Raw genomic sequence first — 139,254 nt, 5'->3', positions numbered from 1 at the left:
TGCACATCCATAATTTATCACAATGAAGGCAAAGTTTATATACATACGTAGTTGATTTCCATGTGGAGTTCATCACAAGCAGCTCTGATCTTTCTGTAGGAACTTTTAGAAGATGGTCAAATGGATCAATTCCACAAAGCTTTGGTGGAGCTGAACATGGACTCTGCAGAAGAACTTCAATCTTATATCAACAAATTGAGCCTGGCTGTTGAACAAACAAAGCAAAAAATCCTACAGGCAGAAGTCAATATTGAAGTGGATGTTGTGGACAGCAAACCAGAGGTACAATGTTTTCACCATTCTTATCTCTGAGAGAATTAAGTTTGTGCCTTAAAATGTGCCCATTCTATAAATGGCTGTATTATTGACGAGCTAAGCTTTTCCTTTAACACACTCCTTGTTAATTGGGCAACTGGTCCTCATTTCCACCTTTCCTATGCAATCCACTGGTTGTATGCCTGAAATCACTAACATTTCTTGTGCCGCTCTGCACAGCAGTCTGGGCTGTACCTTATAGTTTGATTCCATGTAATTCTAAGCATAATATCTAGGCTTTGTGGCACTAGTTAGTGTTAGAGCTATGTGAAATCAGTAAAGATTTCTTGCCTATCTTTAAAAACCTGGGTGTGGAAAAAAAAATAGCCCTAAAAATAAGCTCAGTCTGAAGGTACTGCTCCCTTTGTACTTACTGCTGGCAGCATGTACTTGAGGGTGACCTGGTTTGGGGGTTGTAAATGCAGCAGGTAACATACCGATCATGGTCATGCTGCAAACCAATCTGCCTTTACTTTTGTATTGCTTCTGATGAACTAATTTTTAACATACCTTAATGATTCTATGATTCTGACATGCCAGGCCTGACTTTATTTCAGTGTCTGAGAATGAATGATGTGGCATTTTGTTTATAACATCTTGAGGTTTAAGTACTTATAGGTCAAACAACCATCCTTAAATGCCTGTCGCCTAGTATTAAAGATACAGAACAACTATTAAGTTTTTTTTTCAATGTTAATTTATGTTCTTTGCTTTTGGGTGCAGGGAACTGCATGTTAAACACCTAACCCTTTGCTTTTGTTTTGGCTATGTTTGGTGCGATTAAGCAGCATGCTTTATTCTTTTTAATTAACAATGAAAGATTAATTGCTAGGCTTGGTTGTTGGAGGTTCCTTGAAGAAGAGAAACTTACTTGTCTGTTTTGCCAGGCTAACACAGGCTCAGCACGTACCAGTTCTAAAACATCGTTCAAACTGCTTGTATGTTTGCTATTAATTGCCTTTCAAGTTGTGTAAAACTGTTTTAGTTTTATTAGTCTTTGTTCAGGGAAAGGTAGAATAAAAGAAAACAGAAGAAAACAGAAAAATGAAGGATAGAGGAGAGTGGTGACAGAGGAGTTCTCATGTTTTATTTAGCAGTTGACATAGCAAAAACTAGCAGGTGAGCTGGTTTCTTCTGGGTTCTGCTTCCCCTGTCCTTATCAGGAAAGTTTGTGTAAGAATCAGGAGGACTGCATTTGAGCAAAATGGAGGTAGATCATGGGTTTTATACTTGTCTTCTGTCAAAAGTAAACATTGTAGAAAGAGACTATCAGCTCCTTGGGACTTTGCCAGGTGGTTGTGCCCATGTCCCGACATGTCCAGTTTGGATCCCACACTCCTGCTTACTAGGTGTAGTCTCAGACCTCAGAGTTAATTGGCAAGCCTTTTTGATTGTTTTGCACTTTGTGAAAAAGTGTACTATTACCACCAAATCCCTTTGTGGAGATAGGCTGTCTCTCCGTGCCTGTATAAAGGAGACTAAAAGCTAATTATGTTGCCCCAGGGTTTGTGCCAACTTTTTAGCCTTTTTTTCCTGTTGCTTTTTTTTTTTTTTTTGTGGGCAGGGGGTTAGAAGACAAAAATAATGGAGACAACTTCAGGTGACTACTGTCTGCTGTAACAATCAATACAGCTTAAACTTCAGTTTTGAGTAGCTGCTTATTTTTTAAATGAGGTAAACTTCAGAAGGCTTAAATGATCTAGCTGTATCCCATGCTGGCATTGCTTGCTAAATGTTGGAACAAATGCTTGTTTAAAAAAAAAGTAAAGCAACAAAACCAAATCCTTAGCAATAAAATCCAAAAACTATTTCATTAAAATGTAGAAATAAATAATTAAATAATTGTCCCTACTTCACAACAGTGCTCTAGTCGTAAGTGATACTTTTCATTACAGAGGAGCTTTGGGAGCAGCTCCGTGTCTGTAAAATGCAGTTTTTTCAGTATAGCCCATGTGCAAATGCTAGGCAGTTGAAGCTAGGCAACTGTCAAAAACTGTGTGCTAGCTTTGTAGCTAGCAAATATTTGTTTTCCAGACCCACACAAGCAGAGCAGGGAATTAAATGGTAATTAGAACAGTGAGAGGTGCTGGGAGAGCACCAAGTTCCAACCAACTTAAAGAGCTATTTTAATACGTTGTTATACTGGGGAGCATGTTATACTGTACGGTGAGGTTACAGTCCGGGCAGTCAGCATGTTGACGAAGGTCTTTAATTTCTGAGCTGACCTCAAGATAACTGAAAGTGCTTGATTTTTACGCTTTGAGTGAAATGTATTTCTTAACACCTTTTTCCTTGGTTGGTCATCCTTTTGTTTTTTTCTTCAGTGCTGAAGAACAGCATGTTCAGTTTCAAGTGTGTTTGAGAGTTGAGATCAAAGGGAATCCGGGTTGAGTTTTCCAAGTGTCACCAGAATTGAAGTCATGTATGTGCCTAGCACATCTGAGCTAACCTACCGTAACCTTCTCTATTTCCAGACCCCTGATTTGGATCCACTGGGCAGTGAACAGTCACTGGAGGATGTGGAAAGTATCAATGAGTTTGAACCTTTATTTGCTGAGGACCAGCCCGAAGTTGAGAAACCTGTTGCTACAGTACAGGTTTGAATTCTGTATCTACTTCTCTGGTCAGAGGTTACTGACTACTGGTTATCTAGCTAGTGTGCAAACATTTCTCCAAATACGGACAATGTCTGCTCTTGGGAGAGATGCTTAACCCTCTGAACAGTACACCAAGAGGAGAAATGCTCACCATCGTAACTGATGCTTTGGGGCATGAGTATAGCCACTCAGTTATCCCTGCAGGCAGCGCACGTTGTAGCAGTTCTGTGCTCTTAGAAAAAAAGTTCTACATGAGTTTTTGTGTGTGATCCATAACCCAATATCACGTCGCAGTGAACAAAACTTGCAGTTGGTAAGGTTGAGGCATAGAAATGAGTGGCAACAAATGGGGGGGGGGGGGGGGGGAATAAGAGAAGTCAATTTTTCTTAACCTTTTGTAACCTTTCACAGCATTGTCCTTTCTCTGAGATCATGAGAGGTTTTTTTGTAAAGCATTGTTTGAAAACTTTAGGTATTCCAGAAAGTTACTATTCTTCAGCATAATTTTCTACTACTTTTCAATCTTGTTTTTAAAGCCCGTGTTTAACCTGGCAGAGTACCACCAACTCTTTCTTGGCACTGAAAGAATCAGGGCTCCGGAGATTGTCTTCCAGCCCTCCCTGATAGGAGAAGACCAGGCTGGTATAGCAGAAACTATGCAATATGTCCTTGAGAGGTGAGTTTACAAAGCTAATAGGCACTTTCTTCAAACAGGCTGGTCTTGTTTTGATATCAGCTTTTGCAATACTGGTGGTTACTTAAAAAGAACTTGAGAAATACGTTTGAATAGTTCTTTTTGGTAGGCTTGAGCATTGCAGGCTAGAGATGTGGCCTTCAGAGCAGAAAGACATGTGAATCTCTAAGTCAGTGGTCTCCAAACCTTTTTGATCATGCACCCATATAGCTTAAAAAAAAGCACAGAGCCCCAATATACGTACATTTATAAATGACAGATCTGTGATGCTGTGCTAACATTATGTACATCGTAAAACACGTTAGAAGTTAAAGGATGAAATGTCTTATTAATGCTACAAAAATTAGTTCTAGTCCCCTCAGTGCGACAAGGATACTGAGTTGACGGAATGCTTTCAGAGAAGAGCAACAAAGCTGGTGAAGGAACTAGGAAATAAGATGTATGAAGAGCGGCTGAGGGAATGGGGTTAGTCTGGAGAAGCAGAAGCTGAGGGGAGACCTCATTGCTCTCTAAAATGGCCTGAAAGGAAGTTGTACGGAGGAGGGTGTTGGTTTCTTTTCTCAGGTGACAACTGATAAGATATGAGGAAACACCTCCAGTTGTGCCAGGGAAGGTATAGACTAGGTATTAGGAAGAATTTCCTCGTGGAAAGGTAGTGGGCATTGGAACAGGCTGCCTGGGGAAGTGGTGGAGCCACCATCCCTGAAGGTATTTAAGAGATGTGTGGATGTGGTGCTCAGGGACATGCTTTGTTGGTGGCCTTGGCAGTGTCCGGTTGATAGTTGGATTTGATCATTTTAAGGATCTTTTCCAACATGAATGATTCGGTGATAGTGAGGAAAAATAAATACTCTCTTCCTGCATACCAATGGATTGTCTTGCACACATCCCACTTCAGAAACCATTGGTACAAGTTGTAGAGGGAAATAAAGAACCCTCGTAAATATTCATCCCCTGAAACAATAAGCTAGCAGTCTCTTTTTGTAAGACCAAAACCATCTGTGGTGTTTGTAAGGTATGATATAGGCACACTTGCTGGACAACTATTCCCAGCCAACTTAACGTTAGCAAATGTAACCCCTCCAACTGTGTGAATATATGAGGTTGCATTTTCTTGAAGGCAAGAATTCCAGGTCTGCTGAGTTGTTGATTTATGGGGCTGTGGTTCAGAGGGCTTTAAGGGTTTTCTTCTGCCACCCCAGGAATTTTTCAGAAACCAAATGAGCACAGGGTTTCATGCTGGTGAAGTGAAGGAAATTTCTCGAAGTGAATCGTGAAGGCAAGCTATCAGGGTTTTCTCCATAGGTGTTCAAGGTGGACAAGGTTAAGTTCTTTTGTTCCTTGTAGGTATCCAAAGGAGCAACAAGCTATTCTTGTCCAGAATGTTTTTCTCACTGGTGGAAATGCGATGTACCCTGGACTGAAAGCTAGAGTTCAGAAAGAACTCCTCGAAATGAGGCCGTTCCAGTCATCTTTTCAGGTACGTGTACTGACGGATGGACAGGCTGTTCACAAAAACATTGCGTGTTGAAAAGCGTTCCTGTCTGGGAGAGGTACGGAGTGAGTGCACTTAGGGCAAGGGGTGGAGAATGTTTCATGATGAGGCATATGGCAGCTTCTTTGACTTCAGAGGATGATGGTGAAGCAAAGATACAGTTGATGTCTGAATAAGCTAGCAAGAGTGGGGTTGCCTTGGGAAAGGAAAAGTTCCTTTAGCCAAAAGACTGCGTGCTCAGGCAAGTACATTTGGCTGGAAATCTGCAAATTTGGACAGTTAGTATCTGGAACAAATGATCTTTGTTAGGAATAGTGGTTGGGATGAACACAGCTCATTTCAAAATGAAGTTAGCTGTTAAACTTGTTAAATGTAACAGCTGTCTGGGATAGCAGGTAATAGTATGTATCTTACAAACCTATCATCCTCTGCTACTTTTTCAATTGCACAATCCCAGTTGGGGAAGACCCAGAGCTTGTCATGCATTTTTTAAAAGAAGAAAGAGTAATTCTGGTGGCAATTTGTGGTTCTGTAACACTTGCTTTGTGGAGTGACTTTTTGTAGCTCTGAGCAGGGTGTGACTGACAAAGTACCATATACTTGGCAGTTTTAGGAAGGATATTGCTTGCTAGTTTGGTGTCCGTAGGTTATCTATGGGAAGAGAATGAGCTGCTTTTAATATCGCTATTTCTAACAGAATAGGGATTTCTTTCCATTAAAATACGTTCCATAGTTTGGTTCTGTCATTTCAGATATTGCATGTGGTACGTGCATGGTGTCCAGTGTAGCCTGCCTGTAACTGCAGCAGGAAAGCATTTTAAGCTGCAGTGACAAGAATCACCTAAATAGAAATGGGATCTACACCAGTGGAAAGGGCACGTGCGGTCTTTTCCCCACGTACTGTGATTTCTTAGCCTGCAGCGTTGCTGGAATTCACGCTGGAGCACTTGATACTTTTTTTTTTGTATTACTACCAGGTCCTCCCGTGTTGGCTTCCAGCTGTGAGGGCTGTTGGTTGTGAATGTGATAATACAGGCTTTGCAGTCTGTAGAAACTGCAGTCTCATGGTGAATTGATCTCAAGGTGAAAACATGTCAAATCCTTTCCTAACACTCCTTTCAGAAGCACTGAATTATCAGCTGAGACTTCTGAAATTGTGATTTGCATCACATTCTATTCTAACCAGCATAAAAAGGACTTTTCTGTGTTTAGTTCTTAAACAACTTGATATTTTCCTACATTTATTGTTGTATTTTCCTTCCATCCAGGTTCACCTTGCCTCCAGCCCAGTTTTAGATGCCTGGTATGGGGCTAGGGACTGGGCGGTGGAACACATGACCCGTGAGGAAGGCTGGATAACCAGAAAGGACTATGAAGAAAAAGGGGGAGAATATCTCAAGGAACACTGTGCTTCAAACGTTTATGTTCCCATCAGACTTCCGAAGCAGGCCCCACGGACTACGGAGGCATTAGCACCCAGCAGAGCACTGACATCTAGTACGGGCAATCCTTGCGAGCAGGCCTAGCACAGAGCCTTTGCCACAATCCCCCAGAGGGAGGTAAAAGTGCAAAGAGAAGAGTTCACTGCTTTTTTTGCAGTCTGAGCTGTGCATGGAGCACAGACCTCAGCACAAAGCATCTCATCCAGCCCCTTGAAGGGGAAGACGGGCAAGCTGCTCTGGGGCACCAGCTGGCCCCGCTGTAGCACTTGCCATGTGCAGTGCTGTTTCTGCATAGCGCAGGAGTACGAGTTGGCAAGGAGGGATACAGGGAATGTGCATTCCAGAGAAAAATGCAGTCTTAGGAACTTTCATAGTAAGACTCAGGAGATTTTGCAAATGTTTTATACTTTTTTATTAAAACTTACTGGTTGTATACTGCTTTCGTTGCGTGATTCAGAAGCTTGACTTGTATCATGCAAGGCAGTCCAGCAGGCGTCTCCCTCGCTCGTCACAACAAGTGCTTGTCAGGCTGTGTCGTGCCGCTGGAGGCCAGGGGGGCTGCTCTCTGCCTCCTGAGGCCCCCTGGCCTTGTGTCTTGTCTGATGTCCACCCCGCTGTGTGCTTTCTGCTAAACTTCTGCGCAATCAGTGTGATTCTGGATACTTTCTGAAGATGTTGGTATAACTGACATACTGGTTGAGACTGGAGACCTGACATAACGTGTGGTCCAGCTGTACAGAAAGAGCCCTCCATAAAGCACAGTCCAGAAGGAAGATGAGATGCGTGTAGACCTCAGGTGATTTGACAGGAGTGGTGGCTTGGTGGCTGAGCAGGGCAGCTCTTGGCTGGGGGGGGAATCTTCTCTGCTGCTCTTCAAAAGCTGGCTGGAAGCTCCTCCACATTAGCTGCAAAAAGCTCGCTGGTGTTTCATGGTAACACAATCCACTGGCTTCCTCCCCTGGAAGCCTCTTGATTGCATGTTCCCTGAAACGATTGGTGTCAGCTTTATTGTTGCAAGTCTGGGAAATATGAAGACTGATACTGTGTCCCCTGCCACACCTAAGGTGGTCTCACAGCGTTGTGATGAATGCCAGCACTGGTGTATCAGGGTTGATAGCCACTTCAGAAGGTCAGATTTGGCATAATAAACTGCTTGCAGTCTAAGAGTAGATGATGGTCATCAAAAGTCTCTTCAGCAATAAAGCAACCTTTTTGCTTTGCCACTGATGTATGTGTTTCAGTGATCTGACCTCTTTAATGACTGCAGGAGTTGAGTGATGGTACGTTGTTGAAAAATGCAGGTTTGAGCCAGGCCCCTGTCCTGCTGCACTGCGTGCTCCACCTGAAATTTGACCAGGGATTCAGTCCTCACGCTGAACAACTCCCTGTTGCTTTCCCAAAAGAATAATCGATGCTGAACCAAAACCCAAGCAGACTGCAGCAGTTTGGCAAGTAAGCCTCTAGTCTGGAAAAGGTAAGACTACGGGGAAAATATCCAGACCATAATTGGAATAAGGAAAGTAAACAGGTGGTGGCTTACAGTCCCCGAAGAGCTGCAGAGCTCCAAGAGAAGTCATCTGGCAGAGTGAAAACAAAGGACTTGAGGTACTTGGTGCTGAAGCATGGAGCTCATTGCCACAGGATGCAATACACACACTGCTGGATTCAGAAAGCATTACTCAGACTCCTGACCTTAAGAAAAATCTGCTATCAAACACGGAGGGCACACCCGTGTGCGGGCAGTGCTGCAGTCATGCGTGGCTCAGCAGGGGGAAGAGCTGTCACCTGCTCATGTGTGGTTCCCGAGGCACACGGAGCTGGTTGCTCTCCATGGCCTGGCCCTAGCTGGGTGGGGAAGGGAGCTTGCTGCCTTCAGACGCCCTCAGATTTGGCCTGCCGATCTGTCCCCAGCTGCCTGGAGGCCTGCTGCTTTTCAGGAGTATTAAGGCAATTCTGCAGGTGTTTAAGGAATGTGGCAGAACATGCTGTGCTGACAGCAGAAATGTTACACCCCAAGCAAGTGTCTCTTCTGATCTCAGCTCGGGTGGGTGAGCTGCAGTGCAGGGTTTGATGGGCTGTTGCTGTTTGACCCCTCTGACACATCTGGCGGTCACAGAAACTTGTTCTGATGCTGGGTGCTGCGCAGAAAACTTCCAGAATGGAAACCCAAACGGGTCTCTGCAGCAGGTGGTTACGTTGCTTTAAATGTTTGGCCAAATCATTCCAATTACTTTTTTGTAGGAATTCAAAGTCTGATGGAGTAAAGAAATGCCAGATCAGCTGCCTAAACACCTTCAAGGAAGCATAATTTTATCATGTCCTAAATATTAGCAGTTAATTTGTTACTTTATCCTTGTAACAGCTGGGGTAATGAATGACCTTGGGCAATACAATTACAGCCAGAAGCTGTGCTAAACGTGCTGGTGGTCATTTAATTGCTTGGAGTAGCAATGCGACAAGCACGGATGTGGCAAAGCAGGGTTAATTTTACCTGTTTTAGGTTTGGTTCCCTGGTAGGTTTGCTGTAGTTCTACATGAGCGCTGGTACAGAACTGAGACAAGGGGGGGCTGCTGAGGGCAGGCAGACGCAGCGGTGTTCTCTTTGACAGCAGCGTTGGCTGAAGTTCTCCTGGAGCTCCACCTCTGGGATGCTTCTGTGCAGGGTTTTCTCATGCCCGTGCCAGGAGCTGGGTGTCTGTTTTCCATGTAACTGTCACAGGGTCCACCAAACCCAAAGGGGCTTGGAACATTTCTTCTGTGCAGTGGCTTATGTCAGCCTATTCCAGGAAGAGGCCAGGAAAGGGCCTCCTTGTCTCTTTTTATCGGGACTTCTGTGGAATTGGAGGAACTGCTACAATGAGAAAACCAGATATTGAAAAGAAAAGAGTTCTGTGGACGGGAAACTTGAAGTGATGCCCTGAGGGCCAAGCAGTTGTAGAGGTGCCATTGAGTGAGCTGCTGTGTAAGCAGCCCTAAAATCTGTTGGGTGTTTGTCCTCGCAGGCGCCCTGCACGCCGACAAGTGCAGCTGCCAGGTCAGAGGTGGTGAAGTGGTTCACGGTTGGTCCTCAATACGTGAAGTTCAAAGCAAGCTGTAACCTTATTATGCAACCGAGTTATCGCCTAATTGAGGTCAAAGAAGGCAAAAGTACAAGTTGCAGTTCGTCAGGCTTGGAGAGCTCGTCTATTTAATCAAAACGAGAGCTCAATCTGGGTTCCACCTTTCACAGGGTCCCTAAGATCTGCTCTGAGTGGAAACACCACGTCAGTGAGGAGCCCTGGAGACCAAACAGCACGTGTCTGATGTCCCAGATTTCCATTCGAGCTGCATACAAGGGTTGCTTTTGGTCTTCAAGGCTTCTTACATTTCCTACGCCATAACGACTTCAAACACTAACCATTCCTTGCTAAATCTCCACTAGGACACAAAGATTAGAACTCTGCTCCAGTTATTAATCTCCAGAAGAGTTAATGTCCTGTGTAAGGCAGCATGTCAGAAGAAAGAGAAGATGCCCATGAACTGTCACTTAAAATTTAGGATTATCCCTCCAGAGGCAGCCTGCAAGGATCCTGTAGCAGCCAGTTGTAAACGAGAAGTTTTGAAGCTTGTGTGGGATGAGCAGGGGAGGGCAGGCTGCTGTAATGGATTTAACATTATCCCCCAAGTCAGATGGTGGGATTTCCATCCTGGTTCGACACGCCAGGCACAGAGCAGCTGTTCTAAGTCCCATTATTCACTCCCACTGCGTCGTGTGATAGTGAGCCAGTCCCCAAGCATCAGCTTCAACAAAACTGCTCGGTCTTAAAAGGCTCAGGCTGCTGCCTGGTTTGCCAGGGATTCTTCACGCTGCATTTTGTGCCCTCTTTTCAGAGGCTGGGTTTGCTATATTTAGCTGATACACACCTTTTGCCCCACTTCTTCACATGAGCCCAGCCCTAGCTCTTAGGATGGCAAAGTGCCATAAGTTTCTTATTGTTGTTTGTTTATTCAATTTTAATTGTATTGGGTTTTCTCCATCCTTAGGGATCTCTTTTCTTTTTGCTTGCAATTTCCTAATGCAGTAAAGACCATAATGATAGCGCTACATCAGGAGTCAGGAGACGTGCATTCATTTTCATCTCTATTTACTCCTGACATGCCAGTTTGCGCTCGTTTGCCTCAACCTTGGTTCCCTGTCTCAGCATCTGTAACAGCAGAATTAACCTGGGAGTCGTGCTAGCGGAGGCTTTTCACGCGGTGTAAAACTGCAGAAGACCGTAAGGGTGGTGGGAAGGCTGGAAATGGGGCTGTGGGGTAGGGGAGGTCAGATGCAAGTGTGGGGAATGGGTCTGTGCACATCTAATGCACATTTAGGCCAGGTGCAAGTGGAAGGTCTTCAAACCACGCATTGCCTGAAGCCGGATGAGGCAGGCAGTGGGGTAAGAATCACTCTATATATTCTTTTATTCTTAAGCAATTGCTAGTGATTGCTGTCAGAACATGGAACAAGCCGGATTTATGGTCTGACTCAGAAGCTTTTATGCTCTTAAAATTCCTGGTTTTAGGCAGGACAGGATTTCTTTGCCTATTAATTTATTTCAGTAGGGAGGTTAAGTACAAAGCAGCTTCTCCCTTTACCTGTCAGGAAATAAAAGTGATATGCTAGTGGGGAAAACATCTTTTATATTGCCAATGGGATTCCTTGTAGGCATCTGGGTTCCTGCATTTCCAAGAGCTGTGAAATCAGGCTGTTAAATCAAGAGGAAGCTCATCCCCAAGGGAAGCTCAGGGCACCAGCTGTGGCAGGTCTGGTTGGGCTTTGCAACATTTGGGTAAAAAACGTGGCTTTGTTCAAACCTAGGTCGCATATTCCAGAGGAGAGAGACCTTTGGAAAGCATCTGGGCTCCTTGCATTCGGAGGACATGCAGTGGAGTAACAGAGCAGGTGGCCTTTAAACTGGAGCCCTATCACTCAGGTTTTAGGGTTCAAAATGCATCAAACTGCTTGGGAGCAATGAGGTTTGGGCCTCTGACTGCCATCAGGAAGACGGTGGTGTGTTGGGTGCCTTCCTTAGGCAAGGGAGCCTCATGGACCTCTGGGTGGGAGAAGTTCAGGAGGGTGCTGGTGACCTGAACCCCCTAAAGCCTCGTAGCTGCCGTGGTGGCACATGGGGCTGCTGTGTATGGGCTGTCCTCAGTGCCCTTGTGCTCAGAAGGGGCCAGAGGCTGTTGGCTGAGGCTGATTTTCCACCTCTCTCAATTATCTCCCTCTTTCTGCACCTCTTCCTGCTGAATCCTCCGGGCCCCCGGGCTGCCTGTGGTCCCAGACCTCGCAGGGGAGGCTGTCCTGACAGAGGGGGGGTCCTGAGGGCTCCCTGCCTCTTCTGAGCCTGAGCCTGGCCAGGTCGAGTCTGTAACAGCGGTTTTTAGACAGCCACATCTTTCCCCTAAAGAGTTTGACGTGGAGATTTTGTTCTTTGGGGTGTTCTCGCTCTCTTCAAAGGAGAAGGGTAATAAATAAGGGACACGAGCCTGACTCACTGACACTGGTGTCTGCAGTCCGAGCAGCAGCCCAGCCACGTCAGGTAAGAACCAGCCCCGCTGGGCCTGCCCTGGGGGCTGGCAGGGACTCTAGAAATAACTTTGTTTACTCCTTGATTTTATAACCTGCTGCCAGCACTCTGGAGGCAATACACCCTTAAAACATCCCCAGCTGTTCCCTCAGATGTACCCACAGTAGCGTGCCCCTGGGATCCGCCTGGGGTTTTTATGGGAGGCCAGGAGGGCTGTTACCAGGTAGATGCCATCTGCTAGCGCTGGCTTTGAGCTGTTGGTAAGCTGCTTGCATAATACCTTGCACAGCTTGTCAAGTATTAGGAAAAGCAGCTCTGGTTTCTGAATGTGGCAGGGTTGGGTTTTTTCCTGTCATCTTTAAACTCAGTTTTATGTCCCCTGGGTTAAGTGCTATGCATTAGCAGGATGCTCCTGGCTGGCGCTGCTGCTCAGCGCTGGGAAATGTTTCAAACCCCGGTCCTTAGATCACTATAATTTCTTTTTCCGTGCTGCAGCTTGGTTAAAATATACCCCACTCCTCCTCTCACCCCAGATTCCTGCCACATACCTGGCATTCCTTCATCTTTAATGAGATGAGGGAGTGGGGGATTTCACCCTCCTGGAATTTTAGAGGAATACTAAGTGGATTTCTCATGAAAAGCCCCATTTAGGATACAAATCTCCCTGAAAGATAGTCCTTGCATGGCAGACCTAGCTTTGGCTGGTAATGGCAAACAGTTCTGAGTTCCTCATTTCATTGTGACTTTCTGCTTGTGCTGTGGTGTTGGAGCGAGCTCCATGGCTGGTGGTTGGAGCAGGGCAGGCTGCTGTAAGATGGGGACACGCATGTCCCTCCTAGGCTGGGCTGTTGGCACTTGACGTTTCTGCCAGTTGCTGTGATCTGGCCAAATTCTCCATGTTGATAAGGCAATGTAAAAGCTGTCAAGGGAAAATAGCTCTGTTCCAGGCTCTGCCAGTTTACCCTAACAGACATAAAGCTGCGGCCTGGACCTGGGGGTAGACCCTGGGAGATGTTGAGGGAGAAGAGCATCGCCACCGCAGAGCTCTGCCCTCTTCCACCTCTCAGAAAGGGCAGGTTGAGGAACACAAATCTCAGAGCTCTGCAAGGGTGTGGGTTTTGGAGTAGCAGCACCACGTGCTGCCATGAGCATCTGCTTCGGAGTTCACCATCAGCTGGGCTGTGAACGTGTCAGAGCCTACTGAGATGCTGCTGTGGTAGCCCCGCGCCATGATCTGTGCCCCCTTCTCCACACAGGGGCTTTTCTGCAGCCTTATGCTGCCAGGAGCTGCGGAGCAGACACAAAGGCACCGGCCTGCTTTCATCCAGCTCTGCAGTGGCAGAGGGCCATGGGCTCTACTGGCTGCGGAAGGAACAATGGGGAGGAAAGCTTTGATTTCCCCAGCCATGGACACCTCGGGTGGCGCAGATGGAAGGAACTGGGGGCTCCTGGTTTTCTTTTATCCTTTGTTAAGCGCTGGTGACTTCTTGTTGTGGAGCCGATGTGACCTCTCCTTTGGCTTTGTTTATGCATTCGCTGATGCTGTTTGCAGCAGGCCTTTGATATGCAGCTCCAGCCAGGAAGAGCTGAGCCTGGCTGCCCACAGTGCACTCCAGCCTGGGAGAGATGGGTCTCTCCATCTCTCAGGGAAGACAGTCTTGTGCTACTAGGGGCTGTCCCCAGGGTGATGACTTGTGCCCGGCACCTGCCCTTCCCTGTGTCTACAGCCTGCCAGGGGAGCTGTGGGCACAGCGGGAGCTTGAGCTCAGGTGGGAGCAGCTGACGCCGTTGCACTGCCAGTGGGTGGAGAGGTAAGATGCAAAGAAGCAGCTGGCTCTTATGGGAATTTGTGTTTTTCTATGAATAAAAGAACGAAGACATTGCAGAGCTTCTGTGCTGTGTGCAAGCTGCAGTCGCACCTGCAGCAGTCAGGAGATGCCTACCATGCAGGATCTACAGCCGCAGGCGGCGGGAGATGCCCACCACCCATCACCTCTCTGGGCTGTGTCCAGGCCCCTGTTCCCAGCACCCTGCTATCCATGATGGCCTGGGGACAGTGCTGCAAACCTGGAGGAGGCAGCTCACGTTCATGATTACTACCTCTCAACCCATTCTCTCAAGTGCACTTTAAAGTTCCCAGTGAATGCTGTTCACAACACAACAGATTCTCCAGGCACCAGACAAGGCAATTCCCAGGAGCTGTAAAACCCTGAAGTGTGTTTACACAACTCAAAATGCACTTATAGTATTATATCACCCTTCAATCTCCTCAGCTATTTTGCGTGCTGGGATCTGAAATACAAATGCAAGCCCTGGTTGTGCTGTGTGCCTTACGCAGGCCTGAAATGGGTCTTTGATTGCAAATTCAATGAGCTATGAATGGCAGATTCTGCAAACAAACCCCATCTCAGTAGGAGCCAACCTTCAGGAACGTGTCTGGAACATGTCTTTTTACAGGATATTAAAGACAGCCATCTGAGAGGTGGGACCAGAGCAGGTTTTGTTGCCAGCCAAGGGCTTTGTGGGAAGGCTTGGTGTGCTGTCCCCATGTCAGCTGTGGGGTGGCTCCGTGTGCTGTCCCCATGTCAGCTGTGGGGTGGCTCCGTGTGCTGTCCCCATGTCAGCTGTGGGGTGGCTCCGTGTGCTGTCCCTCTAACAAGCAGACCTCTGGCTTTCAGCTCTTTCCTATACCCAGCTGCACAGCCCATCAGCAGTGCTGATGCAGGGTCCTGTGGGAAGCAGAGCTGGGTCAAATGTGACTGTCTCTGTGCTGCAGGGAGATTAAGAAAAAAAAAAAAAAAAAAAAAAAAAAAAAAAAAAAACCACCCCAAAACCACACACACAAAGAACTGGCACAACAATAACCCCCACAAAATCCCACTGTTCTGATTTCAGTATTTTCCGCAGAAAGACCCTCCCAGGCCTTGTTCTCAGCAGAAGACGGGCTGACCGCTTTCTATTTTTGTTCTTTGTAGGAGGGTGTTTGAGCTGCCCCAGCTCCTGAATTGAAGGAAGTCCTTTCCTGAAATGTGGACAGAAGTGCTCCAGGGTTTTGTGGCTCAGGAAGTCATTCTTTGGACCTGAGGCTGGCTCCTCTGGGGCCACAGACACCAGAAGTCCCCGTCAGGTTGGTAGAAAGCAAGCGAATGAAGTCCTGCCAAAAGTGACAATTTTGGTAGTTCCTGCTCTGCAAAATTCGTATTCCTCTGCAGGTTGTTGCCAGGGTGTCCCTTTCTTTTTAGAGAAGGTGCTGTGTTTCAAATCTAGGCAAAAATAAATAAATCTAGTTTTATTTCATTGACATCCTAAGGACTTTGTTGAAATTAAGTTGAAAATATTTTTATTTTGAAAGTGTTTTGCTCCTTCAGATTCGTGTTTCTACTTGAAAATAAAAAGCTTGTAATTCTCTAAATGTGGCATCAGCTTCTTCTGAGATGTATAATTTGAACATTTTGAATGTAAGTGTAAGCCCTTAATGTCATAATTCCTTAATACCACTGCCACAACTGTTTAGACGTATAAGTCATTTGATTATAGCTTTATGTTAAATGAGGAACCATAATTAATATGATCATGTTTAAGTTTCTTCCCTACTGAGCATAAAGATAGAATAATCTCTCCAGAGAAAAGAGAGCTTCCTCACAGGACTAAACTGAAAGATTTTTTAACAATTTAGCTTTTGGTAAAAGAAGTTCAAGCTGTTAGTAGATAGGACTGAAGCAGGACAAAACACGCAAGGTGCTTTGCTTCAGAGATGGGGAGTGAATCCCGGTGACCTCTGTTCTCCTCTTTCCAAGCTGGGGTCAGGGCACAGTGAGATGTCCCTGGAGCCATCCCTTTTCCTCCTCCTGCCACCATCCCATGGTGTGCTCAGAGTGAAAAGAGCTCTCTGGAAATCCTATTTTTTTTCATTTCTATCTCCCATTTTTGCCTAATGTATGTCTACCAGCCATTTTCTGGAAGCAGCAAATGCATGCAGGAATACCAACCACCCTGCTGTCCTATCCAGACCCTAGGGACGGTGCCTGACAGCTGGGGCTGAGCGGGATCGTGCTGCTCGTGGAGCTGCGCTGCCCAGCCCCTGCTTCCTGCTGTGACTGCAGCACCTGGCTTTTAACTCAGCCCTGCTCTGCCAAGCTTTGAATCAGTGTGGAGGCTTGGTTTTGGAATAGCTCATAGCTGTTTTACCCACACCGTTTCAGTGGGTGCTTGTGAAAAACCTGTGAGCCTGCATGCAGGGAGATGTTTCCATGTGCCTCCAGGTACGTGCGCGTCAGCACTGAGCGTGGCGGTGCGGCCCCCTGAGCTGTCAGGGCACGCTGCTGCACCTTTGTAATGCAACCGCAGCGGGTACCAGCGCTGTGCCCATCCCGGCACTGCTGTGATGCATCCCACAAGGTTCGACATGCCAGAATCCCTGGTAGGCACCCCGCTACCTCCTGTGCAGCACGTCCCCTGCTGTCCCGTCCAGCCCTTCAGCCTGGCAGCTTTATCTTCTCGTGAAGGCAGTTCAGTGCTGATGGCTTCAGCAGGAGCAGAGCTGGGTGACTGGAGCTTGCTTCACCTGCACTCCAATGCCACGTGCTGCAGCCTTGTCCTCAGGTTGCTGGTCTGCCTCAGGGCACAGCCGCAACCCCCAGGTTTTGGTGCAAAGTAAATACACTCACACCCGTTCTCTCTACCCACAGCAATACTCCTTTATCAGCCCAGCCAGGGGAAAAGGCCGCTCTTACACTCACATTTCACCCTTGGGAGGATACAGCTGAGCAGGGAGTTGTCAAGAGGGTGTTGAAATAACTTGTGATCTCGAACTTGACCTCCAAATTATTTGCTTAAACTTCTGAATGCAGGGGGAGGAGAGCGTACTTCAGCTAGCTGTTTCTGCAGGGCTGAAAGGAGAAACATGCTTATTTTTGCCTGCAGTACTCCCTTAGTAGTACTTCAACACTAAGCATCCCTCCCAGATCTCTGCTGACATTATTAGCAGTAATGGTCAATTAGGTGTATGGGGAAGTAAGGAGGTAGGAGTAACAGAGATGTCAATTTTAGTGCTTTGGGACAAAGGAAAATTAATGTTTGCTGAGCAGGAAGGATTTAAGCCCATAGCAGGGAAGGGAGGAGAAGGAAAAACTGTAAGCCTTTAAAGAAAGGACTATAGAAAATATTTAACAATGCTTCTTAGGGCTTGCCAAACAAGCAAAATGCATTTTCACCTGCTGGTTCACATGGATTTAACTTTTGATTCATGATTATATAAAGTGCTCTGCAACACAGGTTTTAAGCATGTGAGAAAAATCTCAATTTTCTTCAGACAGGATCTTCTGTGAAGCTATTTTATTCGCGACTGCAATGGCAGGCGTCCTGTCAATCAGGAGCACATTTTAGTAAACAACTCACAACCTTTTATTCCCTATTCCCCGACACCTGATCACCTCCTGTTTCCTCACTGGCTGAGTACTACATGTTCACAAGCTACTCGACGCTCCTCTATAACATTTATGTACATTTTTTCTTTTTTTTTTTTCAACCCTTTAATTTCTCCTTTCTTATGTTTTGAGAACTTGTGATCTTTGTTTTACTGTTCTCACACTGCTCATCCTCTTTTCCTCAAGCTTCTGCCATATTTTGGAGCAGCGAGGCCTTCTCCTGTCCACTTCCCTACTTAGCATTTCTCCTTATTGTGACTACACAGCTACCTTGGAATAAAGAAAATTAATTATCCACTGCAGAAACACAACTTCCTTTCTCACAATCCCCCCCTCTTCTTTTCTTACTCCTATTGTTGTTTTTGCCCCTCTTCACATACTGCACTCTTGAGTTTTTCCAACATTAAGGTGCAGCATTCTTCTTCGGACGTCACGGGGGACAACAGATACACGATGCATTATTATTACAATACCAACAAATAGTTGTTTGAGCCAATTCTATTCGGGTAACCACGAAGTTAGTTTCTCCCAGATGTTTCTAAATCCCCAGGAATTGTCATCTTGAGCTACTCTATGTCGGATCTTTTTTTTTTTTTTTCGCCAAATATTTTTGAGATCAGTCAAATTCGTCCCATTTGATCTCCATATATACAGCAACTAGTGTTAATTACAGTGCACACTCCTCCTTATGAGGTTATTAATAAATCTAGTACTATTTGATATGAGTACTATTTTTGCAGACTTATCAAACTTATTTTCTGGTTCTTCAATTATAGCTGAGATATTTACAATAGTGTTTTCTAATTCACACACCATTCCTTCCCCCCCCCCCCGGTTTACTAATTTTTCAAGTATCTACATAAAGCAGAATTAATTTTCATTTTTGAAGTAGTAAATCTCAGTGATGTCAGCTGGATATCAGGAAAGAGATATTTAGAAAATAGATTGAATATAGTAATATTTATGTATTTAATTAATAAATATTAATAAAATATTAATAGATAATAGATAATAGATCATAGATAATATTAATAATATATAATAGATAAGAAAGAGCAGTCAGGCACCAGAATGGGTTGCCCAGGGAGGTGGTGGAGTCACCGTCCCTGGGGGTGTTCAAGGAAAGGTTGGACGGGGTGCTTGGGGACATGGGTTATTGGGTGACATTGGTGGTAGGGGGGTGGTTGGACCAGATGATCCTGGAGGTGTTTTCCGACCTTAATGTTTCTGTGATTCTATGTTACACTGATGAGAGGCTAGAGCCTGAGCTGGAAAACGTCATGTGGAACACGGGAGGTGCAGGGCAGTCCCTGTGGTCAAGGGGCTGCCTTGCTCTCAGGCAAGCCAAATGGCCCCGGGGAAGCCAGCCCCAGAAAAGGGTCCCTCAGCCCCCCAACCCTCCTCCTTCCCCACGTGAGGACATCTCCCAGGCCGCTCCCAACACAGCCGCCTTTGGCCATGCGTGGGCCACTTCATCACAGAGCCTTGCTGAGGTCACAGTGGCCACCACTGCCCGTGGGCCCTATAAAACAGCCCCCTGCCACTGGCCCGCCACTCGCTGAGCTAACAGGAGACTGGAGGCAACAAGGCGAGAACGGCCCTGCCTGGTTTGCGAGGACAGCCATGGCATCCAGGGCAGCACCAAGAAGGAAGGCAGCTGACCAGGAAATGTGTCATGGGCAGAGAGAGAGCGCCAGCAGCACCAGGTACAGCAGTGCTCGAGGGACGTCTGGTGCTCAGCCCACAGACACGTACCAGCAATATCACTGGCAGCAGCATGGGACCTCAGGGTGGAACAGGTCGACCCCCTGGTGTGACACCCTGGACAGAAAACATGCCGAATGGAAGGCATCCTGTTTGGGCAGTCCTGGGCAAAGACTGGCTCATCCTCCTGCCCAACACCGTGGAGCCCATGGAGCTGGATCCACCAGAAGATACGGAGGAGGCAGTGGAAGTGGATCCACCACAGGCAGAACGGACCTGGGACTACCACAGCATGTCGTTGCTCTCCTCCATCCGAGAGCACCAACAGTGTCGCAGGAGTGCCTGGCCAGCTCCCTACTCGTTGCTCAGGCCCCATCCCAGGCATTAGCTTGGAGCTCCCAGATCTCACGGACATCCTGCAGGCTTGCCTGCAAACTGTCCCAGCAATAAACAACTCTTGCCAGTTCTCAGGGGTTGTGTGAGTGCTTCTTTCCCATCCCCCAGCCCTCGTGCAAGAGGTGGCATCTTCTGCACAGAGCCTTGAGGAAGAGCACGAGAGAGGACACAGCTCCCTTCGGGCTGCCGGAGGAGTCCCCGAGGGCCACCATGCACCTTTAACACTTGTGAAGATAGACTGAGGGGTGAAAATGGTAGTGTGTGAGAGATTATAGGTGGCTAATTTCTTATATTAGGAGTGAGTTTCTGTATCTGAGTAATTGGTAATGGCAGACATGGAGAAGGCTGAGGTACTCGGCAACTTCTTTGCCTGCATCTGCACTGGTAGACGGGCTTCCCAAGTCTTTCATTTCCCTGAACCCTTGAAATAAAGAAACATAATTCTCTACTGCAAAAAATACAACTTTGTTTCTCACAAGCAGGGCTTGCAGGTAAGTGGATCCTTGTGCCATTGTATTGTTCATGAGAGGAATGTGGTTTTGCACTATTGATAGACAGAAATTTGCAGCAGGTCAGGCCTGGGCTGCTGAGGGATTAGGTCAGTATCAGCTCTTGATGGTGCCTTAAGGCAAATTGAATTTTCCACAGAAGAAGGGGGGGGGGGGAAGTCCTACAACTTAACTAATCACCTACAATTGAGTAAGGCAGCAGGAACCACTCACCCCTCCACCTTGCTTGATAACCACAGTAATTAGATGGTCAGCTTGATTAGCATCGCTAATCATTGCAGAATGAAGGAGATGCTGCCCAGCTGTGCCTGGCTGCCCTTGGGCTGGGGGTGGTGAGCAGGAGGGGAGTTTTAGGTGGGGAAAAGGTGTGTGTGTGTGCGTGTGCGCGCTGGGGGCTTGTGCTAGGTAGTGTGTATTACTTTACAGGGGCTTGGTGCTGATCTCTGGGGTTCTAGCTCTGTGTCTTGGCTTTCACTCGCTGAAGTCTGCTTCTAGGCAGGTGGGTGTAGGAGGTGGGCTACTGCACGTGGGATGCTACGGGTCCTATTTGTCAGGTGCTGCTTTCCTTCTGTGCTGGGGCTGCTGTGTGGTGCAGCACCTAGCTGGGTGTTAACGGGTACTCTTGCTCCTGTTAAACTCCTGCACTGGTTCTTTGCTCGGGCTAAGCCTTGTGGGACCAGCAGCTGCTGCAGCGTGGGGCTCAGAAGGTGCTTTTGCCAAGCAGTGTCCCCAGTTGTGGTCTCTGGCCTCACAGAGCTGTGGGGTTCCTGTGGCTGCAGCCTCCCTCTGCCTTGCTTGGAAGAGGCTCACATTAGTTAATTAAAAAATTTGTAGTGCTCCTCCTAGTGCTGTTGACGTTAACTTTTGCCCTGTGAACCCTGATGCGGTGTAGCTGCATGGGTCTGGGCTGAATGCTGGGGGTGGTCAGGGAGGATAAAGGGAAGAAAAGCCAAAAAGCTGCTGCAGCTCTGCTTCTCCTGCTGTGCTTTGACACGTCTGTGGCAGTGCGGGCAGCAGCTCCGAGGCCTGGTGGGCCTGCCCACAGTGAACGTCCCCACCACAATGACGTGTGGCTGGTTGAGGGCTGGTGCCAGGCGGTGCAGGCCAGCCTGGGCCCATTCTGCAAGTGGTGCTGGGGCTCTGCGGAGGCTGGGGCAGGGTGCTGGGGCTGGAGGAGCTCAGCCAGGTGTGAGCAAACCCCGAGGAGCGAGCCCTTGGCTCCGTGGACTTGCAGGGACTGGCTGAGCTCCAGCATGGCAGCGGCCATGATGGCCTTATGGATGCTGCCAGAGGAAAGGGGCTGTCGTCTTGCATGAGTGCACGTGAAGGGTGATGCTGGAGAGGACACAAATGAGCTATTCAAGCTTTTTTTTTTTTTTTTTTTTTCTCCTTCTGCTGGCATTGGCCTGTGGTCTGGACACTGCCTTGATCTACACGGATGTGTCTGGCTGTGAGCATTTTTGATGACACTCGCGCTGAGAGCAAGGCATCTTGTCAGAGGCTCAAGGTGCCCCACTCTGCTCCCAGGACGTGGAGCGTGCCCTGACCCTGGATGAAAAGGCACAGAAAGGGCTAGCACTTCAAATTACAAATCTGGTTTGGTGACCTTCTCAGCACAGTATAGAAAGGCTTTGGACTTTGAAAGGACTGAAAGCAAATGACGCCCACGGGAAAGAAGAGACGGAGAGGTGTAGCCTGAGTTGCTGAGGAGGTAAGGCTGCTGATACTTGATTATTGTTCTGTGCAGTGCTGGAACACTTAGAGCCTTGAAGAGGAGGAGCCTTCTGGGTTGTTTTTAAATTCCCAGCAAACCATTTTCCTGGAGCACAGGGTTGAAATGACCAGGGTATAAATAAGGCTGTGTCTCAGGGGCTATGTACTGCTTGTGGGTCCTCACCCGGGCTGTCAGCTCCTGCACCTCCAGGCACCTGCTGCCTTTCTTGTTGCAACCCTGGCAAGAGCTCTTGTTTGTCTCTGTGTTGGGTCTCCCAACTGAGGCCTCCCTCAAGCCACAGTGCCGAGTACCATCGATGTGTGGTAGCCAGAGGAAACAGCGCTGGCATTTCTCAATCAGTGCTGCTCTGTGTTTTTATCCCATTAACTCCAGTTTTCATCTTCAGAATGGGAGCCAAGAGCTGCCTGCTGGAACTGGTGAAAAAAAACCATAGGAGTTCTCCCATAGCCCTTGCTATACCTCCCACAGCAGCACACCTCCCACCACAGTCCTGGTGCTTATGGAGGTGACTTTATGGTCAGGGATGGGGTTGATACAAGGTACCAGTATTTTAACATCAGATTCCCCTAGCCCCTGCATCATTGCTTTTTCTTGGAGTGTGATTTAAGGCATGGCAAAGAAAATCACTTCTACTGAGAGCACTTGCTACAGCTGCCAGGTTTATGTATTTCTGGTGGCTTCGCTGATGTCTTTCAACCTTTCCATATGCCTCTAAAACACCATTACCAAGAAAATTTAAGACCTTACCAAAGAAGCTTAGCTGTACTATTTTGTGCTCTGTGTTAGAGCCTTGAAATGCTGAGCAAGGGCTTCTGAGGAAGAACTAGGGTAGCTTAATTGCCACACTTTGGGAACTTGAGGGGCTGTTTTTTGTTGTTGTTGTTTTATTTTTTCTTATTTTTTTTTTTCCCTGTTGTTTTTGTTTTTTTCTTAGAGCCTTTGTCCAAGCTGGACATAGAGGTCTGTCAGCATGAGGCAGATCAATGACTCTCAGGCTTCAGCTCCTGCAAGAACCCCCTTGGAAATAATGAAACGCTGATGTCAAAGTATCTTAAGAGATGGAGGAGTTCCATGTGTACCTTACAGCCTGCTGTAAGTTAGTGGGAGAGGCAGGAGTGCCAAAGTCTTCCTAAACTCCTTCTGTGTGGAGAAGCTGAAGAGTTTTATATTTCTCGAGTGTGATAATATGAAAATGTTGTGACTCCTTGAGAAACTAAGACCACTCAGGTTAAGCACTGCACATTCCCCTTCTAGTCTTCCTTTCCAGAACAGTCCCGGTTAAAAACCCTGGTTGTGTGGTTTGGTCAGGCTTGCAGGGATGGCAGTACACCCCCTTGCCTTCAGGGCTGCGCTCAGTGCTGCACATCCCAAGCTGAAGTCCTGCTGCAGTGTGCACTGAGTCGTTACACCGGTGACTTGGTTAGGATTCTGCACTGGGAGTTTAGGGGGTGACTTGTTTCTAAAACTGGGCTTTTATTCTTTTGTCTGTGGGTGGAATTAAAATAAAAAGAGAACTGAAATGAAAAGCAGCTATCAAAATTCAGAAGCATCTCACGTGCTTTGTGATAACTTACCCAAAGTCTTTTGTGTTTCTGTAATGCTGACTTCCCTTCTGCCCTCGTATTTTCCCAGGAAGCTGAACAGTTTAGTACCTCTGTTCATCTCCTTGCTAATGAGTCAACACTTCTCATGCTTTCAGAATGAAATAGGCGTTCATATGTTGCAGATGCTTATGTAACGTGAGTGGCAGAGGCTCATTTTTGATAAATTCATCCCTGGTGGTGTGAGTTCTCATGTGTGCAGTCACCTTTAGAGCAGCTGGATGACTGCACGATTTAAACCCCATCACTGTTAGCTGAGCAGTGGTAGTTCCCTGCAGGGAAGAGGAGATGCAGTGTGTCAGTGAACATGTGAAGCCCTTCCAGGTTATTCAGCAAGTCTCCTGTTTAGAACCCAAGAGTAAGAGTTTTTTCTTACGAAAATGAGGGTTATGTGAACAACCTCACCTGAGAAAGAGCCGTCATCTTGCTCTTTTTTTTTTCACTTCTTTTGGTATTTATCTTTGTTATGAAATATGCTTAGACAGAAGGATGAATTTGGCAAACAGCAGGAGAGCCTTGTCTGCTATCAGACTAGCTGGTACAACGGCGAGACAGATGCTTAACAAGCTCTTAAAGCAGGAAACTTCCAATTAGTATTGATTAGAAACATTTTTTTTCTTCTTGCAACTACTATAGTGTGGTGTCATAAGATGTCATTAGCACTTTTGTTACAGCTGTTTTCTGGCTTTGTTTACTCATTGGAATCTGAAAAGATGGCCTTTCCTTTCTTCTGTATCATTAACAAACCTAGTTAACTGGATTACATACGGAAACAATTAAGGGGGGAAAAAAAACACTAGACCTGTAGTAGTTGTAGAGCCATATTTAGGCTTATTGCTGAATGCAGTGAGAAAGGACATAACTTTCTGCTTTTGCTAAAAGCTCAGTGAAAGTGGGGACAGTCTGGGCTGCTGCAGAATAAAGCCAGAGTTGGTGGCAGGAGTGCTTCTTGTGTTGCAACAACCATCCACGTACTGGCTCTTTGCTGCTTATATAGAACTGTCAGCGCACCTGAGTGGTAAGGCCACTGCTTTTAGGGAGAAGAAAGGCATAATCGGGGAGCAGGCATTTACATCCCTGTGACCTGCTCCCTGTTTCTTGCAGCGTTATGTCCCGGCTGCAGCTTTCTTGCATGCAGCTGCTCAGGCCCTGATTCAAATCCTGCGAAAACTAATGGGGTGACTTTCATTAACTGCAGAAACCAGATCTGGCCCTAAAAGATGGACAAAGACTTCTGACACGCCTGCTCCTGGAGAGGCTTTTATGCCTCCGGCTATCAGATGTGTGCTCCACTGAGCAGCAGCATTAAAGATGCATGGCCTGTGGCATCTCTGTTTCCTGGCGGGCTGGTGAGGGCTGCTTGGGTCTGAGTGGGGGCTGCAGCACTGAAATTCTCTGTGGGCTCCTCTCCTGTGGTCAGGAGTTTATGAGCTCTGAGTGTCTGAGCCAGACCAGCTGGGCAGAGCCGTCAGCACCTTGATGTAAGGATGGGTTTGGAGTCTGGAGGAAATCTCCTCCTGGGGTTCTGCTCCAGGGCGAGAGCAGTGTGGGGATGCTCTTGGGAGATGAGAGGGACCTGAGTGTGGCACCAGAGCCCTGGCAGCAGAGACAGCTCCATGGAAAAGCCTCACCTGGCACCTGGAAGGTGAAGCTTCTCAAACGGCACGTGGGGACATGGCAGGGCTGCTTCATCCAAGGGCTTCCAGGACAAAAATGCCCACAGAAACCAAGGGCTTGGGGTTGGGATTCAGGAACCCCCTCTGCATTTTTTTCTCTTCCCAAAGGTTTTGAGGCCAAGTTTCTCTCAGATTGGATTCAAGAATACATTAAATAATTGTATATTAAACAAAGGTCAGACACACCCTTAAACACTTCAGCTTGTTAAATACCTGAATGCCACAGGGGATTTTATGGCTAAACACTCCGTGCGCTGTGCAAACCAGCTTATCGGACAATATTTGCTTATTCTGGGGAGAAAGCTTGTGGATGAGAACACAGCACTGATGAGTTTCAAGTGCAGTGCATGGAGATAATTTAATAAATTGGCAATCAATAGGTGTCCAACTGAAGGTAAAAGGGTTTTCAATGGGACTGGTAGGGTAGAAAATATCAAGGCAAATTATGGGCACCACTGATGTGTCTAACCTGCTTGCCTCTGAGGACAAGTCTTGATCCAGCTTGAGCCATTGGCCTAGAAGAAAGTGAAAGGACAGGGGCTGTGCTGCAGCCTCCTGGTGGCTCCCACCTCGCTCCTGTGGGGCAGGCTCTGCTCTTTACAAGGCATGGATGGAGCCACTTCCCTGCTGGCTTTCTGTGCCAGTCTTTGTTTTCTCTAAAATTCCAGGCCATTACCTGGGGCAATGGCTTATTTCAGTTAGAGAAGGGGAGTGGACATAGCTGAAAATAAAATAACATTGTGTTATCTAAAAGCTAAGCCACCCTTCAATAAGGTCCAGCATCCAGATGCTTTGGGAGTGTCTTGCTTTGACCAGCTTTTCATATCAAAACTCTCCAGCACTGACTGTTGGATGCCCAGAGGTGTCTGTTTTCAGGTAGCCAGAAGCTCTTGCTTCTGATCCAGAACCATTTTGGCACAGGAGGGTGGCTTTGAGCTCTCATTTTAAACTCGCCAGTGGCAGCACCTGTGCTAATGTTAGCACAGGGAGTCTGTGCAGCACCAGAAATGTGCCGTGCCTTTATGTCTTGACTCTAAGTTGTCTGGCCCTTGAAGTATTTCCATCAGAGTTTCCTGGAGGCTCACAAACACTGGGTTAAACCAGCTTACTTCTGACCTTCAAAATTCCCATGCAGATGCAAAGTTTGCACCTTGAGACAATCTTTCTAATTAATCTTCCCACCCTGCTGTGAAGAAGGTAAGTAACAGGCATTAACTGCAGTTCGGGGATTGGAGGAGAGGAGTAAGATGCAGAGCTGTGATAGCATAAAAGGTTTTCAGCCCACAAACATAACTGGCGGCAGAAGAAGACCACAGCGGTGTTGTCCAGGTGGGCTTCCCCCAGAAACCTGCTGGGACAGCGCTTGCCCCATGCAGGTCAGAGGCTGCACAGGGGACTTAAGCATGAGCAAAGATGTAGGGATTAATTAGGGGATTAAAGCCACTGTTACTAAGGGCTGGTGCTTGAGGTGGACTTGACTCTGGTGCAGTGTTGGGAGGTGGAAACCAGCCCCACGTGTCAGCGTGCTGGCACATTGCTGGGCGCTGAGCACCCGGTGCCCCTTCCCAGGCACTGCCTGTCCTGCCCCCAGGCGAGGCACCCAAGGGTGGCAAGGAGGATGGTGATAGAAACGAGAACTCAGCTTCACACTCGGCACTGGGCAGGTGGCCAGCTCCTGACCACAGGGACTTTACCCAGGAACCCTGCAGGCCATGGATCTTTGCCCATCGCTCTGCAATATTTCTTTCTTGCCAGGGGTGTGAATTCTTGCAGTACGTGCACAGGTCAGCCTGGCCCCAGCTCTCTGCTTTTGGAGATGTTTGCCCTAAGCCTACTCCTGGTTTTTGTGCCCACAAATGGTCCTTCCCCTGGGGAAGTCCCGGCTGTTAACACTGTGTCGCTCTGGGCCGGTGTGACACTCGTTACCCATGGTGAGCTGGACTCAATGCCACAGGGAAGAGGAGGAACAGGTGCCAGGCAGCCGATCTGCCCCTGTCTCCTTAGTCCCACATTTCTGCTGCCACTTTCAGCCTTCCCTTGGTGCCCTCCTGCCTCCTCTCTGCTGATTTCCTTCTTCCATCTCTTCATTTCCAGTCACGCCCTGGTTGTGCTGTGTAACCCCCTGCAAGATGCTGAGAGCCTTCCCATAGCTTCAGCACTTCCCAAGCCCTTGAATGAGTTTATTTTTTGCAAAGAATTACCAATGTCAGTGCTTGTGCTGGAGCACCCTTCTCCAAGATGTGGTCTCACCACAGCAGCACCCGTCTTGACCCCACCTCAGCCCCATTTCCTTGTCTTGTCCCTGGCAGTGTCCTTCTCGACAAGCCAGGCCCCACAGCTGGGTCGCTCCTCCCCTTCCACTGCCCCACAGCTCCCCTTGCACTGCTCATTTCCTCCCACCATCTGTGTTCAGAGCCTCTTATCCTCATCGTTAAACCTGCAAGATTTCCTACTTCATCCTCCTTTTCTGTCCCCATCTCTCCCACCTTCCTCTCCCACACCCTCTGTGCCCCTGCCCAGCTCACTTCGCCTCCTGCCTTGGGCCAGCCCCAGCGCTTGAAGCAGCCCATTGCCACGACCACCATCCGCCTTCATTTCTTATCTCATGGCTCGTTTCTTTCCCCCAGCCTTGGCGGTGCTGCCAAATGTCTCCTGTGAGCCTTGCCCAGCAGAGCAGACACCGGAGCCTGGACTGCTCCTGTGCTTCACAGAGGCTTGTGCTTGTTCGGGGCAGGTTTCAGCACAGACAGGGGCTGCTTGGGGCCATTTGAGGCCTTTAAAAAATTCTTACCATCAGCTGGAAGAACATACCTCATGAGGTGTTGAAAAGAAATCCTTGGAAGCATGAAATAAAGAGGAGAGGGGAAACAAAGCAGTGGGTTCAGCTAGTCCACGGGGTGACCTGTGTGGCTCCCAGGGCGCTCAGCCGGTGCTGGGCTGGTCGCCGCAGCGATGAGCGGTCCCCACACAAGTGCGGTACGATGCAGCGATGGTGAGCACACGAGCCCTGCGCACGTGTGGAGCAGGGGCTTGGTTTCTGCCGTCCCCTCGCTTCTGCATTTTTATCCCCAGCACAAGACTGGCACAAGACTGGCAGCTCCTTCTGTGTGCACGAGCTGCCGCAATCGCTGCGGCTTCCCACTTGTGTTTTTTTTTCTTTTCTCTGGAAGACTCGGTTGGTTGTCAGCGCCTGTCTGCCTGCTGAGTAACTTGCATATTGGGAAAGCACGAGAGAAAAATCCTCTTCTTAGACCTAGGTGAAATCTTTCCAGCAAAGAGTGAACTTAAAGAAAGGAACCTGAGGGACCAAAGCTGTCTGTGAAATTGGACTGAAGTCTGGATGAGGAAAGAGATGCTAGGAACTGGGTCTTTGAACACGCTGGATGCTTTAGGAGTGCTTTTCATGGAAATGTAGTTTTGAAATAGCTTTTTTTTTTTTTTTTTCACCTAAATTTTTGCATTATTTTTGTTTTATTTTTATTATTTTTTTTAATAATTTGTACCAAAGAAAACCGTGAAAACCTGGCCCAGGGAATTTTGACTGCATTAGAAAACAAACAAGCTATATTTCTATTCTATCTCCAAATCTTTGAGTTGGCGACTGAATCGAGAGCTTTGATCTGCCAGCAAGAAGGAGGACATGCAGATGCCTGCGGGTCCTCCCTCAGCCCTGAAGCTCTCCACCCTCTCCATTGCTGGGCTCTGGGCACCGCGCAGGCCTGCGGACGTGGGAGCTGGCTGCTTGTCCTGCTTGCAATGCTCACACCCCAGCCTGAACAGAAAGCGAGCCTTATTTTTTTTGATCCTGTAACTGTTAGGATGCGTTTCAGCTCTCCACGCTGACTCACTGCTCTGGCACCGAGCCAGTTTATTTATATGATTCCCCCCCTCATTACCATACGTGCCTCAGAAAGCAGCTGTGCTTATAACACTTCTTCAATAAACAAACTAAATTATGGACTTCAGAGGACGATCCTAAGTCGCTCGGCTCTCCTGTGCCCTGGGCTAGAGCTGCAGCTGCCAGGTTTGGAGAGCCTCCCTGGGAGCCTCAGGGCCACTGAGGCCTCTGGCTGGTGAGGATCTGAGTCTGGTCCCAGATCCGTAACTAACTTTTACCTTGGCTAAACTTTTTCCCATTTCCTCCATCCTCAGCCCACACTTTTGTGGATCCAGTCAGGAGGAGGACATAGCCGTAATTCCTTCTCATCAGCTTTGTTTCCCAGACCTGATCATTTATAAATCCATCAGTAAGACAAGTTTGTACAGTTAAGGCACTTGGTGACTCTTGAAACCCATTTCTGCTGTGCTGCAGCAGAAGTACGCGGGTTCTGGATAGATGTCCTGAGACACACCAGAGGAGACTCCCACCTTAAAGACTTTCATGCTATGGATGCCCTTTCGCACCCAGGTGCTGCTGCAAAGATCCAGATTTCTTACCCCTAAGTGCTTCCCCCCACACTGTCCAGTTCACAGGAGCCATTTGCGACCCAAAGCGATAGCTCTTCGTAGAGCTAGAACATTTTAAGGAAGTCCCACAGCCAATGGTCAGAGCTGCCTCCCCGTTGCTGTTATCCGGAGCCTGTGTGGAGGCCTTTTCCCAAAAGGAAATGGGGGCGGGTGGTGATTAATCCTCCAAACTTACCGAAACCTATCTCACCCTGGGACAAGCACGGAGGCAGGATCTGACAGTAGCATGAAGCATCCCCTCGGCGGTGCTCCCCAGCCCTGCAGGGTGAGCACGAGCTCCCCGGAGCTTCCTGGCTGCGCTCCCAGCCCCGGTGACTGGTTTGGGCTCTGGGCAAAGCCTCTTATCTGCCTCGCTTTGTCAGCCTGTGAAATGGGCATGAGGCATACTTCGGGCATGCCGTTTGGTTTTGGCATCACCGCGTTTTGCAAGCTTGATGTGAACATGGCGTGGGGTTGGGGCCGGCTCGTAGTTTCTCCTAAAAACACCCTGAGAGCCCCCCCTCCCCCATTTGTAACGCCGCTCCGTGACAAACAGGAACCTGCCACCAGCCTCGGCTATTTATGCTGAAAATAAAGGGCAGCACGGCTGCTCACCCGGATTTCCTCCCCAGACCTTCCAACTCCGGCTCAGGCAGCGGCGTGCGCACGAGCACAACCCGTACCTAGAGCCACATCCAGCAGCCTCGCCACGACCGGTGGCTGCGACGGAGAGACGATGGACACATATATTTCATTTTTTTAAATTAAATTTATGACATGCACACGCAATCTAACAGCCAAACGCTCGCACCAGCCCCTCCCGCAGCACCCCCCGGGGACACTGCGGAGCAGAGCAGTGTCCCCGGGGGGTGCTGCGGGAGGGGCTGGTGCGGAGGATGCTGCGAGAGGGGCTGATGCTAAGGATGCTCCGGCGGCCACCTGCAGGGCCGGGCAGCCCCGCGCGGCCCCCCCGCCGCCTCCAGCTCCGCGGCCGCGCCTCCGAAAGCCGCGGCCCCACCTCGGGGCGGAGCAGCCGCCGCCGCCGGAGGAGCCGGAGCCGGGGCGCTGGGAGCTCGGCGGCCGGGCCCCGCTGCGCATCGGGTGAGTGCGGGGCAGCCGGGACGGAGAGGGGATGTCTTGGGAGGGGGGCTCGGGGGTGACGACCCCTTTGGGGGCGCGACAGCCCCTGGAGAGCTCATCGCCCGACGAGGGTGGGTTTGGGAGAGGGGAGGGCCGTGGGGGTGTCCCCCCCCCCACCTCCGGGGTCCTTGTCGCCTCTCCCGGGTGGCTGCAATCACGGAGTTTCGGTAACTCCAGCCCTGTGCAATCCTAGACAGGGCTGGTGAGAGCCGCTTAAATAATGCAGCCCGCTGCCTGCCCCCGGTGGCTCAAGGCACCCGGGTAATCCCACAATAAATTTGTCTGACCTTATCTCGGACGCATCTAGCACTGAGGACGGAATTAGGTCCTTAAGGCAGTTTGCTCCCCTGGCCAAAGGCTGGGTTTGGTGTTTGAGGACACTCTTGGGCCATGGGTCATCGCCCAGAGCCCAAGGAACCGAAGGGGGGAATTTTGCCTCACTTCACCGAGGGATTTTGCTGGTTGCCTTTAGAAATCCTCTCCCCTTTGGCATAGCCATGCTGTGGAAGAGACGTACCTGAGACAGCATAAACATAAGCAGCTGTAATTCCTGCAGTGGCACTGGGATTGCAGCTGGTCTGCGTGCGAGGCGGTGAAGGTCCCGCCTGGGGAGAGGCTCCTCCAGACGCCAGCAGCAGGGCTGACCGCAGCCCAAACTCCGCAGCGCCGGGGTCGCGGCGTTGGGGATGCTCTCGGTTGGCTCTGTTGGCAAGAAAACAAGTTCTTGCTCATAACCCTGCTTAGCTATCGTGGGAAGGTCCTTCCTGCGCTGTGCTAACTCTGCTTGAGGAGGGTGTCTCAAGCTACAGGGGAGAAGAGGTGGCTTCTTGCCATCGTGGAGGAAAGCACAAGGTTAGCAAACCTGGAGGTCAATGATCTTGGTTTGGGCCCTTCGTGCTCCTGGAGAGCTCGGGGAGCCTGGGGAGGAGCGGCCCAGGGGCTGCCCTAGTGCTCACCTTGACCCCGGCTGCCTCGGCACGGCTGCCCTGAGCTGGCTGCTGCCGCCCAGCGCCCTGCTTCTGATGGAGAGGGACCTGGTGCCCGTCGGGCAGAAAGCAGGACGGGCTTTCCAGCCTGGAGCCAAACTGAAACTGGAGGGGTTGTGTTGTTCTTGTGAAAGACACTAAATCCTGACTAGGAAGAGTGCCTTTTCATTTATGCCTTCCTGACTTCAGCTCTGTGCTAAGGGTTTGCTCAAAGCTCATACTCTGCGTGATTCTGAAAACACTCTTCTTACATTAGAAAATACTCTTATTACATTATTTTTATGGGTTTCACTTCGTGTTCTGAGATCTCTTGTGAGGTTAAAAAGCTTATTTTCCTTCTAGCTGGAAGACACATATGAGGATTTCATAACAAAAAGAATCTTTAAAGTGTTGAACTTCTGATGTCTGTGCTGGATGTGATGAAACACTGAGATACAACTTCTTCTTGTCTGCGTGTGCAGGCTGCTGGAAAAATGACCCTGTGTGAGTGTGCTGGTACCAATTGTACCGGCTCCTTGGTGCTTCTGCATCGCTTCTGCAGCCACTTTGTTAGGACCTCATTTTCCCTTGGTTTAATAATTTATAAAATGCCTGTTGCCTCTGGGCACATTTCATCCAGTAAGAAGAAAAACATCAACCAATGTTTGCTGGAATAATGGTTACAGAGTCTGAGGCTGACAAATAATGAAGCTTTTGTGGGTGAGGGGATGTCTCATTTTTGTCTTATGTAAATTAGTGAAAAAGCAGGGTTTGTGCTAAAAAGTCTTCAGGAGATGTTACTCCTTTCTTATTTCCATCCTTAAAATTGTCTCTTGCTCTCTGGAGATGAAGGGGGGTTTAACTGTGACCTTCCTTAACCTGATTTTGGCTGTGATTCTCCTTTTTTTTTTTTTTTTTTTTTTTTTTTCTTTTCTTTTCTTTTACCTGCATCTGACTCGGGTTTGGCAGCTCTCTGGTAATTAGTGGTTGTGAATTAAGATAGGAAATTCAGGTCCTTCATCTTCACAGGATTAACTTCTTTGGCTTGAAAGAGGTCGGTCTCTTTTTGGACAATAAATGGCCCGCTCAAAGCAGCAGGCCAAATCCTCGGCCAGATCCTCCTGAACCTCTGTCATTAGCTGCACTTTGAATCACTCGTTTTGCTGGAGGGGGAAGATTGGCTGCAGTTTCGTCTCGTTCGAAGCTGCTAAATGATGGTTCAGTGACCCGAGTGGGCAAATTGTATCACCAGCTAATTGGCTGAAGATCTTGCCTGATATCACACAAACCCACTCCTGCTGTTCTTCGTTCTGAAGCCCTGTCCTGCTCCAGGTGATCCCTCTGGTTTCTAATACCTGTGGGTTTTTGTTGGGATGCTGGAAAAGGGACATGACAAACTCTTCCTGTAGCCGTATCTGTGAGGGGTCCACTCACCTTCAGGAGGTTTTGCAGGTGTTGTCCCTTAAAAAAGCATCAAAATCATAATGTTCCAGCTTGCCTTCCCTCCTCTTCCTCCTCAGAAGGTGGCACCGCTCAGGGGGACGTGGTGTCCCCAAGAGGGGGACTCGGCTCTGCACCGAGCCTGGCAGAGCTGAATTTTGGAAGGAGGCGAGAGCACGAGAGCGGCCCCCCCCCTTCACCTCGCCGTCCCTGCTTTGGCAAAGCCCTTTCCAGGAGCGATGTGCCTCTGCCCCCAGCCCTGCTGGCATGCGTGGGGCAGCGGCACGGCCTCGTGCTGGAGACGTGGCTTGGGACCAGCCCGCACACACAGCGCGTTTCCTCCTGTGCTGCCTGGCCAGGCCGGGGGGACGGTGCGCTCCGCTGGCACTAATGATCAGCCCGACCTCGCGTCTTGTTTGCTCATTGAAAATAGTTCAGGGCTGGCTTCCTCTCTGCTGGGAGGCTGTAATTGCAAGCTGCTGGCGGGTGCAGAAGCATCCAGGCACCGCACGTTCGGCCACGTTGCCTAAAGAGCTGCAGGAGCGAGCCGGGATGTGTGAAAGGGGTCAGCTGCTCGCTTTTTGCAAGGCTCTTAGTTGAGTTACACCACCTCCGAGGACGGCCTTGCCAGCTGGCTCATCCTTCAGGGATGTTTAAAGAGGCTTATCGCAATCTTACTAGAAATCTGTTGTCTTCTGTTAATCTGCTCGTCTCTCCTCAGCTCCTCTCCACGTGCTCCCTCGCACATTCATCCCGACCGCGCCGTGCTGCCGGCGCTGCTGCCCGTCGGCGCTGCCTGTGCCGCTCACCCAAGTGCTCCTGCTTTGGGCATGTTCCTTTGCAGCCTGTTGCTTTATGCTCCCTGACGTTTTTCTTTCTATATATATTTCTATATTTATAGTAATAATAAATTATTTTTAAGGTGATGCTGGTGCTTTGCTGGCTGGGGTGGAGGTGAGCAGCCCAGAGCCTGCTGCTGTGCCCGGTCCTGCTGGGCCGCTCGGTGTGAGCCTGAACTCAGCGTCACCTCCTTGCAGGGGCAAGTACAGCTTCCAGAGTAACACGTTTCTTCTAATGGACCTTCTCCTTCCAGGCCTCACAGAAGCGTGTAAATGCTGTGGTTAACAGAGCCATGTCCACACCTAGACAAAAACAAGTAGCTTTAGGAACACTAAGCCTCGATACCGGTATGAAGCAAACAAATGGTGTAGCATTTGATGTGGATTAGGTGAGCTGCAGGGTTTCCAGCTCTAGAGGCCTGGGTAGGAAATGACAAAGCCTTTGACAAAGGTGGCTTGGCCATCCCTGCTTTCAGACACGGCACCCGAGTCCTGATGCAGGTACCGGTGCTGCCAAGAGCTGGGAGCGGTGTATCTGCCTTCCCTCTGCTCTTCCTCCAGCATAACACACTGTTTGTTCTCATGGAATATTGCTAGCTGGCAGGGAAAGAGAGAGAGATTTTTTTTTTCCAGAATAGTCAGCTGATTTATTCCCATGGGAAGCGGTTGGAAAGCAGGAGGCAGGTGGGTGCGCATTCCTGCTTCATGGCTTTCCATAATTCCAGGAGGAGAAGGATAAAACACGAAGTGCAGTTGTTGGGTACTCTTTTCTGTTTGCATTTGAAAGAGCGTGATAGGCTGTGATTAATGAGGCTAAATAGAACTTTGATAAATGGTAAACTCAAATGAACATTAAACAAAAACGGCTCTATAAGGCAGCTTTTGCTTCCGCACCCAGCACGGATTGTAGGCTCATTGTAGCGCTGCCTGGCTCGGGTTTGGCAGGGCGCGTTGTGCCGGCCGTTCCCCTGTTGGACAAAGAGGGAGGAGAAGGGAACGCGTGTCCCGTGTAGGATGGCTGTTGGGCAGCAGCTCCTGGCCAAGTGGGCTCTGTGCAGACCTTCCTGCAGGCAGCTCGTTCCTTCCCGGCCTGGGTTAATACAACACTGCCAAACTGGGACCATCGGGGCTGCATCCTGGAGCCCCACATGTCCCCGTAGCCAGGCTCTAATTAAGGATGCTCTAAAAGCGGCAGGCCAGCTATGATGGCCTTGCGGATCAGAACCATTGGCCTAATCTATTTTTAAAGTGAATTAAACTAGAAAAAGTACTGTCACTCTAGAGGAAGAAGCCACCTGGGGAGTTAACCCAGAATAGTTGCTCTGCTTTGAATTCGCACCCTATCTCGGTTCAGAATAATGTTTCTTTCCACATATGCAAGCTCGGTAAGCACAGAATACAGGGCATGATTTAAGCAAGTTCACCCAACAGATCTAGGAAAAAAATCTTATATTTCCCGAAGTCTTCTCTGCATTGCCTCCTGGCGACCCACACACGCTCCTTAACGTAGACATCCTTTGCCATAACGAATCTGCCCTCTTTCTTGCTCTGTCCCCTGCAGAGATCTGAACTCCCTCTCCAGCCCCACGCTGTGGTTTGTTTTAGCATCCGGAGTGCCAGCTCCCCGTAGCAACCTCTCCTCTCCTCCCCTGTCGTCTGTCCGGCCTTTGTGCTGCTCGCGCTCAGGAACGAGCATCTCGAGTGCTCCTCTCTGCAGGGAGGTGGCACAAAGACCTTGTGCCAGGCTGGACGGGACCTTAATCCCTTTAACCCAGGAGGCGATTCGAGTCCCAGGTAAGACACAGCATCAGGTGCCCGGATCCCAGCTGGGGCTGATCACCTGAGCCGCCTTCAGGTGCCGGCCGTAAATTATTTGCGCTGCCGGAGCGACTCGCTGCTCTGCCCTGTGCTCGTCTTGCGGGGATATTTGCATGATGTTTTGAGTTGCGCTGAGACACTCTGCTGTTACGCTGCTCCTTCGGATTTGTCAAGCTCAAGTTAAATGTATATAATTTTAACATCTCATGATTCTTTGGGGGCTGACTCATGTTTTTTTGGCCTGAATGAATCATAGCTCTTGAACTCCATTGCTAAATTCATTATGCAACAATTACAGGGTTGGAAATGCCACCCTAAGCGCACACAAACAAGCTGGCAGCAATTTTCCCCTCCTTTTCTCTCACCCCGTGTTGCCAAGAGACCTCCCCTGTGAGTTTGCTCGTTAGCTCTTGCCTCCGTGCTGCAGGTGAGGGGCTCAGCACCCTGCGCCGTGGGGCTTTGCCCTCCAGCCGGAGGGGGCGGGAGCTGCAGGCCCAGCATTTTTAGGAAGGACGAGAGGGGGCAGCTAGGAGGGAGGGCTGGAGATGCACAGTTTCACTTACCTGTGCCAGCTGCCTTGATTTTGTCCCAGCTGCCACGTGTGGCATCGTGGTACAGTGATGGCACCTCTAATGGTCTGTATGGGAAAGCCCCAAGGACGAGGCATTGCAGCAGCTCCATGCAGCAATGCTGGATGCTGGCAGCATTGCATGGCCATGAGCTCTGTGGAGCTGCTTGCTAAGCAGCTCAGAGGTCAAATACCCATCAGAGGAGAAAGACCAAGGATGACGTGAGCCCAGTGCCGGCTGTGAAGTGTCTGGTGAGATCCACCATCATGTTCTGCTGCCTGGCACTAAGCTGAGATTTAGGTGTTTGTGTCGGGCTCGGCTTTTTATTACCGAGGTCCTGAACAAGCAGCATTCAGCTGGTATGGGAAAGTAAGAGGGGCTTTGTCCTGGGTGCGCCGTGCTTGCTGACCTGTTTGACCCACCAAAGCAACTGGAGGGAGCCATGCTTTAGATGTGGCAGTGGGATACAGAAGGACCATCTCCACCACCTGCAGGGTTGGATTTCAGGCTTTAACATGTCCCCGTACCTGAATACGACTTTCACGACCAGAACAATTTTCTGCCATCCAACTAGAACCGCTTCTCAGAGCAGAGTGTTCAGCTGAGACAGGTAGAGAATGGCGAGCTGGGTACCTGTGCCTGGAAAACTCCAGAAAGTCTCCCTTGAGAGCAGCCATTCTTCCCAGCTGAGGTCTGGCCCTTAAATCTCAGCATTTTGGGGAAGTCTTTCTACCCTGGGCAAGTCTGTGTGTCTGCAAATCCAGGCATAGCTGCACACCCTGGCAGCAGAGAAGAAGGATGGCCAAGCCTTGTGCTCGTGGGTGGATGAGGAGAGGGACCTGTGGCCGGGGAGCCCTGGTGCTCGTAGTTGCAGAAGCGGCAGAAGCAAAGTAACTGCTGAGGAGGAGAGAAGTACCTGCAGTTCTGATGCTGTGTTGGTAATCAAGTCCGTGTGAAATATCCTAAGTCACGTTTGCAAAGTAATAACTGGTAATGGCTTGAAACTGAATGTAAGAGCAACTGTATGGTCAGGGCAGCAAGTGAAGCCACCATGCCATCTCTGACTGTGGCCAAGTGTAGATGCAGAAAACATAAAAAGTAGGACATGTATGGTGACGTACGGGTTGAAAGCTGCGCCTAAAAATAAGGTACTTTAGAAACACAAAATCTGCCTCGCAAGCAAGGCAGTGGCAAGCTGCTCCGAGTGTTTGATTTAAGACTGAAGCTGGTGATGTTAGCGCTGCAGAAGGCTGTGTGTTTGTTTAAATGTGACGGTTTGCATCTAAGATAAGACAAGTTGCTCTCGAGCTGTGCTTGGGCCGAGGTGGAGGTGAGAGGCAGTGGTGGGGCTGCTGGTGGGGATGCTTATCCTTCGCCAAGCCCAGCTGGCAGCAAACGGCACCCCGTGCAGGGCTTCTGCTGGTCTGCTCTTGAAATGTTAGGGGGCAACTTTCTGGAAAACGCACTTCAGGTACTCCTGTGGGATTCAAGAGAAACAAATCTTGATGATTGCCCTGCAGTAACAATATCTGGTGGTGCTGGTCCTTGCCGCTGTTGTGAATGGGCTGATAGCGATACCCTAGAGCAACTGCTCTGTGCTGCAGGGAAGCCTGACCCTCTGCAGCCTCATGCCCCCTTCTTGCTTGCTTGTGGCTGACCTCAGCCTGGGGGAGAGGTGGACAAGGGGGTGAATTTTTTGGTGTGGAGGGGCAGCGTGTGTGTGGCTTAGCAGCAGAATTAGTAAGGCATTGTGGGCACCAGGGCATAAGGGCAGTGCCTCGGACAGAAATCCAGATGTCTGAGCTGTACGGAGCAAAATTTCATGCGCTGTAGTGTGGATAAATTGTTTTTCCCAAGGTCTCCCCTCTTTCCTCTCCTGCAGGGCCTGCAGGCTCCCTGCGGGTGGGCAAAGCCCTCCTGGGCAGACATGCGGGCTCCCCGACAAACGGGAGATGTGCGGGCACCTTTGTGTGTTACTTGGTTAAGATCTCTCGAGGATCATTGGAATGCTTATAGATGAGCTCAACAGCGTCTGCAAGCATTAGGGTTGAAGGCATTTGGTTAGCAATAATTAAATACAACTGCTATTTAAAAGGAATGAATCAGATGATGGGGAAGAGCATCCTCTCCTACATCTCCCACAGAAATCAATATCCCTTCTGTCAGGTGTGCAGCAGCAGACACGTTCAGATCCTGTCAGTCATATCCACGCCGACCGCAGAGGCAGCTAAAAGCACCACACCATCCCGATGGCAGAGCTGCTTCCCAGGCTCTCCAGCCCTCTTCTCCCGCAGCGTGCCATTGTCACTGCCCAGGTGACATCTGGGCCATGGCCGGGGACAAGTGCCTGCAGCTGATGGGCTCCACGGTCTTTGCTCTGCGGCCTCGTGGTCTGGGGACCTCTCCTATCTTCTGCTTGGGCTGGTTCCTGCTGGGACCACTCGGTGCTGAGGGCTGGGTGTCCAGCTCGGGCGCAGCGGTGGGCTCTCGGCATCGATGGTGTGGCCAGGTCCAGCAGATGCGCAGGGAGAAGTTTTCTCTCGCTGAAACATCCCAGGGCTGGCATGGCCGCAGGTACCGTGGAGTTGCAAATGGAAAATCCATTCCCTTATCGAGCTCGCTGCTGTGCCAGAGCAGGGCTGTTCCCCGTGTTTTTTCCATGTGCCACAATGTGTGCGGGTGGCTTTACACAATGAAAGGACTTCAGTCAAAAAGCGGTGTGCAGGCAAACAGGGCTTCGGCTGGTATCTTACGGGAAGGGTGTGGGCTTTGCAGTGGTGTTTTTGAGGTTCTGTTGGAAATTAGCTATTTTCCCCTCTGTCTCTTACTTTAAAGCCTGTTTTGCAGGCATTTGTTGGTGTTTTTCACATTCAGAATCTCCAAGAGTGTAGTTTAAAACGTCAGGAAGGGGGATGCAGGTCTGAAAGATCGTGTACATTTGCCTGTTGCAGGCCTGATAAAAAATGGAAGCTTTACCCCGAAAAACAAATAAAAGGAGGTAATCTCACTGTCACAGTCGGGTTGGGCTGCTTTCCCTGCAGGTGTCTGCATTGCAACCTGCACTCACATATAACATGCTGTGGAAAAATAAATGGAGAGCCGAATCGGAGACTTATGCCCTCAATTAATTTTTGTTCCACATAATCAGCGCTGCTGCATGCTTTTCCTTCACTATTTATCTGCTTGGCTCAGAGGATGGGCCTGCTCCCGTGCGAGGGAAGCTGGGATTCGGTTCATGTTTGCACAGAAATCCTGCTCTGATCTTCCTTTCTTTGCCTAAGGGCAGGGATCCTGCTGCTCCTCTGATGCTGGAGATAAATTTTGTTAGCAGATACTCTTCTTTGGGAGAGCAAAGGGGAGAGGGGAGTGGTGTGTAATGAATTCTTGAAGGAATAAAATTTCCTTGTCTTCGAGCATCGGCTTCTCTGGAGTCGTATAGTGCTGCCCTTGAGCCGGTGTCTGCGCTGGCTCGGGGACAGGCAGTGGGGGCACAGTGGGGACTTTGCTCCCGGTTTAAAGCATACAGCCCTAATTGAAGAAAAAAGATGAATTGGTGCAGTTGGTGCGTGGTCTCTGTGGATCCGTGGGCTGTTGAACACTTTTCTCTACTGCACAAGACTTGTTTGATGTGCAGTTCGAAACTGAGCCCCAAACTTAGTTATAATTTGGACTTGATTCAAAACCATGATTTGATTTTTTTTCCAAGTTCAAGCTGATTGAAATGTCCCTCTCCCTTCTCCAGATTGGAAACTGATGACCAAGAGCCCAGGCTGACCTGAAAGCAAAAGGCAAAACTGCAGTTTCGTACCTGGGAAGCCAAAGGGGGCTGCTTGGTGCAGCAGGGCAGCAGCCTCGAGAGCGCTGCGGTGACCAGAGGCAGGAGCTCTGTGCACCAGATGTTCTTCTCTAGTTTGAGGTTTTATAAAATGCCCCCAGGTCCTGCTGCCTCGCGACGGGAATCGGGTTCAAAGAGTAGCTTTGCCCAAGAGCCACTCGGAGGGACACAAGTGTTGTGTGGTAAAACTGCCGGTGTTCGACAGCAGCAGGCCCGGCTCTGGTGGTCTCGTGGAGTTGCATCCCCCATCCTACCCGCATCCTAAAGCGAAGCTGGTGGTGAAGGCTGGACCTGAAGGTGCAGCTCTCCACTCGTTTGCAGGAGCTTAAAGGGCAGCGTGCACACATCTGGGGACCACCGCTGGATTTGTTTTGCTTGTCACGGAGGAGCAGTGTGGTTCCAAACGCGCTCATGTGGGGGAGGACTGCTTGGCATGGGAGGGCTTTTTTTTAAGGAAGCAAGGAAAGTAAGCCCATGTTGAAATATTGCTGGGAAAAAGAATGTATATTGTGCTGTGTTGGGTGTTTACAGGAAATACAGAGTGAAAATACTGAGGGGCTTTCCTCAAACAAGTGCCAATATTGTTAAGAGTGGAACTGTTGGGAGGAGAAAAGAATGAGGCACTTACATTTTTCTACTACCAGCATCAGCTCCAAGGAATTCTTTGGACTTGCTCTTTCACTTTTTTCCTTTTCCTTCTTACTCGTATTTCATTCCCACTGCTAGGAAAGAGCTCACTGAAGAGAGAGAGATTATCTGAAACCAGAGCTAACACAGCCAAAGCAAAATGTTTTCAATTCTCTGAGGAAGAGCCTAGCTTTAAATTTTGAGCTTTCCATCAAGTGAGGAATACAACTTACACTGATGCACCTTCCCCACCAAATTTACCTTTACCAGCGATGGAACTTCCTCTGTGGCAGCCAGGTGAAGCGGTTTCTTCGCTTTAAGAAGGTAATTGGGGCACAGATTAAGTTACTTACTTTGCATACAAGAAACCTGTGGGAAAGCCAAGAATCTCTCCCCATACTCCCAGTTTCTTATGAGATCCCTCACCCTGAAGACTTCCGTACCCTCTCTTCCCCACCAGCACGCCACGGCAGTCTGTAGGAGTTGTGTTCCCTGAGGGGTCTTGGCTGAAATCTTTAGTTTAATTTTTTTTTCAGGTAACATTCCTTGCCACTTTGACCTTCTTTCCTTTCGTTCAGTCATGCTGCACGTGTGCTGCCTGAAATGCTGTAGAAGCTGAGCGAGGGAAGGAGCTGTTTGCTTCTGAGATACCAGTGAAATTGAGTCATGTGGCAGTGACTTTCCGAATTTTCACTCCCCTGTGTGGTTAACCTGCGGGTGCTGTGGGGCTTGCAGCAGGGTGCAGGAAGAATTGCATGGTGCCTGCAAGAATAATTTGCAACCAGAAGCCATGGTCAGAGCTGTCAGTGTGGCACTGAGGGACGAGCAGGGTTTCACAGATACCTTGTGCAGCACAGAGCCAGAAATAATAGTCCCGAGGGGGCTCTTGCAGTGAGTTTGCAGCCCGCAGCCAGGCAGGTGACCTTGTTCTGCTTCCCCCTGCCTGTCTGTGCAGGCTCCTGACCCCCGCAGAAGGGTTTGCTGCTTTTTATCTTGAAAGCACTGGCTCAGGTGTGTGTTAATCAGTTGTCTGACGTGCTGCCTTGGGCTGCATTAGTGGTCTGCGTGTGTTACCAGCTGCAGGTTTCTGCCTTCAGCTCTGCTGCCGGCCGGGCTGTCCTGGAGGAGGTGGCAGCCGGTGGCACCCTCGTCGCGTGGAGATCCAGCTGAAGGTGAGGGTGCAACCTGCCTGCCAAGGTGTGGGGCTGGGGAAATACACATTTCAGTTTCAAGTAGGAGGGAAACACTTCAAGAGGCTGGGAGACTCTGCATTGCGACCTTTCGCCACAGGCGTTCCGGCATCCTCCTCCCCTGGGGTTTATAGGAAATGTGACTTTCCTGTGGCAGTGTGGGGGGAAATTGGTGTTTCAGAGCTGGGATTCCTTGGAGGGGCAGGCACGTCTCTGTGCAAGCTCTGGGTGATTTGAACTTCCCTTCCCAGTTGCCTCTGTGGCCTCTGATGCCTGGTGCTCTGTCCTTCTGCATCTGGCAGGCCCAGCAGCTGAGTCCTCTGGTACAGGTGTGAGATTGTGGAGGTTTGGGCACTAACGCTTGGCAGTGTCCTTGTTAGCAATGCTTGGGTGAAACATTTGCCCAAAAGGCAAGAGGCGAGAGACACAGTGATCTAATAAAGAAGGAAACACGGTTCCAGGCGCTGGTTATCTCAACATGACCCTCTTGTCTTCGTGCATCCTGTGCTAATTTAAAAAACAAACAAGAGCTTTTTATCCAGAGGCAGGTTGCTGCTCCTGTCCTCAAGCCAGAAGAGGGGTTTGCTTTCTTGTCTTCCTGAAGATCTGGAAGTAGATCTTCTTCCTGAAGATCCCAGCAGTGACACCAGTTAGGAAATGACTTGGAGCTTGTTGTGCATGAGGGGGACGCTGCTGCCATCCTCGTCCCATGGCGTTGTGTGAACAGCAACCTCCCACTTGCCAAACCCGTGCTGCAGGGAGGGACTGGACCTCAGCTCTTCACGTCTGGATGGCCCCATGGCACATCTGCTTTCCCTGCTCCATGGGCAGCCCCCGCCTGCCTCTTGCCTTGTTTTTCCCCGGGGACAGTTTTGCTCCCATGCCTGTCTTTTCCTGCCCGTCCCACAACCTGTCACCTCCCGCTCTTGGTGGCTTTCTGGCATCTTTCTGGCTGTCCCCTCACCGTGTTGCTGTCCTGCCGGGGAGCTCGTCCCCATGTTGGGGAGAAAACGATGAAGAGCTGCTTTCTCCAGACCTTGGGGAGATAGATCCTTGCTGGTCACCCAGACCATGGTGCAGGTATGGAGGATGGGTTCAGAAGGACTGCAACGGGCTGGTCATCCAGAATGGCACAGATGAGCCTGGGTCCAGCTGGGAAGGAGCAGGGGTAAGTTTGGAAACTCCTCACCTTGCTGTGGTGCAGGAGTCGATGCTAAGGAAATAAATAAATTGGGCAGCCGCCTCTGCTGCAGGCTGCTTATGTGCTCACATCCCTGCTATAGGCTTTTGTGCTTGGGTTTCCAATTCCAGCTGAGAGAAGATTAACGTGAGGTGGGGAGGAGAGGGCTATTTCTGTCACTTTTCATGCCACTGGCTTGACTTCATGCTGCAAACTCAGACACTTCATCCAGTCAGCTGGGCCCAGTCCTGCAGGTGTGTTCCCACACACGATCCAGGGAACAAAAATGAGCTCCTTCACTTCAGCAGAGTCTGCTCATGTACATGCGCCTTGATACTTACTTTTGCTTGAAGGGTGCACAACTTCAAGGAATTATTTGTTTGCCAAACTATTTTGTTTCAGTGTGTCCCATTCAAAGGTTGCTCTGCCAGAGTTTGTGTGTGTTTATCTTTTTTTTTTTTTTAAAGTGGCATAAAAATTAAATCGCTTAATGATACTTAAGCAAATGACTCTTGCAAGTGTGTGTGCTCTGCTTTGGTGTCGTGCTGTGCTTTAAGTAGCTCCTTGAGGAGATGTGGCAGAGGATTTGCAGGTCTTAGCTCTGACGGGGAGAGCAGAGTGCTCTCTGGCATCACCCAGCAGCATTGCTGATTGAATGGAGCCAGCTCCATTCTCAGCGACGCTGTGGCAAAGTGTCTGCAAGTTGAGTGCTTGGTAGGAAGGACTGGGGGGCAGCCCTGAGTGCTTGCTGGAACAGGAAAGCAGATGCACTCGGTGTTTTCCTCTACTAACCACTAAATCTGATGTGGAAAAAGTGTGTGTGCAGGAGATGAAGGCCCCCGCCAGTCCCTGCACTGCAGCAGCTTGTTGCAGCCAGGGATTCACTAACTGCACAGAATCAGGTCTCTGGTAATGCAAGTGAGTAACCAATGCCCTGAAAGAGTCCTTTTGAACTTAGCAAGACATATCCTGTGTTAAGGTGAGGCAAAGTATGTAGGAAATACAAAGCTTTTTAAAGGTTGTGTTTGCCAATGCTTGCACGCCCTTTGCAGGGCCTGCTCTCTGGCACTGTTGGAGCGGATCCTTCCCCGCTGAAAGCCACGAGCACCACACGACAGCGAGCGCCTCGCCTCCCTCCTGGCCCCGGCACAGCAGTGCTCGCTGTCCCTGCGTCTCACAGGATGTGCTTGGCTCCGTGGCTCAGATCTGCTGAGCTCATGGAAACCGAGTGCAAGGAGCGGTGCTTTTTTTCATTTCTTTAAATAAAACAGAAACCAAAATGCGATGCCTTGCAAACCACAGACACCCACACAGCCAGCTCCTGTGTCACTTTGCAGGTAAACAAACGCTTGGGCCTGTGCCTCTGCTGTAATGACACCGACTGGTTTGTGTGACCAGAAGTCAACATGCCATCTTTTGGTACAGAGGAAACCAGGCTGTTGGAAAACAGGTAGCTGGAGTGATGGAGCTGAAGTCTTCCTGAGGCTTTTGGGGTCTGTGGAGGGTGCTTGGGGACTTGTGCCTAAGCAGCTGACCTGTATCCCCTTCAAGAAGTCCTCTCCAAGGGACCTCTCCGCTCCTTTCGAGGCTCATTGGGTGGTTTGGGGACGGGCTGGTTTTGGTGCTAGGGCAGCTTGATCCTCATGGGAGCAGCAGATGTCTCCTGGTGTTCATGCATCCCCCGTTGCTGTTTCATTTGTTCCCCTCTGTAGGCAGCTCACCTCTCCCTGTTTTTGCTGTTGTGGGAGCAGGAAAGCCAAGCAAGCTGTGTGCGTGCAGGAGAGCTGGAACACAGGGGAGCAGAGCAAGCCGCGCTTCTCCTCGGCTCGTGTTCTTCCAAGCTGCAGTCCGTGAGGAAAGCTTCCAGCTTTCTGGAGTAAACAGAGAAGCACTGAAATAGTTTACGTGCTTTCAAAAACCTGCAGAATTCGGCCATCATTTCTACTTCAGGTGTATTTTGGGAAATATTTATTCATCTTTCAGCAAACAATGGTGGAAGCGGGGTGGGAAAGGCGCCGGGTGGGAGTGCCGGCATGGTATGCTGAGAGGCATTTCCTGCCCTTATCTCCGCCACTCGAGGTATTGTCAGCGGGCTTCAGATCTGCAGCCTGTGTTACTGCAGCGGAGATCGCCAGAAAAGATACCTGCGCAGGAACGCCTGCGCGGGGCAGGAGCCATGGGAGGTGGGGAAGAGCTTCCCAGCAAAATGCCTGTGCTTGGGAAAGGCGTTGGTCCCAAAACAAAGTCATTTTGGGAAGAGGTCTGCGTTGGTGCCAACCTTGCAGAGCTGCTGGTGGAGGTCAGCTTGAGCAAGTACTTGAATTTCTTGGTAGCGTCTTTCTTATGAAAAAGTTTGCAAGGTTTGGGTTTGTACCTATGTGGAACTGAAATATTTAATTATTACTGAATATGAACTGAAATATTACTGAAAATGAATATTACTGAATATGAACAGAATATTTAATTAGTATTATCATTATTATTAATAATTCATTTACTTTCATTTCATTTACAATCTTTACTTTTGTGATCTTGAGTTCTCATGGGACTGAAACAGTTTTTTTTGTGTTCAGATCTATTCTGAAAATCTCAAAATCAGGTTTGCAGGTGCTACTGAAGCTGCCCTTGGCCTCTGCTGGCCCTTTTCTGGATAAAGCAACTGCCCAGGACCTGTCTGTGTACTCTGGCTGAGTTTGTTTGTTTTCAGTTTTCAAACCAATTATCTCGCAGAGGAAAGGACATGCCTTGCTGTCAGTCTGCTGAGGTATTTATAGGTGAGGTCAAACGCTGGTGGCAGGTCTGTGGCAATGTTTGAAAGGAGTGGATGTCTCTGCCTTGTGCAACTTGTTGGGTCGCTGCGGGCGTGCAGCACAGCTTGGACATCTCCCAGCACCTCCTCGGAGCTCTGATATTATATGTGGTTATTTGCAGCTTACACTGATTTGGCATGCTAGCCTTGCCGTTTGTTATGCTACACATGGGTCTGTTTGGAATGGATTTGCTCAGTGTGCTTGCGGCACTGACTTTATTTCATGTGCATCTTTCCCTGTTGAGCAGCTCCTTAAATCTGGGGCACATTTCCTTCTGCCGTGCAGCAGGTGATGGGGTGGCTGCCCATGGGCCTCCCGGCTGACTGCTCTGCGGGTGCTGCTACAAGATGCTGGCTGGTGTTGTGGTTGCACCACGAGTCCAGCTCTGATTTAACTGTGCTTCTTGCTCTGAGCACAGAGCCTGTACAGCAAAACCAGAATGCCCTACTGTGTGCTGAAGAGAATATCTGGGGAAAAGTGAAATGAACACAAAACACCGTGTTTTTAAGCGGCTGAGGTGGTTAAAGTGTTGGTAATGTCTCTCTGGGAGACATCCGACCCATCTGCCCTTGGCTATGACTGGAGTAAGAAGGGGTGATGGATGAAGAAGTGGAGCACAGGTGATGCTCGTGGAAGGTAGAAACCTGCCTGGGATGTGTCTTGGTATCTCTCTCATGGGTTGTCTGAGGAATGACGTTTGTGAAACACTAAGTAAGATCTTTGTTAGCTCACTTAGACTTTTTTTCTGCTGATAAAAGAAGGCTACCTTGAACTGTAGACATGAAGGATTTGCTTGCTAAAACTGCTACCTAGTCAAGAGGGTTTTGCTTGGGTGTTTGAAGTGGGTGAGAGGTGGAATCACAAAGGCCAGTGAGAAGAGCCAAGCAATTAAAGTGCAATAAAAAGAGCCTTCTTTTGAGATGGGAGGTGTTGCCTGCTGAGTTTTCCAGTGGGCTGGTCTTAATCATTTGTCTACAAGGATGTGACTTGATCCCTCACACTTTCCTCCTCATTTCAGGCTTCCACCACATTCCTACCACACTCTGCAATGGGCCCTTCCCAGATCAGCCCCAGGATGCTGGTATAGCACGAGGCCACCGTGATCTTGAGGACCTGTGGAAGGACTTCATTTCCAGCTGGGACATCCTTCACCTCCTCTTTCCTGGCAGAGGCGATGGATGCCCACGTGGACCTCCTGACAGAGCTGCAGCTGCTGGACAAGGTGCCCACGCTGGAGAGGCTGCGGGCAGCCCAGAAGCGGCGGGCTCAGCAGCTGAAGAAGTGGGCACAGTATGAGAAGGAGATGCAGCACAAGAAACGGAAGCATGAGAAGAAGAGAAATGCTGTTAACCAGAAGAAAGTGTCTTTTGAAGCCAGTGTTGCTCTGCTGGAGGCCTCTCTGAGGAACGACTTGGAGGAAGGTAGGATACTTATATCTGGCAATTTATTTTTTTGGCTACCTGTGAGGTCCGTGTAGCTCCTCAGTGTGCAGAGGCATCTGCATTGACATCCACAGCCAAGACTACCCTTGGCCTGGTGTTGATCTCTAGTGTTGCCATCTCTGGCATAACTGTAGGATTGGGGTGCTGAAAGCACAGTGAGACACCATCATTACCTAGAATGACACCAGGAGTGGGTGCACAAGTGACAGGATGGGGCAGGAGTTAAGACCAAGATTTGGGGAAACGAAGACAGCTTTCATCTCTTTCCTTTTCACACTTCCCATTTACAGAAGGTGGGAAACACTCCTTCGCCTTTTCGGTGTGCCTATTTTAGAGGTTTTTTAGAAGTCTGCCACAGGGATTTACATGTCAGTGTAAATCTTTTCAGCTTTTCTGCTTGGGGGATGGATTGAGAGCTACCTGGATGTATGAATTTTCCCCATTTAGAATGCTGAAATTCATTTCTGTGCTTAATACTTCCCATTAAATGCTTCCCAGTAATGCTTCCCAATTAAATGCTTCCCAGTGAAAACTCCAAATTGTTCAGAAATCAGTTTAATTGCTCCATTTCTAAGTGGGTCAAAAGGCTTTGCCCTTGTTTAAAATGAAGGGAAAAAAATGCCTAAAAGTCAATCCAAATTAGCCTTAGTAATGCAATGGGAAAAACCTGTAAGCTCTGGGAAGCCAGGGCTCTGGCAGTGGTTTGGAAATGGGACAGCTGAGCTGAGCTCTGGTGCTTCCAGCAACACTGCTGCTGGGTCTGAGGGCTCCTCAGCCTTGTTGAAGGGACAACGAAAGAGGCCTCTGTTACTCTGCCAAATGAGAGAATTGGGGCTTTGTTCCTACAGTGGCCACTGCAATTCTCCTGTGACTTCTATAAATGAATTACAGAACCTTTCTTTTCCAACACAGTAACATTTTAAAGAGAAATCCTCTCTGGGAAGAGAGCTCGGGTCACCTGCTTTCCCAGTCCTGCCACTACAAGCAGTGGGCAAACACCTGGTTTCCCATTGCTGAAGATACCTTTAAGAGGCAGAAATCTGTCTGCCTCATCTCTCCCTCCATCTTTGCCTCATTTCCTACCAACCCAGTCACTGTGTACCACTGCTCATAAAGTCTAAGTCAAGATAGGGGGCTCAACCCTGCTAGGAAATAAGGACAAATGCTCCCCGGAGATGTAAAAATTTATCTGAGGAGACCTGGAGCAGTCTTTGGCGTTGCGGCTCTGCCAGGTAGTGAATTTGGTGTGATCTTCAACATCCATTGGTGTTGCAGAGACAAAGGAAGATGCCTAGGAAGCCTGGCCAGTTGAGTTGCATCTCTGCTAGTGAATGTTGTTCTGGTTTCCAGCATCTTCTGCAAGAAGCAGTGTATGTGGGTGGAAAGCAAGAACCTTGTCTTGTAAGGAACCTCCCCAGAGTTATGTTCCTGTTTCTGAGAAGGCCTTTCATGCACCACTACTTGCCGTCACATCTCACCAGTGCATGTTTCAAACTGTTTGGAAATGGAGGGATTTGGTGGTGGACTGCATTTCTGCCCAGGTGGTTGCGAGCATTTCCAAGTCCTGCTTTGTGTCTGTGCATTCATTTGTTACCTCTCCATGGGAGAGCAGACCTGTGATAATGCGTAGCAACCTCCAGGCTTTTCTTTCTTTCTTCCTTGCTTTAAAGGTTTAACAATTGCTTCCAGCTCTCTGCTCCACTGAGCCTGTGTTTCTCATTCTGAGCAGTTTGGTCTTCTAGGAAAGCCCCATCAACGAAGCCAACTAGAGCCATGCTGTGAAATTATATCTGCTAGCATCAGCTGAAACGACAGATATATGACATTTATCACCCATGCCTGTACAGACAGACAGTTGGCAGCATGTGGTATGGTTTTGGGCACAGCTGCAGGTGCTCACAGTGCTGGGGTGGGCAGTGAGCACCTCATTGTCCCCCTCTTCATGCAGCGGTGGTGCATCTGCTCGGCGCTGGGGCTGTCATCGTGTTGGCCTCTTTCCCTTGGTGAGCCTAGGTCGCGACTGCAGGCCTTAGCCATGGGTGCTTCCCCAGCGTAGCTGGGTTTCTCAGATGGTTCAAGTTTCTTAAACCTGATGGTTTGGGTGGTAAATTAAGTCCTAAAAATAGCCTGTGGGCAGGGTCTCTCCTTTTGTGCTGCGGCACCAGTATAAAGGGAATGAGGGGATGGCATTGATTCCAGATGCCAAACTGGGAAAATTCCTTATCAAGAGCCCTAGGCCAAAGTGAGTGAATTCATGGCCTTTTGAAGGTCCCAGGGGATGATTTCAGCATATGAATCATCTTTTGTTTCCATGTGGGAAGTGAAGGGGGAGGAGAAATATACATTATTAAAAAGTTGAGAAGTTTCTGTGAGGAAAGTTAGAGCTGGGGGTGCCGTTAGCACTCGTCATCTCTGAACTACCTCTGAGCGGGCGTGCAATTTCCATCCTTTATTAGTTTTCTCTTTTTTTTTTTTTTTTAACATTCTCACTCCTGAGCTGGAAGAAGGGATGACAGTAGGTGCCATGCAATGAAATGAGGGATGAGCGGAGGTGAAGAGCAAGTTAGCTTTCTCTCTGGAAGGTGTGTTGTGCTGTGGCGTGACCTCCTGGTGGAGGTGGGCCAAGTCCCGCGAGATGGCAGCAGCAGGGCAGGAACCTGACCCTGCCCTTCAGAGCTCTGTTTTCCCCGGGGCCTGGCCGTGCTGACTGTGTCTGCTGCTTCCTGCGTCTCGCACGGGTGTGATCGAAATAGCAGCACTTGTTTTGCTCAAAAAACAACATTTTGCTTTCAAAATCCCTTGTCAGCCTGGAAAGTGTTTGCTTGGAGGGTGGAGATGCTGAGATCAGCTCAGGCATGAGGAGAGGTGACAGCGGAGCTGCTTGGCCCTGCTGCCACGTGCGCAGTCCAGGGCCCAAGCTGGTGGCACTGGGGATGTAGTGTGGTCACATGAGGGGATTTTTGGAGAAAGAGTTATCTGTGTGGAGCCTCGTAGGTCTATCTGGGACATGGCCAGTAGCCCCATGACAGGCACTACGATGGGTTTACATCGTCCCTGCTTCTTTCAGCCAAAGGCCAAGCCACCACAGCTTCCCGTCTTGGGATGGCGAGGCAGTGAAATGGGGCTGAGGATGGCTCTGATGGGGCATGTGGGCAGGAGCTGCGTGCATCTCCTGCAACAGATCTGTCAAAATGTCCCCAGTATAGCAAACAAGCTGCTGCAAAATGCTCGCTGAGATCTCTGCTGACAGAACCAGGCCTGGGCCAGCCGCCCCCCTCGGCTGCAGAGTGCTGGCTGGGACCTGCGGTTTGAAGCTGAAGTACCTACAGACAGTGCTGAGGGGAGAATGGGGGGCTCCCAGGTGCCAGACAGGACCCACTCCATCCTCCCCCATGGAGGAGCTGGGAAGGCCATGCTGTGGAGGAGCATCATGCCCAATAGTTAATCTAAAAGAAAATATACTGAAGCTGCAAGCCCAGCTCTAGGCACAACCTGACCTGGCTGCAGTATGATGCTGTAGATGTGCTGGGTGGGTGAAGTAGTCACTGGGAGATCTGGAAAGGAGATCTGTCCGTTGTGTCTGCTGGACCAGGGGATGCAGTTACAGGGGATGAGAGGAGAGAAAACAGAGAATGGCAGCTCTGTGCTTGTCGCAAAGTGCATCTGCTGTGGGATAGGAGACAGATGGGCACTGGGGTAAAGCTGGGAGGAAGGACCCCAGGCTAGCTGTGGTATAGGGGTGTTGTATTTAACCTCTGTTTTAACAGTTATGAAGGAGATTTGCTTTATAATGCAAAAAACTGTATAGCTACTGTACTAATTTCCAAGAAATTACAGGGGCTGCTGAAGGCTGCGAGGTGGCGGACGGATCCTGTTGGCAGGAGGCTGGTCCCAGGGTGGTGTCTGCTGTCGGGCTGTCGAGTCTGGGGCTTTCTGCATCACTGAGCTGCCATGAGCAGTTCTGGGGAGCTGGGAGAGAGGCTGGCATCCTGTAAATGGAAAAAAAAAATAGCTCCCAGCGGCCACCTGCAAGGACGCATGGCATTTTCTGCCTGGAAGTGCCTTTGCATGCCTCGCCAAGTTGCAGGGGGAGCTTCTACTCCAATGGCAGAGGCTGGAGGGTTCACCTTAGCGATGGGGCGAGCTGTGCTCCTTTCAGGAAACCATTGGAGAAATGAAGCCCCTGAAGGACTGAATCACCTTCCTGCAGTGCTGAAAGTGCCCTGGTTTCTCCTGCTCCATCCCTGTGGGTTCCCGTCCCTATGGGTGCAGCTCCAGCAGCATCACTGCGTGTGGCGAAGTCCTTCAGCCTCCACCTCCTGTGAGCAAAACTTTGTCAGGGCCAGAGAGTTACATAAAGCTGTTTCTGGAGGAATTCAAACATGCGGATCTTAATGGTTGGTGTGCCAAAAGGGGAATGAAAACTCAGTGTTAGACCTGGCATCCAGCAGACTTGTTCCTGTGAGCAGTTTGGGGTTTGCTGGGCCCTTGTCCCCAGCCCACCACCTTGCACACTCTGTATGGGGTAGTGCAGGGTGAGCTGAGGTGGCCTTTCATCTCGTTGAGATTTCCACAAGAGTGTAAGTATTGCACAGCTTATTCATACAAGCACATCCCCCAAGTTTCCCTTCGTAATGACCCTTAAATCCTTAATGCTTGGTAATACGGAGGGTGACAAGCCCTTGTGTGCGAGAAGCACAGCCCTCCCCGGGCAGCTCCTTTCCACTTTTTGGAATAAAACCAACCTTGTCATTTGCAAAGGCACTTTAAAGAGAGGCCCTAATTAGTGTCTATAAATTGCTTTCGTTAACCTTTCCTAGCTGATGTGATCTGTTCCCTTGTTACTAAAAACCTTTTATGAGGTGCCTTAATTTTCCACCCACATTATTAGTCTCCTGAAGCTTTTTACATAGAGTTCCTGTGTCCAAGTCTATGAGCAAGTGCATTTATCTGTTTCAGAAGATTTTTCTCCTGGGTTTTGTGCCCTTTGAAGGGCTCTGAAAGAAAGCGTCTTTTATTGCCAGCAGTCTGAGTGTATACCTGTGCTTTTGGGGAATGACTCGAGTCAGAAACGAAGAGTTTCTGCTCAATAAAAAAAGCATTTTTTGAGATTTTAAACTTCATTTGGTGTGGAAATGAAACCCCTTCTCTTCAAGAAGCTACGTGTGGGAGCTCTTGGCAGTGATGGATTTTGTTGATTTTGTTAATGGCAGTTGGTATGTCTTCCAAAAGCAGATTCCTGCACTTGGCCAGATTTAACTTGGCTTTTTTCACACAATCTGAACCTGATGCCAAGGCGGGGTAGCTCGCATATGACAGCTAACGAGATGTCATCTGGGAGCACAAGCAATATTGAATATGCAACTTTCTCTGTTGTCATAACAAGTACATTTTTTTTCCCCTGACTTGCTGGAGTTTCAGTGAAGTGGGAACATTATTTCCATAAGAGCTTGAAATGCAAACTTTCCTTTTTGGAAATTACTGCTGAAAGTCCATCTCAGATTTACCTCCCCGGATTTGAGTCAACTGAAACGTTTTTGTTTCAAACTCTTTTTCAACAAGTTTTAAGATGTGACCAGAAACACATGGTTTTTATTTATTTTTAAATATCAAAATTAAATATTCCCTTCTTGTTTTGTTGTTGTTGTTTGTTTGTGGTTTTTGTTTTGTTTTTGTTTTTGTTTAATGTTGCACAAGCCGTTGTGGAGAAGCATTGGTTTCAGTGGGTTGAGCCTCTTCATCACGGTCATTTTGCAGAAGAGCCAGAGTGCCTGCTGGCTGGGTGCTGGCTGTGCTGAGCATCGCTGTGTGCCGTTTCAAGGTGTGAGTTGAGAAGTGGGATTTTCCCATGTATATGCACCAAAAGCTCTGCATCTGTGGATCTCACAATTCCTAGTAAGGCTCATAACACTGCACCCAACGAGCAGGCGCTTTTCCTGGCTAAAACACAAACTGCAAATGCACACTGTACTAACACATCCTGATTGTCCTTGCTAAGACATAGAAATACAGGGATCCTGGATGGGATTTTTTTAACTGAAATGAAACCTCCAAATGTTTGGATGCCCGTCTGCCCACTCACACCTCTCTGGGTACATCTTCCCATTTGTGCTGTATTTCAACAGTGCATGCTGTCAGCTCGCACCATGGAAATGGGTTGGTTTCATGTTCTTTCAGTTTCTGGCTTTTATGTGTGCCAGTTTATACCATTTCTCATACTACTGAAAGTATTTTTTTGTGTATTTTGTAATAATCTTAGCAAATAAAGACTAAATGTTGAGTTCAAACTACTTATCCCTCTAGGAAGGTGGTTCTGTTTGGATTCAAGATGTTTTAAATTAAAGAGGGATTGGTCAATGGCTGTTGCCACTCCCAGATTTTGTTTCTTACTCAAAGAGGCTTAAATCACCTTAATTTGCTTCTAAAATTTGGCTACAATATATTGTGGAAGTGAAAGTCAGGAACCATCTGCTCGGCTGCATTAAAAAACCTGAGCTGTCTACACAGAGTTCTCTTTTTTTAGAACAGCACACTAAAAAGTTGAGTTTCCTGGCAGTGAATGGCTCCTATCTGCCGTTGCCATGTATCAGGGATGCTGTGCAGACGAGGGTGCATGGGCTACGCATTTAAATCCTGCACAACATATTTGGGCTGTTGATGGTCTCTTCTTCATGCACCTGTAAGAAGGGAGCGTTCAGAAGGAGATCGAGGCAGTGGGCAGCAGAGGCTGAAGCTCGTGGCATGGTGCAGAAGGTAGGATATGTCAGGTCACCATCTGCTCTCAAACCCTGCCTGGCCAAATCACAGCAGGGAGGGCTCGGGTGCTGTAGCTGCCTCTGCTGGGAGCCTCGGGGCTTCTGTCAGCCAAAGGCGGGTTGCTGCTGGTGCTGCGATTCAGCCGGGTGCTCGGGAATGCTCGTGCGTACAGCGAAGCGCTAAATGTCTCACGTTGAACCTCTCCCTTCTCCGTCCTGGCTGCTCTGCTCCTGATGACGTTGGGGCAGCCTTGAGTGGCTGCTTTTTGTTGTTCTTGTTGTTATCTATGGGCTGCCAAATGTCAAAGTCAGAACTTCCAAATCTCAGCCCGATAATATTTGCTGGTCTATTGCTGGCATTTCGAGCCAGTGACTTCCCAGCTTGTTTGTCCCTGTGGTTTCCCCAGGGAGAATCGCTGCCTGCTGTCCAGATGAGGGGGACCAAGGCACGGAAGGGAAGCGATGGTGCTGATACGGGTTGGGCCAAGCAGCTCGCCTGGCTGCCTGCTCGGTGGGATAAGGCTGGAGGGCTGATGCTGCAGCTCCTCGTTCCGAGGGGCTGTGACATGGGGTTTCTTGCACTCGATGTGCTTCTTGCCTGCCTGGCTGCCTTCCAGGTGTGTGCTGTTTCCTACGCTCAGATAACTGCGTGTTTTGTCCCACTCCAATAATGAGCAACAAGAGCATGAATAACAGCTCAGTCAGGGACCCCGGGTGTTTTCTGCGTAATAAGCAGCAGCAACCCGGAGTGAAATATCGGCTCTCTGCCCACGTTGGCTGTGACCTCCCCAGCCAAGGCTCTGCCTCACTGCAGCGCTGTGCTGTGATAGCTAATCCAGTTCTGCCAGAGGTACTAAGGTGTCAGCCTGCTCGCTCTTAAGCACTCGCTGTTACCTGGCATTTTGCGGCATCATTGTGTTTACAAGTAGGTTTTGTTTATACGTGTACCTTAAGAAAAAGAAAGAACAAAGGCACAGTTCCACGGCCAACCCTTCTTTGAAAACGAATAGTGGTGTAGAAATGAATATTTCTGGAGGTGAAGCCCTCTTGCAGGACCAAATTGTACATTTCTGCTTTACCATCATGTACCTGAGGACATGGTGTTTGGATGTTGTGCCTGTACAGGAGGAACTTGGCTGCAAGCTGTGGCAGTGCATGGCTGCAGGCTCTGCTTTTTGCCCCCTCTCCTGTCCAAGGAGAACTTTAAAGGTTGATTAAATCTATTTTTTTTTCCAGATTTAAATTCCTTCCTTGCTGGATTGAGGCCAGCCCTGCTCAGCTGGTGTAGGTTTCTTCCTCCTAGAATCATGGAAAATAGAGGTTGAGCAGGCCCTGGGAGGTCATGTAATCCACCTCCTGCCCCAAGGCAGGATCAACTGTATCTAAAATGCTTGCTAATGAGCCTGGAGTTAGGTATCGTAGTGTATTTATAGGCATCTTCACGACAAGAGAGCACATATTACCTGTGCAAACAGTCCAGCTTCTCCTTCAATTCTGTGCATTCTTCCCACTTGCTTATATTTATCCTATTTATCCTTTTTTTTTTTTTTTTTCTTTGCATCCTATCCTTATGCTTATTGACTGAGTTTTCCTACTTCCATGAAGAATGCTCTAATTCTTTCTCTAATGGCAGTTGCTATGGCAGCTGGTTCAGGCAGTGCCTTATAACCTAGTGCAGAGCTGCTTTTACATACACATTGACTGCTTGGTTTTTCCTCTGGAGCCTGGCCAGATCTTTGGGAAACCTTATCATCTGCAGCAAATGTCTTGACAAAAGGAAAAAAAAAAAAAAATCAGATTCTGGCACCACTATTAAAAATGGCCTAAGCCTTGCCTGCTCTCTAAGCCGTCACCCGGAGGATGCTAAATAGGACAGGAAGCACACTGTTCAATTCTGTCTGCTGATGCCTTTGTAATCAAGAGCTGAGATGCAATCAAGCACCCTGCACTCCTTTTAATTCGGGGAACAAGAGCCCATGTGCAGCTCCTAGCAAGCAGATGCAGTTTCCACTGAGGTCCCTGCAATTTGCAACTGCTTATTGCAGAATTTGGCCTCTGCATTCCCTAGATAGCATGAAGCAGACTGGCTGTAAACGTTATTCGTGTAGGAAAGTGCCTTAAGTTGCTCTGTTGTTTCTCATGCTCAGTGTGCATTTTGTAAGAGTTTGCAGCATCCGCCGGCTTGGCCAAGGGTTTTGAGCTCCATCGTGGTTCCCTTTTTCCTGGTTGGCTGCTCTGCTCCACCTGGCCCTGCCTTGCAGGAGGCTCGGCGTGGTGGTCCCTGCCTTGAGCACCGAGCTCTTAATTGCTACAGGGAACTTCCAAAAGACTCGTTTCAATTTGTCTGCCTTCACCTGGGCTGAAAAGAGAGATCTTATTAGTAAGCTGCTCGCACGCAGTCTTCATTGGCCTCTCCAGCCCTCTTTTAACCTGGCTGGCAGCTGATGCTTTGCGTGGCGGAGAAGCGCTGTCTGCATGCAGCTTGCATCTTATCCTGGTTGTGCTACACCCACATCTGTCTGGAAACCTCCACGTATTGAGTGGGTGGGGGGGATTCTGGCACCTTCAAGGTATTTCCACGTTGGTCTGGTTCAGAACAGCAAAGGTTGGAGATCAACTGCTGATAGCTGCTCGGTGCCAGCTGAAATGATAATGCTTGAACACAGAGTGAGACAGAATGGCTTGGTGTATTCAAGCAAAGTCCTTCACATTTTCCAGTCTGAAAGATCCTCTCTGTCAAAAATGTCAGTTTCAATAAAAGCAAAATTTGACCAAGACAATGCTCCTGAATGAAAACACGAAGCCCTTGCAGAGGGATGCAGCAGCCTTCCTGTGCCGAGGTGTCACCGCCGCGGGATGCCTACTCTCTGCCCCTGCCTTGGGGTGAGGAAATCCCCTGGCAATGCCTACCAGCCCTCAGCCTCTGGAGGGGGGAAGGAGCAATGCCCCTGCAGTAGAAGACACCCATCTCGCTCGTGTTAAGGAGGTAGAGAGGAGAGCGCTTGTTGTGTCTGCCTGCCAGGGTGAGGTTTGTGTCCCCTGTACTGCCCACAGAGACAGAAGAGGTCCGAACTGGAGGGCTGTGCTCAAGCACCAGGAAAGTCTGTCAGCCCTGCAGGGACCAGCTCCTGGCTGAGAAATGACACGCGGGGCTCCCACAGACCCCGAGTTTCAACCTACTTAGCTCAGACTCTTTCTGTGACTTTCGAACTTTTCTGACCTGGTTTATTTTTCCATTTCAGATTCTGTTGGTTCATCTTAATTAGCAAACTGTTAGGCCACAGCAAGGCACCACAGGCACTAAGTAGGACTGTTAATTCCAACTCCGGTTTGGTAGCCCGAAATAGCAGCCTTTAGGAAGGGCCAAGCTCCCCCAGAGGAGGACAGTCCCCGTGGACCTGCGCAGGGACGTTCTCCTGGCTGTCAGGCTGTTGAGCACAGGGTTTTCTTTCTTCCTAACAGTGATTCTGTCAAAACGATGATGTGAGCCCTGGATGTGATACGAGGCTCCAGCACAGGCTGTAAGCAGTCAACTTCCAACCTGTTTCTTGGTGCTGTGCCAAAATAGCAGTGTGTCTGGGCTGGTAGGTGACAGCAGGTCGTGGAGAGATGCTCACAGTCCACCTTGCTCATGTTAGAAAGGCCGGTGGTGTTAAAACGTCCTGCTAAAGGGCAACCAAAAGGGATTCCGTCTGCTTTCATAGTAAATTTATTCTTCAATAACTTGAACCATGCAGTTGTGAAATGGCTGTGAACAAGCTGCCACTCTGCCCCCTCATCGTCGCATTGTCAGTGCCCTAAAATCCCCCATGCACTTAGTGATGGTAACATTTGTGGTGTTGATCTATCCAGTTATCCTAAGGGGAACGAGAGCAGGGAGTATTTCTCATTTCACTTGCATCCAGAGACTTGCCTGCCAGCTGAAGGGCAATGCTTGCTGACTACTTCCCTCCTGCGAGGTGGGCCTGGCAGCTTGGCCTGCAGCTAGAGGTGAAGGGAGCTGTGCCCCGAGCAGTGCAGCGGTGAGGAGGCAGAGGTCTGGCCATCTGGCCTTGCATCATCCTTCTGTTACTCTCTTCATCCTGAAAGCCTCCAGAAGCACATTGCTCCTTGAGCCTTTCTGGACCGAGCTCTGGTAGGAGCACATTCAGCTACCGTTAGCTGTGGGCTTCTTGTGCACCCTGGACCGTTTTGGCACAGGTCTTGTGAAGATATTGGGATATTTTAAGTTCCACGGGAGTCCGTTTGTTTTGGTCACCTCGTGCCTTTGTTCTCCTTAAGAACACAGAGTTTGTCTGCTGAATATTCAGCTCCCTTCTGGAGGATGGCATGCAGAGCCCCAGCTAGGCGTTCCTGTCCCGGGACATAAAGCACAGCGATGTGGCGTTGTGGGGATTGCCCCGATCAGCCCCAGGAGCTCCCAGCAGCAATGGAAATGCCTTGTCTCCTTGCTGCAGGGAGGAGCACTTCCCCAGGAACAGGAAAAGCGCAGGGGATGCCGCCAGCTGCCCGCTGAGCTGCTGACATTGACTGCAGGCTCGGCTTTGCAATGTCACGGTGGCAGCGCCGTGGTCGCCAGCTGCCTCGGCTCTCTGTGCCCGCTGGAAGGAGCTGCCCCCCGCAGCATCATGCCTGGGGCTTGGGTGCTTCAAGTCCCGTGGGCTGACCCTGGGAATAAGGACACCGGCAGTGCTGTTGCTGTGTAATTGGGAGATGAAAGTAACAGCTAGTTGTCACCTCCAGACCGTGCTTGGTGTTAGTGGCCCTGAATAAGAGTGAGCTCACCTGGGTGCGAGGGTTTCCACTGGGAGGTTGGAGCCCCATCGGGCTTCTTCCAGGGCCCACCGCAGTGCCCCTGCGTGCACATCATGTCCCTGCAAGATGCAGCACCACGAGCATCCCGGGCTGAGCACCAGGGCAATGCTGACATGCCCTGGCCTAGCCCGAACGTGGCTTTCCTGGGAGCTGGATGCCAGCACCTGAACCACCTCCTGCCCGCACAGCCCTGCCCGCTGCCTGGGGCGGGCCGAGCCGAGCAGCACGGCTTGGAGCTGCCAGCGAGCAGGACAGACTGCCCAGCAAAGGCAGGGGAACACTGCCAGCAGGCAGTGAGCATCGCTTACTCTAATTATTTTTTTTTTCAGGCTTTTTTTTATGGCCTATTTCATTTGGACTGGGGAAGTAAGCTACGGGGAAGGAAGCTGCCCTTATTTCAAAGATTCTACCCCTAGCCTGTAAATCTGGGCCAGATCCGCTGGTACATGCTGGCTGCTTTGTCCGACCATAATAATAACCATAAATGTCACTTTATAGCTGATCTGCTTTGCCAGATGAATCTGGACCAGCCTCCCTCTCCTCCCTAATCAGGTTAGTTTTCCTTTGATCTGCCCCTGTTAGGAGAAACCCAAAGTGATGCAGCTTTATTCCCATCCATTTTCCATTCACCTGATGGCTCCTCACACGAGGCCATCTCAGCTCTACCTTAATTACGGCTGAGTTGTCTCAGGCTGTAGCAGGTGTATCACTTTGTAAATCAGCTCATATTCACTGGGATTCTTATTTTTATTTTTCCAGACGTTTTGTTTCATTTTCAGACCAATTAGTTTTAAGTTGGCAAATGCACTAGCTTTAAGGAGAGGACGTTTGCTGCTAGCTGTCAAAAGGAAAACACTGAATCGCTAATTATCGATCGCTGCTTTATTGGGCCTCAGTTGAACTGATCTGTTGTGCAGAGCATCGCTTCCTCATTCTCTGTCTTCAGGAAAGCTGATTTCTGTGAGTGCTGTGCTCTTGACGATGGTGACTTACATCTGGGCATAAAGAGGAAAAAACTAGCTCAGGATAAACACCTGTGACAGCCCCAGATTTAAATCGCCTGCTTTTAGGAGCACACAAGTAAGACCTGTGCTGGTGTGCCTGTTTTTAGGAGGACAAAAACATGCTGGTGTGCTGTAAAGTCCTCTCCAAGGCACGTTCCTCGTCACTTCTGCACGTAAATCCTGCCCACCCCCACGATGTGCTGTGTTTTCCCAGCCGCAGCAGGGTTTGGTGAACGCTGTGCATTGTTTGTTTGCTTTGCACGGGCCTGGTTTTGAGAACAAGCCTCGAGTTACTGCGAGACAAGATAAGAGCGGTTCGGGGAAGTGGAGATGTTCCTGTCCCGCTGCGAGGCTCGGCTGCCGAACGGCGCTTCCCGTGACTCAGAGCGGCAGCGGGGCACTGGCTTCCTGTGAAATCAACCACTTTTAGAAAAGTTGCTGCTACGTCTGTTAAGTGAATCAGGTTTTTAATGAGTTATCCTCCAGTGCAGTCACGTGTGATGTCTAAAATACATCTCACCGTGCTCCTGTTGTCTCTAGCACCAACGTGGACATCTTCCAGTGAGGCTTGCGTAGCTGTATATTAGGAAGAACTTCTCTACTGAACGGGTTGTTAGGCACTGGAACAGGCTGCCCAGGGAAGTGGTTGAGTCACCATCCCTGGAGGTCTTTAAAAGACGTTTAGATGTAGAGCTTAGGGATATGGTTTAGTGGAGGACTGTTAGTGTTAGGTCAGAGGTTGGACTCGGTGATCTTGGAGGTCTCTTCCAACCTAGACTATTCTGTGATTCTGTGATTCTGTTCCCTGCCTCCTGCTTTTATTTTTCACATGTGATAAGCAGAGGGGTCAGCAGTTGTTATCGAACTCTTTTTGTCGTGCAGGGGCCAGCTGGCGGGGGAGATGCATCGCCCTGCGTGGCAGTAGTGGTGGGAGCAGTGCTGGGGGCTGCCCTCCCTTGGAGCTGGCGTGGTCAGGGGACGTGCTTCGGCAGCAAGCTTCTCATTTCCAGCGAGAATATTGGAAAGGATGTGGCGAAGCAGCAGAGGCAGCATAGGAAGGGATTGCTAGCCAAGGAATTGGGGAATATCTTTCAAATGTAGTCCAGTCTCTGAAGAAACCCCTCGATTTAAGTACTACTGGCTGAAAGGGGGATGGATGGGGTGGTTGCAGAGCATCCACCAACTGCTGGCGGTGTGAGGACCCCTTTCCAGTGTCAGGACCTCGTGAAGGTGGCTTCAGTGCTCCCCGGTGTGCTGACAGAGGCAGTGCTGGAGTCTGCTTTTCCTCCTTGTGTCCTTCAGCCAGAGGCATGCGGTGATGGGAGGAGATGATGGCCAGCACAAGGCCCCTTGCTAACAGGTTGCACAAATTTCGCTCACGCAGCTGGGCCCATTCTCATTTGCTTTTTGCTGGCAATCCCCTGCTTCGCAGGTCTTCCATGCAGGAGAGGTGATGTTCCCGGGGCGCTCGGAGCCACATGGGGGGCACAGCTGAAATCGCTGGCAGCAGCCGGGGCAGGAGCGGTGTGCGGGGTCAGCTCCAGCTGCTCCCTTTTCAAGGGGGAATAGCTGGAATTTGGTTTGAGGTTTGTAGATCAGGTTTCCATTACACAACCGTACTGCTTTCAGCTGCTCGCGTGACATGCAGGCCTTGCTGGACGCTCCTGGTCTGGCTGGCTGCTCTCCCTGGGAGTAACGCCTTAGGAGGAGACAAACAGAGAGAAACGGGACTTCTGTGCGGCAGCCCTGGCTGGGCTGGGAGCGGGGGCTTGGAATGGGTCTGCTTCGGTCTTTTCAAACTGTGGGAAGCATCTCAGAAGCATTTGTCACAAACAGCTGCTTGGAAATTATTTATTATTTTAAGGACTGTTTTTGCCAGGCAAAGGTAGGACCAAAGGCAGTTGAGGGAGGGTTTTTGTGATTGACCACAGGCCTGGCGATGAGGATCAGGCCTCCTGCATCGCCCGAGGCAGGTACGTGTGCTCTGGGCACGAGTCACACCGGGTGTCTGGGTGGCTGCACGTGTTGGGAGGACAGCGCTGCTGGCGGGAGGAAGGCTGGAGCCCTGCTGCAGTGTCAGGGGTTGAGAGCTCACCCCTCCTGGGTCACTTTGCAAGTGATAAAACAGCCTGTGGTGTCCCCAGCAACCCGTGCCCCTTGAGTCCCGTTCTCAGGATGCTCTGACCGTGGTCTTCTGCCAAAGGTGCTCAGTTACACTCCGTGCTGGAGGTACGAAAAGCCCAATAAAATTCAGTGGCAGGAAAAGGCGAGGGGGTGGTGCTGGGCGGGACCCCTCCCAGCACGGCGTGCGAGCCCCCAGCACTGGCATCCACCCCTGCAGCCGCGTGTCAGTGCCGTCAGCACAGCGGGGTGAGCGGCCGCTTTAGGCATCACTAATTGCTTTAATGAACTTACCAAGGTGGGTTCAGCTACTAAAGCATTCTGTTATCACTATAAATTCTTAAGTCAAAATATGGGATTGTGGAATTGGTGGGAGGTGATGCAAAGCTTGGGCCTGTCTTTCCTTCTCTTTTAGTTTTGAGCTTTTTTTATATTATCTTTTATGTAGTCGCCCATTCGTTCCTCAGTGGCGGTGTGGAACCAGCCGTGGCAGGCGGCGCGGCAGGGGAGCACGGGGAGGCTCTCAGCTCTCCCCTGCTTGCTGGTACCTGGGTGGAAGGGACGCGGGCAGCGCAGGGCAACCTGCCATTCCGGCACAGAAGATGGATGTCACCTCTCCTGTACTGTGACAGCTGAGAGACACCCAGCTGTGGCCCACGGTGGCAGGGTTCATGTAGTATTAAATACATAATGAAAAACTCCCTGACGTGGGGAATGTGATGGGGAAGGAACTCTTTGCGAAGCAAACAGGACAAAATAAAATGGTTCATTAAAAAAGCTGCTTTTAATACACAAGTTAGCGGAGTTCTTCCACCACCGTGGAGAAGAAAATGGTCCTGCCACTGCTAATGGCGTAACCTAATGGGGAATTGTAATGACTTAATTATTTTGAAAATTGTTCTTCTTGGGAAATGCAATATACTTTGGCAAACTGAAGCTTTTCTCCACTGTTGCAGAAAGGCAAATGATAATTCCTCTGAGCTCACTCTTTGCTGAAGAGGGAATGGGAGGCACCTGACTTGCAGAGCTAAGGCCAAGTTGGACAATATATTTCATCCCGGGTCAGGAGACCTCTCAAAGGGATGAGGGGAGGGAAGCAGGACACATTGTGCTCTCTCTGCTCCCTGCTGTTACGTGTGATTCCTTGCTCCCAGCATTGAGGAGTTATGTCCTCGGTGTTCAGCAACACTGCTCTGCTAAACAGGATGCTTTAAACATAGCTTAATCACCTGCCTAAGAACTGTAGGAATTATGTTTACTTATTTATTTATTTGGTTGTTTAAACTGTAACTTTTGTTAGTAAGCTCGTGAGGTGAAAAACCAAGTAAAAAATCCAACAAAACCATTGTGTGTGCTGATGCTGACGCACTCCCCTCAGCAGCTGTGAGGAATGTGCTGCCCTGAATCGGAGCCACGAGTGACCTGGTGTGAAGCACCAAGCCAAAGCAAGTTGTGGAGGAGAATTGCAGCTGTCTCCTTTCTACTTTACGTTAAATATTCACTAGAGAGTCCAGAGAACCCTAGACTGACCCTAAAGCCTGTTAGAGCTCCCCTGTAACTGTTGAGAGTCCCGGTCTGAGCTGTGCCCGTACACTTGGGCCCCAGACGTCCCTTCCCAAGAGGGAGCATCCTCGCTCCTCTGCCACTACGTGCACAACGTCCCTGCAGCCTGTGCAGGGGAGCTGGCTCGCTCTCTTCTCCCAGCTCTGCTCTGATTGCTTTTGCTGAATTCAACTCATATTCAGCTGTCTGAGGTGGCTGCTCGCTGAGCAGGGCAGTGCTCCCGACCCCCTGCGCAGCGTCCGCCGTTGCTGCCTCAAAGTGCAGGAAGCTCAGCAGAGCAGCGCCGGCAGCAAAAGGAGCGCTGCCTCACCACGGGTTTCTGCGGGGCTGGGGCCGTGCTGTGGCACGGTGCGGCAGGGGTGGGCGAAGGCAACCAGTTGGGCTATTTTTTTCCCCTGAAATAGTCCAAATGGCATGCCAAGCTCTGAGGCTGCTTCCTTGTGGGCTCTCCTCCTGCCTATAATGCGTCGTCCGGGCTGGGAACGCTCAGCTTCTGCTGGGTGCCTCTATGGGGAGCAGAAATCCTGTAGAACTTGGGATAGGAAGAGAGAGTCTCGGCTCTGTGTGATGGGGGAGGTGGCACGAGTATTGAAACAGGTTGGTCTGGATGCAGAGCACTTTCTTGTCACTTAGGGGCCACTTCGAGTCACTTGTTTTGATCTAACCTAGAGGTCTTTTGTCTTTGTGCAGTCTCTGAGGAGTCGTGGTAGGGGATTTCAGAGCTTCTGCCATGAAATCAGGAAATGAAGTGTTGGTCGTGTTCTTCATAATGGGTCCTTTTTATTTTCTTTAACTTGGATGCTTGAGATAAAGGTGGATTTGTGGGAGCAGCAACCTGAAGCACGTTTATGCTGTGGTCTTTACTGAGCAAAGCAACCTCAGTGGGATCAGGTTCAGCTCCATGAGGCAAAAAATCAGTTTCCACGCAGCACTCTATGCCTTCGTTGACGTTTTCCATCTCCAACTGCTCTGACAACGGTTTGTTGGTTGCCAAAAGCTGCGAGAGAGGTCCCCGGGGCTCTCACCCCCTGGCTGCTTTTTCCCTAGCCTCCAGCAGCGGCGTGCTGGTGCTGCAGGCAGTCAGTTCGTGATGGGTTTTCTCGTGTTGAGACCAAACCTGCGGCACGAGCAGTGCGGATACTTCCTGGAAATACCTTTGCTTGGTACGCAGTGCTCCGAAGACCTCCCGTGCCTCCAGGCCAGGTCCCTTCGAGGGGTGGTTTGCTGCTGGCTCTGTGACTTCGTGCAGTTGCCTGGTGGCCGTGACAGCTGCCTGTGCTGGCGTCAGGCAGCCGCAGGCTCCGCGAGCAGCAGCTGCACGGGGCTGATGCTTGAGCCGGGGCAATCCTTGAGACCGGAGGTGTTTGGCTTGGAGAGCAAATGAAACGTGCTTTTTTCTTGAGACCAAAAAAAAAGGTTCTCAGCTGCGCGGTCTGTCTTTCTGTGATAGGCAGCCAAATGCGGACTGAAAACCTGCAAACGTCTCACGTTTGTGAGGGGGGAGACTTAAAAAGAATACCGTAAAAAAGAAGCTGTGCCAGCTAGGTTGCTGGTGAAGGTCAGGGGCGTTTGTAAAAGGTAGGCTTGGTGACCAGAAGTGCTTCACTCTCTGCCTCGGCCATGGCAGCGTTCCTGACTCGGGACGAAGTGCAGCGCGCTGACCTGGTGTCCCTGCTCTGCGCCGTGTCCCTGTGCTCCTTTCCTGGCCCAGCGCGGCGTACAGACAGACAGACGGACAGACAGACAGCCCCGTGTCTGCTCCACGTGGGGACCTTCCCAAGGGGGCACCAGGCAGAGCTGCTGCCGCTGAGCAACGGCTTCAGGTTTTTTTTTTAAAATACCCGTACAGATAATTACCTAATTCTGTCAAAAATAAGGTTCCTTGCCATATGGGAGCTGTTAGCGTTAAGAATTCAGCTCCTTCGCTCAGCTGCTCTGGGCTGACCAGCCGAGAGGGCAGGAGAGGAGAAGAGGAATGTTCTCCTGTGTGTGGAGCTGGGACTCGCGGCACCATCACAGCCGTGCCAGGGACCGTTGCTGTGACCTTGGTGAAGAAACCCGAGCCTCCAGAGCCTTTGGTCTAACTCAGGCTGAGATGTCACATCTGTGAAATGAGGCGAATGCCAGTTGTAAAATCCCAGGAGAGAGTCTGGAGCTGCTTTGCTAACGGCAGCAGGGCTTTCAGAGATCTCTGCCTGAAAGGCTGTGCTGAAATCCAAATCTCTGCATCGCTTAAAACTTGCTGCCGAATAACTGCAGGCGGCTAAAGCAGGAGGGCTGCGGAGAATCAGCCGGTGCTTCCCTGGTAAAGTGCAGGGTGCTGCTAAACTTGTGTGGAAGTTTTATTTCTGTAGCGTTTGCTTTTTAAAAGGAAACCACAGTCTTGTTTTATTTAAAAAAAAAAAAAAAAAAAAAAGAGGCGTGGGGGGGGACTTTCTCCTTAATAGACATTTCCCTTCCGGCGCCGCATAGCAATGCAGAGTTTCCAGTAAGAAGCCGTGCTGTGGAGCAGGGGGTGATGATTTAGCAGATTATGCTTTAACTCCTGCTGTGCCCCCAGGGTCTCCCGTGCGGGGCAGTGGTGTGTGGCAGGTTGGGGCCGGGGTGAGCTGGGGGCTGCCACTGGCTCCTGCAGGTGCCGTTTCACACCAGGAGGGTTTTTACAGGGCTCTGTCACAGAGCAGGTCCTGGCACACCATGCTCCTGCCTGGAGCGAGTGTTTAGGCAGGTGGGAGCCTGCTTCGTGAGTGCAGCGATCAGACCTCAGCACGAGATTCGGTCTTTTCATCTCTTGAAGATCTTCGTCCCGTATGTGCTCCTCCTGTACGACATGGAGACAAATTCACAGGAAGAAAAAAACCTCGACGTGCTGATCAAGGTCACAGGGGGTGCTGCAGAGGGTGGAGAAGGTACCAAAGGATCCAAAGCAGCAGGAGCTTCTCCAAGGAGAGCAGCAAGGTCGGAGCTGCCCATCAGAGCTGGGGCTCTCCCAGCTGGAGAAGGGCTGGGCAGCCAGGAGCCCAGGCTGCAGCCCGCAGGCTCTTCCTGCAGGGAATCGTTTGGTATTAATGCCGGGCAGCTTGAAAGGCAAACAGACACTTGCCCACCCCTCTAGCAAAACCTCTTTTCCGTTACTCTAAATAGAAAGTTTCCTGTTTTATAATTGAGACTCTTAAAAGCCTTCGTGGTGTTCAGGTCAGCGTACAGCTGCTGAGCTGAGCCCATAAATGCCTGAAATACGAGCTGGGGCAGAGGCTGTTGACTCTGGAACCTAACAACACTTTAAAATGGCAATATGAACTATTTCCTGCTATGCAGAGCGTATTACCGTATCCTGTTGCCAACACTGGCAGGCTGGCCCTGTATGGAGCGATTCTGCTCCCCAGGCACCGCTCACCTGTTACGTGACTGCGCTGGGGTAACGGGGGAGCCCTCCATGTACTCGGGTAGCTGGAGGAATTTACCTCCTGACAGCACTGCTCCCTTTTGTTACAGCTTAAGAAGTGTTTAGATGTCTATTAAAGCCAATTATTTTTTTTTCCCTGCCTTTTCTTTCTGGTGCTCTGAAAGGTTTACGTTCTAATAGGCTTAGGATCGACTTCACAGATGGCGACTGCTGCAGCTGCGTGTGTCAGTAGGTAGGTTTTGGTCCTGCAGATCAAAAGTAGTCTTTGAACAGGTCTTTCTGTGGGATCTTCTGTGCTACTCAGATAAAAGGCTTTGATGTTGCGTTGTCTGAATGGATTTGAAGGTGTTCTCATGACTTCCAGGAAGAACTTTTTGTGGGAAGAAAGCTGGAGGAGGCCAGAGCAGTAGGGGAAGAGGAGGTCCTGGTCAGCATTTATTGATCCTGGAGGTGCCCTTCATCTGACTCTGCCTGAGACACCAAGGGAGCGAGGTGTGCTGCTTACCTGCTGGCACGCACCAGGCCCCACGTGTAAGGAGCCAACTCGGGGGATGGGGGGTGCAGGTTCCTATCGAGGACGTGGCTGTCCTCCAGCCCTCGCTTTCTGTTGGACCTCCCTGCTGAGGCTGCTGCCTCACATGGCTCTGAAGGCCCACGTTGTGCAGGGACCTCTGCCCAGCACCACGGCACCCCAAAACCTGGCATTGCTCTGCTCATGGCTACAGCTTCTGAGTCACCCTGGGGAAACTTGGCCCAGGTCTCCTTGATCCACAGCTCCGTAAATCTGACATAAATACTTTTTGGCCCTCTTCAAACAGGCACAATTCACAAATACCTACTCCAAAATGCCTCTTCAAGAGAGAAGAGGCTTTTTGGCAGCCCAGGTGTCACTGTCACGATAATATTGGGGAATCTGCTTCCCTGGCTCCTTGCCCACAGCAATCCTGCTGAAGGCAGCTGAGCCTGCAGGTTACATAAAACACTCATCCCTTCAAGCCCATCATCTGTTTAAAGACCATACCAAAATGATTTATTTGTTCTTTCAGTAGCAGATGAGGAATAGGAAACTGAAAAATAATCTCTGATTTCAGCTTTCTTTTATGTATTTAGTATCTCCCGAGTGGACCGATCTCACTGTTAGCCTGAGCAGGAGGAGAGGGTGAGGGTGCTGCTTAACGTGGTGCTGCGTCCTTAGGAGGGCTTGTCAGGTGGCAGCCTCCTATAATTTTTATTTTGCCTATTGAAACGAATTTGGCTTTGTTTCTACCATGTCCTTTGAGCGTTGCTGGTTGCAGATGTGCAGCTTGCACAGTGCTACTCGTCAGAATAATCCCAGGTGGATGGCAGCCATAAAAGAAAGGCGCTTTGGCATCACTAGCGCCGAGTGGATTATATGTGAACACGGGCAATGTGGGATGTGGCAGGGCTTGGGCACCTGGCTGTGCCCACTGATCAAAGGGCATTTTCTCTGTAGGCAGGACTCACCAGGTAGTGTTATGGCTGGCCCTGCGGGTGGCCAAGGGTGCGCTCCGATGGGCGAGAAGTGTCACAATTAGAAGTAGGTTTTCCTGGCGAGCACCTGGGCTGAGTACAATGGCATGAAATGTTCCCTGCCCTTGTGAACGTGGCTCAAAGCAGATGGGACGCTGCCGGCCTCTTTCCAAACCTCCCAGATTTTGTGGGTCTGTTAGGAGGAACGTGTGTGCCCAGCCATAAACTAGGTGGGAGGTATCTTCACAGGCTTTGATCCTGCCTGAGAAAGCTCAGCCATCAGTCACGATGGGATGTCTCGCTTCCTAGCTCAGCAGGCAAAACGGGCCATATTTATTTTTAGGTGTGCTAAATGTTTGAAGCTGAGCGTGGTTTTTATTTTCCGTGGCTTATTTTGTCTTTCAGAAAGCTCCAGGGAGCTGCAGAGTTTGTCAGTGGGTCAGGGTGGGCTCTCAGAGGTACGGTGCAGGAGCAGAGGGCAGGGCTGAGTACGTTCCTCCTGGGATTGCCCAGGGTTTAGTTGTGCTCTTAAATATGAATATCGTGGCATGCTGTGTTAGGAAGCTAGATGCGTTGCTGGCGAAGCACTCATAGCTTCAGTGCCATTTTTCTGGCAAAGTTTCTCCTATGTGATAAATATCCCTGCAAAACCATAGCAGGAAAAGCCCATCATGAAGTAGCTGAGCCCATCCAGAGCGCCGTGCCCGGCCACGGGTCAGACTACTGAGACCTTTGCTGGCACACGTCTTGGTGCAGGCACCACCCGTACTTTACTGCGAGTGACGCTGGAAGAGTTTCTTCTGCCAAACTGGGGTTTTGCTTAAAGCTGTGTTCGGCTGGAAGTGACTTCTACTGGTGTGCATCCTAACCCAAGTGGAAGTTGTGTGAAGCTGTGTGTAAGTGTCGGAGAATCCTTCCACTGCCTTAGAAACCTCACTGCAAGAGCAGCTTTTAGGTGTCCTTTAGGAGAGGAGAACCAGACAGTGAAAAAGAAGAGTTTAAACATCACTTTCAAAAAGGAGTTGCTGAGTGCAAAGGTTGCACATTGACCTGGACCTGTAAGAACTCGGTGCACGCGTGTGTAAACTCAGAGCACACAGGGAAGCCAGCTTGCCAGCCCGGACAATTTGCCACTGTATATTTTGGGGAGCTGCTATCAAGAAGGTGTTCTGTTTGTTTGTCTTCTTGTTTATTTTTCTTCGCAGTATCAGTTGGCTTTGTCTTTGACGAATTGGTAATACTGGAGGTATGCAGAAGCCAGCTGTAGATGGGAGCGTAATATTATCCAGAATTTTATGGTGGAGCTTATTGGCTTTGGGGGAACTGCTCTGACAAAGGCATTTTTCTCCACAGAAAAGTCTCCATCTGGTTTAAGAGCCTTTCTGGAACATTCGTTTCTCGTATAACCTCTGTGGGAAGTAACATAAATGTAAAGTGATAGTGCTGTCCTGTCTCTTCAGGTGAGAGAGCTGATTGCCCCACGCTGAATTTGCCTTAGGGCCTCTGCAGTGGCTTCTTTGTCTTCCCCCTGATTTATAGGTTTGGGGGAGAAGAAGTGAGGCTGGGGAGGCGCGGGAGCTGCTGGAAGTGGGTTTGTGGTGTGCGGGGAGGAGGATCTTCCTCGGGCTGCCCCAGGACCTGAGATGGAGGGTGACTTAAATCCTACTGGCTTTGGGATGTATTTTCACAGCTTTTGCGAGAGCATTTTCCATTTAACTCAGCACAGATGTGAATGATAAAATATAAATCGAAGATTAATGTACACCATCTTGGCGTGTGAAAGGTTCAATTATAGGCAGAGCAAGCAGAATAATGGAAAATACGTTTGAGTGATTGTTCAGTTAATATCATTTGCAATGAATTATTCACAACAATTTGTTCACCCCCACTCTTATTGTAATAATTTTCGTTCCTTCATTTGCTCTGCGTTTGAAACCGCCTCCCACAACTTGTAATGAAGTATATCCACGCATCCAGCCCCTTCTCCCCACCTCCCCCCGCCCACACGCCACCAAGGACAGATTTTAAAGAGCTCAGCATTTTAGGCACAGAGCTCTCTTTAAGAAGTTAATCATAAGTGTCAGAGTGGAGTTAATCAGAAGAGTTGAAGTGGAGGCTGCTGCCTGCTGGTCGCTCAGATGTGACCCATTGAAGCCCATTTTGCAGGCTGCAGTGACCTCAACCCTTTAAGCTGGCAGCGATTTGGCTGCTAACCACGGAAGCCCTTCCTGCTGCGCTGCCGGAGCCTCGCGTGCAGTAGTGTCCATGCGAGTGCTGTGCTGAGGCTTTCACCAGCAGAAGGCGATCGGCTGCTGTTGGGTGATCGCTCAGCGTCCCTGGAGCGTGTCCTTCCTGCCTGTGTGGCCCCACTGGAGCTGGGTGGTGGGAGGCAGAGGAGTTGAGCTTCACAGCCAGGCGTGTGGCACCAGCAGCCTCGAAGAGAAGCCCTTTGCCCTGCCTCTTGCACTGTGCTACAGACAACGGAGGGGATCGGATGCAGCGCTGGGACTGGCGGGTTGTCTTCCAGCGCTGCAAAGCATCACAGCTGTGCTCCCCTTTCTTCAGGCACCGGAAAACCCACAAATGCACATTGCTCCTACAGCTGGGTCTGTTCTTACCAGTCACACGGGAGGGAAGTTTTTAAGCCAGCTTGCTGTAGGGTGGTTGGCAGGGGGACGAAGATGTCCATGTCCTCCCTCCGTGTCCCTCTGCAGCTTGTCTGCAGCACAGGCAGTGGGCGAGCACTCAATGTGACGTCCCTCTGGCAGGAGGAAGGAGCCAGGACTCGCTGCTGCCCAGCTCTGCGCTCCCACTGCTGCGCCTCTCGATGCCAACTCTACTTTAGGACAAGTTGGCAAGGAGTCTGGCCTCTTATCCAAGCAGTGTCCTCATGAATGCATTGGCACCCCATCCATAACTAGCTTTATTACCTCTTGGGGCTTTTTTTGGTGTCTTGCGGCCATCAGTCTCTGGCGTGGTGGGATGTAGAGGGAAATGTTTTGCAGGCAGTGGTGAGCAGGTCCCGAGGGCAGGTGAGGGCCAAGACGAAGGCTGCTGCAGGGGTCAGTGGAGAATTCAAAGCTGCTTTAGGGTAAGACAAATCCTTGTCTCATTCTTAACCCTTTAAGGACTCTCACAAGCTCTGTCAAGCCGTGACCACAAAGCCTTCAGCACAAAACCCCAAACTCCACAACGAGCTGGGATTTATGCTTTTTCATCTTCCCCACGGAGGGACAGCACTCGCAAGGTTGATCCGCCAGCATCTACTTGTCCAAATCTCCATAATCAGGCGAAACGTGATTATGGAGCTGCTTGTCATTAGGACACAATGCCTCTTAAATGGCCCAGATTGAATTAAAGCCTTAATGGCAGAGCATCCGAAGTAAATAACGGGCGAGCAGATCCGCTGGGGGTGACGTGCCTATCAGTCAGCCCCAATGAGGAGAGCGGAGCTCAGGGCAGCAGCAGCCGCAGGAGCGCAGTCACCGAGGCGGGTGTGCTGCCTGCAGGGAGCTCAGCGCCTTGGTTGCAGGCACGCACGCAGTGCCGGGGGAGCCGGGGCAGCTGTGGGCTTCCTGCGCTGGCCTCCGAGCTGGAAAAAAAAAAAAAAGGCATGCTTTGGACTCGCCGCGGTGAGGGGGTTTTGCCACGGTGTGGGGCAAGTTTTGTTCTTTGCTGTCTTTCCCTTTTTTGTACCGGTTTTACCCAGCAGGTGTCAATGCCTTCAGGTTGTTTCCAGCTAAGGGAAATGCCAGCTTTTGGTGAAACAATGCCGTGATGGGAAGTGCCTTACTCCACTTCTGTCGGCATTTGCCTCCCTTTTTGCCAACATCAGGCTGGCGGTGTCCAAACAAAATCCCACCTCACTTCCAATTTGACTTTCTTCTAAGTGTGCTTTCCACCTCTCTTGAACAAAGCTTCGTAAATCAACATCAGTGTGCTCCTGGACATGTTTTCCAGCGAGGAAGTCCCCCAGGTCCCACGCAGGCTGCCAGGAGCTGCTCTGCTCCCAGTTTCCCCTGGCTGTACTGGGAGGGAGCTCCCTCTGCCCGCGGTGGGCATCAGCTCCTGCGGGTGCTCTGGGAGCAGCTGGCCCTGCAGTCGTTCCTGATTGCCAGCTCTGACGTTTATTGCCTGTTTAGCTTCGTTACTGCTCCTTGTTTTGCAGCTCTGGTTTCACTCAGTGGTTGTATCCTTGCCAACAAATCAGGTGGGGCTGGAATATGTTGCGGCGCTGGCCCCAAGGAAATGACAGTGAACTTCTGCCTTATGCCTGTGCTGGCAGTGACAGCTGAGGTGGGAAAAGCATTAGGTAGGAAAACATCTGGAGAAAAAACAGGGAATGAGACAGCAAGCACCAGAAGACAGGTATGGATCACCAAGACCTGTCAATTAATTTGATTTTGTTGGATTGCAAGTTCCTGCTATTGCTGTTGGATTGCTTCCCCTGCCAGCCTTACTGCTGTTACCCCACGTACGAGCTGCACCCAGAGCAAACTTCATCTTTCACCTGGAGGCTAATGGCTTTTTGTGTGTTCCCCAGATTTGCATTTTAATGGAATAAAACTTATCCTTTCCCCCCAGAGCAGCAATTTAAAAGTTAAGCCTCTGGAAAGCTTTCCTCAAATACCCACCCATTCATGTGAAGTGTCCAAAGCAACCCTGGTGTCTTTTAGATGTGCCATGAATGTACTGGGCTTCCTCTGCCACGCTGGTAACTTCTCGAGGCAAGACCTCATCTTCCCGCAGTGCGATCTCTCCTGCAGCTGTAGCTCAGGACCTAAAAGTCACCGATCGCCTCGGAGCTCTCCTGGGCGGCAGCGTGCAGAGCTCGCTCTCGGTTGTCACTAAGCAAAAGAAGCAAACGTAAATTGCTCCAGCGCTGCCAGAGGGAAATGATGGCTGTCATAAAGCCTCCTCTGAAAGGAGGCAGGGGGGAAAACTGTGTGCTGCTGCTCCCTGCTGGATAGAGCCAGCAGGGCTGCTCCGCTGACACCGCTGCCTGGGGCTTGTGCCCAGGAGGTGCCAGCTCTGACTGTCCTCTCCTCTCCTCTCTTCCTCCCTTGCAGTGTGCTACCTGCTGAAGAGCAACATCAGCCCCGACCTGTGCAATGAAGACGGACTAACCGCACTGCATCAGGTGAGGCACAGCACGGAGGGCGCTCCGTGTCTCATTTCCTCACTCAGTGAAAACAGGGAAGCTTTGCCACATTGTGCTGGGCAGCGAGCCAAGACAAAACCGTCTCGTGCTGTACACAAGGCTTTGTTCCATGGTGGTAAGGGCTCAGGGACTGGGGCTGGGTTTCAGGCACGAGCACCGACATTGCTCACACTTTATAATCTTCATGGGGCTGGGCAGTAAACTCTTCAAGCAGGTTAACGCACGCTGAGAGACTATGGCAACCTTACAGGGTTTGGAAAGGGCTTAGATAAATGATGCCCAGGGTGTTTGAAGAGCTCTCCGTGCCAGGGGCAGCAGCAGATCTGCAGGAAAACACAGGGCTCCTGTCCTGGGGTACCAGCCTGTGTCCTTCCCCAGAGCCTCTGTGCTGCCAGGGTTTTTTGTTCTTCCCACGGCCCCGTCCCCACCCCACCTCGTGAGCCCAGATGCTCGGTGCCAAAGCCTCAGGACAGTCCCCGTGGCAGTCCCGTGGGGCTCCCCGTGCCTGGCAGCCGCCGCCTCCGCCAAAAACAACAGCGTAGTTGTGGAGTTTGCTCCGAGGGTGGAATGGGGACACGCGGCTTTCTCTCCATTTGTCCCCGCTGTAAATGCTCCCATTGACTTGGCATTTTGGATTCCTCTGCAAGTCGCTTTCTGTCTTCAAAGCTGGGTGGATGCTTGCTTGAAAAGGCAAAGCGGCTCCTAGAAGAGCAAAAGCTCCTGCCACCTCCTCTCCAAAGCGATGCTGTTCTGCACACAGAGAAACGCAGGCAGCTGGTGCTGCTGGCAGCCTCTTTGCTTCCACCACCAGCTGCTGGAGCTGTGAAAGGCTTTGCCCACTAAAGGATCAGTTTTTGTAAAGGTGCATTTGGGGGCTGAGGTGGAAGCTTTGGCTTCACGAGAATTAATTGTATCCCTGAACAGAGAGAAGCTGCCAAGTGGACACAAATGCCCATTAGCAGTGGCTTCCAGTGAGGGATGCAGCTTATGCTTCTGGGATAACTTGGCTGTCTGACAGGCATGATTTCAGCCTCACTTCCACATATAAATAGTAAACAGAAATAGAAATACACAAAGGGCCCTTGTCGCTCGGCTGCCGAGATGCTTGCTGTGGGTGTGCTTCGGCCCCTGTGCAAGCCTGCAGTGCAGCGCTGGGCCACGAGGCTCCAGCGGGGGCAGACCGCAGACGGGCTTTCTGCACAAGGACCGATATTATTGTAGTGTCCCCCACACGTGTTCATAGCAAGAAGTGAGCACGAGGTGAGTCAAAGAGCAAATTCCACCTTCCCCAAAGGAAGCAGTCGAGGCCCTTCTTGGTGGGAGTGCATGGGGGATGCTGATTTTTCCAGGAAACGAAAGATGCCCCATGAAGCACTGCATGTTGCTGGGAATCCAGCTTGCATCTCTTCAGATAGCTATGGTAGGTAGCGTGAGCCGCTTACAAGTTTTTTATTCATCGCATGCCAGCGCGTGGGATATTCCCTGAGAAAAGGGAATGTCAGCTTGTCAGCTCCTCCCTCGGTATGCAGCTATGCCGGTTACCTTGAATCTCTGCTCTGTTTGCTCTTGAATATGGAAGACCCAGTGAAGCAGCAGCTGGGTGCATATTTGCTGATGTTCCCCTCCTGCTTCTGCCCCAGACCAGAAGGCCCTGCAGAACACCAGCGACCTTCAGTCCACCGTGTGGGTGTTCAGCATGGTGCCTTTCTGGCCTGGTTGTGTTGAACTTGGTGTTTAACGCTGTTGGAGAGGCTCGTTGCCAATTACTGCAGCACAGAGTAGGTCCCCGTGTCCAGGTATCATGGTACAAGTGAGCAGGTGTGAGCCCTCACCTTCCCAAAGTAAAAAGCAAACCGAAACCATCTGTCTACATCTCTTCCTCGCCAGTGCTGCATAGACAACTACGAAGAGATAGTCAAGCTTCTCCTCAACCACGGGGCCAACGTCAACGCCAAGGACAACGAGCTGTGGACTCCCTTGCACGCAGCAGCTACGTGTGGTCATATCAACCTGGTGAAGATCCTCATCCAGCAGTAGGTGGCTTGTTGTGTCTGCCCCTTTCTGCAAGTCTGATTAAACCCGCAGCTTCTGTGGGTGGGAACTGGGACTGCCTGGCACCTCTCAGTGGTGGTTACTGCCTGCTCTCAGGCTGTTCGTGGGACTCCTTCCTGCGTGGGGGAAGAGGAGGTGGAGGAGGAAGAGCAGAAAGGTTGAGGAGATGCAATAAAACCCCAGGTGGCCTGACTCAGTTTCAGGAAGCTGCTCAGGACTGGGCCGAAATTTGCCCATTTTGCCTTGTGTTCTGGTGTGTGTGTGCCTGTGTTTGTGCTCGTTGAACTGTGCTTGCTGGATGGGTAGAAAGAGGAGCAGCCAGCCTACTCCTAAAAGCCTACTCTCAGGCTTTTAAACACAACTTCAGATCTTCCAGCCACAGTCAGAGACACCGATGCAGGAGGACAGCAGGTTCCTATGGCTTGAATACTTGGGTGAACTTTTTGACCTGCCTTACTGGCTCTTAATTAGTGACCAGTAGGTTTCTCATAATGCATTCATTCCCCAGCGCTGTGACGCAGGACACTCACCCTGGACCTTCCCCTTGCCTTTGCAAGGGCCACAAAGCTCGTGTCACAGCTTTTTTTGGGGTTTTACCATGCTGCTTTGCACAGCAGAGCCTGCGACCTCTCCCTGAGGGCCTCTTCTCCCTGCAGTGCTGCCATCTGGGACACTAGCATGGAAGTTTTTGCCCTTCTTTCTTGACTTAAAATGAAGGAAGTGAGGCAGAGGATGCAGGCATGGTGTCACGATCCCATGCTTGGAAAGAGTCTTCCACTGGACTTTTGAGGAATGGGTGATTTGTTTGCTATGATGAAAGTCATCCTTTGGAGCACATCTCACATTCCAAATGTCTGGTTAAACACTGCCATGGAAGGCAGTGGTGCTGGTGGTGGCACCTGGAGCCCTGGGAGACCATCAGAGGTGGCAGCCCACAAGAGATGTTCAGTTCCTTGCGTTTTTTTATGCTGATTAAATTAACACCGGAACATTGCAAGTGTGAATTTCAATGCAGTTTGCTCTGCTTGGGCAGAGAGAGAGGAAAAAAAGTAAAGGAACAGAAATGTAAATGCAAGTGGATGTTGTTTGCCATCTTGGCAAGGCAGAGCAGAGGTCAGCTGAGGACTACTTAACAGCTAGCTAAAATGGCAAAGCTCAGAAGGTGCTGGAAATTCTTTTACCATGTGAGAATATGAGATTAGTGAACAATATAAATGGCTATTCTCCTTCCAAATAGTACCTCCTGGAGGTGATACAGAGGCTTAGGGAAGTGCTTTTGAAAATTCACATGGAAAAATTCACCAGTTGCCGGAAATTTTTATTGTTACTATTTTATTTTTTATTTTTGCCCTTATTTTTTATATTTTGCCCTATAGTGTGCCCTTGGTTAGGTGGAAGGCTCCCTCCACCGTTCAGCCTGTATCTTTCACAACTTCTCCAGTCCTTGTGAACTTTTTGTTCAAGGACTGCCAGGTGCCCAGATAACAAGCACCTGGTAGTTGCTTGGCATTGATATCCACAAATTCAGCAAATAAATCACTTCTATCAGTGAGAAGCTGCTGGTCTATCCAGTGCCAGGATGAATGCTAGGACCAGGAGAGGACAGGAACGGCTCAGTGGCTTGCCTCCCCCACAGCCCACGAAGGAGGTGCTGCCTTTCATCTGCTTTTGGAATTTGTCTTCCCCACTCATAGCTCCATGGCTTTGTTTTAAATCTATATTCTCTAAGAAATCTTGGTGACATTTGGGCAACCATGAAACCCCAGCTGCTTTTTGGCCAAACGTTTATCCCAGTGTCTGGCACTGTCTGCTCTAGGATATTACAGGAATCCTTTCTCGTGTGACACCTTTTTCCCCTTGCAGTGGAGCAGACTTGCTGGCAGTAAACGCGGATGGCAACATGCCGTACGACCTCTGTGAAGACGAGCCAACCCTGGATGTCATTGAGACTTGCATGGCCTATCAGGGTAAGGAGACTGAGAACACGTAGAATTCAAAAGGGGGGCAATGTAGTACTTAAAATGACCTTCTCAACTCTTGATTTGCCTCTTGAGAGAAGCAGAGAGCTGCTGCCTGGCATATTGTTTTGGAACTGTCCAGTTTCTCTGATTCCTAAATTATGGTGAAGTCCCCTCAGCCTCTGGAAAGAATGTGGGTCATATCAGCAAGGAATCATGAGTACAATTGTACTCAACCAGTGGAGACAAAGATCCTTTCCAACTCTTCAATTGGAATTTTAACAGGAATTACACAGGAAAAAATCAATGAGATGCGGGCTGCCCCGGAGCAGGTCATGATCTGTGACATTCATGACATACTTGCGACTGGACAGGACCTGAACAGGACTGATGCCCAGGGTGCTACGCTGGTGAGTGAAACTGCCACGGCTTTGCTTCTGCCTTCCTTTAGCCTGCGGGTTACGAAACCTGCCCCGTGGCAGGAGGTTATACAAAATCAACACGTACAAGGAGGGAGGAAGCTGTCTGGATCTTTTCCCCTGTTTTAGTATCGTCACGTAGGAACGGGCTCTGTCCATGCGTACAGCTGACATAACTTAGTGCCTAACCCTGAGCTTTCTGAAGCAAATCCCTCGTTGCTGTGACCTCAGCCACTTGTCCCACGGGCCAGGTCCTGCAGTAAGGCTGCTGAGCCCCCGTGTCCCATCTGACAGTGGTTGGTACCGTCAGTTTCCACAGAAAGGTTCAAAATATCCTGCGATGAGGATATAAATTTATACATATAATACCTGTTGAATGGCTTATATATTAAAAAAAAAAAATGAAGCAGGTGTATTGGCTTCCCTTTCTGTATCACCCCCACCTTGCTTGTAGAGGCTCTAGCTGTGAAACTGCCTTCCAGTCCTGGAAAACTGGTAACTGTTTTAACAACTCTCAGCATCAGATTCAAGCTTGCATTGCTTGTCGGACCGCTTCTGAGCATTATCTGATTCCTTGTTAAATCATACGACCTCTAGAGGAAATGACCCTGTGCCATAAAATTGATGTAGAAGTTAATTGAACTGCCTGAAAGCATCACAATTTATTTCCAGATGAGGTTTTAACTTCATGGGGTAGAATCCATGTGGAAAATTTTGAAAAGATGCTTTTGTGCTCCTCTTTAGCACAATTGAAGTAGGATGAGCTCTGAATGAAGTTCATACCTTCAGAGTGGCGTACAGGTCAATGGCGTGCTCAGAGAGGCAGCAGCAGACAGCAATTATGAAAATCCTCAGGGACATGGAGGGTCATGGTGGAGTACAGGAGACTATTATTCGTGTCTCCAAAGTGATGCGTGTAGTTGGAGGCCAGTATCTGAAAACTCAGATTTTTTTTAACTAGAAGTCGCCATGGATTTAAATGTTTCTGATTTTCAAATGGTGAAAGTAATCATAGCATGAGTGGAAGTGCACTTGCACAACGGGAGTCCTGACTAAAGCATGCTGAACATTTCATCAAAAAATGACATCCACAGCACTTAGTGGGGAAGAGGAGGTGTTTTCTGGCATGAGGGATGTAGAGTTCACGTTAGATGTTCTCCATGGCAGGTTTGCATTTCAATGGTGCTGTCTGCTTGCTGATTGGGAAGCACTTAGGAGCCCTTGATTTAAAACTTGAAAACATTACTTTTTAAGCCATGTATGTAAGAGATCTTAAGCGCTGTTGAGCACTTCCCTCTCCAAGCAGAACTACATGCAGGTAATGCTGAGTGTCAGTAACAGGACCAACCTGCTTTTGACCTGATGGAAATGCATCTGCCAAATGCCTGTCTGAATCTACAGCCAGACATCATCCAGGAAATTCCACTGAAGCTCAGTGTAAAAAAACATTCATGGTCCTTGCAGGTGGTTCATGCTCTGTTCCTTGTCTCCTAGCTGCATATAGCCGCAGCCAATGGGTATCTGCATGCAGCTGAAGTCCTCCTTGACCAGGGGGCAAGCCTGGATGTTAAGGACTGGGACGGCTGGGAACCTCTTCATGCTGCGGCCTTCTGGGGACAGGTAAGGATTTTGTTGTAAAACTCGTGTACGAGGGTGACATTTCTTTCTGCCTGTACAAACAAGCAGTCTGTACTAGGGCTGGACTTGCTGGATGGTGTCAGATGAGATCCACGGGGCTCCAAAAAGAAGCTCTTGCAGAGAAAGCTCAGTAAGAGTATGTCTGTGCAGTTGAATGGTGGGAACTATACTTAACATCACACATGTACCAGAAAAATGTGAGGCAAGTTGAGTATGCATCCTGTTGCTTCTTGTCATCTTCCAGCTTTTCAGTTTGAGGTGGAAAACCATTTCCTAAAATACCTCTGTCAACTGGATTTTCTTTCTGTTTCTTTAGATGCAGATGGCTGAGTTGCTTGTGTCCCATGGGGCTAGCCTGAGTGCCAGGACATCTTTGGATGAGATGCCAATAGGTGGGTTTACTAATCTTAAATAACAAGATCAAAGTCGTTAAGAAAATCCTTTAGAAGCTTTTGCCTCTAAGCCTGCTGGAGTCTTGAGATGGTGTTTTCAGAAGCATTAACACTTCATTTTTCAGGTGTCTAGAATCAAAGTTATAGGGACTTTAACAGGGACTGAAGTTTTAAAGAGCCTACTTTGTTACTCCTGAAAATGCTTCTTCCTGCTCATAAAAAGAAAGGAGAATGAATTTCTCAAGCACCAAGCTTTTATCTTGTCTGTCCACGCTCCTGTCATTCCTGTGCTTTGGAGTCTCCCTGCTCTTGCATTATGGTCTTAGACCTGGCTTACCCCACAGCAGTGGGGTTTGGTGTGCCACTTCTAAAGCTGAGTGCAGCCCTAAAACTTGGTGCAGTGAAGTGCTGTAACCTATTAGGGTTGGAGAGGGAAGAGAAAACACACAAGTCCTGGAACATTGGAAGTAAAAATGCCAGTGTTAGCATCTGACCATATCTATTATTATCTTGTGCCACATTTTCTTTTGGCAAAAGGTTTTCTGAGCATTAAGGTTTTGGCATTAAGGTTTTCTTAATTGCAAAATCTGTGTATCCTCATTTGTTTACAGGATTTTTTACAAGGATGGAAGTTCTCAACTTCTACCCTGACCTGCTCTGCCTTTGTCTAGTCTTAAGTTTTGGAAACTTAAGTAAAAATGCTGTAACCAGGGGAGGTGCAGTCTGGTAATTACAGAAATTTCACACCTTGAAGTGTTGAGACACTGGTCAATATTTCTTTCACCCTTTCACAGGTAAAGGCAAAGCATACTGCTAGAGGTGGGACAAAACCTAGCTGTATAGCTGGATCATTGCAAAGCTGAGCCACTGTCACAATGAGCAGCTCTTGTTTTCTGATCCCACTTAGGTGTCCAAACCATTGTGCCTCCTGCAGTTTGTTTGGAGATGAATGTGTCTAAGCATATTTTGCTTAAAGTTCCTTTCTCCTCCTCCTGGTGTTGTATGTACTAGGAAGACACAGGTAGTACCACGCTGTGGACGGTACCATGGGTGAATGGTCTGACTAATGGCCTGGTTTACGTGCCCCGTAGATCTCTGTGAAGAAGAGGAATTCAAAGTCTTACTTCTGGAGCTGAAACACAAGCACGACGTGATCATGAAGTCGCAGATGAGGCACAAATCCTCCCTGAGCCGAAGGACCTCCAGCACCGGCAGCCGGGGGTGAGTGCCTTGTTCCCTGCAGGTCACCCGGCGCCTTTGCTTGGCCACCCAGGCGTGACCACTGAGCACCCCGCGGTCAGCGTGCAGAGAATGAGCCCGTCTGTCCTTTCGGAGCACACTCTGAAAGGCAGAAGCTGGCTGTCAGTGGAAGGCAGAGCTCCTCTGACGAGGGATTCTTTAGAGCTGCCCTGAACAGAGCCAAGTGGTGAGGATTTACCCTGCTCGCCTGTTGGTAGTTGGGACTGAGAATCAGCGCTTCGGATGGATTAACTTGAGCTTCTTGACAGCTTTAATGAGGACGGTGCAGGGAAAGGGGAATGAAGAGCAATAAATTCTCATGGCCAAGATACTGTGTTCAGACACTTTGCAAATGCCTTTATAAGATGTTTGCTAGACATCAAAGCAGTCCTGCAGACCACAGAACTCCCTCATCTCATGGGCCCTTTCCCTCTGTATTTATTCCCCTGGCTGCAGAGTAGATCCATTAGGTGAGCTGCGTGAGATCTAACCCACATTTGCAGTACTACTTTAAAACTCCTTAAAATTCCTCCCACCTTTAAGATCCACACTAGTGCCTTTGTCTGCTTTGCGTGGGCGGGTGCCAGGAAGCTAAATTCACATTATATTGCAGTGGGAGATGCCTTGAAGCACGAGGAGAAGGTGAGAGGAGTTAGAGGGTAAGATGTTCCGTATCCTGCTCACAGATTTGATGCTCCTTCCCCGTGTCCCACAGGAAGGTGGTGAGGAGGGCCAGCCTGTCGGACCGAACAAACCTTTACAGGAAGGAGTGCGAGAAAGAGGCCATCGTCTGGCAGCAGCTGGGGGCTGCAGAAGAAGGAAGGAATTCAGGTCTCATTGGAGAAATGGGAGAGACTCGGTCTGACCAGGAGAATACAGACCCCGTAAGGAATCTCAGTTGTCTTAAAGAGTTTCGGAGGAGGGTGGGTAATGCAGGCTCAATAGCAGTGGGTGCCCTTGGGTGGGATGTGGCTGAAAAAGTTGTAAACATTTATTATTTATTATCCATCAGTTTTAAGGAAAAGACCAAATTCTCATTTAGTATAAACAGGAATATCTCACTACAGTGGAAAGGCTGCTTGGGATTTACAGCTGCTTAAATAGGTTTGAGATATGACCCTAGTGAACCAGAGCGTTCAGAAAAAAAAGCAGTTACTTATGACACACGCATTTCTCTGTAGAGCTAACAAACGGGTAATCACAAAGGAATTTCTTTATTGCTTTGCAGTTACCTGTTTTTAATTGAGTTATTGTCATGTTCTATTAACATGCATATCACGCAATCCATTTTTTTTTTTTCTGAGTCCTTCTGTGCTAAAATTTCCCTGTTCCTGGCTGGGAGCAGCCCCTGGTTGGGGCTCACAGCATTATAGGGTCCTGATGGTGGGTGAATTTGATGTTTTTGCTGCAGTACCTCTGGCTGACAGGCTGAGTGTGAGCTGGCTTAAGTTGTCACGGGGACGAACTGTACGTGGAGAACAGGGGAAGATGCTCTTCTTTAATGTCTTCTTGTTACAGAATTCAGTGCTGGAGAACTCCTCCCTCCTTCCAGAGTTGGCAAACAAGAGCACCCAGTGTGACTCTGAAATCCCCCTCCAGAATGGACTCATGGCATCGGCCAGCACTTACCAGTACACCTTCTCCAACGGGGACATCTGGAGCATGCACGCTGACCCCGACGGCAGCCCAGGCCATGTGCTGCCCTACGGCAACCCCGGGCTCCCCAACACGCAGCAGTTCTGGGGTGCCTACAAGGAGCACAGCCACCAGACGCTCTCTGAACTGAAGCGGCAGCGGGCTGCGGCCAAGCTCCTCAACCACCCCTTCCTCAGCACCCACTTTGGCAGCGGCATGGCAGGAGTTGCCGAAAACGGGGGCGAGGCCAAGTCGCACCTAATCGGATCCAGGACTTCTCCCTACAGCTCCAATGGGACCTCGGTGTATTACACGGTGTCCAGTGGTGAGCCACCCCTCTTGAAATTCAAAGCTCCCATGGAGGAAATGGAAGAGAAGGTGCATGGGTGCTGCAGAATTTCCTAGTCTTACCTGCTACTTGCCCCAGAGGAAACGAGAAGTGGGTGGGCTGGTTGGATCTATCACTGTGGCCAGGTTGTTGGCGTTCCACGGGGAGGATCTGGTTACGGACATCCTGACTGTGTCGGCCTCGTTCGTCTTGAATTGTACTTTACCCAGCCAATTACTTCCATTGAAGTTGATTGAGTAATGCAGGTGGAGCAAGGCTCCCAGGAGAGGAAGGGATATGCATCGGTATGATGTAAAAAGAGATGCCCATGTCTTTCCCCCTGGGGAAGAAAGTATGAGCTGCTTCCCCATCCTTGAGGAGTCATGGGATGGCTTGAAAAGAAGAAATGATCTGAATTAAAATATATTTGCATCTGAGCCTCTTGCTGCAAGCCACCACGCTTCTGGAGGGTGACAGTTCAGACCTGAGTTTTCACTCTTGGGTGATGCACATATCCTGGAGGGGTGGTCAGCCCCAGCACGAGGTTTGCACGAGTGGACGGAGCTGTTTTCCCTGCAGCTGGATCCTGCATCTACGGGGGCTGAGCAACAAGCAAGTGTGGATGCTGCGCCTGCTTTAGGGAGTTCGCGAGGTGTTGTCTCCTTACAGTGCCAGCTCACCATCAGAAACTGTGCACTGGCTGGGTCCTGTTCTGCTCATGTGAACTCGTCATGCAGACTGCCACCAGGTTTTAAGCAGAACTCTTCCTGGAACAGGCTTCACTCAACAGGCTTTAAAACCGGTGTTGCAATAAGGGGCCCTGGCAATAGAATTTTACTGCAATAAAATACTGGCAAAGGTCTATATTGGGATAAGTAATTTAAAACACTTATTTGTACTATTTAGACTTTAATTTGTCTAAAACTGAAAAGACTTCTGATCTCACTTTCCTTTTGGTTCTGTTTATTCTGTATGCTCAACACAGATACTTGGGGCAGTGTGCTTTGTGTTCAGATTTTTCTGGATTTCCAGAACCACAGGGCTTGGGAGGGAAGAGGAGGAAAGGCTTGCCTGCACTAACCTAGAAAAGTGTGAAAATATTCTAACCTCCCTAGATATTACGACACTTAGGTTAACCTACAGTCTTTGGCTGATGAATAACTGTTAAGTCATTGCTTTGGTAGTTGAACACTGCAGCAGGACAGGAGACTTTTTGGCTTTTTCCTGCTCCCGTGATGAAATCATCACCATCAGTAGCTGTCAGAATGGGGCTTAAGTGCCTCTGTGTGCAAGGGCACCCAGCACCACACCGTACTCAGCAAAGCCTCTCTGCTGTAGAGAGGTTGGCACTCCAACACCACTGCATTAGTGTAGTTCATGTAGCTCTGACGTAGCTGAGAAACTCCTGCATGGTATAACGGGGTTTTGGCACCGGTGTTTCAGCAAGTCATGTTTTTTGTGTACCTGGGTGAGGTTGAAAGGAAAGTGCCCTGTGGGAGCCAGCTCCGAGGAACTGGCTACAGCTGAGCTAACAAGTTGCATCTGCAGAAATACTTGTAGATGTCCAAACCTTTTCTGCACAGCGGCTGTCCCACAGATAACTATTTCTGTGAGTATGTCATCTTGGGCAGCTGAAATCCCAGACTGCAAACACACGCCTGCTTGGGGCTCTGTAAGCCACTGGTGGATTAATTCACGCTCACAGCAGCGTAATTGTGCTTCAGCCGAGCAACAGAAAATGCAGCTTCCACCCGTCATCCTTTTAGCTGGCAGCTGTTAGACCGTATTACACTTCACACGTACGCTTCCCCTCTGGAAATCCCCACAGCCTTGCCTTTTTCCAGACCATAAAAAGTTGGCTGAGGCTGCCAGCGATCATAAGCCGCTACCCTCTGCTCCCCGGCAGCCAGAAGCATCCTTCGCTCTCCACGTGCAGCGTTTTGGGCAGCTCCACGGAGGGAGGGAAGGCTCTCTCCTTCGCTCCCAGCACAGCCGTGGCAGTGTGCCCTGAGGTCTGGCCCCTCGCTGGGGCTGGCTGTGTAACGTCACAGGGCCACGGGCCTGTTCAGGAACGAACTGGGAAATGGTGGCAGTCGGTCTGCTTATTTATTTATTTATTTATTTATTTTGCAGCCTCCCTTCTGTTAAGGGGTTTCTGTGTTCTGAAACAGAGAAGTTGGGCTTCTTCTGACACAGAGCCAGTAGCTTGTGCTGCCCTGTTCGTGGCTAATGTGCCAGCTTCAGCTGATGTCCCTCCGTTACTGGAATGCATAGTATAAATATAAGACTAGAAAATACTTCTTGTGCTTAACCTTAAGGGAAATTAAAAGACTATTGAATAGAAAGAAGATGGTTTAGTAACTGGACAAACTTCACAGCACCTGTGTGTAGTTACCAGGGGGTCTTCTGCTTACCTAGAGATAATTTGTCTGGCATAAAACCAAGCGTAGCCTGGGTGTTACTGAGTGGGGAAAGATGATCTTCCAGAAGCCTCTGCTCTCCCACGGTGCTGGGATTGCCTCCTCACATCCAAACCCACGAGCATTCTGGACTCAGTAGAGCAAATGTTGGTGCTGTTACCCACCAGGTAGTAAGCGGTGCAAGATTTGGCCCCGCTGATGCCTTCCCTCCCGGAGGTAGGAGGAGTGGGGCCATTTTCCTTCCCAGAGCAGTTTTGTGCTATCGAGCGTACTGAACGCTACGTAGCTCCATGCACATGAAAAGGAGGCAGCTGGATGCAATGGTGTTAAGTAGTTAGAGGCTTGCTCTCACTGGCAGCTATTGATACAGCAAAGCTGTAGGACGCCAGTCCACATCAGACAAATAGCGTTGAGTTCATTGGTACCTCACTTTGTTTATGTGTGAAGCCCCAGAAATTCATTATTTTAGCTGTGCTTTCAGCAAAACAACAATTGATTTACTATCAGGAGAAAAAGGCTACAGGTTCTAGATTCTAAAGCATCCCATTAACTGGACTTTGCACTGTAAGCTAACATGCTCTCTGAAGTCAAGTGCTGTCTGATCAAATGTAATCAATTCTCATTCAGAGGAGAGAATCGGTAATTGATAAATATCCCAGGATTTGTTTTGCAGCCAAGCCAAGTATTTATCTTCCACTGCACAGGATGCATCAGAGTGGGACTTGGGAAGACAGCTGAAGAGTGACCTAAAATGGGTTCATGCTGTTGTATTGGTGACATTTCAGATGTAACAGTCGCTGCCCACGGGGCACTGGCAAATAAGCTCAGGGAAGGAGCTGATAATTTATGCTGCCTGAAGAGCTGTTGGCTGGAGGTCTGGGATGAGCGGTTCAGTACAACGGGTATTCAGCCTGCTTCTAAAGTGCTGTAGAGACAAACAGGCTTTGGGGGGAGCAATAAAAACATAGATGTTCTTGTACGTGCATTGCAGGAGCCTACTTCTCGGAACAGGGCTTTTCATTGTAAAATCTAGCAATGTTACAATAATAGTGCTCTCCATTATCTGTGCATTTTAATAAGACCATCCCAGTGGAAAGCTCTCGAGTACATAGCAGAAGGCACCTTGGCTAAATCACTGGATCTTCATTTTACTAAAAAGCTGTAGAAACTGTGAATCGTATTGTGACTGGCAAGATATCAAGCACTTGGCTTATTAGAGGAAGACTTGGGGCCTTTACACCATACTCAGTGACTCTAGGTGCTATAAAGCTCTACGTACAGACTGAAGGTCAGATCAGACCCCACTTCCATCAGCTGTAAGCCGAAGGCTGTAGTTGGTGCAGGCTACAGAAAGATCTGAGAACACGGGTGCGCTGACAGGGCTGCTGTAGGCAAAGCTGCACGTGGGAGTAACTTTTCTGCTTACAAAATCTTCCAAAGTGCTAGTCGTAGTGTTTATAGCAAACTAACTGGGTATTGAGAGCAGCTTTACTTCCCATGTCGAAAGACTTTATTTAGGTGCAAAAAAAGTGTCTCAAAATAATGTATCTGCTTTACTGAACTCCACCAGGAAAGTCCCAGCAATGAAATATTAGTTAAGGGCTTCAGTGCTATTGCTGTGATCTGTTTGGCTTCAGATCTGGGTCTGTACTTCATGTACCAAGTGACGCTATTTTAACTCAGTTAGCACCACTTCTGTGGTGCTCCAGAATCTTAAAACCCTCCTGGTTTTGGTAAGAACTGACTCCAGCTGATGCGATTCTGCACCATCTTGTAGGCGTGGTCGGGGAATGACATGGTTGAGGAATTCCTGGTAGAGAAGGAGAAGAGCATGGCAGGGCAATAACGAATCGGTCCAATGTGCAGGGGAGGCGGTGAGTTCTCTAGTACGCTGAGCGAGTCTCATTTCATGGGGTTGCAGGTGAAAGCACTTATAATCTCCCAATGGCATAAACTCTGTTCGGTGTCCTTTTGCTTTAATCTTGGGCTTCTGTTAACTTAAATCATCTATGCTGAAACAAAATTGGCCATACCATGAAATAGGAATATCTGAACAGAGAAAGCAGTAGCACTGGTCTGTAGTGAGCCACAGATTTACTGTTGTCTACCTGCTGGAAGGTGTCCGCCCTATGTCTGGATATTTCTGTGCCTTATCACACTTGCTAAAATTAATTTGGTTTCTGGTCTCTGGAACGTTTGCAGTGACTATGCTGTGCTGTTCTTTATTGCAAGAGGAAAGCAGTTCAGAGCATGTAGGATTCTGCAATTTTCATTCTTTCATTTCTCTCATGATCACCATTTCTAAACACGGAGAATGGAAATGATCAGGATCTTCATTCCGGTTTAACAGATCTTGTTGACCTATTCAGTTATAGCAGTTCTCCACAGAGTCCAGAAGATACTTTGAGTAGCAGGGTCTAGCCTCTTACCACAGAACACAGTTAATATTTGGAATTTAGTTTTGTTTTGTCTGTGGCTGTACAACAGAATTCGTTGTTCCTGGCTGTTCTTCAGCTTTATTCTGCTGTTTTGATGTTGGCCATGCTGGTAATGGACTTGTCAGTGGCCCCGCATGATTCGAGTACCACTGAGTTCTTCAGGCAACATCTGCCATGGCAAAAATAGGGCCCAGAATATTTTGCTGTATTTCGACTGTGGAAGCTGTGGTAGAAGAGACAGCGCTCAAGAGACCTGTTCCAAATCTACACCAATACAATTGTCTCCACCTGACCGGGACATACGGGTTTTTAAATGGTGCAAATGCAGCCTTAGCAGTGCCACCTCGGCACGTTCAGCCTGCGGATTGTGCTGCTGGCGTCCCGAGGGGACGAGGGGACTTCGTCAGCGCTGGCAGCCCTTGTACAGCTCGGTGCGACTGCTGCGTGTACAGGATGTAACACACGATGGCAAGCCTTCTGCAATAATTCGTAATTCCATCGATCAGTAGTAAATGATGTACAAATAAAACTTGATGAAATGTATTTTATGTGAAAAAAAAATGTAAGAACTGTATATTGTATTAGCAGCTTTGTGTATAAAATGGCATTTTGGCAATCAGAGTCTAATATATTTAAAACTTTTTTTTTTTTTTTAAAAAAAAAAGGATATTTGATATTGTATGGAACTGACTTTATTGCTACTGTAAGTATGAAAAGGTGGTTTCTTAACATGTTGAAGCAATGCATAAAATCATAAATTGTATGTAAAACCCATGCCAAAAGGGTATGTCTGACAGTATTAGTACCTGACTTGTGTCTTTAATAGAGATTGAATTTTTTAATTTAAAAATTATATTAAATTTCTTATAATAATACGGAAAAGCCCGCGAGTTTTTCTTTATTTGGTTTACAGTCTGGGACTCTCCTTGAGCGTCTCCGCCGCTCCTGTGGCTGTTACCGTCGGGAGGGGTGTAGAGGGGTAAATCCGGGCGGGGGTAGGTGTGACTTTTAACTGTTTCCTTTCTTTATGGGGCCGGGGAGGAAGGCCGAAGCCGCGGCTGTCCTTGCCGGAGGCCGAGTTTCTGACAGGGGCTTTGCGGACTGGGCCCTCGCCCTCCTGGCCCGGCCCGTGTCGGCCCGCGTGAGGGGAGCGGGGCCGCCTCGGCCCGGGCCTGAGGGGAGCGCGGGGCCGCGGGGGCTCCGAAGCAGCGCTACGAGCCCCAGGCCCGGCCCCGCTTCCCCTCATGGGCCGGGCCCTGCCTCCAGGCGGGGCCGTGCCGGGTCCCCGCAGCCAACGGGAAGCGGAGGCGGAGCGCGGCTGCCCCAGTGGCGGCGGCGGCGCGGCGCTGTTTGGATTCAAAGCGGCTATAAAGGCCGGGCCGGCAGGCCGGGGAGGCAGTGAGGGGGAGTCATGGCCAACCTGTCGCAGTGCCTGGAGGAGGGCGCCGGGCGCTGGCCGCCGCGCCCGGCCGGGCTGGAGCTGGGGCTGTACAGCGAGGCGCAGCGGCTGGCGCTGGAGGAGCTGGTGGCGGGCGGCCCCGAGGCGCTGCGGGCCTTCCTGCGGCGGGAGCAGCTGCCGCCCTTCCTCTCGGAGCCCGAGGTGCGGGCCATCGCGCGGGGCGCCGTGCCGCCCGCCGCGGCCGAGGAGGAGCCGCCGTCGCTGGGCGCCTCGCCGGCCGCCTCCTCGCTCACCTACTTCCCCGAGCGCTCGGACGTGGAGCCGCCGGCGCTGGAGCTGGGCTGGCCGGGCTTTGCCGACGGCGCGTTCCGCGGGCTGACGCGGGTGGAGGCGCACTTCCAGCCGGGCTGCGGGGAGAGCGGCTGCGGCTGCAAGGAGGCGGTGCGGCGGCAGATCCGCTCCGCGCGGCAGGTGGGTGCGCGGGGCCCCGCCGCGGCCCCGTCCCGGCTCTGCGGGCACGGCCCCGGGGCGCTGCTCGGGCTGCTGGCCCCGTGCCTCGGGTCCCGGCTTGCCCTTCCTCCCTCTGCTTCCCCACCTTACAAGCCGGAGTGGCTTGCCGAAGCCACCCGCTGTCTCACAGAGGCTTGTCTGTGTCCTTATCGAGGGAGTGTTACCCGCAGAGGTAGCGCTGTGACTGTGATTCCTTTCTTTGCTGCTCTTTTTTTCGTTGATTGACCCAAAGTTGTGTGCGGAGCTGCTCTTAGCAGGGCTCCCGTTTCACAGGAGCGGGTGGCTTTGATCTGACTCAGGGCACGGCCTAAAAAAGCCATGCTGAGGAGTAACTTCTAACTGTTCTCCGTAACTCGTGATGCTAATTGAGTTTGTAGCCTGTAACCGCAGCCCCAGGAGGGAGACACCTTCCTCACTAGTAGCCATTCGATTGGCTTGGCCAAAATTTAAAAGTACAGCTTCCTCTCCAGGTGAAGCCACCCCTGGCGCTGGGTGAGGTGCTCCCATGAGGCACACCCAGAACTAGCGACGGTGCTGGGTCCCTGCCTGCCCGAGAGCAGAAGCCTGGGGTGTGCGCGAGGATGACACGAGCATGGGCTTCTTGCCAGAAGCTGTCATACACGAAGAACTGCTGGCAGAGGTCCTGTATCAGGTAGCTGTGAGCAGTCTGGTGGTTCAAGCAAACCCCATGAAAATGACTGTTTTTTCCAAAAAGCCGTTCTTGTTTTTCACGTTCTTGCCTGTAGCATCTGGCCAAAACATCTTCCCTCGTGTGGAGCCAGCAACAGCCGAGCTGTTCTGGTCAGTGCAGCTTACGTGCCTGACCTGGGAGGCAGCTTTGTGGACGTGGAACAGGGAGAATTTTGACTCTTGTCCCTTGAGCTACTGTGAGCAGCTGTGCAATCGCAGCTGAGCTCTCAGGGTTAATGCGAGGAACAGGAAAGCTGCAGATGCTGTGTAGTTCCTTCTCAGCTTGCTAGAATACAGTTGGCTTGAGAGACTGACTTGGGCACTGTTGCTTTCTTGCCTCTGCTATCTTGAATGGCCCAGCACAGAGAAAAGTGTTTTCTCTACCTCCTATACACACAACTGTACTCTTGCTCACATTGAGTACAACTTTTATTTCTTTTTCAGTTTCTAATTCTGGGATTAGTTCTAAAATGCTCTTCTAATTGAGCAGTCATTTGAAAGCAGCAGTGTTCCAAAGGGTTTACTGTGAATTGTGTACCTCTTGTTCTGTTTTCAGGGGTTAACTTCTTGCTTACCTGGTCTCATCCAGAGTACATTAATTTTCTCTATCTTATTTTGGCACTTAGTGTAGTGATAGGGTGGAGGAGACCAGAGGAGATAGTAAGAAGCACGGGTGTAAACTAACGTTATGTAAAAATACCACCATGTCTGTGTTTTTTTATAACTAAAATCATCTGATTAGAGCCAGTCCCCTGAGGAGCAGGGCACAGGTGTGAATGCAAAGCTCAGTCTGTTCTTGTGGGAAATGTTTCCTCTGAGCATAGGCCATGCCACACACAGCAGCTGTGTTGCGTGCATGCCTTGGGCGTGTGGCAGTGAGGCGCACGCACCGCTATCGGGTACAGGCAGGCACTGCAGCACTTGTGCAACTGGTGTCCTTGATGCTGGTCTAGTGGAACAGTAAGGGAAGTAAGTCATGGAGCCTTTGCGTCTGCACCCACGCAGCCGTGCGTTCCTGGTTTTGCAGGGCTGGGATTCTAGCGCAGAAGTGGCACACAGTGTTGTTCTGCATGGGGAGGCTGTTTGCAAATGTAAGACTGTTCAATCTTTGGCCCACTGGAAGGAAATCTTCCTCTTAGGACTTGCCTGCTGTAAAGACTTGTTAGTACAAGTCTGCATCTGCCCCTGAGCAGCTGGATGGTTTTCTTGTGTGGGTTTTAGATGGACGCTTGGAATTTGCCATTTCCAGACTCTTATGGGACATATTCAGTTTATTGTGTTGCTACAGAACTAGTTTGTCGTTGTAATTCACATAGGGATGCATGGCCTGAAGAGACAGCTGTGAGTGTCTGAGATGTTTAGCTGTGATACCGAGAGAGGCTGTGTGAGCTAATTCTCCTGGGGGCAGCAGCTGTCTGTAGTGGCCTTGCCACAGAAGAGAGTCTTGAGAACGCTTTGCAGGAGGCACAAGTCGGTAAGGTTTAGTTTAAAAACTCCCTTTTCTGTACTCTCTAAGAACTGCTCTTTGGATATTCCTCAAAGTTCCTCATTCAGCATAATCCCTGCAGCACAGGATGCTACTGACACATCAGGAAGCACAAGAGTGGGGATGGCTTGTCGGGGTTGCTGACTCTGCCGTGTCAGCTTCCCAGGTTTTACAGAACAGTCTGCTTACAGGAGATGAGGCAGGAAAGCAGGCTGTGCACAAACACTGCAGCAGATGTTGGAAGAATCTCTTCAGTCAGGACACAATGAATTCACAGGAATGTTGGGAGAACACAGAAATTGTTTAAAATTTGCCAAAGCAGCAGGGCAAAGAAATGTGTACAGCAGGAGAAAATGGATGGGGAGGGGCAATGATCTTGCCTTGTGTAAGGTAAAGCTCTTAAACAAGTGTTGCCACTTCTTTTTACAGGTAATTGCCATTGTGATGGATTCCTTCACAGATACTGATATTTTCAGTGACCTTCAGGATGCCTACAACAACCGCAAGGTCCCTGTCTATATCCTTCTTGACCAGGGCTTTCTACCCTACTTCTTGGACATGTGCAAGAATTTAGGAGTCTGTCCCGAGCAGGAAAGTGTAAGTACTAAATATGGTGGAGGGGAGGTGGTTTGTATTTTGCTTCTTGTGTTACTGCTTATGGTTTTGGACATCAAAGATGCCCTTCTGTAAATCATCAGACTTCCCTGAAAGACTAAAGCATCCTGCCTGTTTGGAAACTGAAATAAAAGGGTGGTTTGAAATGTTTCTCAGCTCCTGAAGATTAAGGCTCAAGACTGGCTAGTATCATAGAATCATGAAGGTTGGAAAATACCTCCAAGATCACCTGGTCCAACCATCACCCTACTACCAGTATCAGCCACTAAACAATGTCCCTAAATTGCTCACAAACTCACTGAAAACCATACAGAAAAGGCGTGTTTACTTCTGCCCTACGCTACCAGTATGTAGGAGCTACTGCCATGCTGTGCAGCTCCCCAGTGTGCTGGATGGAGTGTCCTGACAAAGTCCTGACAAAGCTATCTTCAAGCACTTAAAACACAGGAAGCTCAAGGGTGGCATGGCTTTGGGAACATCTTTTTAATTCAGGGTTTGGATGATGTGAGCCAGGTGGCTTACTCAATTCCTCTGAATGTAAGCTGACGTGACTGCATTATGTCCTGGCTAGGACAGGCTTACGCTGACCCAAGTGAGAGCTTCTCTGCATGGGGAGGCACTCCTAGCTTTGTGGTCAGTAATTAGCTGGAACTGGCAGTTCTCTGCAGGCTGACTCTACAGCCTCTCCTAAACTAACAAATCTAGCACTAATAAGATGCACTTGCCAAATAATGTAAGGAAGCTCACTTCATTCCTATCTTCCATAGTGTGTCTAGTTGTTCTTACGCAGAACTACTGATCAAAACTTGAACTGAAATCTGATGTTACTCTTTCTCTTCTCTTCTGAAACAGCTGATGAGAGTTCGAACTCTCACTGGGAACACATACTACACGAGGTCAGGTGCCAAAATCGTTGGGAAAGTCCACGAGAAGTTCATGTTAATCGATGGCATTAGAGTGACAACAGGCTCCTACAGGCAAGTGTTGGGGTCTGTTAGTGCCTGATGATGCTGTGAAAAGGGGGAGGCTCTGCAGGGAGGATGTATTAACTTTGCTTGGTACTGGTAAATATGAAGTGGGCTATCTGACTCTTACGTGCAACTAACACAAAACTGGGAACAGTGGGAAAACTGTTGGTTTACACGGCTAGGAAGGAACATGGCCGTGGCTATGTAGGGGTTTTCCTGAAGGAGAGAGTGAACACTCACTCAGTCAGGTTGATACCTCCCTTATGCACAACAGTCCTAAGCGGAGTTCTGTCTTATCTGTAACTGTACATGTTGAAGTGAGCTTAAACTTAACTGTGAATCTTGGTTTGTTGTCAATAGCTTCACATGGACCGATGGGAAGCTGAACAGCTGTAACTTGCTGCTGTTGTCAGGTCAAGTGGTTGAACACTTTGACCTCCAGTTCAGAATTCTTTATGCCCAGTCCAACCCTATCAGCCCTAAACGCCTGTCAAGCTCCAGGAACAGTGGAATGTTTGATCATCTGGTGAGCAGAACAGAGTCCTCTAAAGAATACTCCGTAAAAAACAATTTGAGAGCAGAATTTGCCAGGATGTCCAGTACTCCCAAGAAAATGTTAAAAGGACTAGATCTGGCTGAAGATAATCCCAGAGGCAAACCTTGTAACCTGGGACATTCTTGCATCAGTGAAGTGGAGTGGTTCAGTGATCAGGAGGCCACAGTGGAGCGAAAGAATGCATCAACTCAAACTGGCTGGTGGGAAGAGAAGCCCGTAGTGACTGCGTGTAATGCTGTCACACAGACCAACGTTTTAACAGATGAAATGGGCACTCAAACTTCTGTTGATGCTAGAATGACGGGGACTCAGACTTCAGTTTTGCTGAAGACTGCAGTGACACAGACAAAGGAAGAAGAGCATGCAGAAACACCCCTGCTTTACAGAAGGGCATCAAAAGAAGAATGCTTTCCACCTGGAAAGTCTGTATCAAATTCTAGCCTGCGATCACTGTCTTCATCGTCCCAGTGTTCTCTTACGAGCTCTACCAGCTCAATCTCTTCTATTCGTTCCGTTGAATACTCCAGCAGTCACAGGGCAGAGTATTTCCAGAAACTGCATAAGGAGAGGCAATTCCACTACTCCACCATCAGGTCGAAGTTCAGCCACATGGTGGATATCCTGTCCCGAAGGAGACGTGTGCCTGAAAACTACATGAACCACTACACTGGAAGATGCAATCTAAATCAGAGGCGAGACATCAGTACCAGCCTGCGCAGCCTCCGAGATGTTTCACTCTTTTCTCTGAATAAATGACTGCTGTACTGAATGCAGAGCACGAACGTTTGGGTTTCAAAATGCACTGATTATCTGCTGGTTCTTCTAATTCCTTCTGGTACTTGTACATATACCAACAAGAGTAAATCCCTTTCCAGCACTTTTATACTATGCAATTTAAGTAATAAAAACCAGGTTTTTATTTATACCATAACCACCGACATGTTTCCCTTATATGCATTAGTAGTGAAGATTTATTGTACTTCTGTATACTTAGAAAGCATTAATATGTTTACTCTTCAGGATTGCTAATTCTCTGGCTTTAAGTTATCTAAACTCGGAAAAATCTGAGTCCAACTGACCTTGCTCAGAATGACTTTTCCAATATATACTTTTCCTCTTTCTAATATTGGGACTTTCATACTCACTGTGAGGGGAAAGAATCATAACGCAATTTTTTCCGACATCACAGTTAAAAATATTACCCTTCCATTAAAGTTGTGAAGGGTCTATTGGAACAGTTGCAGGTTCTTATGGTCAACTGCATCCTCTTTCCATTGCTTAAGCATTCTAAAAGGGTAGCGAGTACATGGTACTGAGCTAACCAGCTCTTCAGTTTGATCACCTTACGTCTGTCTCTCTCTATACATACACACTTGTATATATCTGCATGTTCTCAGAGGAACATCTTTTAAAAATCAAGGAAGTAGCAAGTAGCACTCCAAGATAGCCATACCTATTTTAGGGGAACTTGTCCTCATTTAACTAGCTTTTAGTTTTGAATACTAGAAGCACGTATATTGGATCTGTAGGAGCATTAATGTAAATGTATTACTGAAGTGTTTGGGGGTGCAAATCTTGCTTGTGAGCAGGAGATGAGGTAATAGCTGGAGCTCAGTGTCTCGTAGTGCACCCCTGTTGTACACCCCTTCTGGTACAACTTCAGAAGATGCCTTTTGTTGAATGTCCCTCCCAGACTTGACCAAGTCATATTTTGGCTTGGTCTAGGAGGTTTCTAAACCATTTAGGGGAGACAGGTTAGAAATGAGGATACATTTCTTCTCCTAAAGAGTGGTCAGGCATTGGAATGGGTTGCCCAGGGAACTGGTGGCATCACTGTCCCTAGGGGTGTTCAAGGAAAGGTTGGACATGGTGCTTAGGGACATGGTTTAGTGGGGGGCATTGGTAGTAGGGGGATGGTTGGACCAGATGATCTTGGAGGGCTTTTACAGCCTTAATGATTCTATGGTCTTGCTTCTGTTAAGAGACCTGTAAACGGCATCTTTGGAGTCAACCTAGTGGTGAGGCAGTCACTGAGGACACATGACAAAGCCCCTGGTCAAATGCTACAAAAACATTATAGATTGTGTGTTTTTATTCTTTCACAAATAATTTTTTATGAGTTTTTATCTTAAGCTGTGCTTTCTGAAATACTGTTTCCTGCTCTGTCTGTATTTTATCCACTAATACGTTCTTCAAAGACAGTTAAGTGCCTTTCTAGCTTTTGAAAATACTCTTTCAACACTAAATGGATCTTGGGTTGTCACTTTGCAGACACTATGTGGATATTTGTTAGTATTACTGTGCATGTGTCCATGCTTGATGGATCACTTTTTTGAGAAGCATGTGGATTTTCTGAGCTCTCTCTGAAATCTAACCTGTGATATTATTCTTTAGACGTGTGTGCCAATATTTTAATGACCAACCAGACTCGGAATTCTTCAGAGTCAAATCAGAGTCTGGGTGAGGTAGTTCCTTATTTATGCCTGTCCAGTAGGTGGCACGTTTCAGCCGTTATTTATTTCCACGAGGAGCAATGAATGAATAGGAAACAGCGAAAACTCGGCAGAGCTGTAACCGAAGTGTAGACAGCAGCACTTTATTCTACTGACTGGCATTTCTGTCTTTGAGGTCTGTATTGACAAAGAGACTCAGCTACTTTTATAGGTTGGAGGTTAAAGCAGCCACTTTCCTAAAGCTGTAAGGTAGATGTACAGAGAGGCGAAGGCAAGGTAAAAGCTGTCTGCACCTGCTTAAGCAGGTGAGGTGCACAGCTCCTAGAGCTGGAACAGGGAGGAAAGGGAGTTGCAAAGAGGGAGCCAAAATACACATTCAAGGCCAATATCAGAGCTGTATTCTTAAGAGCCTCGTGTTTGGCAATGCTTAAATGTATATGAAATCCACCTGAAAACAGTGTTTGTTCTCTGTACTTCTCAGCTTTGGTGCACTGTATGGTTGTTTTGGAGCTCTCCCAGGAGCAATACCTTTTATACAAATAAACTCACTTTGCCACGGGGGTTCTCACTGGATCCCTTCCGAGTTTTGTCTTCTGTTTACCTGTCCCTCCGCATCCCAGTGACCGACGCCCTGCCCGCTTGGCTGCTGCGGAATGAAGGAAAAGGCGGAACGCAGCCGCCTGCCCGGGAGGACCGTTTGCCCTCTCTAACCTCACAAAGCACCTTTTGGTGGGGAGCCGGAGCTCAGCCCGAGGGCCGCGCTGCTTCCCCCTTCCCCGGGACGCTCTGAGGGGAGCCGCCAGCCCCGCCGCCGCCATCTCGCGGCGCCCCCTGCCCTGAGTGCGGGGCCGCGCCCGGGGCAGCACCGCCGGCTGCTCCCCGCCCCGGGGCGGGCCGGGCGTGAGGCGGGGAAGGGCCGCGGGGGAGCGGAGCCCCTATAAAGACTGGGCCGGGGAAACAGCGGGGCGCGCCATGGCCAACCTGTCGCAGTGCCTGGAGGAGGGCGCCGGGCGCTGGCCGCCGCGCCCGGCCGGGCTGGAGCTGTACAGCGAGGCGCAGCGGCTGGCGCTGGAGGAGCTGGTGGCGGGCGGCCCCGAGGCGCTGCGGGCCTTCCTGCGGCGGGAGCAGCTGCCGCCCTTCCTCTCGGAGCCCGAGGTGCAGGCCATCGCGCGGGGCGCCGTGCCGCCCGCCGCGGCCGAGGAGGAGCCGCCGTCGCTGGGCGCCTCGCCGGCCGCCTCCTCGCTCACCTACTTCCCCGAGCGCTCGGACGTGGAGCCGCCGGCGCTGGAGCTGGGCTGGCCGGGCTTCGCCGACGGCGCGTTCCGCGGGCTGACGCGGGTGGAGGCGCACTTCCAGCCGGGCTGCGGGGAGAGCGGCTGCGGCTGCAAGGAGGCGGTGCGGCGGCAGATCCGCTCCGCGCGGCAGGTGGGTGCGCGGGGCCCCGCCGCGGCTCCCTCCCCCCGCCGGGAGACAAGAGCACGATCAGTCGCCCCGTCAGGGGGGTGCCCTGGAGGCACGCACGGCCCGAGCCCCGGCACTCGGGCGGTGGGAGGGCTGCGAGCAGCGGGGCGAGCTGTGAGGGAGGTGTGAGGAGCGCGGGCTCGGGATGTCACGGGAAGCTGAACCGCAGGCTGCAGGGGAAGCTCAGGTGTATCTTAAAAAGGTGCGATGAGCAGCCGCGGCTGGACGCGGGTGAGATTTTTTTTCCCTGTTTGGTTTCATATTTGAAAAGTTTGAAAGATTTCATACAGTTTATGTTTTGGAAATAAGTTCAAGTTTTAAAAACATTTTCGAGTGCTTTTAACAACAAGGGGTCTGTCCTGAGGAGAAGAGCTCTTGTCTAGGAATCAGAGACCAAATTTGTCTTACCTAGACCCCTGTTCTGGCATCTCTGAAGAAAATCCTGAAGCAACACGTTTATTTTCACACCAAGCAGTGTGTGTAGCTGGAGGAGTGGTGTAGCTGAAGAAGACTGACAGCAAAATGTCTTTCTTTCTAAATGTCTTTCTTTTTCGGGCTCTTTCAGTGTGACCTCACTCAGTTTTTGGAGAGGCGTCAGTCTCCTGGATGCCTTGAGGTGTCTTGTGGACCACTCCAGGAGGTCGGGGAAAAGGCAGAAACACTCAGATTTGTGTAATCTTGAAGGTGAAGTTAGAGAGTAAAAAAGGGAAGGCTTTAGTACAACCTTAATGAAAAGCCATGAGCAGTGTGTTACTGGACAGGTGCAGGAGCTCTCATTGTTGGCAATTAGTGATGAACTCCATTTTTTTTGAATAGGTAAAGGGTGTTTTTCCACAACAGGCTTTCAGGCTAGTTTCTGTGTACCAAATGAACCAAAAAAATACAGATCCTGGCAAAAGAAGCTTCAAAGTCCACTACTGAAATTACAGCTCTAATTACTGTAAAAAAGGAAATTTTACAATGGGTTAATAAAAATCCTAATTGATATTATCTGTTATAAGTGAGTCAAGCAACACCAAAACTGGGGCAAATAACAATGGGTTCCGTCCTTGAGTTCAGTATATGTTTTTTTTCTTAACTATACAGAGGCATGAAGAAGTGATTGTAGTGAAGTATGTTGTATCTCCTGTACCTCGGTGTACTGCAGTCTATAATCATCTTTACCAAAATACCCTCCTCGTCACATAACTTTATTCTAGTCAGTTATTTCTTCCTTTCTCTGCTATTTCTTATACGTCTCCTAAATGTTTCAGCAGTTCTGTGAACAACAGAAGAATGTGTTGTACTGTAGAAGACTACCAGGTTGCATAACCACCAAGGAGAAGAAAATAGGGGGGGAAATATTTAAATTCAAAGTCAAATTCCTCGCGTGCCATCCCTCTTGGAATGCTGTGGAAACAGCCTAATGATTTCTTCTGAAACTTGTTGCAGATGATTGCCTTGGTTATGGATTCCTTCACAGATACCGATATTTTCAGAGACCTCTTGGAAGCTTGTAGCCAGCGGCAAGTTAAAGCATATATCCTTCTAGATCAGTCTTCATTCTCCCACTTTCTGAAAATGTGCAGAGATCTAGGAGTTGATCTTGAACAGGAAAAGGTAAGCCTTGTAATATCTTTAGGGACAGAGAGTTCGTCCTATAATAACTGTAATCTTTGAGCTGTTAGAAGAAACTATTTTGCCTGCTGCCATAACTTAAAATTGGGTTTATGTAGCTCTAGCTCTTTCTTGTAAGATGTAACCATTCTTGCATAAGAAGGTAGTTAATAGAAAAGCTGAAATCTTTACAAGAGGCTGTCACAGTTGCTCTCTGAGTACAAATACTAGCAGAATATTGAAGAAAATGAAGGAGGAATGTCTGATTTCTAAAAGGATGACTGAGTTGCTCAGGCTTGCTGAGCTTTCAAAGGCTGATGGAGGAGGTTCTCAAGAATCCTTGGAGTTCAGGTCCCTCTGATATTAGGCAGTGTTTTTTTTACAATCCCATTCTGCACAACCAGTGTATGGGGTTCTCCCTTAGCATGTTTTCTCTTTGCGTGCTAAAACAACACAAAATTGTTTCTGGAGGGTGAAACCTGCGCTTCTGCACAGCAACCTGTGTAGTTTGTCAGTAATCTTTATTATCGTGTGTTACTCCTTTAAATGCTATCATTTAACTTTGAAATTCATGTAATCGTTCCACATCTTTCTAACAGTCTATGAGAATTCGAAATATCACTGGGAACACATACTACACAAGGTCAGGTGCCAAAATTGTTGGAAAAGTCCGTGAAAAGTTCATGTTAATCGACGGCATTAGAGTGACAACAGGCTCCTACAGGCAAGTGGCAATTTCTTTTTTTTCTTTTTAACTTTAATTTTATTTAAATGGACAAGAATAGTTACATTTCAAAACTGCTTTCCTTGTTAACAAGTGGCTTGTAATATTTAGCCTTAAAACAAGGCACACCATTAAGAGAATTTTCAGTTAATACTTTGATCTTTATTATCACTTTGAATTAACTTGAAATTCTCTCATTCTTCTTTTGCTAGTTTTACATGGACAGATGGGAAGCTGAACAGCAGTAACATATTGATCCTGTCAGGCCCTGCAGTTGCACACTTTGACCAGGAGTTTCGGATTCTTTATGCACGGTCAAAGCCTGTCAACCTCAAAGAGTTTTCCAGCATCAAGAAGAGTAAGGTGTTGGATCAGCTGGTCAGGATAACAGTGGCTTCCAGAGACTTAACCAGGGAAAACTTCCTGAGAATGGAGTTTTTGTATCTTAGAGCATTTGTAGGAAATCTAAAAAGGAAGCGAAACTGGCTGCATGCCTCAAGGGAGGCAGTCTATGTTTCAAATAATGCAATGCATGCTTCTCCACCACTGACTAAGAGGAATGGCTCTCAAGTTATGAGGCCACACTGGATCATAGAGAGATGAATTGCAAGTTCACTCACAGCGAGACGCAGAACCTCGAAACCACGTCCCGTGGTCCGTGTCTTACATGACATACTGTCTTACAGCATGTGTGTGCGAGCAGCTGGGAAACCAACCTCAGACTGAGAGAAAGGGATACTGGAGGTGTGGTTTCGGCTGGACGCTTCTGTAATGCTGAGCAATACAGTTACGGTGTTGTCTTAGGCTGAGAAGTTAAAACCAAAGCTTTAAAACCAAAGATAACAAAACTCCTAGCACCTGGAAAGCCATTATTGACTTGTAGTGTTCTGTCAGTTTTTCATTTTTCAACCTGTTTTTGAATGGTTTAAGCTAATGGGTTAGCAATGTCTTGGCTCGCTGGCTCAAACTTTATTTTCTGTACCCAGAGACCTTAAATACGTATATATAGCTTAAGGGGCTTCTAAGGATGAATATCAGGACTTCTGTACATTCCTGAAATCATTCTAAGCTTGACCTTGTGTTCCACAAACCGTTTCATGACAGAACTGAAGTAGCCATAATCTAGAAACTAGATAATTGCCAGTCCTAGTGCTCAGATGTTACATCTTTACATAAAGCTGTGCAGCTGGCAGAACAAGTTAACACATCAGGCCATCGCCGTTTTCTCATGTCTGAATTTCAAATTACCTTTTCTTTTTGGTAATAAGAATACTTGTTGACTATCACAAAAAATGTATTTTAAATGCCTGCAATTAAGGGGTAATGTTACTAAGAACCTACTAATATTTGTAGCAAAGCCAAATAATGCATTTTTTGGCATTACGTACCTATTTTGTGGTTGCTACTGCTGCCTGCTCTTATGGGGAAAAGCTGATTAGATCTGAACTCTGTGAAGATGCTGTTACTTCTAAAAAACCTTCCTTCCACCTGACAGGTAATAATGTAGAAGTCAGAAGCATTTAATTTTAAAGTTTCATGCCAGCTCAATTTTTAAAAAATCCATTGCTTTCTTGAGAAGAAAAATAAATGAATAAAACATTCTCCCAAACTGTTGTACTTAGATGCACTGACGTTCCGCCAGCCTTCTAGTGTAGAAACTCCTGTTAACCCAACCGCGGTAGCCGTGTCGCAAGATGTTCTTGGGGCTCTGCTGCTGCAGAAATCTTGGGTATATTCTTGCCTAAGTGGATTCTTGTGGATTCTGGGCCTCAAAGGGGAATCTATGAACTTAACTGGGGAATGTTGTATGGGTCTATGCTAAGCGCCAGTAGGACAATATTAAATTAAACGAGTGTACAGAAATGCTCTTTACTGACAATGCGGTAATGTACTGATTGGGATACAACTAGTGTGTTTCCTTTTTCTTCTACGCTTACAACCACAGAAATGTAATAGTTCCAACTCCTAATCTGTAAATGTTCAATAGTTTATAGATTAATAGTTCTGTTTTATCCTGATGTAAAAAATATATATATATATTTTTATTCTTAACTATATTTTCCATAAAGACAAAAAAGACAATTTTGTACTCTATGCAAAATGGTGTTCGTGCAATATTACTTTCACAGCGACGATTGTGTATCTGTTTTCTCAAATACAAGTTTTTAACTTTGTTGTTCATCTCATTATTTTAATAGGACACTACTTCCACAAAGTAGGACTTTTTTTCTCAGCAGTTGTTAATATATTGATGGTACAAACTCCAGTGGTAACAATTGTGTTTACTTTTGATATATATATATATATATCTATCTGACAACTCCATTGAAATAAGTAGCTAGAATTTTAAGAATGTCTTTACTTATAACTGAATGATGGTTTTAGCCGGTGAGTAGCCAGAGACAGAGCAGGAGTTACTGTGGAAGTACAGTGTTACACCGTGCGCTCTGCTTTTGTCACCGCAGGTGCACTGCGAGTGTGTTATTTATGGAGAAGGAGGAGGAATATAAAATGTGGTTAATTTTTTCCTTACATGTGAATTTTTGACAGCATTACTTATTGGAAGCTATTACTTTTTTTTTTTTTTTTTTTTTTTTTTTACTTCAGCTTATACTTAAATAATTCAAATTCTAGATCAAACTTGATTCAGTAATGATTCTAATGGGTTGTAATAACTCTGGCTGTAACTGTTCCTGTAATTGCTTTCAGTCCCTCCGTTGCCTGGCGTGAGGTAGGCAGTGAGGTGGCGTCATTCGTGGCAGGGAGGGCAGCAATTAACTGCAGCTAATTAACGACAGAAGGGCGTTTTGGAGGCTGAGCTCTTTCAGACTGTTAATTGACGGGCTCTGTCCCGGCCCCTACCCCCGTTACCACAGGGGAGCAGCCGCGGCCCCGAGGCCTGCCCCGCGCTCGGCGCCTCCCGATCGGGCGGCGGGGCCGTGGCAATGGGCGGCGCGTCCCCGCCTCTCGCCTCAAGATGGCGGCGCCCGTGGGGCCGGTGAAGTTCTGGAAGCCGGGTGAGGGCGGCGGGGCCTAGGCTGGCGGGGGGCTCCCCGGCCTCCTCCGCTTCACCGGGCTGCCCCCAGCCTCTGAGGGCTCCGTGCCCTCGGCCCGCAGGGGCTGTGCGGGAGGGGCGCTGGGGGAGCCGGGCCGTCCTGCGGCTCCTCTCGGGGCGCTCCGTGGGCTGCCCGGCACCACGCAGGCGGGGGAGGGCTGGTGAGGGTCTGCGACGGGTCGCTGAGGTGATGTGGGGCCGGTGCAGGGGGTGGCAGGGACAGCCTGGAGAAGGGAAGGTTTGGGGCATGTCTCAGTGTGCATGAACAGTGTGCCGGGGGGAGCAGGGGATACTGGAGCAGATAGTTCTTGGTGGGGCCCAGTGACAGGACAAGAGGCTGCTGCGCTTCTTAGCGTCCCCAGCTGTACTGGGGAGTGGATAGTTATCAGAGGCATTGCTAACAGCTCTTCAGGTTGGATCAATAGACTGTGAATCTTGCTGGGCAGCTTTGAGTAGGGACTAACTGTTTTTAAACAGTGGGAAAAGCCCAAACAAAGAAACCCTACAAAACAGGAGGACCCTTCTCTTTGCTCTCAGGCTTTCCCAGTTGAACGTGCAGCCAGAGATCATACGTTCCTTTACCGAGATGAGTTTTAGCTTCAGGTTTGCTTACATAATTCAGTATTTTTGGTTGTCAGTAATTTTACGTTAATTTGAAGCAGAAATAAATCAAATTTCAATTACTGAGGTAGATACAGAGCTGAAGCAAGTGGTGTGCCTCATAAGCTGACAAGGCTGAATGCTTATGTAGTTCATGTTAGTCAAGAGAAGTTTGGTTAAATGGCTGGCTGGCTTAAAGCCGTGGATATACGTCTGAGATGGCTGTTGAACCTCCATCTGAACTGTTGCACAGAAGAAGAAAGGTCCCAAGACCTTGCTGTGTACTTTTCCAGTGTTTTTTTTTTTTTTTTTTTTTTTTTTTTTCCCTTTACCTTCGTTCATATACTTATTAAAATTATTATTTTTTTAACTAGTAGGAGAAAGATATTTTGTTTGAAAGAATTTTTGCTTGTTTTATTGAATGCTTTTGATTATTTTCTTAGAAAAGTTGGTCTTTTGATGCATGCTGCTATCCATGATCCTTCTTTGTAAGGAACATACTGATTTTGGCAGTACCGTGACGCAGTTGACAGAAGTGTGTTCTTGCTGTTAAAATTATGTCATTTAGGCACAGAAGGTCCTGGTGTCAGTGTTTCAGAGGAGAGGCAGAGTCCTGCTGAGAGCGGTGGTGTAACTATCATCTATAATCCTTATGCTTCCCTCTCTATTGAACAGCAAAGACAAAAGCTGCCTGTTTTTAAGGTACAGAAGTTCTTTTTGGAATACTAAATCTGTTGTGTGGTGCCTGGCTTTTATGTTTTTGCTTTGAGAAAGCAGCATAGAAGCATTTTAAAGCATACAGCAATAGTTGCATTTCCTTCATGCAGGAAATGTCCTGCAAAAGTTTATTTCCTTTATACATATCTACAGGCTTTGTAGATTTAAGTCACTATATGTTGTACATATAATACCTGTAAATTTCAAAGTATGATTTAACTTCTGGCTGGAAGTACTCTATAAAATGAATTTACTGTGCCGTTATGTAACTACTGTAATGTTAATTTATTTTCTTATTTTTGTACAAATCTGTTTTTGAGATTAAAATGTCATCTTTCAGCTAAGGAATCACATACTTTATCTAGTGGAGAACTATCAAACTCTGGTGATTGTTGGGGAAACAGGATGTGGGAAATCAACGCAAATTCCACAAGTAAGTGTGCATTCAGCTTGGTAAAATCAAGTATTCCCTCAGGGAATTTTACATGAAGTGTTAAAAGAGCATCCCAGAACTGCACTGTAAGAGTAGGAATTTACCGGTGTTTTTTTCATGTGTGTGAAGAAAAGGAGAGAAAAATAAAGCTTAATTTTGTGTAGCAGGAGCTGATAAATCTGTAATAGAAAGCCTTCTTTCACTACAGTGAGGGACCACACGCAACAAGGTTATGCTGGTACAAATAGTGGTTACTGTGCTGTAGTAGGTGTCCTCATTCTGTCAGACTTAAGTTTAAAATGTTGTAGAGAATATGTTTTTGAGTAGGAAAAAAGGTGCAGGTTTCTAACGAGCTTTGCTCTTGGAAATTTCTGAAGTATGTACTTCTGTATTTTCTTAAAACTTTCTCTGTTGTGACAGGAATGAAGAAAGTCCAAGAATATGTAGAAGTTAGTTCTTGGGTTTAGTTTAAATAATTATATGCTAATGATGAATGTCATCTGTTTCAGTGTGAGCACTGGACTTGTGCTGCTTAGTTTTCTTTTCCTCAAAGAGATTATAAAATAAAGAGAAGAAAAGGGGAAAAAAAAAAAACAAAAAAAACACAAATTAATTCTTGAGACCCGAAGAACTGCTTTTAGAATGCTTTCTGGAAGCTAATGTGCTTAGGAAGTAATATTGTACTGTATTGTTTTTAATGGTGAGATGAATAATGCACAAAATCTCCAAGTAACTGATTTGCCTAGGGTCGTGCATCATCTTGTGTCAGAAGCAGGAAGAAACATCGAGTGTGGAGAATCAACACCTTGCTGTAATCACAACACGGGTGACTCATTTCTTATCCTTCATATTGGTTTGCAGTACCTAGCAGAAGCTGGCTGGACAGCCGAAGGAAGAGTTGTTGGGGTGACACAGCCTCGTCGAGTTGCAGCCGTTTCAGTGAGTTTCTCCCCAGGTTTTTCACTTTATTGTCACTATAACCTCTGATTCCTTAGCTTTTCTGCTGAAAAGCAGGAATGACAACTCTGTGAGCTCCTGAGTGAATAGATGTTTCTGCTCATCTTCCTCCCAGAATTGCTGGTACTGTATGCTGAATTCAACCTGATTAGTAGGTCTTGCCAAAGATTTCAATCCCAGAATTGCAGATGTAAAAGCTTAGAAATAAAATTGAGTTGCATCAGCAGAACCATACAGGGAGTTAGGACTGCAAGGTTGAGCTGTGTTTGACTCTCAAATAGAATAATGCTTGCATAACCCCTAACTGCTCTCTGAAAGTAAAATAGTGATGCAAATCTGTGTGCAGTAGCATTGCCAGTGGAAGAAATGGGAGTTTGTTCACCTCTTTTTAGCAATTCATACCTGATTTCTTTCTCTTTCTATAGAAAATTGGGGTGTCCTTTTGTAATCCTCATTTTGCCTATTTTTTATTAATGGCATTAAACTGTAACTGCAGTACATCAGCGTATGTCTCCTGTAAAAATGTAGAAGATTGGGCAGTTGTCTACCTGGCTGTATCATCTCATCCAGCTGCCTTTGACTAGCTCCACTGCGGTTAAGAAACAGTCCCTAGCAGTGAGCTGCGGGCTTTGGGCAGTCTGCCTGCAGTGTCCTTCCTTTTCCCCTTCATAGGACATTCATCTGACATTGGCTGGTTCTACACAAGATGTTGCATATACTGCAATGACTCCTCATGGCAAACTTATCTCTCTTTTCCCTTTTATCTCTTAGCACGTTATTTTTAAGTCTAAAATAGGATTACTCAATTAGCGCTTCGTATATGGTCACAGTAGGACTTTCCTTTAAGAATGTTGTTGCAAACTGCCTGTGCTATATGGCAGTTGCAGGGAGATGAGAGACATTAATGATGATTTATTGCTTTGTCTTGAACTGAAACTTTTTTAAAATTTTACTTTATTTTAATCAGTGTGCTTACCTGCTTTCTCAGCTAGACTATGAGGCTGTCAGGAATGAAGAGCAATAGTTGCAGAGACATAAAGTGTAGTTTAGAAATTCCTGAAGTTCTGCTTGTATAACTCAGGCTGACAGGTATTCTGAAGGCTTGCCTGAAAGTGAAGGAGTGTTAAGATTCCGAGTGAAAATGAATTAATTGCCTACCAGTATGGTTTAGAATGTCATTCAAATGGCTGAAGATAGCTTGCTGTTGGAATTTAAACAGAACTAATGTATATATTCTGGATTTTTATTGTGTTTTTAGTTTTTAAATGTCTTCTGCAAATTGCTGAAATCATAATCTCATAATACATAATATTGGGTAGGTTAAGTCTAAGTGATTCAAGATTTAGCTAAATGAGCTCTTGGCTTTAAATTGGCCCAGACCTCTACTATTCAAAAAATTGTTGCTTTTAGTTATTCTGCCATTTTCCCGTCTGATTTCTGCATAGGGAATTCTGCATTATGAAATGGAGAGTAGCATCTCCATGTAAAAGAAAAAAGTCTGAGTAAGTTCAGGGACAGATCAGCTTAACTGCCAACGTTTTTCTGCATGCCATGTACCTGTCCTCTTTGCATGCTGTGTTCTTAAACTGCATTCCCACAATTGCAGGTATGGAGTCCTTCCCTAGCTTTGTGACTGATTGAGGGGATCCTTATGTAGGTCTCAGAGTCCTTATCACAAAAAAAAGCACTTCTGTAGCTTTTCTAAGTGGAAGCAGTGTGAAACAGATTTAAGTTATCTTGAAATGTCTTAAAAGTGTTTACCAGTTCTATATTAGGTACGCACTGGTGTGAAACAATTCTGTATTTGATTAAGAACAAGTAGTTCTTTAGAAACAATAGCTCTACTGCTGTTTTAATGCCAATTCTCTATGGACAAAATGATGACAGGGTGAAGAAGTTTGCTGTGAGCTGTCTCTTGTTTATGTGGATCTCTCTTCTCAGGTCGCAGGCCGAGTTGCTGACGAAAGGGGTGCGGTGTTGGGTCATGAAGTTGGATATTGTATTCGGTTTGATGACTGCACAGATCCCCGGGCTACAAGAATTAAGGTGAAACAGTATGTGGTTCCTCTGGAAAGGTTAGCTGAAATTCTTAAAGTACTTTTGCAAAATTAATGAGAAACCAGTAAAGAGAACGGGTAGCATTTCTGGTTTCCAAGAGTGTGCTTAAATGGTTGTGGCTCTCCAGACCTTACTAGAATGTGCTCTGTTCTGCTGGTCTAGCAGCCACCTTTTTAAAAGTAAAGGAGATTTTCAAGCTAGTTGCTAGCTATTGATATGGTGCTGGTGTGACCTGATACACCACTCAAAGTCATAGTGAAAGGCTGCAGTGAATCAAAGCTAAAGTCTTCTCACCACCCTAAAAATAGATTTTGATTAAAAGTGCAATTAAAAGGGAAGATGAGCAGGCTGAGAGTAATTTAATATGGATTAAATAGCGAGCTTTGCAGCCGTTCCTTGGCCCTCTGAGCAATACTTTGCTTGTGTAGTGTACAGACAAGAGTTTGCTTTAGTTAAGTTGGAAGAGGAATGAAGGTGAATGAGAATTTTTAGTCTTTGAATTATTTTTCTGAGACTAATAGCAGTTTGAAAGAGATGATGATGATGATTCATCATTTGGGGTTGGAAATCTGGAGATTTTTTACCTTGACAACAAGTTCTTGCCCAATTCTAAGTCAAAGTTGGAGTCCTCAGTCAAACTGCTTGATGGCTATGTGAAGCTGGTTTCTTTCCACTGGCTAGTAAGAAGAAATTACTAAATTAATGTGTTGTATTTTGTTGGAATGTTAAGGCTTGCGTTCTGGTCAGATGCCCGATTGCTCTTAAGTAGTTTACTTTGAGAGAGTCAAAGCTGGACTGGCATGGAGAATGTTATATGTAGAGGAGATTGTCATGTTACAGATGAGTGTGAAGAAACTTCTGTTGCAGTGTTCCGGTGCTGCCAGTCCATCATATTCTCAATGTGAAAACAACTCATTTTCAGCAGTTCAATACTGATTAAATACCCATCTCTCTGCTTATCTCCAGGCTAATACTCAGAAATAGATTTGGCTTCTGTAGCTGGAAGTAGATCAGCGTAACAGATCATTAGAAAATGAAAGACAAGTAAAACTTCAGGCCAAAATCATTCATACTAAAAAATCACATGGGTAATTAGGACTGTCTGTTAGGGTGTGTGTTGTTCTTTTTTTTTTTTTTTTTTTCAACATTTTTCTTTGCATGCACTTTTAGTTCCTAACCGATGGTATGCTGGTGAGGGAGATGATGGCTGATCCTCTATTAACAAGATACAGGTAAGGAAACATGGAATTATGCTTCATGAAGTGTAACTTGTTAGACAGTGGGATTTTTTTTTTAGGTTGAGGTATGATAAGTTAAATAAAAAGATGTGAAAATTATTCAGGAGATTGATTCTTTATGTTGTAAAGGCTGTTAGAAAATCAACTGATCATTGCAATGCCAAAGCCAGAAGGATTTGGCTCTTTGATTTTTGGAACAAAACATAAATGTACCTTGTGGAGTCTGAATTGATTCATATACTAGTTTTAAACTCTTATTTTCTTTCTTATGCTAATAATAATTAATAAAACAAACAAAAATCCACAGGCTTATTCTAAAAAAAACTATGCAGTATAGTGAAGATAAACCTTGTATAGTGAAGATAAAACAGCCTGAATAAAGAACATGGTGTATGTACCACATGCATTAGCTACTTTTTCCCTCCCATTTTTTGTTCTCTCTTTTTAATCTCCACAGTTTTCTAAAAGGCTGTAAACACTAATAATCCAGCAACGTATTTCAAACAATGATATTTCATAGGAAGACAGTGATTCTAGTGTTAATCTAACCATTTCTAAAATCTTACCTGTCTGCTTTATTCGCAGTGTTCTCATGCTGGATGAAGCCCATGAAAGGACCCTCTACACAGATATTGCCATTGGCCTACTAAAAAAGGTTATTTTTTTTTAGTGTCCTCTAACCTTTTTCATTGCAATCATTTTTGCTGGACAGTTAGTCTTGATGGCTGATCAGTGGACCTGTTTGAGAGAGGGAGATTTCTAGTTCCTCATTTATCTCACAGCCCATCGTACATTATAGGTCTGACACTCGGGTTGCTCTGTTTCCTCCCTGTAAGGCTGCCTTTTCTCTTTCTGTGGAAATAGCAAAAAGACAATCTTGGTTCTGCTGCTGATGATTGTGTGAAGTAATCTCACAGGGAGCTGCTGACTTTAGATCTGACTACAAACAGAAATTAAGAGTAAACTGTGACTGCAGACTGAATACTCCCAGTTGTTTTTTACTATTAATTCCATAAAGCTCCACACACAGTTCTCTGGTTGATGCTCTAAAACTTGCTTCTAGCCTTATACCTCAGAAAAGAATTTTTACTCTGGATGTTCTTGCTCTCTTTGATACTAGATTCAAAAGAAGCGTGGGGATCTTCGACTGATTGTGGCTTCAGCCACCTTGGATGCAGAGGTATATCTCTCAGATTTCGTTTGTAATGAAGTGACCTGAAGTGGCAGCTCCACTTCTGTTTATATACAGCTTATCTTCTGTGCTGCTTTCTTCTTGTGAAGCATTGCTTCTGTTTTAGTGGTGAAGAGGGGACAGAATGCAGGAAGAAAAATCTGCTACAGTTAGGTTGCTGTGTTTGCTTTATGTATTACATTACCAAATTTCTTTGGAAGTAAGTTTAAATATGAATGTGTTTTTCATATATTCATGGCTTTTTTCATCTTAGTGGCATTGTTATATAAAAAGATGTTCTTTTGGCTTAATCTAATCTAGTAAGAGACGTTGGTTTAGCTGTTCTACTGATAGCAATAATTTGAGACAACCACAGACCAAAAATAAGTGACAGACAAGGAGGTTTTATTTCAGTGAGAAATAAACTCTGTGATTGACTTGCAGCCTCTGGGAATTTATCTGACTTACTAAAAATGTTGTTAAGTAAGAACAGAAATTTTCTCCTAGATCAGAGCAGCAGTTTATCCAGCACAGCGATCTGTCCGTAGCAGCAGCTGCAGCACTGGGAAATGCTATTTAGGGAGATCCCGTCCGTTTGCTGTGGGTCCATTTTTTTGAGCTGCCTCAGCATCCACAATGGTTGTAATAGGGTTTTTAGACAGAACATTCCTGCTGTTCCCTTCTAGCATTTGTTTGTGGACCCGCCATTTGTTAATTTGTCTTTGAATCTGCTTGTTGAATCTGTAAGTCTCCGTGACCTCGTGTGAGAGCAATTTCCAGAAGTTTGCCACCTACTATTTAATGAGATACTCTTTTAAACATGCTAGGTTGATCAAGTGCCTCCTAGTTCAAGTAATATGGGATTTTTTCAAACAAAAAAAGTTTGTTTTTTTTTTTCCTCACCTTTGATTTTGTAAACCTCAGCTGTGTACCTTCTGTTCCCCAGGCAGTCCCAGCCTTTTCAGCCTTTCCTCATAAGGCAGCTACTCTGTCTCCTTTATCGTGTTCATTGCTTTTCTCTGCACTTCTCTGAACTCCACCGTGTCTTTCATGAGATGTGGTGGTGAGAGCTGCATCAGTGCTAGCACTGATGATGCAGGTGTTCCGAGACTTCCTTTAGTGACAAATACCATATGCAATGGTATGTGATAATATGCTGGGCTTTGGTAGTACTTAGAGTACTGTGTGTTCTGTGCGTTACGTTAGAGAACATGACAATAGTCTGCCTTTGCAGTGAATGTAAAGTATTAGTAATTAATAATTAGTAAATAATTATTATTTTTTTAAAATTATTATTAATTAGTAATTAGTAATATAAGTATATACATCTGTTTAAATACAGAGAGTTTGCTGTATCTCTGATTTGAGATGGATTATTTGCGTTCTTGCTGGTCACTCTTGTGTATTTAAATATTTAATGATGATAAACTTAAAATTTATGGAAGTGTCTCACAAGTCCAAAACTTACATAATTCAGCTTAACTCTGCTTTTACAACGTGAGATCTTGGTTTTCAGTAGAAGCTGTAAAATTTACTTATTCATCCCCCCCCCCAAAATAGGTGAGAATGTGCAAGGCTCACTCAGACTTGTAAGAACAATAATTTCTCTATTCTACTTAGCTTCCGTAGATCCAGTGAAAAGATCATACACTTACTTTTTCCAGTGCCTGAATCCCAACCAGAATATAAGGCTACAAAATCGATTTTTTTAAAATTTAGAACTTTATCAAAAGACTGTCGAATTTATGAAGAATATATTCAAGTATTTTGAAGTATTTTGACTTCTTAGTGTCTTTAGATTTCTCCCTCACTTCTTTGAATTTATCAAACTGAAAGTGTTTGTCTTTATTTTAATGTAGAAATTCAGGGATTTCTTTAATCAAAATGACACCGGTGACCCCAGCAAAGATACCAGTGTGATCCTTACTGTGGAGGGGAGGACGTTTCCAGTGGACATCTTTTACTTACAAAGGTGTGTTTCTCTTTGATCTTCTCAGTGATGATTAGGAGAGTGTCTGAATGTGGTGTCATTTTGACTAAATTAAAGGTCAGAAACACAAGCCAGTAGTAAGGAGGTGTAACGTTTGATTTCGCAAACAGAGTTGTTCTTTCAAAATATTTTCATAGCCTTTGTACCAAGAAATTAAGGATGTAAGTGTAGTGTTGTTTTCAGATTGAATGAATCTTCTGGTTTTGTGAAGAGCAGGAACGTAAGTACAAAAGTGATGAAACAGTAAAAGCTGTGGACAAATTGAAGGATCTTTTCTTGATCCACTGGTTTCATTTTGCAATAAATGCATATAGCCTCTTGAAAGCCCCCGAAGTGGAAATCATTAAAACAGAATTCTCAAAAGAACCTTCTAACTTGTGTACATGAATTCACATTTGTACAACCAGCTCTGGTCATGTCGGTTCACTCTGGGGAGATGCCACAGTTCTTGGATGTGTTTGGGAATATGTCTAATAAAGGGTAAATTGATCATATGAAAAATATGATAAACCTTACGGTTACATTTCTTTTCTTAGAGCAGGCCCATGGTCATAGCTGAGCTATGCATTTGAAGTAAACACTTGCATATTTGCTTGAAATGATGGGATGTTGCTTACAGCAGCAAAACAAATGCAGAAAGACTTTTTAAAAAAACTCACACTGGTGTCAAGGAAACAAGTGAATTGTCAAAGGCTGATTCCCAAGAATACATCCTGAATTAAATGTGCATGTGATGTACAGTGTCCAAAAGCTAGCTTTTTATTCTACTCTTACATAAGCGAGGCATCTGTACTTACTTTTCTACTAATATCTCTGCTATTTTTTCTCCCCACAGTCCTGTTCCAGACTATGTAAAATCAACTGTGGAAACTGCGATGAAAATTCACCAGATGGAGAATGATGGTGATATACTGGCATTTCTAACTGGCCAGGTATAGACAAAAGCATTTTTTTTGCCTTACAGTGCTGTATTGTTGGCTTCGCAAAGTCTCCATCTTTCCCTAGCTGTGCTTACTTTACAGTCGTTCAAGATGATGAACCTTTCTGGGTCAATGGGAGCAGAACTAGGCCAGTCCCAAGGACTTTCAGAAAATGTAATTAGCTCTGAATTTATCAGAACTAGTAATGGATGTTTTCCCTTGTTTAATTCTGTATGGTTATGGCCTTGTTGATACGCTGAACAGCTTGTTTCTTGGTGCTAGTCACACCTACAAAGTTGTTAAAATTGACAGTGAATCATCATTAATAGGGCAAATGGAATTTTCATTTGTTAGGCTTGAAATCTGAAGTCTTTGACAGAAAAAACAAATTGCTATGAAATCTGCTAGTCTCTTTTGCTCTGTTTGTGCCTGTCAGCTCACTTTGCAGCCCAGAAGAGTAAATGGGAGGTGGCTTATTCTTCCAGTGCAGAGCAAGCTACCTTGAATACTAGCATCACTAGCTTCACTACCATCTTGCATGTTTCTACAAGAAAGTTTTCATCCCCGTTATTGATTCAACTTTGAAAAAGTGAACTTAATCTATAATAAGGCAATGTCTAAACATTTTGTTGTCTGTATTTTTGAGTGAGATGCCACAGTTGATCTCTGAATGTAATTTCTGAGAAAATGTGAGGATAGGTGTTAATGCTGGTACTGTGTCATGCCTCATCAAGATCCACAGCACAGTCAAAATATGGCCTCTCATTTTGCTCTCTCATGTGTTGACACGCACAGAAAAACAGGCCTGCTTCCTCCTTATTGAGCTTTGTTCAGTCCTTCCTTTGCAATTTTTCTAACATATTCGTGAAGGAACACTGTTTCGAATAAATAGATAGAAATATTTTATATAAATGTGTTTCATTTAAATGGCAATTCATATAAGAATATTTCAAAACTGAGGGAGCTCTTCATGTGGCCCTGGATTTTGAACAACTAAAACTTTATTAGGATTATTTTTGTGCATTTTTTTTTGTACAGGTGATAGCTGTATGATACTGAAGTGAAACCTCCCTCATGCCCTTTTTTGTCTTGCTGTGTTTCTAGGAGGAAGTGGAGACTGTTGTTTCTATGCTTATAGAACAGGCTCGGGCCCTTTCTCGTACTGGAATGAAAAGACACCTCCGTGTTCTCCCCATGTATGCTGGGCTGCCTTATCCGGAGCAAATGAAGGTGTTTGAGAGAGTTTCTCGCAATGTCAGGAAGGTACGGTTGTAATTTATGTCTTCGTTTCTACCACCCAGAAGGGCGTCTGTGTTTCACAGGCACCATAAATAACGTTCACATCATAAGACTATTGTGAACTTTTATGGAGGAAGATTTTTTGCATCTCCTGATAGTGCCTGTCATTTTCCTAATGCGAACCGAGGTCCTGTTCTCTGGCTTCCCTTTTCATCTTCCATCACTGCTAGGTATGTTAGTTCCAGCTCTCCTGTCTACTTCAACTCCTCAATTTTTAAGAGCCTTTTTACATGCCACGTATGTCTGTATCCACTTGCAGCTTTTGCTTTTATCCAGTTGCAGCTGCTTACAATCTGAAGTCCTCTGCTTTCACCTGTTTTCTTTCCTTTCTGTGGACTGTCTATGTCTATTTTCTATTAGGAAAGGAAAAATTAATGACAGTGGGTAAATGCTCTGTTTTCACTTAAGAAACAAGCTAAGACTTGCTTGGCTTACACAGAAAATGCTTTGTTTTGACTTCTGAAAGTCTTGTTTGGATGTTTAAACATCACAGAACTATCATCCAGTTGGTCACAATTATTAGTGCTTTCTGCTTAGGCAGAGCCTGTGTTGGGGCTGAGATAAGCTGACAATTACACAGGGGTGAGTTGTTACACTTCTTGTGCCTGCTGGAGTCTAATGAGTAAAACTGTTCATCTGATGTTGGAAAACATCGAGTGATAAATACTTATTTTCTCTCCAGGATATGTCAATTAATGCCAAGACTTGCTTTTTTTTTTTTTTTTTTAAAATTTTTCAGGTGAAATAAGGATTAAAATTCCCCCTGTCATCAGGGAGCAATTATTTTTTAATACTTTAGGACATCTCTGCAGGAATACTGAACATGGAACAATGAATCAATTCTGCCTCCCTCCTATCTCTTGCCCTGCACTGGTGTTACAAGTAACAGCTCACTATAACTGAGAAGCAGAGAGAAGATATTTTAGTTCGCTACATAATAACATTCAATTTACAGTCAGATAATGGTTTTCTTTGTAAACACAGCCAAGTTCTACCGCTTTTATGAAGGGAGAATAAATCTGAATGAGAAATTAATTGTGAAACTGTAAAACACTGGGCTTACTTCAAGTTGACAGCTATTTCTGCTGCGTCCGCTGTATCTTTAACTGCAGCGTGTGTTGATTGGAACTGTTGTATTTGAGATCTTTCAGTCTCAAATGGTGGCTTGTATTTCAGTCCTGGTGCTCTGGTAGGGCTTGACAGTGTAATGGAAATGGGGATGTTTCACAGTATCGTCCTTGTGTTCATATCTGCAGGTGATAGTAGCCACCAATGTTGCTGAGACTTCTATCACAATTCATGGGATTACATTTGTAATTGATTGTGGCTTTGTGAAGCTTCGGGCTTATAATCCCAAAACAGCCATTGAATGCCTTGTGGTGGTGCCAGTGTCCAAAGCGTCAGCTAATCAGAGAGCAGGGCGTGCCGGCCGGAACCGCTCTGGGAAATGTTACAGACTTTATACAGGTCAGTAATTTGTGTAGGGAAGGTGAACGTGCTGGTATGACTTGCATTTTGTTTTAGCATTAGCTAAAGGGGAACAAAACTGCATTTTCCTCTATCAGCAAGAGGTAGAGGTTTCCCTTCTTTATTCCTTTGGCATATTTAAAAGTGCACTGTTTGTACATGCTAAGCATTGGAAACAACTGTTTTTATGAAACAAATACAAACTGAGTAGGGAAAGTGAAGTGAGGTTGCATCAACATTTCAGGCTTGCAGTTGCTGACAGCTTTCAGAGTGATGAGTTTACTCTTAACTTTCTTGGTTAAAAAACTAAAAAACACCTGTTTTGGTTTCTGAGGATTTGCTTCACATGTGACACTCTGCTGTGACTAAAGTCCCCTTTAGACTGTGTGTCTAATAAAGGATTCATCAGATGGTTGAGGAAAACTTCCTTATGTGGTCTCTTTTCCAGAGCAATAGGTGCCAACCCCAAATGCTGTCCTGAATTATTTAGGCTGGCACTGTAGAAAAATAACTGTTATAAATGAATCTGTCAGCCACCTAGCAGCGTTCAGAAAGCTGCAATCCAACTGTCTCTGTTCTCAGTTGTTTAATGAGAAAAGGCTTTGCAGTTGAGCACGGTAGTTGCTTATGTTCCTGAGGTTCCCTCTAGTTTTACTGCATCTTTGAGGCTTATATCCTTTTGCAACATAAATGTCCTTTCCAGCAGTTGCCACATTAAACAAAGACGTGATTTATTCCCTAAATTTGTGTGTCCAGTGAAGAACTGAGAGTGAATGTAATTGCTTTTGCTTTAAATTTAGCAGACGTTTTAATGGACAAGAGCCTGCAGACTAACGCAAGTGCTTAGTAGATTGTTGAGATTAATAATTTGTCGCTAGGTCTGGGTGATACTGTTAAAATACACCTGTGTGAGATCTGCTTGCGTTTCAAGAGGTAGGTATTTGGATGTACTACAGAGCGTTTTTCTTGCTGACACATCTTATTAAAAAAAAAAAGTTATTTCATAGCTGTCTTTTACATGTGTGGTCCTTGCATCTTTGAAACAAAGCACCTTTTCCCATATTGGTTTGCAGCATTTTTCCATGTGGAACTGTAGAGCATTGTTTAAGAATTCAGGTGATACCACTGTGATCTCTTACGACGTGTAGGGGCACCGAGCACTTTTACTCTGTAGGTGGCCGTGATGATCCTGCCTCTCAGGATTAGTCATCCTGTGTGGTTTTAGTGCTCCTGTCAATACAGTCTCCTACATGACTATATTTAAGTTATTTTTGTGTGCCCCAGAGATGGCCTAATAATGAGTGTTTTAAGAAACATTAAATAAAAAAATATTAAATAAAAGGTGAACTGACTGGACCAAAGTACAGAAAAGGTAAGCTGCCTTTGTCTCAGTGAAGGTATGAGAGAGACCAGAGATGGAGGAAGTTTCTGTCTGGACATGAAAAATAAGTGAGGTAAAAATAATGCATTTCTTGTCTTGATTTGGGGTGAGTTTAGCATAGGAATATGTGTGTGTCTGCCGCCTTCTGTAATGCAGAAGAGATGGATAGAGAGGTTATGGGGGTTTTGACCTTACATGAAGTGTTTTTCCAGGCTTAAAATTTATAGTAAGCATGCTCTTTAAAAAAAGGCATTGTTGAGTAGATTGTTTTTCAATCCTTAGTCTTTATTTTCAATACGCCATTTAAAACCTCATTGGCTTGAATAGTTACTAAAAATAGTAGTTTTATATTGAGAACATGTTTGTTTTAAACTTGTCCTTGTCCCTTTTTTAAAATTAAAGCTTTTTTATAGTATTATATCAAACTATCAGAAGAAAAATAAAGTATTTCCAGGTTTTTATGAAGAATTTACATTTCCAATTGAAATGTGGGTCAAGCACAGAATCAGCAGTGTAGATAAAACAGAATTTTCACGTTAAAGTAGTTTTAAATACAGTATTTGGAGAAACATCATCTTTGAGTTAGTTGTTTTAACACCTGTTTGTTTTTCAAATTCAATTTTAACTTGAACTGGTACAGTTCTATCATGTTGGCTTGCCCACGGTAAGAGTTGAATCCCAAATGCCTTTGTTTCCTCCTGCAACAGAGGAAGACTTTGAGAAGTTGCCGAAGTCCACCGTTCCTGAGATGCAGCGCAGTAACCTTGCACCTGTCATCTTGCAACTGAAGGCTTTGGGAATTGACAACGTGCTCAGGTTCCCCTTTCTTTCAGTGAGTCCTAGACAATGGAGTCTGTCATCTTTCTTTAGTGAGAACAGATATTGTGAGATGACGTTGGTAACCCACAGAACCATTAACCAGTAATTATTGCCGTGTTAATTTGGAAAGCATGCCTCATTGCCTACTATCAGGCAGTAAAATAGCTTTATGGAAATCAGCTAGTACAGGTAATGTGTGTGGCAACTTAGAAATAACGATGTTTTATATTCTGGAGTTTGCTGTTAGAAGTGCTGAGAACAGCTTGGAAAGAAAAACACTAAGGTTCTGCAAAACTACCTAGTTGTTTTACACTAAATTTGTAGGGGGAAAAGAAATATCTACGGAACTAATCTGTCTCATTAAAAAGAGCAATACCAATTTTTATATTTCTGTGAAGGTTCTAGCTACTCTTATATTGATAACTAAATCTGGTATGTGTACTGAGTCTGGCTGGGATGTTAACTTTCCCTGCAGCAGCCTAATAGCATTAGAAGAGAAAGTTAAGAAGTAATTGTTACGGCAGTCATTTCTGGATAAAGAAAGTTTGCCTTTTCTAGCTTGGCCTAATTCTTTATGCTGATAGGATCTTGAGTGTCATAGAAACCACGATGAGCCTGTTGAGATGGATTTGGCTTGCAGCACTGGTGGTTAATGGAAAGCTGACGGGAAGAGTCTGACAACTCTTTTCATTTTGCTTAAGAAAGAAAGTAGATAATAAGAATGTAATATTTTTGTGGAAGAGTTTTTGTGAAAATTCTGTGATGATAACTTTAAACAATTCATGTTTTTTCTTCACAGCCACCTCCTGCACAGTCAATGGTACAAGCTTTGGAATTGCTATATGCTTTAGGAGGTGAGAATATACTTTGCTTTACTTAGTTATCTTACAGAAGTTATGAAAAACATTGTTAATTTGGATTTGGTGATTGGATGGATGTTAATTAAGTTTGCTTTTGAGAACAGAGTAAGAGAAATAGATTTGACCAGTGAAATATATATATATATATATATATATATATATATATATATATCCTGTTTTTGAAAAGGATTTCAGCCTCCTCTGAATTTCCTTTCCTTTACTGTAAGGCTATTTTACACAGGTAAGCAAGCAAAAAGCAGCAGTAACTTTATGGGAGCAACTGGAAATTGGTTGAATTTAAATGTTTAGGTTGTTAAAAAGTGTACTTTGTAGCTATCTTCTGCATATTGCCTTGTACTTTCATGAGAAGAATCAACTACTGAGAAGTTGGGGTAGTCTGGGAAAGTTCCCACTGACTGGAAGAGGGGAAACATAACCCCTATTTTTAAAAAGGGAAGAAAGGAAGACCTGGAGAGCTACAGGCCAGGCAGTCTTACTTCTGTGCCTGACAAGATCATGGGGCAGCTCCTCCTGGAAACCATGCTAAAGCACATGGAAAACCATGAGAGTATAATTCAAAGTACTTTTTATTAGTTACTTAATAGAATATCTTTTTATAAAACTTTCTAAATTACTATTCATAGCATGTTCTCAAATTTGGTAGAGGTTAAATGTGTTTGTCTTGGTTTGTATTTATGCTCCTGTTGAATACTGCTAACATTAAAATCACACTGGCAGTAGTTTTATACACAATTTTCAGTTTTGTTTTGTTGTGGTTAGCAGAATGTATGTCATCTAATTTTGCTTATCAGAACAGTTTTTCCTGACTGCTATTTAATCTTTTTGAGTGCAACAAACTTAAAGCAAAAGAAAAATTTGGTGCCAGAACAAGTAATCAAAATGAAAGTCTGCTCTACTTTTTAATTAACTACAAATACTAAGTCAAACTAACAGTATTTGGTACGTAATGTAAACATCAGGAAAAGGGTAGCGTAAAAGAGGCCGTAAAGTTTGGAACCTTCTAGGCACTTGGGGCTGTTTTTACATCACTTACAAATGCCATGTTGTAACTTGTGGCAGTCAGCACGAATCTTATTCTCATGGAACTGTAGTTCCCTTGGCCACGATTTTGTTCTGTGCTGATTCATTTCCATCTTGTGAAGGAAGGTTTCACTCAAGGCACTTGGTTCTTGGCAGCCATTTCAAGCTTGGAACAAGCGCCTGCACACTGGCTCCAAAGTGTGTTGCAAGGATGAATTTGCAGCCAAAGCCACCTTAGGGAAATGGAGAGGAAAGCTCAATAAACTCACTGATTAGCTGTTTGATGTTTTGGCAAAAGCCTTATGATCATGGTAGGTTCACGGGAAAGTGTAGAGCTGTTACTTTGTTGGCTGTCCAGCTTTTGTAGCAAAGCAGAGAAACGCTGATGTTGATGTCTGAGATGGAAAGGAATGTATGTGTGTGATACAGATTCACTCTCAAATTTTTGCTGAAGTTTAAGGTTTTCAGTGGCTTACTATAGATTATTTTTTTTAAGTTACAGAGGTGAAGCTGCCCAAGACTTTGCAGGTGTAGTAAGGAATAAATATCTTATGCAAGTATGAACATGAGTTTCATCATGTGCATTGTAACAGCATGCAAACGTGCAGTTTAGGGTGAGGACCCTATTGTGCCAATGCAGAGAAATGTGTGCAGAGCAAACGCTGTTAAGGCTGAGATAGTTCTGTTGAATAAACACATCACTGTTCTCAGACCGATTATTTTTTACAGTGATGCAAACAGATTACATCAGGGGTACCTCTTAGCCTTCTTTGATGCCCCTTTGAAGGTCTCAGCTGGTGTAAGTTTTAAGTAGGGGAATACAAATAAGTAGGCAAAAAGTGACTTAATTTTTAGCTTTACTTCAGATCCAGGATCTTGGTGAAGATGTGTGTAAGTTATTGCCTATCAGAAACAACCACTCCAGCTAAGCTTAAAATAACTGTTTTTCTCCTTCAGCCCATCACATTACTAGTGATTGTTACTTGAAGCTTAATGACAAGACTCTTGAATAATTTCTGCTGAGCATGTTCAATAATAATCTTAGCAATATCTTTAAGCAGAGCTCTGATTTATTTGGTTTATGTTCAGCCGTATTGCTACAAAGGCATCTGTGCACAAGCTGTATGTATTCATGCATGATTGCTTTGAGATTTAGAGAGTTCAGCAGAAACCAATGGATTATGGCTTGATGTACCTGTAGAAAGTTAAAAATGTTATTTTCTCATTTTCCATACTTGGGAACTCAGTTAAATATCTCTAAATGAAGGGCTACTTATTCTAAGATATTAAATTGCAGAGAGATCTGGACAGATCTGAGAGCTGGGAAATCACCAGCCAACCGCATGAAGTTTAACAAGAGCAAGTGCTGGGTCCTGCACCTGGGACGGGGCAACCCTGGCTATTTGTATAGACTGGGGGACGAGACGCTGGAGAGCAGCCCTGCAGAGAGGGATCTGGGGGTTGTGGTTGACAGCAAGCTGAATATGAGCCAGCAGTGACAGCCAGGAGGGCCAATGGTATCCTGGGGTGCATCAAACATGGCATTGTTAGTTGGTCGAGGGAAGGGATTGTCCCGCTCTACTCTGTGCTGGTGTGGCCTCACCTCGAGCACTGTGTGCAGTTCTGGGCACCACACTGCAAAAAGGATGTGAAACTGTTGGAGAGTGTCCAGAGGAGGGCTAAAAAGATGGTGAAGGGCCTAGAGGGGAAGATGTATGAGGAGCAGCTGTGGTCACTTGGCCTGTTCAGCCTGGAAAGGAGGAGGCTGAGGGGGGACCTCATCGTGGTCTACAGCTTCAGGGTCTACATCGTGGTCTACAGCTCCACTCCCCTTCTACAGGGGAGTGGAGAGGCAGGTGCTGATCTATTCTCCTTGTGACCAGGGATAGGACCCGTGGAATGGTGTCAAGCTGAGGCAGGGGAGGTTTAGGCTAGACAACAGGAAGAGTTCTTCACTGAGAGGGTTGTCACACACTGGAACAGGATCCCCAGGGAAGCAGTCACTGCACCAAGCCTGTTGGAGTTTAAGAAGCATTTGGACTATGCGCTTAGTCACGTGGTTTGAATTTTTGGGTAGACCTGTGTGGTGCCAGGAGCTGGACTCGATGATCGTTATGGGTCCCTTCCAACTCGGGATATTCTATGATTCTATATTACTGGTGGTAGCACTCAAGCCTCTTCTATTGTGCTGGTCAAACGATAGCTAATCAGACCTTATTTTTTGCAATTTCTTTTACTTTGTGTTTAAATACATGAACTTCATCACTTCGCATAAGCTGGCTGTTGTACCTGCTTCTGAGGAAAATCTTTTGACATGTGAAATGTCTTACAGTGTTAGTGTAGGGGTGTGGTGAGGGATTTACTACATTGTCATAAGAAGTTCAATAAAAGTATATCAAATAATAAAAGAAAATAAATGTGATAGAGGTAGCTATGGCTTCAGGTATGCTGACACAATTTATCAGAGCTATTCTCCTTTGAAATGATTTGTGGTTTTGGTTTTCTCTGTAAGACACAGCTGAAGTACAGCTGTGGTTTTCTTGCCACCAAGCAAGACAAATAACATGTTTATATAATGCCTGGGTCAGAGTTATGTTTCCTCAGACTACTCTATGGTTATTTACGCAATCTGTGGTGCTCTAAAGTCTTGCTCCTGTGCTCCTGTTAGTCTTCTTGTGTGGCTTCTCTCCTGTGCTGAAAATGAAGCTGCCATGCCTCCGTGCTGTACCGCTTCAGCTCCAGTAAAAAGGCTACAGTTGGAACATGGCTGCGTGTGCCATTACTGATGCATGAGGCAGGGTAACCTGCAGAGAATCTTCAATGGTTGTGCATCTCTAGTTCAGATTATATTGAATTATTTTCCTCTGTGTCTTAAGCAGATGTAAGTCAGAAAACTGGTTCTATTCCTAGGTGTATTTGCTATATTTTAGCTCTTAATTCTGCTCTTTTGTACGCTTTAAATTCCGAAGTCTTTCTGTGCTACTTTTGCCTGTCTCACAGATACGTTTATTAATGTGCTGCAGGTTTGGATATGCACTGCCGTTTAACAGAGCCCCTTGGAATAAGAATAGCAGAGTTTCCTCTGAATCCTATGTTTGCAAAGATGCTTCTGGAATCAGGTAAGAGGGAAAAAAAATAAAACCACCTCAGATTTTTCTTCATTATCCTGTGTTGAGTAGTGAATGCTGCCTTTGGTAACTGTAGAGTAGGACACTTGCTAAAATTGAAATATACAGTGTTTCATCTTGGCGTGGTGTTTAGTAAAAAGAATTGTTAAACTAATGGACCTCTCTGATAGCGTCAAAACATTTAACACGTCAATACATAAGTCTAACATATTTGTCTTCTAATTTTCCATTAAAAGCAGTCATTGTTATACTTGTGAAGAAAATCCATGAGTTTAGATATTTCATTTTTATATGCTTTAAAAATACATCGTGTTTCTTTTCCTCTTTATTTTGTATGGTGATAAGCTGAATGATAAAAGATTTCATGTACTGAATTTCTCCACTTACTCCTCAGGAAATTTTGGCTGCTCCCAGGAAATTTTAACAATTGCTGCCATGATGCAGATTCAAAATATTTTTATGATCCCTCCAAATCAAAAATCTCAAGCTGTAAGTTCACCCATGTTGTTTTGTGTGTTCCATATGTAAGGTACTATACTGATGCCTGTTGCATACTGCAAGTTTACATGAAAATGAAACAGTTTTAAACTCTACCTATTGGTTATGGTTAAAATGAGAAACTGAGTAACAGTGGGAGCCTTGGAGTTCCTTGCCAGTGTTAAAAGCCTCCTTCTGAGGATCAGAAACGTGGAGGGTTATAATCCAATACTGACCAGCATGAGGGCTTGTTAAAGGAGGGGATAAAAAGAAACAACAACAACAAAAACCTCCCCAAGTCCCTTTCCTTTTGAGAGAAAGAAAAAAGAAGTATTAGTATGTAGCAAATTCTTAAGGTAGCAAGAGCCCAATTTTAATGCATCTTTCTCATACGCTTTTGGCATTTCTTTTCAGTTAATTTTTCTAATTTAGGTTTCAGAACGCCACCTCAATGTAGGTGGGCTAGTAGAACATTGATGTTGCCTAGAACTACTACTCTTTATGGTAAGAATTTTGACGGTCACCAGGCAACATGCAGATGATGGGAACTGAGGGTATTAGACAAGATCATTACAAAAATCAATCTGCCTGTAAAAACGTATTTCTTCTTCAGGCCAGGCAACACAGGAAGTTTGCTGTGGAAGAAGGCGATCATCTCACTATGCTTAATGTTTATGAAGCCTTTGTCAAAGTAAGTCTATTCAAGTGTATGTGCATTTGCAGAAACGTAAGGAACTCGAATGTCCCCCAGTTCTGATTCTGGAGGTTCTGGATATAGCATCCTCAAAGTTGAGGACTTGCCAAATCTATTAAATGATAGTTCTGTGTTGTTTGTATTTTGCCACAGACCTTGTGTAGTTCCTCTGAACGGGAAATAGAATTCTGTGGTTTGTGTACAGCACAAAATTCTTGTCTGTAGAGAACTGTTTCCATTGGAATTTTTGAAAAGGTGTAGGAAAATCAGGTATTCAAATTCTAAGTGAAATTCATGTTACCATGTCTTTTTTATAAACATATCTGAGTTTTACTGATAATAAACTGCATCCAAGTCTAGCAACTTTTTTTTTTTTTTAAAAAAAATAGCCTCATTGATCAACACATCCTCTTTTTCAGTGATATTATGCATTTACCCTAAGGTTCAACAGCCATCTTACTACTTTTCTGTAAGCTGAGGTTTTACCTGTTAGTTTTGAAATACTATACCTGCTGGGGAGAAGTATGTTTTGCTGGTATAAAGCACTTCTGTAATGATATATTTGCAACAGTCTTGCGTTGAACCAGTATAACAGCTCTAGTATTTAAAAAAGTGACTTTCCTCTCCCCAGCTCCAGGTACTAACCAAAGCTCAGGTACCAACTAAAACTTTGCCCAGTGGATTTTGTACCTGCATAATTCTCTCAGAAGTAGCCAGTTGCTGAGATTCTTGGAGTAAGTGCTGGCTTCTGGAGAAATAGTGAAAACATTTGAACTAAAGAAAACAGAAAAGTTCATTTACATTTTCAGATTAAAACCAGACAAATTTATGATATAACGCATTTGTGTGTGAAAATGAAATGATTGATGGTTTTCTCTTTCACCACATGTGAAGAAACGAGGAACATCTATTTGAACATATCCTCACAGTGTTTATTCTGCTGCCATTTAGAAGTTGCTTCAAACATGTTCTGTAATTACTGTCAATTACTAACTCATGTTAGTTGCCGTGTAGGCAGATTATTGTTCTTTTCCCTGAAAATTAATAGTATTGTAGGAGACAAAAGAAAACAGAACAAGACTGTGATCCAAGAGAGACTGTTTTTTGTTTTGCTGGAGGTATTTCGTTGTAATTTTTTCTTCTCTTTCTACAGCACAGCAAGAGCTCTCAGTGGTGTCAGGAACACTTTCTAAACTACAAAGGTCTTGTTAGAGCTTCTGTTGTAAGAGAGCAGCTGAAAAAGCTTCTTGTACGTTTTAAAGTGCCAAAGAAGTCCAGTGAAGGTGAAAGTTACTTTTTTTAAAAAAACATGTCTGATACATTTTGAGGATAGTTTCCAAATTGTCAGTCTGCTTCGTGCTTTTCTTGTAGTCTTTTTTATTCTCTATGGCCTAAAAATAACATTAATTAAAACCACATTTTTCCTGTAAAAAAGACTGTGAAAGAGCAACTTAGCCCATTTTTACAATTTGAATTTAGTCCAGTCTTCATTAGTTAAGTTTTCCAGCAAGAGATTATCACCACTGATTATACATTTAAAGGACAGATTTTAAAAAATCATAAAAGAAGGAATTTGACTTTTCAAAAAACACATTTTTTTCTACTATGTTCAAAATGCATAGACATTGGGATCTGATTTCCAGATGTGCTCTGAGGATGTGGATGCTACGACTAGTTCTCAGAACTTGTCTCTAACTGCTCTGAAAAATCAGACTTCAATGCTTAGCTGTCACACAGGGTTGCTCTAAGGACTGTGAAACTATCTTCATGGAGACATCGGTGGCAACGGTCATTTTTTCACAGTAATTTTGATTTGCTGTGAAATTGAAGTCAGAAGAGATTGCAGGGTTTGCCTTCAAGCCTTTGCTATCAAAGTTTGATGCAGTGTGAAAAGTTGTTTTAGATGATTAAGGGGAATTTAAGGGATTTTTGCCATTATATTGATGAATTTGACACACAAAAATATTTTTTTCAGGTGATCCAGATCCTGTTTTGAGATGCATAGTTTCTGGATTCTTTGCTAACGCAGCTAAATTCCACTCTACCGGTGCTTACAGGTAAATACCTGTACTTTCATTACAGCTGTTGCTTGGTTTAAAAGCTTTGACTGGTTAAATCAACAAATGGGTGCTCTTCTAGGCACTTGCAGTAAGAAACATATGGCACTTGGTGTACTACATCTTTGAAGGTTTGTATGTTCAAACCGCTTCAATTTTTCTCTCTTGTTTTTGGCAGATAGAATTATTGATAGCAGGAAGCTGTTACTAATAGTTACTTGTGTTAATACAAGCAAGTACTGCATCTTTGTAGTGCTTCAGAATGCTGAATAAAGGCCTGAAACACTAGTTTTTCATTTAATGTAGATAAATTTCTTCTAGATCACTAAATTATCATTTTTTCCTTTTGCCAATGTTAAATAATAAATCTGTGCACGGTCTGAAATAGTATCTTGCTTTCAAGGACTATCCGTGATGACCACGAACTTCATATCCACCCCACTTCAGTGCTGTATGCAGAGAAACCTCCACGCTGGTAAGTTAAAGCAACTTGCACTTGCTTTATGACCATTAGAAGACGTTTTGAGCATCCAGACACTTTCATGAATGACTTTTTATGGAGAGAGGGATAAATGTAGATCGTGGTTCTCACAGGGATAATTTGTTGGTGTTTCCTTTGCAACTTTTTGTAGGCAGTATCCAAATAAATCAAGGAAACTAAATAATGTTTAGCAATCAAAAAGCTTGCAGTGGTTGGAAAGGAGAGGCAAGTGACCCCGTTAATAGGCACCATGTCTTGCGCCGCTGATTGTTCTCTGAGCGGTCTCTGTACCTGGATGTGCTGGAGTTATGTTGCTTTTATTAAACCTAATAAGTAAATGTCCTGTCAAATAGGTGCTGCAGTACTTGCATCTGGATTCCTGGGAGAGGGCTTAGATAAAAATTTCATGATCCAGAATCCTTTGAGAGGAGATATGGTTTCCTAAAAGATAAATGAAATTAATAGCATTGCTTTCCTATTAGCTGGGATATTACAGTTCCATTTTTGGCATAAATGCTCAGATAACTAGAAATGTGTTTCCAGCTGCCAAATCAACATGATGTATTTGGACTCTTGTCCTGTAGCTGAGAATTTGAAGGGTAAACTTGGCCTGTGTCATCTGTTATCTTGGAACTGGGCTCCTACGCCTTGTGCGTATGGTTTGCAGCAGCGTAACTGATTGGAACTTAGCCAACAATTACATTGGCTCACAAAATAGAAATGAGTCCAGCTCTCGCTTGGCGTGAACTGGACCGATTCTTCAGGGCTGAGTTGAGCAGACTGTAGCTGAAGTAATTTTGGCCAATGGAACCAGCCTGATTCTCTCCCTTTTTTGCCATTTTTTAACCTCCTGTCATTGCTACTAAAAATAAGACAAACTGTTTGAAATGATGAAAAGAATGTGTTGCAGACACACTTCTAAAACTTTTCATCTTGCTGAAGATGACATCCTGAAAGAGGTTCTGTTATGGGAGAGTGACAGACAGTAAGAAGAACAAATTGACAAGAAAATCATCTGGAAAGAAAATCCAGTGGTAGAAAAGTATTGGAAGAGTTCCTTGCTCCAGCACACACCTTCTGCTGTCTCTTAGCAGAGGGCTCAAGTACTGCAGGGTTCAGTTTTTAAGTGAGGTCAGAGCAGAATCTCCATCCTAGCCTTGGGCGCTTCCAGCCGTGCAGAAATCAGAACTGTAGATAGCTGGAAGCCTTAACTGGTAAAACCTGAAAGCTCTTTTTTGCTCCATTGGCTGTTTGGTGGCAGCAGTAATTTCTTGGAGCTGTCTTCCAAGGCCATGTTGTATTGTTACTGCCAGCCCCAACACCCTACTCGCTAAGGGCATCTTTTAAGACAGGGGTTTAACTTACCTGGCAACCCTGCTTTCAGTGCTACTTCTGCCTCGGAGCACCTCCTGTACAGAGAATTTCAGTTCTCTATCTGTTACAGGTGTACATTGTGTGCTCTTGTTTCTCTCCCTTTGATTTCTCTTTAGTTGGATTGGTTAGCATGAGTCTGGCTGCATTTGGCAGAGAAGAGAATTTTGGACTCTTTCCTATTTGCTTTGAGAGCAAAATACCAATTAATGAGAGGCCACAAACCTTGTGGCAGCTTTATGTTTGTAGAAGGCAGATAACGACTTCTGGTTTTGGTGACTAACTGTTCGGAGCGTGGGCTTGTGCTTCCTTGGTAAAAATGACTTTCCCTGCAGAAGGGTATCTTCAGAAATGGGTTGCCCATTCTGTTCATGCAGGCAGTAATGAACGAGTCCACGTGACTTTGTTTCTAAATTCCTGTCAGGGTATGTTCTGACAGTAGCTAAAGCTGATTTCTTTTTCTAATCCTTGTCTTGCTTGCTCGCAGACACCAGGGGTAGTCATGCTGTATTTGTGCCCCGCTTGTTACAGGCAAAGGGTTTTGGTGCCTTTGACAACCTTCCTTCTGACATTACAGAATAACTAATATTCTGTCTTCCAGAGGATTTGCTTAGAGTCTCCTTGGCCCCATTATTTATTTTTATACCTTGTAGCAGTCTGTCGTGGTAGTATGTGAAATTGTTTTTAATGGTAGTCTAGAAATTGTCTTTATGTAATTGTCTTAAACAACTGGAAGGAAAGGTAAGAGACCGTACAACTTACAGGCTTCCTTGTGCTGTGAATACCTCTGGCAGCTTGTATGTGGAACTATTTAAAAATGTCGTTATCCACCTGCCTCCCTCATTGCTTTATAGCACATGCTTTTTTTCTTTTCTTTCTCCTAGGGTAGTCTACAATGAAGTCATACAGACTGCCAAATACTACATGAGAGATGTGACTGCCATTGAATCAGCATGGCTCTTAGAACTGGCCCCTCATTTTTACCAGCAAGGAACGGTACGGAATCGGCATAAAGCCCAAACGGTACCACTGCTGTATTAACAGCTCCTGTATCTGAACTTCTAAGTATTTTTTTTTTTTTTTTTGGTCAACTATGTAACAATACAAAAATTATCCAATCAACAGGCATGATCTTGAAGTTACAAAATAGTACGTTCTTCCAGTAAATGAAACCCTGAACTATTTTACACGTAAATGTAGGTAGTTGGTATTACTTCTGGGAGCAGCACTAGAACTGGCAGAGGTCATGCTTTTCAGAATTTTAAGTCTTTGTATGCTTTGCAAATGTTTGTGCAAATCCCAGGCCGCCTGCTCATGATTCAGAGCTGCAAAAAGTCAGCTCTGAACTGTAAAAACACAAAATGTCAAAGAATAGCTGCTATTTGTGCAAACCTTTATTTTAAGTTCTGTAACGTGTGATATGCATAGCTATATACCTACCTAGAGGAAGAAGAAGAGGAGGAGGCCAGGAGGGGATCGTATCAATCTAATCAATACCTGAAGGGAGGGCATGAGGAAGCCAGAACCAGACTCTTTCCAGTCATGCCCAGTTCCAGGACAAGAGGCAGTGGGCACAAACTGGAGCACGGAAGGTTCTATCTAAGCATCAGGAAGTACTTCTCTACTGTGCGGGTAACAGAGCACTGGCAGAGGTTGCCCAAAGAAATTGTGGAGTCTCCTTCTCAGAGATCTTCAAAAGCTGCTTGGGCTGGGCCCTGGGCAATCTGCTGTAGGTGTCCCTGCTTGAGCGGGGGGGGTTGGACCAGATGGACCCCAGAGGTCCCTTCCAACCTCAGCCATCCTGTGTGTGGTCCTGTCTTGACAGATACGTCTTAACAGTTGCCACTTTTTCCTATTACTCTTTAGCTCCTCTGTCCTATGCAAATTCATCAATCAAGACTTATTCACTGATAATAATTTAATGCCAATCCAGTTTTCACAATTATCTAAATGCTATTTATGCCAAAGCTTCTGATACCACAGTGCGTGTAGATAGCATACAGGTAAGATAACCAAACTGTTCTTGCATGTGAGTTTCCCATGGGGATTAATATTAATCATATGAATTAGTGAAGTATTTCCAAAATGCTGAGTGAAAAAATGAGATGCAAAATGAGATTTGTGTGTATGAGCAGCCAGGTTGCAAAAATGGTTGTTGGATTTATACATCTGCTACACTATTTGACTTTTTTTTAGAACCTCAGGCTTGCTTTCTTTTGCTTCTTGGGGTTTTTGGAAAAAAAGTAAAACGTGCTCCATGGATTGTCTTAAAACATATCTATGTGATTACAGTGTACTACAGAACTGGCATCTGTCCATATAATTGACTTGAGAGTTTTTTTTTCTTTTTTTATGAATGCTGAGCTTGAATAATTTATCTCGGTTATCCAGATATTTGCCATCTATAAATGCATTTATTAAGTAGCTGAGTATTTTTTGCCTTTTACTCTATAATACATTTGACGAAGGTAGTAATGACCCTGCAAGGTAGTCCCTTGAGTCTTTAGCTGCTGTTAGATGTGTTCTGCAAGCATGGTGTAAAAAGATGAGCCAATGTTCCTGTTCTATCTCATCTGCTCCTGGAATAATTCATCCTTTTGACTCACATAGTTACATGTTGAAACATCCCATATGTAACACAACATCTCATTAGGATATGACCTCTCCCTGGGCTAAAACTTGGTGTGAGGTTTTCCTTTAAATAGGTGGTGTTGGGAAATGTGATTCAGTGACTCATTCAAGCAAAACTTGAAGTGCATTTTGTAAGTGAATAAGAGTTGTCTTGATCTGTACTACCTACCTGACTGAGAGAACATGTTTTCCAAGGCAGCACTACCACCAGTGCATACTCCATAAAATCACCTAACTCTTAGTGTTGCCATCCTTTAGATTGGATAGAGATGATCTCTGTTTGCAGGATGAAGTAAGCCTTGCATTCATCCTGAAGTAAATGGAAGCTACCAAAGGTGGTGCTATTTTTGAGGAAAACCTTTTCAAAAACTTGTCCAGTTTGGTCAGCCTCAGTTTGTTTATCCTCATCAGCCAAAAGGCTTGGGTGTAGTTATAAAAATGTTTGAAAATCAGATAGATATCTGTTGTGTAAAGCTTTGAATTACAGATGTAAATTTTGTATATGCAAACAATTGCAAGGCACAAAAATTTATGCTGAATTATAGTCAGTCGGACTTCTTATACTGAAGAACACATCTTGCTGCTTAAATATTTCTCAGATCCGAGGATTTTTATTCCTGTATCATGTTCAAACCAACAATAACAACAACAACAACAAAATTAGAACTGAATAGAGTCTCTGTTAAAAGACTTCCTTTCTACAGGTTGATTACAGTTTCAGACAATTGTGTTTCATTCCAACTTTTGCAGTGGTTTTGGAGGATGTTCTTCCATTGCACATTTTTGTGTGCCTTTTTCTTCAAGAGCAAATAGGTTCAAAGCTCCACTGCAACTACAGCTGAGAGTTAAAATGTTAGTTAAAATCTTGTACCTTGTGTATATGTTCCTGGTGTTTGTGTAGATGCATTGGTGGGAGCACATCTACCTTTCTGTGCATTTTCACACGTTGGCAAGTTGCTTCAGCTGGGGAATCTTCATATGCTTGCAGTCGATACAGAAGTACTAGAAGATGCTATTTTATACCAAGCCAAAACACTGTTTTGGGATGCATGTGGGTTTCTTTTTTTATGGATTTCATGTATTTATTTTAGCTCTATCAATAATAAGCAGGGCTTGGGAAGGGTAATATTTGTATAAGGATTTATTTATGATTAACAACTGAAAACGTTCTAGTTGAACTTGTTTTTCTATTTGTGGTGTATGTGCTAAGAAGTCTTTCTTTTTGCAGCATCTTTCCTTGAAAGCAAAAAGAGCTAAAGTGGATGACCACTGATTTGACATGACTTGTGACGACAGATGCAGAACCTACCAGTGATTTGAAGCTGGCTACAGTCCATTCAGCAGTTAGTTCATTACCAATTTGATCCTACATAAATGTTTAAATGCCTGCCAGGATCTGTAGGGGTTTATGCATGACCAGTACATCGTACACCTATGTAGAGCTTGCATTGTGGACGTTTTATTCTTTGCCTAATTGACCACTGTTGTTAATCTAGGCATGTTGCTCCTTTTAATAAGTAGGCAAACAACAACTAAATAAAACAAAAGTAAGAGGACATACAGGACCACAAAAAAAGCCTTCAAGAGGGAAGCTGATTTCCTGGAGTGGTACGGCTGCCTTATGAGAGTGGGGAATAGGGTACCCTGCCTCCTATTACCTAGAGCACTGTGACTACTACCGGCCAAACTGAGACTGACTCCTGACAGCACGTAGCTCAGGGCTAGGAAGTTGCCCTTGATATGCAAGGGACTGCCATGGAAACATTGATTTCATGTTGGACCATCCCGAACTGGTGCAGCTTGTGCTCCCAAGCAGTAAAAGTCTCCTGCCTGAAGCTGAGCTGCCCCTTGCTTCCTTTGCTGTAACAGTCCTATAGTAAGTAGCATAATATTTAAAATTTCTCATTTCCATACTTGAGAATAGTCATTTGAGGAGGGGGAGGAAGAGAAGCAGCTCAGATTTTTTAAGAAGGATTATTTTTTTTTCCTCAGTCAAGGGACTATACATTTGTTAACAGCTATTCAGATTTGCAGATGGGGCTTTACTATTTTTTTTTTTTTTTTCCTGCTAACAAGAAAAAGCTGTTAGCCTCTTTCGGCTTGGAAATCCCAGAAAATTTCATCAGGGAACACGTTTTCTAGTGTCTCATTGAGCAAAGATATTCTGTACTTTCCTGATAAGGAACACTGTGCATGTGTGTATACACACGTGTGTATGTATAAATATACATATAAATAAGAAAAAGAATTTGTTCTTTGCTGCCTGGGACTGCATGTGTTACTGCAAGAGAAGGATGCTCTGAACGCTTCCTGCTTTAACCAGAATTCCATGGCTACTTTTCAGTAAAGAACTGTATTTTTTGTGTTTTAATAAAATAGCTTGTATACATGTATTTATTTTTTCCTACTATATCAATATGTATTTTAGAAAGGCACAACTTATTGTTTTAAAATTTTATTTTTGTAAGGCAATTGATGTGACGAATATTTTTCACACATTAGCTATAATTTTGTTTTCTTAAAAAAAAAAAAAAGCAACAGTATGTAAATAGGCAGAAATTTCTATGTAAAGTAAATACCTTCCTCATATCAGGACTGCCTTGAAAACTTTGAGAGCTTCTTTACTTTCTCCTTTACAAACACCTGCAGAAAGAACATGTTCTGTCATGTGCAATGTGTTGTCTATGCAGTGTCTCCATACTGGTTGCCAGCACAAAAAGATGTACCAGTCTCAACGTAAGCCACCAGCAGCACAACAAACCATGTCACCTTCTTTGTCTTCCCTGGGATCCTCACCTTTGTATTACTTGCTTGGAATGGAAGCTCTTCGGGGCAGGGGCTGTCTCCTAGCCAGAGCTGAGAGCATTGCTGGCACTCAACATAATCAATGTGCAGGTTTTTTTTTCTGTTAAAGGATCAGAGAAGGAACTAAATATGAAGACTTGTCAAGTGTCTGTGTCGCTCCGTCCTCTGGAAATATTCTTATGAAAAATAAAGCCATTGAATCAAGGAAGCTTGAGAGTGCATTACTTCAGGCTGACTGAAGCACACCCAGCACACTGGGTGGCTGTACTGTGCTGGTCTGGATGGTGCTCGGCATGCAGAGGGTGGCCACTATAACTTGCTGCTTTGAGAATTTCAGTTGGTTCTGAACTCTTTTCCAGGTGTACTTCAGCCTGGCTTTACATCTGCACAATTTTCTGTTGGAATGATTGTGACTCCTGCCAAGTTCAGAACCCAGGGATGTAAGAGCTTTGTAACATGCTGCAAGCAATTGTACTTTTATAAGAATGAGTGCAAGAGGTCTCATAAACAAAAACAGAAATGGAGATTTGTCTTCACAGTGGGTAGGTAATTTTACAGACTATGGAGGGATTGCTGGAGGTGCACACACAGGTTGAACACGTAGACTTTATACTAGAGATGTACACAAGAATAAGTGTTTTTAGTATCCATATTAAGGTATCTTTAGAGAGAAAGCACTGCTTTCATCAGAAACATGGACCCTTTGAAGATGCTTGAAGTCAGAGACCCAAAACTTGAAAGGACTGAAAATGTCTTTATAAAATTGTGGCCTGCAGCTCTCTGCTAGCTGTCTGTGTAGCCCCGTGCTTTAAATAACTTTGATTAAGGAGATGGGCAACTCTGCCTTGTTGTTGGATCTTTGCTGGATAAACAGTCGGTGTGCTGTTGTGGGGGAGGTTGGAGGCATTTGAAGATGAACGCAAAGAAGTTTATGGAACAGTTTAAGATTTAAAATCTGGCCTGTAGGGAATGATGTTTAAATGTCACTCGAATTAAAATGCTGTTTGAAATAGAAGTCATACCACCACTGACAAGGAGATAAATGTTTTTAAAAAGTAAACCTACAATCCATCAATTTCAAATTACTGTTGGGGGAAAAAAGCTATACTGAAGTCCATCGGGAAGTGCTGTCAGGTTTCCTGCTCGTGACTTTAGTATTGTCAATGGTGGAATAAGATTATGTTAAATCAGAATTAAAAATTCAGGTAAGACATTGTTAATTGAAATGTATTTCTTATAGACTACAAATAATTCCATTAAAGGGGTAGGAAAACAGCTAGAGCTCTGCTTGTTTAATCTGAGGAAAGAGAGCATTTATTGACTAAAATTAAAGGTGTAAATACAGTGCTTAGGGAGGTTTATCTGCCATTACTTCTCAGTGCTTTAGGATTAAAAAATACTTTTTATGATAAAAAATACTCAGTGTCATAAAGATAATAAAATGAGCATCGAATACGTAATTGAGGCATGCACAGAGCAGAGGTCTCTAAACTTCAAGATGTGATTTTTTTATGATGGATTGATTTTATGTATGTTACACTAAGCACTTGGTAGACAGGCATGAGAAAAAAGTGGTAAGTCACTTTGTGTGCATCTTTAAACTAAGAAGTCATTTATTAGAGTCAGATATCTGCGTGCCTCATTCTGGATCCTGGGGTTCAGATCTTTTCTAGCTTGTGGGCAAGTGCAAACAGTGAATAGTTTCCTGCTCCAGCAAATGGAGGAATAGGGCAGTGATGCTACCACGGGGAGGGTGCATGAGGGAGGACAGGGCTGTAACACGTTAGAATTGTTTCAGTAATCGTTCCAGTAATTCCAGCCATGTTCTGGAAAGACATTTTTGACCACAAGGGAGGGCTGGGCCAGCTGTCAGGAACCCCCATCGTAGGGAATAAGGGAGGGAAAATGCCGAGAAGCAGAGATATCTGTAGGGAAGGTGCAAATAGGTGCAAAATTTCTTCATCGCTGGTTCACCCAGTGACTCACTGCAGTGCCTTGCCTGTTTACTCCTCCGACTGCTGCTGAACGAGCGGTTACTGAGCTGCTGGCGTGCTTGGTGGGAACCTAAAGTTGCAGAAGCTGATTAGGAATTAATTAGCTGAGCAGCCTCACGGTGCTTGTCCCCTTTGTGTGATGTCTGTATCTTGTGATAGGATCACTGATCCGCAGTCCTGGAGCTGAAGACTGCACTGCTTGTTTGCGTCCCGCAGCTGCTGATGCAGGAACACGGAGGTGATAACCCACCTTGCCATGCTGGGGGTAAAACTAGGCCATACACTGCCTTGGGATTTGAAGGGTGATTCTGTTCTGAAATGTAATTGTCAAAATCATTCCTGATGTTCCAACTGCTTTCTTTACCAAGGAGAACTCGTATTGTTTTTTCCACTAGCCCTACAGAACCCACGTGTTTGGGAACATGAATGTGCGTTGGTAACTGGTGGCATCCCATCATTCTGGTGAGTGGCCTTTGGGGGACTAGTTCATCACTTTTGAGTAACTCCAGTGAAGGCAGCTTGGAATCACCGTTTATTAGTGTGGTTCCATAATTTGTTATTGCTGTTTATCAATACTATCAACTGGCAAAGAAAGACTTTGAAGTTTCTCCTACAAAACAATTTGGAACAAACTAGCTGGAAGATGGACATAAGTGGCATACAGAGAAACTGACCTTATATCCAGGGTCTCATTGGTCATCAGGCTTGCAGAGCTTTTTCACTCGAGAGCTTGCATGTTTTTTTCCTGTCAATAATTTCACCACTCTCTAAGATTTCTTGGAGAAATGAGCATTTTTGCCCAAGGCTTGACTGCACTTTGAGAAAAATGCCAGTAGATGGCAGGCGTCACTTTTGAGCAGGTGTATCTGGGGGAAGAAATAATTGGTCACTTCTTAAAACGTTTTTCTTCTTAAATCAGTTTTGTGATAAACGGGAGCAGGAATGGGAAAGGGAAAAGCTCTTGTGGATATGGGATAAAGTCAGTATTTCAGCTGCAGAGACTAGTGAACAAGCCCAGTACTGTGTGCCCGCTGGTTTAAAAACAACAACAAAACCCAAAAGCCAACCCATAAGTCAATACGTTCTGTAGCAGTTCTTTCAATTATACTCTTAACCATAAAAATGGCAACTTTTATTGTGGACTGTAGCTGGAGGTTTGGAAGAGTGTGCTGGATGGGAGTGTGCTAATAAGTCAAGGAGACTGATGGCGTTTGTCAGTGGCTTTTATCCTTAGCTTACCCAAGTGACCAACCACAGCTGAAGTTAAAAGCTTTTCTCACTTTCTTTTTGGTGGCGACTTCTGGCTTCAGCTCTCAGATTTTAAATGAGGTAAATTTTGCAATTGTCTTATCTAGTAGAGATATTTTCTTAATAATGAATGGAAGAGTTACTAGAATCCTTTGAGTTGAAAACTGCTGCACATAAGCTCTTGTGGTGTGACCCTGCGGTTAGCTAAGCACTTTGCTCACTTCCCTCTGCCAGTGGAATGAGGGAGAGAACGGGGGAAAAAGGTAAATCTGGTGGGATGAGATAAAGACAGTTTAATAGAACAGAAAAGGAAGGGAAAAAAAGAAATAATGATAAGAGAATGTACAAAACAATTGATGCACTATGCAATGGTTTGCTGACTGATGCTCAGCCGGTCCCCAAGCTGTCATCAACTGCCCCAGTTTTATTGTTTCCAACGCCACAGGATGTCCCTTGGGCCATTAGGGCCAGCTGCCCTGGCTGTGTACCCCCAACCTCTTGTGCCCCCCAGCCCTGCTCGCTGGCAAGGCAGCACAAGGAGCTTGGCTCTGTGCAAGCACTGCTCTGCGATATTAGTGTGTTATCAGCATTATTCTCACCCTAAATCCAAAACGCAGTACCATATTAGCTACTAGGAAGAAAAATTTAACTGTGTCCCAGCCAAAAGCACAACAGCTCTGTATAGCTACATAGTTCCTCCTGTAGAATCAAAGCCTAAGGCAGATGGACAACATTCACTAAAGGGATTTCCTGGTATGTTACTGAAGTCTCAGTCTAAGGCTGCAAATCTGGGTTATTAGACCTTTCTTCTTTCTCCACACTGTTTTTTTCCCACATATATTATTTTTTGTAACTAAGGCATACTGAAATGTTCTTCTAATTTTAAATTGTTGAAGCTTTCCTTGTTAAAACTCATCATTTACCTGGCTGATTTTCCTCTGTGAAATGTTGGGACTACATGTGAAGTCATAGAATATCCTAAGTTGGAAGAAACCCACGAGGGTCATCAGGTCCAACCCCTGGCTCCACACAGGACCACCCAAAATCAGCCCATACATCTGACAGTGTCCAAATGATTCCTAAACTCTGATGGGCTCAGTGCTGTGACTACTTCTCTGTGGAGCGTGTTCCAGGGGTCTGGTATCCTCTCAGTGAAGAACCTTTTCCTAAGATCCAACCTAGATGTGTCTCCTGTTAGCAAAATTTTGTAAACCTGAAAACCTCTAAAGAGAGGCTGCCCATGCATCTGGGCTGGTTCTTCTTACAGGAATGCTATGTGAGTTCTGGAGTTAGGAACAGCACAAAGAGGCCAAGAAATCCATGGCATTTTGAAAATCCAAAATACAGCCAGCTCAGCAAAATGTTTGAAGATATGCACACATGGGGTAAGGGCACGCCATCTTTTCATAAGTGTCTGCTGCTGGCTATACTCAGGGGCAGGATGAAGTTTTTGAGACGCCCTGCTGTGGCAGGTCTTAGGTAGGTATTTCCATGATGTGAGGCACATCTAGTCTGCCCTCCCACTTGGCTTTTATCTCCTTCCCTTTTTGTCCGCACTTCAGGGCGGCAGTGGTTGTATCCACTACAAAGAAATTTCCAATATGAGCTGGATTCTGTCCACCACTG

General features: G+C 46.7%; 5 protein-coding genes and 1 long non-coding RNA gene across 8 annotated transcripts in view; all 6 read left to right on the top strand.

Annotated features, from left to right (window-relative positions):
- ACTR5 (actin related protein 5) overlaps positions 1-9,408 on the top strand; it is a 14,305-nt gene extending 4,897 nt beyond the window's left edge. Inside the window, exons 5-9 of the mRNA XM_035343762.1 lie at positions 100-282; positions 2,790-2,912; positions 3,449-3,588; positions 4,954-5,086; positions 6,370-9,408. Of these exons, the coding sequence (XP_035199653.1) occupies positions 100-282; positions 2,790-2,912; positions 3,449-3,588; positions 4,954-5,086; positions 6,370-6,627 (837 nt within the window). The 3' untranslated portion in view covers positions 6,628-9,408. The remainder of the gene's footprint in view (positions 1-99; positions 283-2,789; positions 2,913-3,448; positions 3,589-4,953; positions 5,087-6,369) is intronic.
- An 11,175-nt stretch (positions 9,409-20,583) lies between these two features.
- LOC118176661 lies at positions 20,584-30,015 on the top strand. The gene is made up of 3 exons (XR_004755497.1): positions 20,584-20,629; positions 20,965-21,841; positions 27,770-30,015. It is a non-coding gene; the product is annotated as an uncharacterized LOC118176661 (long non-coding RNA).
- A 518-nt stretch (positions 30,016-30,533) lies between these two features.
- Positions 30,534-89,154, top strand: PPP1R16B (protein phosphatase 1 regulatory subunit 16B). Of its 2 annotated transcripts, none has more exons than XM_035343763.1 (11): positions 30,534-30,689; positions 47,020-47,422; positions 73,668-73,738; positions 75,647-75,792; positions 77,675-77,778; positions 78,055-78,179; positions 79,683-79,808; positions 80,143-80,218; positions 81,310-81,439; positions 82,173-82,341; positions 82,976-89,154. In XM_035343763.1, the coding sequence occupies exons 2-11, from the start codon at positions 47,176-47,178 to the stop codon at positions 83,495-83,497; spliced, it is 1,716 nt and encodes a 571-aa protein (XP_035199654.1). In that variant the 5' UTR covers positions 30,534-30,689; positions 47,020-47,175; the 3' UTR covers positions 83,498-89,154. The 2 variants fall into 2 exon arrangements, with proteins under 2 accessions (XP_035199654.1, XP_035199655.1); XM_035343764.1 differs by lacking the exon at positions 30,534-30,689 and adding an exon at positions 35,102-35,766.
- A 495-nt stretch (positions 89,155-89,649) lies between these two features.
- On the top strand, positions 89,650-95,429 carry LOC118176747 (protein FAM83D-like). Its single transcript, XM_035343941.1, has 4 exons — positions 89,650-90,148; positions 92,793-92,960; positions 93,831-93,955; positions 94,307-95,429. The coding sequence occupies exons 1-4, from the start codon at positions 89,690-89,692 to the stop codon at positions 95,256-95,258; spliced, it is 1,704 nt and encodes a 567-aa protein (XP_035199832.1). The 5' UTR covers positions 89,650-89,689; the 3' UTR covers positions 95,259-95,429.
- A 2,433-nt stretch (positions 95,430-97,862) lies between these two features.
- LOC118176748 (protein FAM83D-A-like) lies at positions 97,863-102,909 on the top strand. Its single transcript, XM_035343942.1, has 4 exons — positions 97,863-98,380; positions 99,848-100,015; positions 100,612-100,736; positions 100,949-102,909. The coding sequence occupies exons 1-4, from the start codon at positions 97,928-97,930 to the stop codon at positions 101,337-101,339; spliced, it is 1,137 nt and encodes a 378-aa protein (XP_035199833.1). The 5' UTR covers positions 97,863-97,927; the 3' UTR covers positions 101,340-102,909.
- Positions 102,910-103,581: 672 nt separating this feature from the next.
- Positions 103,582-134,591, top strand: DHX35 (DEAH-box helicase 35). 2 transcript variants are annotated; one of them, XM_035343940.1, is made up of 22 exons: positions 103,582-103,753; positions 104,960-105,093; positions 105,449-105,541; positions 106,403-106,480; positions 108,440-108,544; positions 109,727-109,788; positions 110,380-110,449; positions 110,915-110,974; positions 112,825-112,937; positions 113,791-113,887; positions 114,980-115,138; positions 116,431-116,641; positions 118,730-118,854; positions 119,641-119,695; positions 123,766-123,861; positions 124,265-124,359; positions 124,961-125,038; positions 126,195-126,324; positions 127,017-127,098; positions 127,502-127,573; positions 129,835-129,946; positions 132,810-134,591. In XM_035343940.1, exons 1-22 carry the CDS (start codon positions 103,714-103,716, stop codon positions 132,852-132,854), a joined length of 2,112 nt encoding a protein of 703 aa, XP_035199831.1. In that variant the 5' UTR covers positions 103,582-103,713; the 3' UTR covers positions 132,855-134,591. The 2 variants fall into 2 exon arrangements, with proteins under 2 accessions (XP_035199831.1, XP_035199830.1); XM_035343939.1 differs by having other exon boundaries at positions 129,835-129,973.
- Positions 134,592-139,254: the final 4,663 nt, after the last annotated feature.

This window comes from Oxyura jamaicensis, chromosome 20 (genome assembly GCF_011077185.1).
Source record: "Oxyura jamaicensis isolate SHBP4307 breed ruddy duck chromosome 20, BPBGC_Ojam_1.0, whole genome shotgun sequence".
Classification (NCBI taxonomy): Eukaryota; Metazoa; Chordata; class Aves; order Anseriformes; family Anatidae; genus Oxyura; species Oxyura jamaicensis.
The sequence above is the reverse complement of the archived record's forward strand: the minus strand, read 5'-3'. Positions and strand labels throughout refer to the sequence as shown.

Excerpts from the sequence above, each read along its gene's own strand:
- LOC118176747 (XM_035343941.1), top strand. The coding sequence starts at position 89,690 with ATGGCCAACCTGTCGCAGTGCCTGGAGGAGGGCGCCGGGCGCTGGCCG. Across the intron at positions 92,961-93,830 it reads TCTGTCCCGAGCAGGAAAGT|CTGATGAGAGTTCGAACTCT; the intron begins GTAAGTACTAAA and ends CTTCTGAAACAG. Across the intron at positions 93,956-94,306 it reads GTGACAACAGGCTCCTACAG|CTTCACATGGACCGATGGGA; the intron begins GCAAGTGTTGGG and ends TGTTGTCAATAG.
- LOC118176748 (XM_035343942.1), top strand. The coding sequence starts at position 97,928 with ATGGCCAACCTGTCGCAGTGCCTGGAGGAGGGCGCCGGGCGCTGGCCG. Across the intron at positions 98,381-99,847 it reads AGATCCGCTCCGCGCGGCAG|ATGATTGCCTTGGTTATGGA; the intron begins GTGGGTGCGCGG and ends AACTTGTTGCAG. Across the intron at positions 100,016-100,611 it reads TTGATCTTGAACAGGAAAAG|TCTATGAGAATTCGAAATAT; the intron begins GTAAGCCTTGTA and ends TCTTTCTAACAG.
- PPP1R16B (XM_035343763.1), top strand. The coding sequence starts at position 47,176 with ATGGATGCCCACGTGGACCTCCTGACAGAGCTGCAGCTGCTGGACAAG. Across the intron at positions 75,793-77,674 it reads GTGAAGATCCTCATCCAGCA|TGGAGCAGACTTGCTGGCAG; the intron begins GTAGGTGGCTTG and ends TTCCCCTTGCAG. Across the intron at positions 81,440-82,172 it reads TCCAGCACCGGCAGCCGGGG|GAAGGTGGTGAGGAGGGCCA; the intron begins GTGAGTGCCTTG and ends CGTGTCCCACAG.
- DHX35 (XM_035343939.1), top strand. The coding sequence starts at position 103,714 with ATGGCGGCGCCCGTGGGGCCGGTGAAGTTCTGGAAGCCGG. Across the intron at positions 110,975-112,824 it reads CAGCCACCTTGGATGCAGAG|AAATTCAGGGATTTCTTTAA; the intron begins GTATATCTCTCA and ends ATTTTAATGTAG. Across the intron at positions 129,974-132,809 it reads ATCGGCATAAAGCCCAAACG|CATCTTTCCTTGAAAGCAAA; the intron begins GTACCACTGCTG and ends TTCTTTTTGCAG.